This window comes from Apodemus sylvaticus, chromosome 5 (assembly GCF_947179515.1).
Source record: "Apodemus sylvaticus chromosome 5, mApoSyl1.1, whole genome shotgun sequence".
NCBI classification, from domain to species: domain Eukaryota; kingdom Metazoa; phylum Chordata; class Mammalia; order Rodentia; family Muridae; genus Apodemus; species Apodemus sylvaticus.
The window spans coordinates 68,740,483-68,884,661 of record NC_067476.1 but is presented as its reverse complement, the minus strand read 5'-3'; the positions used below and the strand labels follow the sequence as shown (position 1 = coordinate 68,884,661).

Genomic DNA, 144,179 nt, shown 5'->3' with positions numbered 1-144,179 from the left:
CATCGTTTTATGATTATAGAACTTTATTACAGCACAATTTATGGAATATATGATTCACTTAAATATTGACTTTCCTGATAACATATTGTCATGCAGTTTATACACAAGTATCTGTAGTTTATAATTAGTCTATATAATATATAAATTAATGGTTTATTGATGCTTCCTTTATTATTTAGTATTTGAATCACTGTATTGAGTTTTAACTTCATTTAATAATTATATTAATAATGAATGCAAGAATAACATATATTTACAAGAATCCAGGAAATATTAATTTCATGTTATACTCAAGTAGTTTTCAATCCATTTTATTTACAATCCTTTGTATATTTTATCTTTGTATTTCTCTGTATTGGGCTTTTCTTTCAGTAGCTTGTCTTATTGGTGTCTGCATTTAGGACTCACCAATTACTTCTTCTTACTCTTTCTTCATTATAGTGAGAGTCAGCATGCACCTCACCTCAAAGTACATCCCCAGTCTGTTAGGTTTTTACATTTGCATTTGACCTTAATAAAATATGATTTTGTCACTCTTTATAGATACCAAGTTCATGTTTCTTCATGCGTTTTTATTCATGTTTCACATCTACAAGCCAAGATGATTGATATCAGTTTACACCTTATATTTACTCATTAAAGTAAAACATGTATTCTGGTATCTAATGTTACAAAACAGTTGGATAAGTTCAGGAAAGCAAAGTTGTTGTTTTGATTTTGAATTTTAACTTTTAAGCAATTTACTTCTTCATTCAGCATTGTCTGTGGTAATCTTGGTTATATTGTTATCCTCATGGTTCTTCACTTATTACATTTTGATTTCTCAGGATAGGAACTCACAGATATTTATATTCAGAAACAAAAAATAAAATTTTACTCACTAAAGAATGACAAGTAACTTTTATAACTAATTTTATTGCATATCTCCATCATATATATTTTGTATTTGTTGATAAAAATTGATTAAAATATGACTTTGGATAAAATAAATATGGTATTTAAAAAGCAATACTTATTTCAAGAAATAAAGCAGGAAAACAAAAACCACTTTTACATTTTTAGTTATCTTACCCTGGATTTTTATAGCTGAAACAAGACATTCTTGTTCATTACTACACCAATGGCCTGTTCATTCTACACCAAAGGCCTAGGTTTTATGTTTTGAATAGTACAAGCAAAAATAAATATGATTAATTTTTTCTTTAATACCTTTGGCATATACACAGCTAAGTGGCCAGTAGATGTGAGGTAATATGCAATCACTTCTGTACTTTGGAATGATTAAGAAAGCAACAGTTTAGTGCTATGAAGTCCAGAGATATGGAAATTCAAGAATACATTTGAAGTAAGGAAAAATAAAGTTCATGTCATGAATTTACATTAATAAAAAATGTGTAAGAATAGGCATTGAGGAAGTCAGGATTGAAAACAGAGTCTCAGACTAACCTGGACCCTTGTGGGCTGCAAGAGAATGAATCGACCAAAGATTGAGCACAGGCTAGATCTAGGCCCCCTGTACATATGTAGCATATGACATTCTTGGTCTACATGCAGGTTCCCCAAAACTGGAGCTGGGGCTGTCCTGGATCTGTGGGCTACATGTTTGCCTGTGGATCCCAAAATGGAAAGCCTTGTCTGGAATCAGTGAAATTGGATGTACCTAGTCACCTAGCAACTTGACATACTGGGTTGAGGTTGGGAGCACATGGGAGTGGGATGGGGAATGGGGGAAATGGGAGGTTGTCATCCAGTGGGGGATTCCTTTTCTAAGAGGAATTGGGGGTACTTACTTTAGGGAATCCTCAAAGGAGAGGAAAGGCTGATATTGGATTGTAAAGTGAAAAAAATAAATAAATGAATAGATAGAATGATAGATAGATAGATAGATAGACAGAAAGATAGGTAGATAAATAAATAAATAAGTTGAAGATGACATGAACAAAGCTAAATCTCACAGGAAATACTTCCAAAGATGATGTAGCTTTCATTCAATTTGTCCATGAAATTAAAATTACATCATAAATATTATTTAATGTTAATTGCTTGTTCTAACGTCTCTAGACAATAACACAACCAATTATTTCTAGACTATGATGCAGTGGTAGAGAGACAATAAGCATAATAGCATTGTCAATTCCCTCAAATAAGTCCTTTCTATAGAGGCAAGAGGAGACTGATTGCACTTACCACCAACAGGTTTGTCTACAGGTCTGAGAAAATATTGGAAATATTTTCCCTGTGAGTTAGGTAGAACACAGCTAAGAAAACATAACAGGAGAACATTTGAAACACTAATGGCATTTGCACCTCAAGTCCAGGAAACAAAAGTTCTATCCTGTTAAAGGTTATGTTGAAAGAACCTTGCTTGGTTGTGAGCATGTATTTGGAATATGGTTATGTGTGTTTTCAAACACATATCTCCTTATGTAAGTGAAAATTTGTACTAGTTTGCAGTTCAGATAGACATTTAAATTGTTGAGTCACAATGAATAAAGAATAACTTCTGGGAAAACAAAATGAAGAAAGACCTTGACAGGCTTTCATTCTCTTCACATGAGCATAGGAATTGAATGAGTATTCAAGATGACTTACAGGGAGAAGAAAGAAATGCATTAAAAGTCACATCATTCTCACTGTTTGTGAACTATTATTTCTAGATAAGAGCATTTCCTGACTTTCATTCTTTTAACTCAGTGTAGATATTCAGAATATCTTTGAAGCAATCTTCACATTCAATGGAATTAATTACATAGCTTACATCTTAAAGCTTTAATTTAACTATAACATCAAGAGATGTTGTAAAAGACAACCAAAACACTTAAGGTAGTAGATTCTGACAGCTGAATCTTATCATTTCACATGGGGAAATCTCATTCTGTAATGCTAATGACTATTTCACTGAAAGTGAAAACACAGTAGTTTGGGGGATTTGGGTTCTTTGTTTTTGTTTTCCTATTGAAGAAGTTTGGTTAAACTTCACTTTGCTTATCAGAAGAAAAAGGTAGCATAAAAAATAAGTTATTTTATATTAAAAGCAATTGTAAAAATTGATTATAATAGACTAAATCCTTACTCACTTCCTGTAATATTAATATTGATGTGATTGCAAATGACATAGATTGTTTTGTAATATCTCAGCATACACAATTATTAGTATAATGTAGCTTCCATAGGTGATGTTATCTGTATTACATTGTTTCATTGGATATTCTAGTATGATTAATATAAATTATTTCATTTGACTAATTTTTAAGAGAAAGAGCTTGAGACTTCAGTAAAATTTGATGGGTTCGTGATGGAAAATTTGATGGTTTTCATGATCAAACATGAAGCAATCAAATCTTAAAAAATTTATCTGTTTCTTTACTTAATTATTGTATTGTATAATAATGATTTAAAATCATATTTAAGAATATTTAAGAAAATGACTAGAGCTATGGAAATCACTCATAATATACTAGCAATTTAATTTCTGAACATCTGGTTAATCTGTCTTGATATTTCAATATATCAATATGAGGAAAGGTATGTATTTTGTTTTATCTTTAGGCTTATTGATAGTTAGGCATGCTTTATGTGTAAACTTTTTTTCCTATTTTATTTCTAAGATCGATTTTCAGATCTCACCAGAAGGAATCATGATTCTAACAGACATAAATCTAACTTCTGTGGTCACATTCACTCTCTTGGGCTTCTCAGATTACCCTGAACTGCAGATTCCTCTATTCTTGTTGTTTTTGGCAATCTACAGCTTCAGTGTGGTAGGGAACCTAGGGATGATTATGATAATCAAGATTAACCCCAAGCTGCACACCCCCATGTACTTCTTCCTCAGCCACCTCTCCTTTGCAGATTTCTGCTATTCCTCCATCATTGCTCCCAAGATGCTGGTGAACCTTGTTGCAGAAGACAAGACCATTTCATTTTCAGGATGTATAATGCAGTTCTTTTTCTTTTGCACATTTGTAGTGACTGAACTAATTCTATTTGCTGTGATGGCTTATGATCGCTTTGTGGCTGTCTGTAACCCCCTACTGTACACAGTTGTCATGTCACAGAGGCTCTGTGCACTGCTAGTGCTTGGGTCATATACATGGGGGGTGGTGTGCTCACTGACACTTACCTGTTCTGCTTTAAATTTATATTTTCGGGGTTTCAACACAATTAATCACTTCTTCTGTGAACTGTCATCCCTAATAGCCCTCGCTTGCTCTGATTCTCACCTCACCCAGATACTGCTTTTTATTGTTGCCACTTTCAATGAGATAAGCACACTGCTCATCATTCTTACATCATATTTGTTCATTATTGTCACTGCCCTGCAAATGCATTCATCTAGTGGGCACCGCAAAGTCTTCTCTACCTGTGCTTCCCACATGACAGCCATCACCATCTTCCATGGAACCATATTGTTCCTCTACTGTGTGCCCAATTCCAAGAACTCCAGGCACACTGTCAAAGTGGCTTCTTTGTTTTACACAGTGGTGATCCCCATGCTGAACCCCTTGATCTACAGTCTAAGAAATAGAGATGTCAAAGACACAGTCAGTAAAATAATGAATGTAAGATCTTTTTCTCGGTGACTCTAAGCCTTAAGATACATTAATTGTAATATTGAAAAACATGTTCAGTTTTGAGTGAACAAACTGCGCATTAAAAATTCATTTAAAAACTTCTGATTTTTCAAAAGAGAAACAAAATTTTCAAGTGATAAAATGCATTTTAGGGCAAAGAGATGACATTATGTTTGGCCTGAAAAATACTGCAAAAATGTGATTCAGTCTTATCATTAATGTGTACTGTAGTTTTACTCACAGAAGTCATATGTGACACATTATATGCTTGTCGTGCCAACTTTCACTGAAGAAAAAGAAGAAATATTTATTCTTTGTGACAAATAAAACTGGATTGCAAAAAGATTTTTATCTCCACAATGTGGATGTAGACAAATAAGTGCCAGATATAGAAAGATGGTTTCAGCTTTTCATGACTTCCAAATCCAATGTTAGTGTAAAATTCCATAATGTCTCTAGTGAGAATTATTTCCCAATGCATTTGGGGACATAGGAATAATTGCTTCTTAATTTCATATTGTTTTACCCTGTAATTTAAAATATGTCAAGTACTTAAATACAAATGAAACAATAGGGGAGACATTTTGTTTATCATGGTTGTGAAAGAGTGACATTTCATTCAGGAGCACCAGCAAGGCTCAGGCGGTAATTATGTTTTATTACTGCAACAAGCCCATAATTACTTAGAACTATTTTTCTGGGTCTTATGAATAAAAGACTTGTTATAATGTGTTCCAAGAAATGTACATGAAAATAAGATGTTCTTACTATTTTAATTATTCTTGAAAAGAATCTCAGTATAGTTGGCTATATGGATTGTAAGAGGTTTAGAAACATTAAATGGCTTTTTAGAATGATAACAAATGTCAACAATATGTTCATTTTAATTTTAATGTTATTTTACTGGTATTTATATGAAATTATTGTTGTCATTAAATGTTTCAGTACAGTTGTTTTAAAGTACTTAGATCTAATTTGCCTTTGTTGTATATATAAATTGTACTAAAATTTCACTTCTAGTTTTAACCTAAATGGAGAAAAGAATACCAGAAAGAATATAGTTTATAATAGAAAAGTCTTATAGTTATACAATCATTATAATACTTTTTATTAAAAATTTCAAAGAGAAAATATAAGACTTGGATTTTATATTCATTTTTATTGAGTCTGTTCTATACTTTTGTTTGATTATATAGACTATAATGCCTTTGTATTTCATATTTTCTGCATCTACAATAGAAAAGTATTAAGAGACATTTTATTTTAACTCTTTCAAATTATTAATTATCACAATAGTAGAAATTGAGTAGAAATATTATGTTAATTTTTTTAAACTACATCATAATGGTTTACCTACTTGAATTAGTGAATTATTGTTTCTTTTTCTGTAAATGGTAATTATGTGTTTACATTAATAAAAGATGATGGCAACTAAGATTTTACTCTAAAAATTATATTTTTAAAAATAGTTTAGTACCATCCATTTGCCTGAAAAATGCATGGTATCCTCATTTTTAATAGCTGAGTAGTATTCCATTGTGCAAATGAACCACATTTTCTGTATCCCTTCTTCTGTTGTGGGACATCTGGATTGTTTTCAGCTTCTAGCTATCACAAATAAGGCTGCTATTAACATAATGTGCATCTGTGGCATGGTGGAGCATCTTTTGAGTACATGCCCAACAGGCAACTGAGAGTCAGATATAGATACTGACAATCAACTAATGAACAGAAGTTGGGAACTCCTGTGGTTAAATTGGGAAAGGGCTGTAAGAAGTTGAGGAGGAGGGTCCCCATGGGAGGATTAACAGTCTCAACGTGGACCCCCAAGATCCTCAGACACTAAGCCACCAACCATGCACCATAGACCAGATTATATGAGGCCCCCTACACATATACAATAGAGGACTGCCTAGACTGGCCTTAGTGAGAAAAGATATGATGTACATGACCCTCAAGAGACTTGAAGCCTCATAGAGTGGGGAGGTCTGATGGGGTAGTAGTCTCTTGGAGACAGGGGAGGAGGAGTAGGATGGGGAGTGGTCAGAGGGCAGACCAGGAGGAGGATGGCAACAGAACTGTGAAAAAAACTTAAATAACAGTCACAACAGCAATAATAATAATAATAATAGTAATAATAATAATACATTTAAAATTTTAATTTCAACTCCATCTTTACCCCTGCAAAACTTAAGGGCAGGAAAAATTGCAGATATAATGTTTTGTAGCTGGGTTGGTGTAAAAATGCCTCCATTGGAAGTCTTTCCTGGGTATAGAAAATATCCAGTTCAGATTTCATTTCCTCCACTGCTAACAATCTTTGCTAGTGTTGCTCTCACAGATTCTTCAGAGTTTCCATTGCCTTATGTTTTTAGCTTGTCCTAGGGATTCAGCTCCCTTTCCAGTTATCTATATGAGTACTCTGTCTTCCCTCCCCAAAACCCCATTCTGAGCCCTTCTGTACCCATACCCATCCCTACTCCTATCCCTCAGTCTACTCATGATGATTATTCTCATTTCCATTCTCAGTGAGATTCACATATCTCCCCTGACAGACCAAACAATGAATGGTCCCACTTGATGCCCATTCCATGAGTCAACAGATCTCACCCCTGATGGAAACAAATGCAAAGACCCAAAGTCAATTAGTTGGGGCTTGGGAAATCCTGCTGCAGAGGGCAAGGAAGAATTGCAGGAACCATTGGAATCAAGAACACCAGAAGAAAACCTACAGAATCAATAACCATGGGACCATAGAAGCACACAGAGACTGAACAACCAACCAGGGAGCATGCATGAAACTGACTTAGGCCTTCTGCGCCTGTGTAACAAATATGCAGCTTGGTCTTCATGTAGGACTTCTAACCACAGAAGCATGGGCCTTCTCTAACTCTGTTGTCTGCCTCTGGTACCCTTTCTCCATACTGGGCTGCCTTGTCCTGTTTCAATGAAAGAAGATGGCCCTAGTGTTACTGCAACTTGATATGTCAAGGCTTGTTAATAGCGATGGAAGACGTCCAATTTTCTAAAGAAAAATAAAGGAGGAATTGATGAAGGGCAGGGGAGGAGGAAAACACTAGAAGAGAGGAGAAACTGCAGTCAGGTTGTAAAGTAAATAGATATAATAATTAATAATAATAATAAATAATAATTTTGAGCTTCTGAAATCAAGAGAACAATTTAGAAATAGTGCTATATAAGCAAATATCTTTAGTAACACTTATTGAAAAAATTATAGTTCTTTCAATGGCAAGGAACCCAAGGCAGAGGACATAAATTATATATAGAATTTAATTTGTCTTTGTGAATTCAGTTTTGTAAATAAACATTTAAAATAATACTAAATACAATTTTAATTCATGTTCATCCATTTTTGTTTGATATTTTCCTATATTTAAATTGAAATATGAAACTGGAGAAATGGCCCAATGGTTAAGAACACTAATAGTCTTCTGGAGAACCTGGGTTTGGTCCTCAGCATCCACATTATGACTCATAACACTCAATATTTCCATTCCCAAGATATCCAGTACCATCTTCTCACTTCCTCTGATGAGACATGCATATGGTAGATGTATATATATGCAGCCAAACACTCAAATACATAAAATAAAATAAATGAACCTCAAGTAAATTAAAAATAGACCCAATTTTCAGTTTATGTCATAAATATTTTATGTACAAATGATTAAACTGAAATCAAATCATGTTAGATTTCTTGGCATTTTTCCTGCCTCTGACTTACATGTGCATTATATTTATATTCTGTGCTCATTTCTTGTGTTAATCATAAGAATATCTTTTGGAAAACCTAAAAATATATGGAAGTTGATGTTTGCTTATTTATATTCATAACAATAAACAATTCACTCCTTGACTTGGTAGAATACATTGGTCACAAGTCAAGATTACTAAAACTGACCTTGGTCAGAGCAAGAAGGAATGTTTGCAGAAGCAAGGTGTCATCCTTCAAGCAGATAATTCCAGTCCTAGCATCACGAGGCTGCATCGTAAGCCCAAGGAAAGAGAGGCTCTTGGATATATACTCATCCCATACCTGTAGAGTCAAAGACAGCTTTGCTACCTCCAGGCAATTCTCTTTTCAGGAAATTAGGCCTACACAATTTATAATCAACAGTTCATTCTGTTGAGATTAGGCTTTATCTTCTTTCTGCCTTCAGCCTTCTCACATTGTTTCATAAATCTAACATACCCTAGTACTATGAAAAGTTTCTTTGAAATATTTTGGTAGGTCTTAAAATCATAAAATATATCTTGAACTATATTATTTAATCATATCTATTAGGACATCTTTTATTTATATTTTACTCAGTTAATATATTTACCTTATATCCTTTTCACAGTCTCCCCTCTCTCTTCTTTTTTCAGTACTTCCCTCTAACATCCCCAAGCCCCACTTCCACCCATCCTCTCCTTCTGCTTAGGATAGAGGAGGCCTCCCATGGATATCAACAGGCCTTGTCATATCATGTTGGAATAAGACTAGGGCATCTTCTACTATTGAGGCTAGACAAGGAATCCTAGTTAGAAGAAAGGGACAGAAAATCAGGTAACATTGTCAAAGATGGCCCCTACTGTTATGAGTCCTACATGAAGACTGAGATGCACAAAATTTACATATGTGCAGAGGACCTAGATCTGTTTCACAAATGCTTTCTGATTGGCAGTTGAGTCACTATGAACCTCTATGGGTCCAGTTTGTGGTGTTCTTGGTGATTCTTGATCTTTTAATCCCTTCTCCCCCTTCCAAAGGATTCCTCAAGTTTCACATAATGTTTTTGGTTTTGGTTATCTGCTATCTAATTCCACCAGTTTCTTGGAGAAGCCTCTCTGATAACATGCTAGGATCTGGTCTATAAGTAGGTGTGGGATCCCTCTCATGGAATAAGTCTCAAGTTGGGTGACTCATCAGTTAGCCCTTCCCTTATATTCTGCTCTATCTTTTACCTCTACACATCTTGTAAGCAGGAACAATTGTGGGTCTAAGATTTTGTGGGTAGGTTGGTATCCCAGTCTCTCCCTTGGAAATATTGCCTGGCTACAGGGGATGTGCAATTGAAGTTTCACATGCCCTATTGCTAAGAGTCTTAGCTATGGTCACCTTAATAGATTCCTGGGAGTTTCCCTAGTCCAAGGTTTCTAGCTCATTCCAGAGATGCCCCGCCATATCTCTTGCCAGCCCAATCCAGTTGTCTCTCCCAGTACTCTCTCCTTTCATCTTCCTTCTACCTCTTTAGCTTCCATTCCCCTCCCTCATTGTACCTGTGATATTTAATCTACTTCCACTTCTCTATGAGATTCAAGTATGCCTCCCCAGTCCATTGTGTCCTCCTTTATATGACTCTTCTTTGGGTTTATGGTTAATAGCATGGTTATCCTGTACTTTATAACTAACATCCACTTATAAGTGAGTACACACCATGTTTGTTTTTCTGGGTCTTGGTTGCCTTACTCATGATAATCTTTTCTAGTTCTATGGTGTGAAACAGGAGAAAGGGCTAGAGAGCCAGGGGAATGAATGGAAATATGAAGATGCCAGGGGTAGGGTGTGGAAAATAGGAAATCACAGAAACCCAATATCCCTTTCCCCTAGCTTGGCTGCCTTGTCTGGCCTCAGTAGGAGGTGATGCAACTAGGCTTGCTGAAACTTGACATGCATGGGTGACTTGGTTCCTGTGGAGAATGTTCTCTTCTCAAAGGAGAAGGGGAGCGAGGAATGGGAGGAAGGATTTATGATGGTGGAACTGGCAGGAGAAGAGGGAAGTGGGGTTGGGAGCAGGATATAAAGTGGATAAATGAATAAACAGCAGGAGGAGAAATAAGAATCTTTGTGGGGACCTAACATTACAATTAGGCTGGAATAATCACCTTACCAAGAGGTTACATCCTTGGAAGGCAGACTTACCATAAGTCCTATTAAAGCAATAGGAGGAATAAATATTATGTTAATGAGATACTGTACTTTTTTTTCTTCCCAGATTCCCTCTACCTCTGAGCCCAGCACAGCCACACTGACACAGTGAAGGTCCTCTGAATATTCTTTCTTAGGGCCTAGTCAGAGAATAGTATCATTTCCTTTATCCTACTTTTATGTTTTGCTGTCCTTTTCTCTCTGATGCTCATCAAAACCTAAGTATGTCTTTTGTAATTTGTTTGGCTTCCTTACCTTTTCTCTGAAGTTCCTCTTCCATTTTTCACTGCTTTCATATTAAGCATCTGACCTTGATGCTGACTTGAAAGTTATTATGTCTTTCTTTCTCTCCTACATTATCTTCCTACAGGCATCTACAGGGAGTTACAACTTGTCTGCTATTATTATTGTTATTTTGTTGTTATTTTGTGGTTCATTTATTTATTTATTGTCATTTGAAGTCCAGTAAAATCATCCATGAGGTTGTATTTGAAATAAGACTAAAGCTCCAGGAAAGAACTCGTATTTGCCCTGCATCAAAATTACAAATTTGGCTTCTGTTGCTTATGGACTTGAACTTGCTTTTCACCATCTGGTTATCCCTGGTGTTCGCTGGTCTGGGTGACTCTGGAATCTTCCTCTTTTCTCCCTGGGTTACATCAGGTCTCCTAGCAGGCCTGTGACCCTGGCTGTGGCAGATCCCTTGTGGGGCCTTCCAGCCCGGGTTCAGAGAAACTGCTGATCTGTTGCTCTGGCTGCAGTGATCTCCTGGGAGGCCTTCAGACTGTTGGGAATTCAGAGGAGCACTTAGGCTGTTGTCTTGTGTAAAGATGTTCTCCAAGGGGGCCTATGAACTGTGATTTCTCTTTCCCTGTGTGCAGTAGAATTCCTGGAAGGCTTTCAGTCTATATGTTCAGTTGTCCTGCATGCCACAGAGCCCCCAGAATATCTTCAGACTATGGTATCTGTTGCCTAGTTGCCCTGTATAGAGAGGATTTCCTGGGATGCCTTCAAGCTGTTATGTCTTCAGAGGAGCAGACAAGCTTGTGATCAGTTGTTCAGTTGCCCTGTGTGCAGCAGATCTCCTGGGATGCCTCAGATGGTGGTGTCAGTTGCCTGACTGCTCTGAGTACAGCAGGTCTTTGAGATGGCTCAGGATATAGTGTCTTCAGGGGAGCAGATTATCTAGCAGTCTGCCCCAGCAGAAAGGACTGGCAGAAGGGGAGTGTATTCAGGGGAGCGGGGAATTTGGTGAGTGATGGGTCCCAAGTCCACTGTCCTCCAAGTGGCAGCTTTGGGACTTTGGGAGATGGTTCTTATCAACTGCTTTGAGTGCAGAAGAGCCTTTAGAAGAGCTCAAGATGTGGTATCTTCAGTGGAGCATACCAGTGAGCAGTCTGCCCCAGCAGAAAGGACAAGGCAGAAGGGCCTTAGTGTGAAAATAACAACTATCACTAGCAAGTTCCTCTGTTTTATGACCTGGAAAATTAAGTATAGTTAAAATGATCTCTGAAAATACCTGTTTAGTCAATAAAATTTCTGTCAAATATCAAAGAAATTATTTGTCAGAAATGTGTACTAAGTAATTCTAAAATTCATGTGATGTTATAAAGCAAGTGACCAATAAAACCAAAGCTAGAGAGTAATTGAAACAATTTATAAACAGTGTAGACAAAATAGAGGGAACAACACTAAAGTGAAAGAAATTAGAAGTCATGATATTTGTTGTGGTATGGGAATCATTGTAAAAACCATTCAGACACTGATCTCAGTCACATAGGGCTGGTTTATTGAATACATACCTGAAGACTTACTTATCAATCACGGCATCAGATCAGGTTCTGAAACAGGGTGCAACCTTGAATATATCTTAGGGCCAGCTCATAAAGGCTAAAATGCAAAACAACAATTTTTTCATACTCGGGTACAGGAAGCACTGCATAGAAGTTAGCCCTCAGTCAAGCTGGTTTAGACATGATACTTCACATTGGCATTTAATTTAATTGGCCTTAAGTGGAGCTTATGATTGCAGAACACCCCAGATTAACAAACATCAGAACATGCAGAACATAGCAGGATATGTGGTCAGCTCAACCCTGCTCTGAGTCAAACTACACTTTTGCATCAGTAACAATATGAAACAACTGAATAGCATGGACTAAAATAGCTACAGCTATGCTGGGGGAACAGGCTTCAAAATTATTAAACCTTATCTTTACCTCATTAATGAAGGAATGTTGATAGTTATCTTGTATAATATGACATACATACACATTTACATTAATCAAATTGAGGATGTAAAAAATAATTCATATTTGGCTGACTAATGTGTTCAGGGCATTTTATTGAAAAAAAGAAATATCTTTTTGTTGATTATAATAACCTACAAAGATTAAGTCAAACATCAATATTAAATGTTTTATAGTGGTTTTATCCTGTTAAATCTCAAACTCTAGAACAAATTGCTGAGGTGTCTATTGAATATATCAAAACCAGATTCTCCCAAAGCCACTCAGTCTCTAGCTTTTTATAGGGTGTGGCTAACATACCCTAACCTCTCTCTCCAACTCTCCAGACCAGTAGGTAAGTTACCCTCTTCCTAGCTGCCCTTTTCTATACAATCCATCCATTTGGTTACCTACCCCTTTTTGTACTGTTATCCTCTTGGCAGCTACTCCTGTTCTCCTTTTTCTCTTTCTTCTCCTCCTTGTCTCCCCTCATGTTCCAGCTCAGTATGGTCATATTCACTCTGAACTCTCCCAGATGTTTCTTCCTCTATGTTCTCCTTTTATCTACAATACACTTTCCCCTCCACTATACCTAGGAAAATGTCTTCAACTGTTTTATTTCACCTCAAAATTGAACACCATATAAAGTCCATATTTAATGGTTTCCTTCCCAGACTCAGGGTTATCTGTCCATGTTTGTCCTGCTGCTGGGCATGGCTTCTTGAGGAGGCAGAATGTGCAGAATTTAACTGTGTTTATCCCCCAGTTGTAAGGAAGCACAGAAGCATAGCTCTGCAGGTGAGAAAGCAGTCCTCTGGGCTAATTAATATCCACTTATCAGAGATTGCATGTCTTCCTTTCAATCTAAGAAAGCTTCCTTTTCAATAATTTTGATGTCATAGAAATGAACAAAAACTGAAGTAACAGGCCTTTTCGAAAGCTGCTGTTGTAACAGTGCACTTGGAAAGCATACAGGGCACTGACCTGTAGATCTACATGATCATGAAGAAATTTCTGCATCACTGGCTTAAAAGAGAGCAGCCACTGATTTTCATGCTCTAATTGTTCTTTGGAAGGAGCAGAGAAGAATCTGTTTCATCACTGGGTGGGCTTTACTCCACTAGAAATGTACTGTAAGAAGCTGGTCATTAAGATGTTTAAAAATCCTTTATCTACATGAAATTTGGGAGAGATGTTATCTTTAATCCATTTATATATAGTTTGAGGGGATGGATCCAGCCTAATTTGCTTCAGTAGTTCCTTCTCCAATTTAAGGAGTGGGAAGAAGAAACTCAGTCCCTTTCCTTCCAAAATCTTCAACATTCGATCCTTATTCTGATCAATTTCTGGTAGCATTTTCTGCATTTTTTGACTTTGCTATGTTGAAAAATACATATCTCAAGAGTTTCTAGGAAAAGGCAAGTCCCTATTCCAGATGAATCAGTGGCTAACTTGGATAGAAACTGCTGAAGAAGAATCAGAGGAAGAAGCTGACTAAAGAACCAGTCAAAGCATTAAATTGTGCAAAACATACCGTTGCTATGATGTAACTGCATTTGACCAAACCGCTGCAAAAATTCATTCCACTGTAACATTTTTCACAATATTTAAAGCAGAAGCATGTCAGTAAGGATTCCTTCTACTTAAGGTTTTATGTAGTGTGGTGTCTTAATCACAGTCTATCATCAAATACTTTAGAAGTATCCTTAGTGTTTAGATAGAATTTCAGCAACATGAAATAATTACATCCTCAGTTCTCAAGCAAAGGCAGTCTATTGAAAAGATCTTCTTTGCTGCCAGATACCACAGTCTGTTTTAAGTTAGAAATCTGAATAGCAACATTGGTATTCAGATTGGTACTGTAGAGATGCACCTTGCTCAGTAATACTTGTGTTGTTGCAATATTTCATTATCCATTTGGTTATAACAGAAAAATTCTTATCTGTAACTAGTGGTTGTTGCCATAATAGTATTGTATTGCTACCCCTAGTAATTGTATTGCCTGTATTGCGACCCCTAGTAATGGACTCTATGTGCCAGATTATAAAATCCTTGAGCCTGGGCAAGTGCACAAGTCTTTTTTAAAAGAAACATGGTTTACTTGCACAAACTGATCAGGTTGAAAGATCATTAATAATACCCGTGAAGTGTTTTTTGTAGGTGTGAAACAAATGGTGAGAATTTGAATTGTTACCTCTTATTACAGTATTGAAATTAGTCTACTTAATTTATCAAGTCATGTACATACCCTGATTTTATATACTTGTAACTAGCAATAAACATTGTGATACTTGGAAAAAAAGAGACACCATGCCAGTGCAGCTTATAGAAGAAATCATTAAATTGGGGCTACTCTCTGATCATTTTGATGGGAAGCATGGCATCAGGTATACAGTCATTATGCTGGAGCAATATCTGGTTGCTTAGATTTGAAGTACAAGCAGAAGTCAAAATGATACAGAGATTGACCCAACATGCTGTTTAAAACCTTAATGTCCACCTTCATACCTTCTCTAACAAGGCTAAATGTTCTAGTCCTTCCTAAAGTTTTTCACCCCAACATCTGGGAACTGAAAACTAAAGTTTATGAACTTTTCAGGGCCTTTCTCATTCAAAACACCATATTCTACTCCCAGGCTCAAATAGGCTCATAGTCATATATGCTAATGCAAAATTCCTTCCATCTGACTTCAAAAGTCCCCATGTTATCATAGTGTCAATGCTGTTTCAAAGTTCAAAGTCAGAAGTCTCTTCTTAGATCCAAGACACTTTCTTAACTGTAGCCCTTTGCAGAAGCAAAAGTTACATATAACAAATGACATATTTCCAGTATATAAGGACATAGAATATCAGATACTCTTCTACAAGAGAGGAAAGGAATCTAGTGAGGAAATGCTGGCAGGACAAAGGAATAAATTAAGACTAAAACTAGCAGGTCAAACTTCAAATCCAGACTTAACTATTTCTTGGATCCCCACTCCTTTCAGCTGTGTTCACTGCAATATACTTCTCTCATCTCGGCTGTTTCAACACTTTGTCTGCAACTTCCTTTTTCAGGAATCCTTATAGTTCTGTTTTTTGTTGTTGTTGTTATTTGTTTTGTTTTGTTTTTGTTTGCTTGTTTTTTGTTGTTTGGTTTGTTGCTTTATTTACCACACCTAGAGCTCCAACATAATTCAGGCTTTGCATTCACAGCTTCACACAATGGCCTTCTGGGTTTCCATGCAGAGACTAGCCTACCACAACCCTAGTCTCTGTGGCTTTCCTTAATTTTTAGGAATATTACACAACTCCTTTACTCCTGCATCCTTGCTAAACCTAGAACCAAAGCTTCCAAGTTCTGCTGCCTGCTGGGGAGGAAACCAGGCTTCATCCTTGAATTGTATTTGCATAATGTCATTTTTGTTGCTGTTGTTCTGTAGGCCTAGGAAACTCCTCATATCTTTTCCTTTCAGATGTTATAGGATTATCTGGGTGGGATCTTGAGCTGAGGGTACCAATTCTCTTTATTACATATGGCATCAGTCCTTTTTATAAACTTCAAATCTACCTTTCTATATAGTATTATATGAGGCCTTGAAACATGCCTACATCCTTCATTTATGATAACTGATAACATCTTATTGCTACAGTTCTATGGATCCCTGTTCTGTAAGTATGGGGAACTTGTTATATAAGGAATTTAAGAGTGAAAGAGAAAGTTAACTACTAAAGTGGACAGGCAAGAATCAACAAAGCTGTGGAGGAATCTTTGTCTACCTTGGGTTCTTTCATAATTCTAAGATGGAATGTCAGTTCAGGCTGCCTCACAAATCAGGTCTGTCTTGAGCAGTTTATGAAACATTTCTAATGAGTAATCTTTAAAGATTTAGGTGAAAAATTTCAAAGATATGGAACTACAGTTAATCAATTTGGTTTCATCCTTTTTGAACACATAATTGACTTGAACACCTATATAGTTTTGTAAAATGTTCCTTCCATTTAGTTCACATTTTGTCAAGTTCCTGCCAGGTGGCATGGCACGTCTCTACATCTCCTCCCTTTTTATTAGTTTTAAGATAAGAAGTTAGCAGCCAAGTAGACAGTCATCTGTTAAAGGACAGTGGGCATTAACCAAGGGTTGGGGAAGTATTGACCTGGTTCTCCTGAATAATTTATGGTGTATTTTAATGGAGGAAAGAGTCTAGATTTCCTTGTTGTTTGTTATTCTAAGGAATGCCTTTTAACACCATCCTCTATGCAACCAGATTTGCTTCACAGGGGACTCAGAGGCAGAAAACATGGTCCGCTCCTTGCAATTCTTTGCCTCAAATCTCCCACTGGTGCTCATGTCTGCTTGTAAGCAAATACACATAGATCTGAGTTCTATGTAGCTCTCATAAGAGGTCTACTTGTATAGGTTTTGATGTCGGGGAGTTGATTTTTAGCCAAACACCCTGCAAGTGTCTTTAACAGACATAACAGTTTGAGTCTGAGTGGTGGCAACCAATCTGCTTAAATTATAAGGTAAAGAGTTAAAAGCAAAACAGTTTTATCACTGAACTGCAAGGTCTGATATTGCCTAACTCTATTCTGCTGGTCTATGATCTCAACAACAGGGAAAGACAGCAGATCAGATGTATCCTGTCCTTCCCTGCGAGCCTGACTTATAGCTTTTTTCTAGTGGGCAGTGGTGCATCTCAGGATCACTGCTCCTTCCTGCACTTGATACATTTTTTTAGCTCCTGTACCTCATTAGTCAACTTCTGCACCTTAATTTCAAACTCCAATTTATATAGTTGCATATCCATCTGGGTATTATCTTGTACAGTCAAGGCAGAAGATGCACTAAAAGGCCAATCTTTACCATAATATTTGGTAGCTCCTTTGTCTAAATGAACTTTCTCCTCTAATGTTAGCTCATCAGTAGTATCTCTATATCTTTCTAATTTAAGGTTGAGAGGACCCTTTTCTGAGAAAGTCCTCTCTGGCAAACTTCCTTCTTGAGATTCCTCAAGTTCTCCCTGAGTGCTATCTGATGCCTATGAGGTCTCTTCATCAATAATATCTTTTAAAAGCATCCAGAGGCTGAGGGTAGTATTATCTGCCTTGGTGGCTCTTAACACTTTTCCAATTATTTCCCAGGTTCTCTTATCTAAAGTTCTCTTTTTTTGGAACCATGGGCAACAAGAATCTATCTGATCTAAAAAAGCCTTCTAACCATTGTTTTTCAAACCCTTCTCAGTCCACCTGAAGCAGCTCTTAAAGGCTGCAAACAAATGCCAAGGGCTTATGGGACTTTAGGGGAGTGGGGAGCCAGAAAAGGGGAAATGATTTGAAATGTAAATAAAAAATATATCGAATAAAAAAAAAAAAGAAGTTTCTTGTCCCATTTTCCACTGTCAACCACTAAGTGAGTTCAGCACTGGGTCAACACTGTCCCACTTAGCCTGTATCCATCTGCACCTACAACAAGAGCTTAAAAAGATGAAATTTTAGACTAGTGCTAGTATTTAACCCCTGTAGTTGCTCACTGTGCAGGATACCATCTTTTTCCATTTTGTGAGAAGACAGGATCATTTCAGGAGACCTTCCCGTGTTGGGCCCCATGTTGGACACCAATCTATAACTGCCCACAGTTACATTGAAAGAACAGTTTACCTGGAAGGGAAGCTGGGGATGTATGTGAAGATGGCAAAAAGAGACAGAGACCAAGACAGCATTGCTGCTCAAGATCTTAAAATTTAATGAAGAACACCAAATATTTAGGCAAGGGAAAACCCTTCCCCCCAAAGGCTGGAAGCTTCTCAGCAGAACTGGTTCAGTTGCACTGCAGGTGGCTATTGTTTCTCAGGAAAGTGCAGGTCCTTGAGGAACAATGGTCTTCACCTTGGTCTCAGCAATCCACCCTAGGTGGAGGGAATTATGGCTAACACAGGAGTTCGCACTCAAAGGCTGGGAGAGGAACTTCACATTGGTCGATGTCAAGTTCCTGCCAGGTGGCATGGCACCTCAATAAGGCTCTCTACATCACTTATTAGAGATGATTCCATGGACAAATTGGTAAACTAAAGTGCCATAATATACACACCATGAACCATAGTATTTTACTTTCTCTATCGCTATATTTTCCTTTGAGCTGAGTCTGTTTTTCCATCTGTAACTATTTCATACATAATAAGTCTCTTACTTTCCAAATAAAATTATTCTCCTTTTATTTGTTTTCTAACCAGAAAAGGAACTAAAACAAAATATTCACAAAGTATATGGGTGATTACTGAAAGAAGACTTTAGAAAATAATGTTGCCTTAGGTAATTAGAATTTCAGTTCAGTACAAATACAAATATATTACATTCATGGTATGGTTTCCTACAGTGGTTTTTATTTTTCAAAGTCTAATTATAAAGAATGGAACTATACTCATCTTATTTATTGTAATTATTTTATTTATTGATGTATTTGTTTATAAATAAATATGCTATTTCAAGTCATTCTACTTCTCTTTGCACATAATGTTTTCAGTGCCATTTGAAAAACTGTTGTGGTTACTTAAATCAGGGGGCTAACAAATACTATTAAGTTTTATATAGTTTACAATTTGAAAAGTCAAACTGATTACTTTTGAGGCATTTACAACATTTGTTGCACCATTCCATTTTATACTTAATGAATTCCTTTGTGAAAATGTTTAATTGCTCACTTATTTTCTCATGGGAATTTTGATTCTAGTGCTTGGGTTCCTAGAAGCTCATGTGAGATTAAAGTCCTGAAAGGAAACCATAAAATGTCCTGTTTTTCCTTGGAACCCAACCTTTTTAAGGGAGGTGTACTTTCCTTGAAGAACACAGAAGGTGTGTCAAAAATGGAAAATGAGAAATGCTATAATGGATTTATATTTTTCATTTAAGTATTACATGTTTTCTGTTCAAAAATAAACTGGCTCACAACAGTGAAGAAGGAGGTGAATGAGAGAAGAGTAGTTGTCTGGTAAGTATACTTATCACAATCCTTAGATATTGGCAGTGGGTGGGACTGCAGTGGTTCAGTTCTCAAAATCACCATCTAGAAAGCTGGTGATTGATTTTGAACATCACTAAGGCCAAACACAATTTTTATCTTCTTAGTGAGTCCAAGAAAAGCCTAGCAATAAATTCCAGAACACTTACAGTGTGTAACTTTAGGACATTGATCCACATTATTATACCCCAAGCCCATAAATAAATATGTACAATATTTATAAATAGTATAATAGTATAATTTATAAATAGTATAATAGCATAAATATTTATAAATAAGGTAGTACCTATTAACCAAATAAATTAAACAGAGCCAGACATGATGTAACACACCATTAATCTAGTACTTGGGAGGCTGACACAGGTGGAAATCTGTGAGTTAGAGGTGAGGTCAGCCTGGTTGGTATATTAGTGAGCCACAGGCCAACCAGGGTTACACAATGAAACACAGTCTCAAAACAACACCAATAAACACATGAAGGAACAAAAAATAGCAGATTTACATAGTAATTGGTAAAATTTAATTTGTAAAATACATTGATTTCTCCTTATTTTAACTTAATGATATTATTACCTATAAAAAATGAGTAGTTTATACCTATATTTATACCTATAAAAACAGCATTTAGCATGTGGAACTTTGAATAATTAAATACAGATTAATTGGTTTCCCTTAATCATTCTTAGATTATAGATGAACACTCTTCTGGAACTGAGATATTTTTTATCTATTAGAGCAATTGATGAGACAAAATACAAGAAACTTAAAAATAGGTTCACAACTGTAAACTATATACAAACACTTTGACAATGATGATAGCTAATGAAATTAAAGGAAAAGTGTCATTCGTATTCAGAGAGCACTAGAATGTGATGATGAATATGAAGAATAAGAACTTTAAGAAGACAATATAAATTCCAATTTAGCATCACGATCAAAAATTTAGTTTCTATTTTATGAAAATGAGGTAGATTATAGATCACTTTTCTATTGAGTTTTAAATTTATCTATGTGTTTATTCCATTTTTATTCTACCTGGACTACAGAAACCAAAATTTCTACAAATAATGAGTCTGGAGAACAGCACTGTGAAGACTGAATTCTATCTCCTGGGATTCAGTGACCACCCAGAGCTCCAGAGTCTCCTATTTGCTGTATTTTTCTCCATCTACTCTATTACTCTGATGGGGAATATTGGCATGATCTTATTGATCACAGTCAGTTCTAATTTACACATTCCCATGTACTTTTTCCTCTGTATTTTGTCCTTTATAGATGCATGCTACTCTTCTGTCATTGCCCCCAAATTACTTGTAGATCTGATTTCTGACAAGAAGGTAATTTCTTACAATGGCTGTGCTACACAGTTGTATTTTTTCTGCTCTCTGGTTGACACAGAGTCTTTTCTTTTGGCTGCCATGGCTTATGACAGGTACATTGCAATCTGTAACCCCCTGCTCTATACTGTAATTATGTCTAGGAGAGTCTGTACTCAGCTAGCATTTGGAGCATTCTTGGGTGGAACTATGAGTTCCATAATCCATACTACTAATACTTTCCAGTTGTCATTTTGCTCCAAAGAAATTAACCATTTCTTTTGTGATATCTCTCCACTCTTCTCTCTGTCCTGTTCTGATACCTACACACATGACATTATATTGGTGGTGTTCGCAAGTTTAGTAGAAGCTCTCTCTCTTCTTACTGTTCTCCTCTCCTATATGTATATTATAGTGGCCATTATTAAAACAGGTTCTGCAGAGGGAAGAAAGAAGGGGTTCTCTACTTGTGCTTCTCACCTGACAGTAGTCACCATTTATCATGGTACTCTGATTTTCATTTATTTGCGTCCTAGTACAGGACATTCAATGGATATTGACAAAATGACCTCTGTGTTCTATACATTGATTATACCCATGCTGAACCCCTTGATATATAGTCTCAGAAACAAAGATGTCAAATTTGCCTTTAGAAAAATTATGAGCAAAAAATCATTTTCTTAGGTAAGTAAAGATGGGCTTCACAACTTTAGCAAATTTCTTTAGTTTGTGTCTTCTAAAATTTGGAAAAGTCAGTTGAATATTTTTACTTCCACAACTGTATGTATAATGAGAAAAAAATTCCAGTGTCTAGCATTGGAAATGGGCATCTTCCCTGTTATTTCTTATTATCACTTTGATTTTTAAAGTTACTATGTTTAGTATTTTTTCCATGTAAAATTGATTTTTCAGTTAATTTCATTGACTTTCATGCTAACTTTTCTCCACAATTCTCAATAGTAGATAAATCTTAATTTTTATATTTATTGAGAATATATTATAATGTGGTTTAATCATATCTTCTCACTACTCCAACTCTTCCAGATCCATCATACTTCACAATATATTTATCTTTGTGTCTGTTTTATTTTTCAATCATAAAGTCTGTGATCATGTAGTGGAACAAAGGGATTGTTGCATCATAATGATCACCTTAGTATAAAAAAATAGTACTTCATATACTTTCTCCTTTCCTTTTGAATTACAAGTAATATAAAGTCATTGCAGCTTATTTGTTCGGATAAAACAAACTTTTTTTACAAATTAGGTATATTCTTTATTTACACTTCAAATGTCCCTTTTCTTGGTTCCCCCCCTCCCCTGAATATCCTGTAAGCCATCTCTACTTCCCCAGTCAATCCATCCCCACTTCCCTGTCCTGGTCCTCTACACTATGGCATCAAATCTTTCCGGGACCAAGGGCCTCACCCCCATTTGGTGTCCAACAAGATCATCCTCTGCTGCTGATGTGTCTGGGGCCATGGGTAACTCCAAGTGTACTATTTGGTTGATGGCTTTGTCCCAGGGATATCTGGGAGTACTTGGTGACTCATATTTTATACCTCCTATTGTGTTATAGAACAAACTTTTGATTCCTCAAATATTAAATTTTTTCTCTGAACACACATTTAGTTACAAAATATAATTTGTATTTTAAATTTCAATTAAATGGTTGATGTAAGAAATTTCATTTACTTCTTCTTTGATTATTCATCTTGTCTATTCTTTCTATCCTGCTAGTTATGTGCTGTGTTGACTCCCACTTCCATAGTTATTCATGAATGTTCAGCCTGATCCCATGATAATGATGACAGTGTCTGCCATAGTGTAAAACCTGAGTGTGTGTGTTTTTTAAGAAATAAATATTAGTTTACTATTGGTTGCTTTTAGTTTAGTTTGTACAACTTTGAGTTTCAAAATGTAAATTTTCCTCTTGTAGTGTTTTAACTTAGTTCTTACAAATCATCCTTTAAATATAGGTATATTTAGTAAGATATTACCCAACATGTTTTTTTAAATAATAATGTACAGATTGTATGAATATTTGTATATGTTATGTAACTTCAATTTTCATTAAAATGTATGTTTTAGTGACCATAATTCACTTGATCTCTAATTATGCTGATAAAATTATTAGGGGCATTTGTGGTAAATAGGGTACAGAGAGGAACTGGTGTCAAAGACTAGTAACAATGACTTATTTGGCTCTTTTAAGGAACAAATACTAAGTGTTTTGCAGGAATAGCAAAAAAAAAAAGGAATAAGTCAAATTTGAGGTTAAATAGAGAGGATAAATTAAATAAAAATTCATGATACTAAAAATCCAGAGGATTCCCCACCATGTAATAAGGATACATGCTCTACTATGTTCATAGCAGCCCTATTTATAATTGCCAGATGCTGGAAAGAACCCAGGTATCCCTCAACAGAAGAGTGGATGCAAAAAATGTGGTATATCTACACAATGGAGTACTATTCAGCCATTAGAAACAATGAATTCATGAAATTCTTAGGCAAATGGATGGAGCTAGAGAACATCATACTAAGTGAGGTAACCCAGACTCAAAAGGTGAATCATGGTATGCACTCACTAATAAGTGGTTATTAACCTAGAAAACTGGAATACCCAAAACATAATCCACACATCAAATGAGGTACAAGAAGAAAGGAGGAGTGGCCCCTGGTTCTGGAAAGACTCAGTGAAACAGTATTCAGCAAAACCAGAACGGGGAAGTGGGAAGGGGTGGGAGGGAGGACAGGGGAAGAGAAGGGGGCTTACGGGACTTTCGGGGAGTGGGGGGGCTAGAAAAGGGGAAATCATTTGAAATACAAATAAATTATATCGAATAAAAAAAATAAATAAAAAAAAATGTTTGGTAAGTTTTGGTTCTTTTTTTGAACATTAATAAATATTTAATTAAAATTTAATTAAATATCTACATATGAATAACCTTATGTAAACTTCATTAATTGTCAAATTTTTTATTTCTTTTATTTATTGATATATTTTTATATACATTTCAAATGATTTCCCCTTTTCTGGGTCCCCACTCCCTGCAAGTCCCATAAGCCCTCTTCCGTCCCCCTGTTCTTCCATCCACCCCTTCCCATTTCCCTGTTCTGGAATTCCCCTATACTCTTGCACTGAGTCTTTCCAGAACCAGGGGCCACTCCTCCATTCCTTTTGCACATCATTTAATTTGTGGATTATGTCCTGGGTATTCAAAGTTTCTAGGCTAATATCCACTTATCAGTGAGTGCATACCATGATTGATCTTTTGAGAATGGGTTACCTCACTTAGTATGATGTTCTCCAGCTCCATCCATTTGTCTAAGAATTTCATGAATTCATTGTTTCTAATGGCTAAATAGTACTCCATTGTGTAAATATACCACATTTTTTGTATCCATTCCTCCGTTGAAAGACACCTAGGTTCTTTCCAGCTTCTGGCTACTACAAATAGGGCTGCTATGAACATAGTGGAGCATGTGTCCTTATTGCATGCTGAAGAATCCTCTGGATATATGCCCAGGAGTGGTATAACAGGGTCCTCAGGAATTGACATGCCCAGTTTTCTGAGGAACCACCAGACTGATTTCCAAAGTGGTTGCACCATCTTGCAATACCACCAGCAGAGGAGGAGTGTTCCTCTTTCTCCACATCCTCGCCAACACCTGCTGTCTCCTGAGTTTTTGACCTTAGCCATTCTGACTGGTGTGAGGTGATATCTCAGGGTTGTTTTGATTTGCATTTCCCTAATGATTAATGATGTTGAACATTTCTTAAGGTGTTTCTCAGCTCTCCAAAGTTCTTCATGTGAAAATTCTTTGTTTAGGTACGAACCCCACTTTTTAATGGGGTTATTTGGTTCTCTGGGTTCTACTTTCTTGAGTTCTTTGTATATATTAGATATTAGCCCTCTGTCGGATTTAGGGTTGGTGAAGATCCTTTCCCAGTCTGTTGGTTGACGTTTTGTCCTTTTGACGGTGTCCTTTCCCTTACAGAAACATTGTAGTTTTATGAGGTCCCATTTATCAATTCTTGATCTTAGAGCACAAGCTTTTGGTGTTCTATTCAGGAACTTTTCCCCTGTGCCCATGTCCTCCAGGGTCTTCCCCAGTTTCTTTTCGATTAGTTTCAGTGTGTCAGGTTTTATGTATAGGTCCTTGATCCATTTGGAGTTGAGCTTGGTACAAGGAGATAAGAATGGATTGATGCGCATTCTTCTGCATGCTGACCTCCAATTGAACCAGCTAAAAATCACTATACAGAAAGCAATTTCCTTTTTTTTATTTTCTAAATTCTTTGTTTACATTCTAAACACTTTCCCTTTTCCCAGTTACCCCAACCCCATATGTCCCATAAGGCTTCTCTACACCCATTCTCCAAACACCTCCCTCCTTTTTCTCTGTCATGGTACTTCCCTAAAATGCTGAATCAGGCCTTTCCAGGACCAGGACCTTCTCCTTACTGCTTCATGGGAGTCATTTGATGTGCTACTTGCATCTTGGGTATTCATTGCTTCTTAATGAAGTTAATATCCACTTATCAGTGATTGCATTCTATGTATATTTTTTTTGTGATTTGGTTAACTCACTTAGGATGATATTTTCCAGTTCCAACCATTTGCCAACAAATTTCATGAATTCACTGTTTTTAATTGCTGAGTAGTATTCCATTGTGTAAATATACCACATTTTCTGTATCCATTCCTCCATTGAGGGACATCTGGGTTCTTTACAACTTCTCGCTATTATAAATAAGGCTGCTATGAACACAGTGAAGCATGTGTCCTTATTGCATGCCGGGGAATCCTCTGGGTATATGCCCAGGAGTGATATAGCAGGGACCTCTGGTAGTGTCATATTCAGTTTTCTGAGGAACCGCCAGACTGATTTTAAGTGGTTGTATCATCTTACAATCCCACCCGCAGTGGAGGAGTGTTCCTCTTTCTACACATCCTCACCAACACCTGTTTTCTCCTGAGTTTTTAACCTTAGCCATTCTGACTGGTGTAAGGTGGAATCTCAGGGTTGTTTTGATTTGCATTTCCCTAATGACTAATGATGTTGAGCATTTCTTAAGGTGCTTCTCAGCCATCCGAATTTCTTCAGGTGAAAATTCTTTGTGTAGATCTGCACCCCATTTTTAATAGGGTTATTTGGTTCCCTGCGGTGTAACTTCTTGAGTTCTTTGTATATGTTGGATGTAGGGTTGGTGAAGATCTTTTCCCAGTTTGTTGATTGCTGTTTGTCCTTTTGGCAGTGTCCTTTGCCTTACAGAAACTTTGTAATTTTATGAAGTCCCATTTGTCAGTTCTTGATCTTAGAGCATAAACTATTGGTATTCTGTTCAGAAACTTTTCCCCTGTGCCCATGTCCTCAAGGGTTTTCCCCAGTTTCTTTTCTATTAGTTTCAGTGTGTCTGGTTTTACGTGGAGATCCTTGATCTACTTGGAGTTGAGCTTAGTACAAGGAGATAAGAATGGATCAATTCGCAATCTTCTGCATGCTGACCTCCAGTTGAACCGGCACCATTTGTTGAAAAGGCTATCTCTTTTTCACTAGATGTTTTCGGCTCCTTTGTCAAAGATCAAGTGACCATAGGTGAGTGGATTCATTTCTGGGTCTTCAATTCTATTCCATTAGTCCACTTGTCTGTTGCTATGCCAATACCATGCAGTTTTTAACACTATTGCTCTGTAGTATTGCTTGAGGTCTGGGATATTGATTGCCCCAGAAGCTCTTTTACTGTTGAGAATAGTTTTAGCTATCCTGGGTTTTTTGTTATTCCATATGAATTTGAGAATTGCTTTTTCTAACTCTAAGAACTGAGTTGGGATTTTGATGGGGATTACATTGAATCTGTATATTGCTTTTGGCAAGATGGCCATTTTAACTATATTAATCCTGCCAATCAAGAGCATGGCAGATTTTTCCATTTTCTGAGGTCTTCTTTGATTTCCTTCTTCAGAGACCTAAAGTTCTTCTCATACAGATCTTTTATGTGTTTGGTTAGTCACACCAAGATACTTTATATTGTTTGTGGCTATTGTGAAGGGTGTCATTTCCCTAACTTCTTTCTCAGCCTGTTTATCCTTTGAGTATAGGAAGGCTACTGATTTGCTCGAGTTGATTTTGTACCCAGCCACTTCGCTGAAGTTGTTTATCAGCTATAGAAGTTCTCTGGTGGAGTTTTTTGGGTCACTTAAGTATACTATCATATCATCTACAAATAGTGATAACTTGATTTCTTCCTTTTCAATTTGTATCCCTTTGACTTCCTTATGTTGTTTAATTGCTCTAGCAAGAACTTCAAGTACTATATTGAAAAGATATGGAGAGAGAGGGCAGCCTTGTCTAGTCCCTGATTTTAGTGCGATTGCTTCAAGTTTCTCTCCATTTAGTTTGATGTTGGCTACCGGTTTAATGATGTTTAGGTATGAGCCTTGAATGCCTGTTCTTTCCAAGACTTTCAGCATGAAAGGATGCTGAATTTTGTCAAATGCTTTTTCATCATCTAATGAAATGATCATGTGGTTTTTTTTTTCTTTGAGTTTGTTCATGTGCAATGCAATGTAGTGGATTGCATTCATGGATTTCCTTATATTGAACCATCCCTGCATCCCTGGGATGAAGCCTGAATCAGGCAATATTTTATAAAGAATAATTTTTCCCAATGGATACATATGTAATAGAAACCTGTAAAGTACAGAGTTTGGCAACTTGATATTGAATGCAGTAAACATTTCAGCTTGAATAGCCAAGATTAAATATTCTTTGAACTGCCGGATGCATCATGATTCTTTACAGGTCATTGTGGCATTCCATCCCCCCTCTTAGACAATTACCATATAGGCTAATATAAAATATCCTGCTTTAGACTTTGTTACTGAAGTGTGCTTTGGAATTTAGTGTCTGATATTTAGATAACATTGTAGTTAAAACCTCAGGAGGGATATTAGATGGATTGCACAGACTCACCATATAAAATCTTATGCACAGGACTGAGATAGCAAAAGAAAACCTAACTCCAGAGTTAGATGCTGTGCAGATTGCCATTTGGGACCTGAAACTTGCAATTATAGTTGATTATGACAAACTAGAAAATGGATTTTAAGCGAACAGGATTTGTGACATCTGTACTTCATGACATTATGATTAGAACATTACCATCTTTTCTTTAAACACTAAGGACTTCATCTTTCATATGTGGTTTGATATGATAGAGTCATTCTTCAATAATGTTACACATGATAGTCTATAAAGTTTACATTAACTCTCTGAGAGTTGATATCCATGGAAATTGACTATGGCCACAAACTATTATGTAAATAAGATACATATTTGAATCCATACCTGCCTCAAGGAACAATTTTTTTCCTTATGTAATATGTTTTTGAAATACAAATGAAACTAACAATACGCATACTGGAAGTCTGAAATTATGTATAGACTACTGATGCATTCATTGAAGAATCTCTGGTTGTCTAAAGGTTCAACACTTGACTGAATCAACATGATTATCACCAACACTGTACCTGATCAGAGATTCTTACTAATTAGTCATTCATAAGTAAACTATTATAGTTATATGGTTCAGCATGTAGAATTTCATTCTATCTGGGGGATTCACAAACAAAAAAACTCCTTTTTCTAGAAGAGTTCATTGTTTTTAGCTTAGGTGTGTAGCTCAGTGTTATGGTACAGTTTAACACGGCTAAAGGTAGTGGCTTCAACGTTTAACAGACAAAGATTTCTAACCTTGTCTAGGTTTGTAATACCAGGTTTTTTATATAAATAAGTGAGAGAAAAATCTTCAGAAAATGAGGCATACATTTTAATGATATAAAATTTTAAAAAAAGATACATCTCTGTACATTCACAAAGACAAACATGAAAAAAATGATCTTCCTAAAATGCATTCACAGAACAAGTTATTGGAAATGGGTCCAAAATTAATTAATTCCCAAACTGTATAGATATAAAGTGGATTTGAAAAGTCGTTTTAAAAAATATGTTGTTGATTTAGGTTTTAAAAAGTATTCTGTTATCATGCATAGTAACATCACTAGGTTACTCTTAAAGTGTCATTTGCCTGCATGTGAATGATGTTTACAATAGAAACAATGTTCAAGGAACATATGTCCTCAGGTCACATAATACTTAGGAAGCTTCTTGTTTCTTCTGAAACTGAGCTAAGATTGTGGCTATTATATTATTGTCATTATGAAGCATTCCATTAGCTATCTAAAGCGTTAACATGCTCATAATACAAACTTCTATGATTGTATGTATTTCACACCTGATTTCTATGACAATTTTAATGCCATCTACTATATTTTAATAAGATAATCATTATTAAAATCCCAATGCATTCCTCTGAGAAATAATGAAGCAAATTAATTACCTATAGTTTCAAACCATGTTAAACAAATAGAGCATGTTACTCTACAGCTTTGTTACTTGGGTGATGCACGTGTAGGCTAGTCCATTCTGTATTTTTTTTAACTCATTTTATCTCCCACGCATCTCTTTCCCCAGACAAATCCTTCCACAGTCTATCATCTACCCTGAAAGCATCTAAACGTTTATAAGGAACAATCTTGCCATGCCAAATGGTTCAGTTCCATATCCCTATTACGCCCAGAGAATGAAAAAAATACATGGTTAAAAAGTAATTAGTTCAAGTAATTTCAACAAGATTTGTGTTTTAATGGGGAATGTGATTCTTTATTCCTGTGGTGAAAATTGTTAAGGTCAAATTTTAATACGTCAGAAAAAAAGAAGCAAGATAAGCACAAAGTAAAACTATATTTATAAAATTGGACTTCCTGAAGGCAGTTATGCTTCTGTACATATTAATTGTAGACTGAAATAAAGTTCTTACTTCAGAAAAATATTTGGCAATGAATCAAAGTTTATTGGCAGGAGAGTTCAAAGGATGCTTCTGGTGCCAATGATATTCAGTCCAGTCTGCCTAGACATGAACATAGGGAATACTGTGTTTGCAAAATGTGAACAATTCTAATCTATAGAAAAACCTCTGTATTCCAGTAGCATGAATATATTATGAGAGTTTCACTAGCTGGAATATTTTAAGTTTTTTAATCACATACATGTACAATCTATCTTTGTCATATCCCTATACTATATTCTCTCTCTCCCCCCTCTCTCTCTCCAGTTTCCCCATGTGGCATATGTTCCACATCTTCCTTTTATATATACATTTGAAATATGTACATATATATGTATATGTTTCATGAAATCAAAATTCACTGAGTGTGTGCAGTGAAGCATGAACAACTTATCAATGGGTTCCATTACAAAGAAAATTGGATTTTCTTACTTCAGCAGTCAACAGCTCCTGGCATTTTCTCAGCTAAATGTGGAGCACATAGGGTAAAATTCATTCCCTTTTGGGGACAGAGAGATGGCTCAGTGGGTAAGAGCACTGACTGGTCTTCTGAAGGACCTGAGACCAAATACCAGCAGCCACGTGGTAGCTCATAGCCATCTGTAATAAGATCTGACACCCTCTTCTGGTGTGTCTAAAGACAGCTAGAGTGCACTCACATATAATAATACATAAATTTAAAAAAAAATTCATTTCCTTTTTTGTGTACCTAAGCATGCTATGGTATGCTGGTGATGGTTAGATGTCTTTTTGGTTGTCGTCTTTTATTATATGGCTCCAATGATCTAGTTCTGGTCATTAAGCTTGGGAGCAGCTGCCTTTAAACACTGAGTCTTCTCAACCAAGAATATTTATGAATCATAGTTTTGCATTGTTTAAGTTTACCTGTATAACCTCAGTATTGGATTTGTAAAGAAACTTTAGAAGATTAAATGTCAATGTGATATCCTACAAACTAATAAGTAGTGCTTGTGTTTAAAAATTATAAATGAATATGGATGCTTTTATATTTTGCATTTTAATAAGTATTTGTACATTTTACATATTTACATTAATTAACAATATATTTCTGTAAATACCACTACTGCAACAAAACTCAATTGAAAACAAAACTCAACAACCATTTCAATGAGATCATTATGACTGGTGCTTGAAAAATAAATGATATTGGGTAAAACTGTTCAATTTAAATCCACTGTGACTAGTGTTTGGCCTTTTGCTCTGTGATATTTCAGAAGTCTAAATCTTTATATTCAATGACAGTTCATTAATTTTTCTTAGTGAGCAGTGTCATAATAAAATATGTATCAAATGTTATTTATTCAACCCCAAGTAATGCTAGACTGATCAATTTTCTATACATTTTGGTGTACATATAAATGAAGTTCTATCTGGTGTAAAATAGGAAATGTAATTTTTTTGAGAAGGGAATCATAAAATAAATAAGTGCTCATTTTATTACATTCTTTTAAAGGATCTACCATCCAACTGGCTTTCATTTCCAAGTGATAATAAAGAGGCTTATAGAAAATAAATGTATCCATCCAAATAAACAACTGAAATTCACATTGTCATTGCTTTTCATTTTAGTTACTGCTTTGAAGAGTCACAGAACTTCTGTGAGATATTAAAATTTTGAGCTGAAATATACTTGTTATTTAACTTTTGTGTTGTGTGTGGTAAAGGCTGAATGCTATTGGAAGAACAGCTGATGAGAATTTTTTTCACAAGAAGACCACCTTAAAGAGTCATTCTAAGTGCTATTGTGGCCAAACCAGCCTTCCAGCCTTTATATATATATATATATATATATATATATATATATATATATATATATATATATATATACACAAATCTCTTTTGTTCAAAGAGGAAGTTACTTGTCATTATTACATCTCCATTATTAAATCCTTCCAATAGCATAGGATTACATGACAGTAGGACCCATAGACATACTGAGGACAAATATTGAGCTGGAAAGGGCTACTTACTATGGACCACCTTTTTAATATAGGGTAATATTAGCCAAGAAACAGAGGGATTTTTTTCTAAAAGGAACTTTAATGGCACAAGCTCTTAAATCAAGAATTGATAAATGGGACCTCATGAAAGTGGAAAGCTTCTATAAGCAAATGACATAGCCAATAAGACAAATCGGCAACCTACAGATATGGCAGAAAAAAAATCTTCACTAACCCCACAGCCGATAGAGGGCTAATATCCAAAGTATATATATCCAAAGAGCTCAAGAAACTAAACAACAACAACAACAAAAAAAAAAAAACAAACAACTAGATCAAAAATGGAGTATATAACTAAACAGAAACTTTACAACAGGTGTGGCGATCCACACCATTCGCCATTACAAGATGGCGCCGAGGTGTATGGTAAACACCTTCTTTTGGCCCATGTCCCAGCATCAGTCTGCCCAGCAACAGCAATCAACCTATCCCAGCTTGACTAGCTTATCTATAGTAGAAACACCCTGCCCTGCCATTATAAGCCGCTCCCTTACCTCCTCCCTCGCCCCTCGCCTCCAGCTCTCCCACAACCAAGAAGCACTCCAATAAAGTGTGATCAGAGAAGGATCCTCGTGTCAGTGGTCTTATTCCCCTGCTGGTCAGGGGGCCCGCAACAGCTGGTGCCAAAACCCGGGAATTCCTGCGCCCAGCGGACACAAGTGAGGGGTGGATTCAGAACTCTACACATGGAGCGGCAACGTCGGTAAGTCTCCCCAGGTATGTGGTTCGGCTATCCTGCTGACCCTTTGGTGTTCGCCGGAATTTTTCTCTGTGCAGTCGTGGTAACTCTTCTGTGCTGTTTTTGGCTTCGCTGCCACAAACCTGGCGAGGAGTGCCTTTGCTGGGCTTAAAACGAAAGTAAGACCGCTGTAGATAAAGTGGCGTTTCTCGCTGTACTGTAAGTCCCTCGTAGATAAGTGGGCAGTATGGGTAATAACTTGGGGGCCGGACCTGGCACCTGTGACTTTGCAGCCCCTATACAGGGTCTGCTAAAGCAGCGAGGACTGAAGGTATCACCGCGCACAGTGGAAACCATTGTGAAGGATATTGATAAGGCAGCGCCATGGTTCGCTGTTTCAGGCGATCTTAACCTCGGCTGCTGGGAAAAACTAGGAAAAGATCTTGAGAGGGCAAAACAGGAAGATAGGATTGGCCGAGGATCGATTCCCTTATGGAAGCTGGTCCATTCGTGCCTCAAGGACAGTAAAAATATGGAACTGATTAAGCAAGGGCGTAAAGTCTTGGCTACACACCAGGATAGTTTATCAGAAGCCGAATCAAAAGAGGGGGAGGAAGACAGGCCTGCAAAATATAAAAAGGATAAAAAGGAAAAGAAAAGGAAAATAAAACAAGGGGAAGGTAAAAAGGAACCCCTATACCCAGTACTGGAAGAGTTTGCTAACTTAGAAATATCAGAAGAATCAGAAAAGGAAGGATTAACAGAGGAGGAAGAAGAGGAGCTTGAAGAAGCTGCCGCAGAGTATGAGAGCGACCGTTATGGGCAGCAACCAATTTTGAATAAAGCCAGAACAGGCACGGGACCAGTGGCGCCCTCGGCCCCCGCGCACACCCCTGGCTCCGCCTCCGTATCACCCTTCCGGTGGGGGGTGGCATTTTATAGGGAAAAAAAACGTGGGGACGCCTTGCGTCTGCCTTCCCTGTTTTTCAAAATCCACAGACTAATGATAGATATCATGAGCCTATACCTTATAAACAATTGAAAGATCTTGTTGATGCGGCAAAGACTTATGGAACAAATGCCAGTTATACTCATACATTGTTGAGCAGATTGGCAAGTCAGCCTCTCACTCCATCAGATTGGTCTGAGGTCGCCAGAGCGAGTCTGTCCACCGGACAATACCTGGACTATAAGTCCCTAGTTGCAGATGCAGCCCAAGCTCAGGCCCGAATAAATACACAGAATCAGCACCCTCAATGGGATGCGGACATGCTTTTGGGAATAGGTCGATGGGCAGCAAATCAAACACAATTCCCAATAGAGGTCTATGCTCAAATTAACGATATCTATCAGAGAGCATGGAAAGCCTTGCCAAAAAAGGGTGAGGTGGCTGGAAACCTAACAAAGATATTGCAAGGACCTAATGAGCCATTCTCAGAATTCGTGGCCAGGATGATGGAAGCCGCGGAGAAGGTTTTTGGAGATTCAGAAACAGCTGCACCCTTGGTTAAACAGCTTGTGTATGAACAATGCACTAAAGAGTGTAGACGGGCGATCACGCCCTGGAAAGGAAGGGGGATTGACACCTGGCTGAAAGCGTGTAGGGAGATTAGTGGACCCTTAACTAATGCAGGATTGGCTGCTGTGGTCGTAGCGGCAACTCGTAAGACTCAAGGAAGAGGGACAGGTGCTTGTTATAGTTGCGGCCGGACTGGTCATTTTAAGAAACAATGCCCATAAGTTAGTCTCAGCACGGCTCGGACACCTGGAACTTGTCCAAGGTGCAAAAAGGGGAAACATTGGGCTAATGAGTGCAGATCAGCAAGGGACATTAATGGGCAGCCCATCCACCAGAACGCATTCCAGACAAAAAACGGGAAACGGGGCCCTTGTCCCCAGGGCCCAAAAATCTTTGGGGCAGTTCAAGAACCCAATATGAGACCTCCATTACCCCCAGGAGAGCAACACCAGGTTCCGCAGGGTTGGACCTCCGTGCCGCCGCCGGACTGGTATTGACACAAAAGATGGGCGTACAAGCAGTAAGCACAGACATGACCGGACCTCTAGAAAAGGGAACGGTCGGCATTATCTTGGGACGCTCGTCCTCGACTATGAGAGGGCTTTTCGTCCTCCCCGGGGTGATAGATTCTGACTACACAGGGACCATTAAAGTAATGTGTCATGCTCCTTTTGGCATCATCTCCATAGCCCCGGGAGATAGGATTGCTCAGTTGCTTGTCCTGCCATCTCTACATGTGCTAATGCACAGGAACGCCAGGAGAAGGGCTTTGGCTCTACTGGAATTGATTTGGCCTGCCTCTCAGTTGGGTTAAACGATAGACCTATTCTGAAACTAGAGATTGAAGGGAAGACTTTTTCAGGCCTCTTAGATACAGGTGCAGATCGGAGTGTCATGAAGCTCCGAGATTGGCCCAAGCATTGGCCTTTGCAGACTTCTTCTCATACATTGCAAGGTTTGGGGTATGCACAAGCGCCCTCTATTAGTGCTAGGGAACTACATTGGAGAACTAAAGATCAACAAGGAAGATTCATGCCTTTCGTTGTTGATCTCCCCATTAATCTCTGGGGAAGAGACATCCAACAACAAATGAACTTGATACTAACTAATGACTACTCCGAGGCCAGCAGACATATGATGAGAAAACAAGGATATATACCAGGAGAAGGCCTTGGAGCTAAATTGCAAGGCAGGAGATCCCCAATTGAAATCAATCAGATGCTAAACAGAAAAGGGCTAGGTTTTTTCTAGGGGCCGCTGAGGAAACATTAGCTATTCCTTGGACTACAAAACAGGCTGTTTGGGTGCCTCAGTGGCCCCTATCCCAAGAAAAACTCATTGCAGCCGAGACCTTAGTGCAGGAACAACTATCTTTGGGCCACATTGAGCCTTCTACTTCTCCTTGGAATACCCCAATTTTTGTCATTAAGAAGAAATCAGGAAAATGGAGGTTGTTACATGACCTCCGAGCTGTTAATGCTCAGATGCAAATTATGGGAGCCATACAGAGAGGGCTACCCTTGCTTTCTGCGCTACCCAAAGCTTGGCCTATTTATGCCCTAGACATTAAAGATTGCTTTTTCTCCATCCCACTTCACCCTAAAGATAGAGAACGATTTGCCTTCACGGTGCCCTCTATTAATCACGAACAACCAGATAGAAGGTATCAGTGGAGAGTTTTTCCTCAGGGTATGGCCAATAGCCCCACCATGTGTCAATTATATGTGGATGCAGCCCTTCGACCTGTGAGGAATAGTTTTCCCAACGTCAGGTTCCTCCATTACATGGATGATGTATTATTGACCGCTTCTTCACAGCGGGTTCTTGATGACGCCTACACTAGCCTGACGAAAGCATTAGAACAAAAGGGGTTGTGCATCTCCCCTGATAAAATACAGCAATCCACTATTGTAAAATTTTTAGGAGCAACCATCTGTTCAAATCAAGTAAGACCCCAAAAGATCTGCATTCGAACCTCACATCTAAAAACATTGAATGATTCCCAACAATTATTAGGAGATATCAATTGGCTGCGGGGATATTTGGCTATTCCTAGAGCTGAACTTCAACCCCTTTTTTCCATCTTAGAAGGGAATCCTGATGTTAATTCTCCTAGGTCACTCACCCCTGCGGCAGAAGCTGTGCTTCGTAAAGTTGAGTTGGCCATTGAGAAGGCAAGTCTGGATCGTTTTGACCCAGAAAAGCCTTTAAAGCTATGCATCTTACAGACTAAAGCCTACCCCACGGGTGTCCTGTGGCAGGACGGTCCCCTGTGGTGGCTACATGGGCACTCGTTGGGAGCAAAAACTTTGCAGTACTATCCTGCTTTGGTTGCTAATCAAGCCTTTTTAGGGATAAAATTCAGCCTTACACATTTTGCAAAACGCCCCGATGTTCTAATTATCCCCTATAGCAAACAACAGGTTGAGGTGCTCGCAGGTACCGTGGATGAATGGACCATACTGATGTGTGCCTTCGCGGGCATAATAGATAATCATTACCCAAAAAGTGAGTTATTGTCTTTTGTTGATAAGAATTTGATTTATTTTCCAAAGATCACTGCCACCAAACCTTTGACAGCTTGACTATTTTTTCTGACGGATCAAAATCAGGAAAAGGGGCCTATGCCATCCAGGGACATGAGCCCGTAATTTGCACCTTCTGCTCGGATGCACCACAAGTGGTAGAGTGTCAGGTAGTCCTGGAAGTGTTTAAACACTTTGAAGAACCTTTTAATTTGTTTTCAGATTCGCTTTATGTTGTCAACGCAGTTTCAAATTTAGAAGTAGCCGCTGCTATCCATCCTTCTAGTATGGTGTCTCCTATTTTGGTACAAATTCAGAATTGTATTTTACGAAGGAGACATCCCTTTTATATTGGACATATTAGAGCCCATTCCCTCCTGCCAGGACCATTGAGCACCATGAATGATATCGTGGATAGAGCAACACGCCAATCAATTATGGTGGCTATAGATCCTTTTGAATCAGCAAAGCATTTTCATGACTTATATCACGTCCCAGCGAATACTTTAAGATTAAAATTCCATATTACCAGAAATATGGCAAGAGATATAGTTAAGAACTGCCAATCGTGTGCTCCTTTTCATCACCCGCCTCATATCGGGGTGAATCCAAAAGGCCTTAAGCCTTTATCCCTCTGGCAAATGGACGTGACACATGTACCTGATTTTGGAAGGCTTAAATATCTTCACGTGTCTGTAGACACATGCTCAGGCATTATTCACGCCACGCCTATGACAGGTGAGCGCGTTTCCCATGTAAAAACTCATTGCCTAGAGGCTTGGGCGGCCTGGGGTAAGCCACATGCCATAAAAACAGATAATGGCCCAGCCTACACCTCCCGTGGCTTTCAAGCATTTTGTGCACGCCTTGAAGTCTCTCATCATCTGGGATTGCCCTACAATCCTCAAGGACAAGGCATTGTTGAGAGAGCCAACAGAACTATCAAGGAGATTCTACAAAAGCAAAAAGGGGGTATAGCCGAACATGCTACCCTACGAGAAAGAACATGTCTAGCTCTCTTTACACTTAATTTTTTAAATCTTAATGAGTCCAATACAACTGCCACTGACAGGCACGTAAATTCAGTTCTATCCCCTCGCATGCATGTCATGTGGAAGGATGTGCTGGACAATAACTGGTACGGACCGGATCCCGTGATTCAGAGATCCAGGGGAGCTGTTTGTGTCTTTCCACAGGACCGAGCTGACCCGATCTGGGTTCCAGAGAGACTGACCCGCCGAGTTGAAAGCCCAAGAGAGGAGGATGCGAATCCCAACAACGAAAATGTGGAAGAGAATAACGATGCTGTGGTGGCTGATTCGCCTGATACATGCCAGTGAAAATTATTTTTGGTCTTTTTCTCGCACTTGGCCAATACCGGTGCCTGTGCATAATGAGTCTAATGTTTTTCCTCAATTCTACTCCACCCGTTGCCATTACGGGGTACCCTGTAAATCTAAAGACCAGACCGAACTGAAAATGCAAGTTTTTAACCAGACTCGAGTTCCTTTGGCAGGAACACTTTGTTTCTCCAATTCTTCTCAGTCCCCATGTATCCGAATCCAGAGTCAAACACTGGCAGCTTTTGATGACCCACTTAAATACCTGCAGCCAGGCCTTTCAGTCAGGATGCTGACTGAGGCGTTATCCAGCATTAACAATGGCATACAGTCAGACTCGGGCGATGGTGGTCATGGCTCAGATGCAGTTAACACTTATACCTTTTGGATGAACATGACATTACTGATACCCATGATCTCTAAGGACAATAGTAGCGGAACATGTAATGGGTCTATACCTACTCATCCTTGTCAAAATCTCCTCCCTGATTACCCACCTGAGTTTTTACACTGCAAGGGACACTTTGATAAAGTGTTCCCCATCTCACCTGGGCTCTGGTTTACAATTGAATTAGACAGATACAGGTGTCGTAACAACTCCACAAAGAGAGGATGGCCCTTATCATCCTGGACCCTTTTTAACTCTAAAGGCGCAGTCTGTGATCTTTCGCCTATAGTCAATTTGGAAAATAGTAAGGTAGACCTGTTCAACGTTTCCGGAGTCCTAAATTCTACTACTAATAGGCTTGCAGTTTATAACTACCATAAGCAACATAATATGACATTCTCTAAAGGCCGCATGTGTGTGGATCCTCCATTTTTGTTTTTGCTGTTTAATTATTCCTCTCCCATAGTGGATTGCAAGAATCAAAGTTGTTACATCAGTCAGTGCTGGGGTAACAGAAAACATGATTTAGCTTTAGTAATGCGTATGCCTACCCTAGTACCTATCCCTGTCAGGGTTGATCCTAATAATTTTCCCTTGGTTACCTTATTTAGGCAAAAAAGAGATTTTGGCATCACTGCTGCAATAGTCACTGCCATTGCGGTTTCTGCGGCTGCAGCAGTTACTGCGGGAGTTGCAATGGCTAATCAGGTACAAACAGTCACTCAAATTAATGAAATTGTACAGAAAACCTCAGCTGCCTTCTCCTCGCAAGAAAAAATAAATGCTCATCATGCGTCAGGAATTCTAATGCTTAATAAGAGGATAGACCTCCTAGAAGTAGCCCTACAGGATTTATTTGATGTCATCTCTACGAGTTGTGTGGACAGAACTCCACACATTTGTGTGACACCCTACCCTGCCTCCCTCAATGAGTCTAAACAGTTGTCTAACATCTTGAGCGGAAATTGGTCTAGAGAATTCGAACAGTTACAAGCCAATTTCAGCCACCGTATTCATGTACTTAATAGCACTAAGGTAGAATTAATCACCATAGGACAATTCTCAGATTGGATGGTAAAAACCTTTTCCTATTTTAAGGAGTGGATCGGAGTTGGCATGTTCGGCGCATTTTGCCTGGCAGGATTATTTTTAACTCTATTCCTTCTCTGCAGAATGCGGACTGTCAGGAATAGGGAAAAGGTTGTCATTGCTCGAGCTTTCGCAGCTCTGGAGGCCGGCCAATCCCCCCAAGCCTGGATTAGTCTATACAAAGACATATGAGGCTTTGCACTTCTAGGAATAGATAGGGGTAAGAATGCTTGGCTTGGCTGTCTGCCGCGGGCTGGTATTACTGTTGTAGTTGGTCTGTAAGCTCAGAACCCAAAGTAAATGAGACAAAGTGGTCATTGCGCAGGCACTTACGGCTCTGGAGAATGGAACCTCCGCAGAAGTATGGCTGCCTATCCTGAGGCAATAGAAAGCTGGTCCAAACAGCTCTTGCACGCCTGGAGTTTAGCTCATTGCACATGGTAGAGTGTTTGGACTGGCGCCTGGGGAAGGTTATTGAACGAGGTATCGCATGGAGGTCAAATTACCTCCAGGAGGCATATCGCCCAACATAGGGGTTACCTGCCCAAGTCTCCCCTCTCCCAAGAAAACGGCAGAGGACAGGTCGAGGATACCCCGGATGTGGCAAGGAGTCTAGGGGATATCCCCGTACATGGTCTAACATGATTCTTACCAACAGGGAGGGACGATCTCTGTCTCCACCTTCTAACCAGGTTACCCGCTAGCCCTCATAGCACAAAATGGCGCCTACTTCCTGTTTTGTTGAGCCGTAAACAGACCGAGTGCGCATGTACGAACGGAGCTTCCCACCACTGAGTCTCTGCCTATCTCGTGGCGTCATATGGGGTGATGAGTCGCAGCCAACCAGAGTGTACCACGTCCAAGGCGGGAGATTCTTTCGGTCTGGCCCACTAGCCCAGTACCTTGTTCACACAAAAGAAAAGGGGGAAGTGTGGCGATCCACACCATTCGCCATTACAAGATGGCGCCGAAGTGTATGGTAAACACCTTCTTTTGGCCCATGTCCCAGCATCAGTCTGCCCAGCAACAGCAATCAACCTATCCCAGCTTGACTAGCTTATCTATAGTAGAAACACCCTGCCCTGTCAATATAAGCCGCTCCCTTACCTCCTCCCTTGCCCCTCGCCTCCAGCTCTCCCACAACCAAGAAGCGCTCCAATAAAGTGTGATCAGAGAAGGATCCTCGTGTCAGTGGTCTTATTCCCCTGCTGGTCAGGGGGCCCGCAACAAACAGGAATTTCAGATGGCTAAGAAACACCTAAAGAAATTTTCAAAGTCCTTAGTGAGTAGAGAAATTCAAGTCAAAATGACCCTGAGATTCCATCTTATACCAATCAGAATGGCTAACATCAAAACCTCAGGCGGCAGGACATGTTGGTAAGGATGTGGAGAAAGAGGAACACTATTCCATTGCTGGTAGGATTGAAAACTGATAAAACCACTCTAGAAATCAATATGGAGTTTCCTCAGAATATTCAAATAGATCTACCTGAAGACACAGTAATACCACTTTGGAAATATACCCAAAAGATACGCCACCATGCCAGAGGGGGACCTCTTCCTCTATGTTCATAGCACCCTTGTTTGTGATAGTCAGAAGCTGGAAACAAACCAGATGTCCACCAGCAGAAGAATAGATACAGAAAATGTGGTCCATTTACACAATGGAATGCTATTCAGCTACTAAAAACTAGGAAATACTGAGTTTTGCAGGCAAATGGATTGAACTAGAAAATATCACCCTGAGTGAGATAACTTGGACCTATAAGGACATGCATGGCATGTATTCACGAACAAGTGGATATTAGCCAAAAAAAAAAAAAAAAAAAGTACGGAATATCCAAAATACAGTCCAAAGACAAGCTGAAGGACCCAAATAAGGGTGCCTCAGTCCCACATGTGAGGGAGAAAAAATCAACCACAAGAAGGGATGGAAGGAGGGACTTGGAAGGGAAAGTGGATAGGGTGGGCGGAGAGAGGAACATGATCAGGTGTTTCGTGGGGGAAAGGACTGAAATCCTTGAGGGTCAGCTTAAAACAATAGAAACATGAAACCTCGGACTGTAGGAGGTTGGTGGGACATTCCAGAATTTACCAGAGACCAGTGAAGTGAGAGACTCAGGATTTCAAGAGAGGGACCCTAGATGAAATGCCATACAGTGGAGAGAAGGAATTTGCAGAGCCCACCTCCAGCATAAAGACAGGGATCAAGTGAGGGATGAGGTTGCCATGCCACAGTCAAAATTCTGACCCATAATTTTTCTGTTCTGAAAGAACTGCAGGGATAGGAATCAAGAGGATCCAGAGGAAAAGAGGTCCAGCAACAGGCCCAAAGTGGGATCTATATCAAGGGAGGCTCCAAGACCTGAGACTATTACTGAGGCTACAGAATGCACACAAAATCTGGACTGCCCTTTGAAAGACCCAACAAGCAGCTGAAAGGTTCAGATGCAGATATTTATACCCAACCAATAGTCAGAAGCTGCTGTCCCCTGTGGTTAAATTAGGAGAAAGTTGGAAGGTGAGGAGGGTTGCAACCATAAAGGAGGACCAGAAGTCTCAATTAATCTGGACCACCAAGATCTCATACTGGAACACCAACCAGGCAGCATACACCAGTTGATATGGGGCCCCCAACACATGTACAGCAGAGGACTGACAGGTATGGGTTTAGTCAGAGAAGATGCACCTAAGCCTCAAGAGACTGGAGGCCCCAGGGAGTTTAGAGACATGGTGGCATGGAGGGTAGGGGGTGGAGACATCCTCTTGGAAACAGGGGAGACAGATGGAACAGTTATGAGATATGGACCAGTCAGAGGGTGGACCAGGTGGGGAATAAAATCTGGAGTTTTAAATAAGTTAAGTAAGTAAGTAAATAAATAATAAAGTCCAATTACTATTTGATTACTTTTTAAACTTTAGCTATTAAAATTTAGAGATATCAAGATTATTTTTTAATTTATCTCCTAATTTTAGACATAAATATTTCAGCATAATATTCATGTGTTCTTATTAAAATACTCTTGTTTCAGTCCACACTTATTAGATGTGCTTTAAAGGTCAAGCATAATCATTAAAATCATGTATATTCCTATGGCTTGTTCAAAAAGAGGCCATAGAGGAATTATTTTTGTGGAATTAAGACTTATTCTCTATATTGTTACTGTCTTAAAAACTATAACCACTCCCTAAATTTTCTCAAACAATAAAGTACATACTCAAAGTGCAATGTATCACTGAAGTGTTTATTTGAAACAATCATTTTTAATTCAATAGTCACAATGAGATTACATATTTTTATTCTTTCTTGTTTTAGGTGTTATCCATAATGTAGGTAATGGAGTGGCATTTATAGTATTAATATCATTTCTGTTTTTGAGCCAGACATATTGGAAATCTACACTGAGAGGGCGAGTTTAAAAGTACACAGAACATTGAAGAGAGAGCAGTGCCATTCAGAGCAAAATATTAGAGAAACGAATGTTAAATCAGATGTGGGAAAGCAAAAGAGATTGACAAGTTGAGTAAAGTTGCAAAGTAGAGATATGGGGGTGGGCAGGTTTGACAACTCTGGTGCTCCTTGCATTTCATTTCTTTATTTTCTATTGCTTTGCTTTTAGTTTATTCTATATTATATAAATTCTTAAAATGCACTGTAATATGAAGAGCTGGTGTACATTATATGATCAGCACAACTGTCAAATTCATTACATACAGTGTTTATCATTCCTGTATGGTGTGAGGGTCAAAATAATCTTTACTGGTTTTCAATTATATAGTGCAGTAGATTTTACCCTATTTAGACAATTTTTATTAAAAATTAAAAATCATTGTTTTATTTGTTCTAACAATACAACATGAAATAATTAAAAGTGAGTAAAGACTTTTAATTATAAATGAGCTTAGACATTTAAGTGGACCTTTTTAATAGAAGACAAAATTGTTAAAAGTGCAGTATAAATGTTCACCCTACTCCCATAAAATGAAAACTATAGGCTCGTTGCTGTTTGTTCATCACATCTCTGATTCTTCTCTTCTATACCTTCAATTATATGACTTCTATGGCCACACCAACATGTATGATTCTAGAGTCTTCCTCTGAATTTAATCATCTTATCTCCATTGTTTCCTTCTTAGTTTATAGGTCTGAAGGTAAAGGTGCATATGTTGTAGTCTGTTTTACTAGGGTGCATATATATACGAACATCCTTTCTTTCCTTTCTCTGACTTTCAAGTTCATAGACTTAAAAAATGAAAAGAAAACAGCACATGCACACACAGGTATATATAATAAAATGCAAAACAGTTTTTAAAATTACAAATGATTTCTAAGAAGCAGCTCCTAAAATATGCATTATAAAAACTGCCACTTAAGTCTTTCATTTATATAATACATGATTTATGGAAATGAATATCTGCCTGTGATATATATTGAAATGTGCATGCATATTGACATGCAACTATTGACTTAAACTGAAGTTCTACTTTTCAGGTACTTTTTTACACTTGCTTTAACATCCTTATTCCTGAGGCTGTAAATCAGTGGGTTAAGCAAGGGGATCACAAGAGTATAGAATAATGAGGTCATTTTGTCTTGATCCAGGGAATAAGCAGAACTTGGCCGGAAATACATGAAGAGCATCGTTCCCTGGAAAATTGCAACAGCAGTTAGATGGGAGGTACAGGTGGAGAATGCTTTGAACCTGCCCTCAGCAGAGCGGATCTTTAAAACTGATGAGATGATGTAACAGTAAGACACGAGGACTCCTGAGATGGTGCTCAGCTCAATAAACCCAAATAGGGTGAATATGACTAGTTCGTTGACCTCTGTATCTGAGCAAGACAGTAATAGGAGAGGAGGGACATCACAGAAGAAATGGTTGATTTCACTGGACCCACAGAAACACAACTGAAATGTCAATGTCGTATGTGTCAAAGCATCTACCATTCCAACCCCATAAACCACAGCCAGGAGTTGATAGCACATCACTCTGGACATATCTGCTGCATACAGCAAGGGGTTGCTGATGGCCTTATACCTGTCAAAAGCCATCACTGCCAGCAGCACACATTCAGCATCTGTAAAAATGCAGAAAGTAAAGAACTGCATAGCACAGCCAATAAATGTAATTGAATTGCTCTTGGTCATAAGGCCTACCAACATCTTGGGTCCAACTGCAGTAGAATAACAGATGTCAGAGAAAGAGAGGTGACTGAGGAAAAAGTACATCGGTGTGTGAAGCTGGGGATTCTTCCTTATCAAAATGATCATTCCAAGATTTTCAATAAGAATAATGAGATAAACAATTAGAAAAGTTGTAAATAAAATCACCTTGATCACAGGGTTATTGGTAATTCCCAAGAGAAGGAACTCAGTTGCTGAACAGTTCCCAACCTCCATTCTTCTATGTTTTATAAACTGCATCCAAATAATCAAAAGGAGGATAAGTTAGAGATTGTTTCTTTATATGTCCAAAATACTGTCATGATATATAATTATGTTTTAATCCTGTAAACTATCTTTGGGAAACAGCACAGAAAAATATTCCTTTCAAAGAGACATTATTATAAAATATTTAATAGAAGTTGTTAATATTTGTTTTTGAATAGTACATAGTTAATTATGATTTATTTTAACAAATCTTATCCACCCTTAGGGACTATATTTGAATAAATTTAATATTGACCCATCTACAAAGTGATACAAAAAAATAAAGAGCAGAAAATCATAAGATATATGGCAACAGAATCCACCTGTTTGATCAAAAGAACATATTAATTGCCCTTAGAAATGCAATATAATTTGAATACTTTTAATGTAGCTGCATATAAATTAATAAATAAAACTTATTCTGATGATATTTTTGTCAAGCCATTATTTAATAATAAAATATATTTTGAAGAAAAAATCTAACAAGTGCATTCATTCCTTTGTCAGAAGTTTTATAAGCCTCTCCTTAAATTTACCAGATTCCAAATGATAATTGAGTGATTTGGAAAGTGAGAAGACATGAGATCAAGTATATAGAACAACAATTCTACTAAGTACAGTGTATTCTCATTTGTTCTCAGATCCCAATTGTTAAATATAAATGGAAAGGTGGAGTGACATTTTCTGAAATTACAGATATCTAGATCTCTTTTTATACTTGTACTCATATGTGCATATAGGTATATCATGGGTCTCCTATAAGTATGTCTGTTTTTGCTATACAAATAATGGAATCTTGATGGAAATAAGATTCTTAATTATTCTAGACCTAAATACAGTTTTCATTCCATACATACTGTAATTATTATATATGTGACTATTTGGATAATTAACTGTATTATTATATACTAAAACAAACTTACATGCACATCCTAACTGTAGAGTAATCTGAAATATAATGATTTAATGATGGTTTAAAATTAAACTTTGAATACATAAATTCTCTTTACAGTGTTTATACAAATAGTAAGTGAAGTAATTCAATCTCACATAATATTAGCAAGAAAGTATCATTGCTCATTATAATTCATGTCTAACTGCATGAGTTATTTACTTACATATTAAGCAATAACAATTCTGCCAATTCTCAAAGAAAGATGCATTATTTAAACACACAAAAAAATGGTTACTCAATAAGTAATACAGAAAAAAGGAAGGAAAAAAGAAACTAACATACCTGTGATGAATCTTTATATTTTTATCAGTGCCACATGAACTATGTGGATGACATTTTATTTTCACTCTGAGACTTCTGGGACTTAAGTGTGATAAACATCTACCATTTATACACTCTTTTCTTCATCAGTGGTTAATTAGATTACTTGATGATCCTTTTCTCATGAGATAACATAGCAACTTCAAAAAACTGAAATTATGATTTTTAATGTGCTATATGGTTTAATTAGATTAGCATCATTGATACCCCAATGTTACAAGACAACACAATTTTTTTTAACAAACAGTCATGTACATGTTTTCAAAATTGTCAATACTTTAATTTTTGAGTATCACAATAATAATACATACAGAGAAAACACAGTATATAAAATGACATTAAATCCAACATTTATATTAAGATATTGAAGTAGACATTCATTATTTGTGGCAAACAATATGCCAACTCATTTTCATTCCTTTATTTAGTACTCCAGTAACAAATACAGGTACTTAGTTTAAGGTATCCACAGATAATTATGTCATAATATTATCAAAAAAGTCCTCAGGGCTAAAATATTCAGATAGTGGTTGTCACTGGACACCACACAGTATAATTTAGAGATATTTAAAACTAGAGAATTGATGAGGATTACATTTGCAGGTTCAGCTTTAAACAAGAATTTGATTTATACCCAAATCTAGTCATTTTCCTACACTTCTATTTCAGTCATAAATATTTTTAAATGCCACAGAATGCAATTTAAAATTCATACATTCATGGAGTTAATGATTACAAACATATCAGTTTATAATAATTTTGCTCATCATCTTATGTTAATTTGATTCTACTTATTTCATACCCAGTTCACCTAAAAATACAAACTCATTTGATGCTAAAATAGTCTTTACTTACTCTAAGAGGAAAAGACACTGAAATGAATAGAAACTGACATATTTAATTATAGGCAGTTCAGTGCTATCTTAGTTTGCTTATGTTATGAAATGTTCCCTATGAGGCTTTCTGCCATGTTGGTTGACTTGGTATGACATATTAATATAAAGTATATACTCTGACAGTTTATTCATAGCCAAAATTTATCTCAGTATCAAAAGGTAGAATGTTTATAATCCAGAAAGTTCTGATTCAAAGATTGGTGAACTCATAATCTCTGGTTTATAGTGATTACAGTTTTCCTGTCCTATATTGAGAAATAACCAGTTGCTGGTAGTTCTTTATTATGAAAGAACTGTGCATCAAAAATGTTACCTTATGCTATCAGATTTCGGTAGGTTATGGTCTAAAGATATGAAAATATTAATTGTAATTCTTGAATTACCAGGCTTTTAAGCCATGCTGCAAATAAAGTGGGATGGAGTAAAAAACATCATTTATATTAAAATTCATACAGCATCTTGTCTAAAGTAAAATTTCTTCAGAATTACTTTGTAATTAAAGCACACTACTATTTTGTAGTTCCACCATTCCAGAGCATTTTACATGCACTTCTAGAAATCTTAGGCAACCAGTGTTTTTTTTTTAATTTTTCCTTCCCTTCCTTCATTCCTTCCTCCCTTCCTTGCTATCCCCGTCTTTCCCTCTCTTCCTCTCCCCATATCTCCATGTCTTCTGCTCTCCCTCTCTCCATCTCTCTCTTTTTCCCTCCATTTCTTCCTCTTGCCAGCCTTACTTCTTGCTTCATTATTTTCCTTCTTCCTTTTTCTTTCTTTCTCTTTCTGTCTTTTTTCTTTCTTTCTATCTTCCTGTCTTAATTTTTCTTTCTCTTTCTTTCTTTCTTTTTCTCTTTTTGCTCTTTCTTTCTTTTCTCTTTCTCTTTCTTTCTGTCTCTCTCTTTCTTTTGTTCTTACTTTTTTGCCATTTATGAATAACTTTATTATTTTTTTATTCGATATAGTTTTTATTTACATTTCAAATGATTTCCCCTTTTCTACACCACCACTCCCCGAAATCCCATCAGCCCCCTTCCCTCCCCCTGTTTTCCCACCCAACCCTTCCCACTTCCCTGTTCTGGTTTTGCCCTATACTGCTTCACTGAGTCTTTCCAGAACAAGGGTCCACTCCTCCGTTCTTCTTGTACCTCATTTGATGTGTGGATTATGGTTTTGGTATTCCAGTTTTCTAGGTTAATATCCACTTATTAGTGAGTACATACCATGATTCATCTTTTGAGTCTGGGTTACCTCACTTAGTATGATGTTCTCCAGCTCGATCCATTTGCCTAAGAATTTCATGAATTCATTGTTTCTAATGGCTGAATAGTACTCCATTGTGTATGTATACCACATTTTTTTTCATCCACTCTTCTGTTGAGGGATACCTGGGTTCTTTCCAGCTTTGGGCAATTATAAATAGGGCTGCTATGAACATGTATCCTTATTACATGCTGGGGAATCTTCTGGGTATATGCCCAGGAGTGGTATAGCAGGATCTTCTGGAAGTGAGGTGCCCAGTTTTCGGAGGAACCGCCAGACTGATTTCCAGAGTGGTTGTACCAATTTGCAACCCCACCAGCAGTGGAGGAGTGTTCCTATTTCTCCACATCCTCGCCAACATCTGCTGTCTCCTGAATTTTTAATCTTAGCCATTCTGACTGGTGTAAGGTGAAATCTCCGTGCTGTTTTGATTTGCATTTCCCTAATGGCTAATGAAGTTGAGCATTTTTTAAGATGCTTCTCCACCATCCGAAGTTCTTTCTTTCTTTCTTTCTTTGAAAAAAATTCTTGAATTATACTTAGAACTCCACCTAACTCTGTCTCCCAATGCTGGGGTTAAAGTTATGTAACAATCATTTATAATGGGTAATATTCTTTTTTTAACTATTTTTTTAATTTTCTCTAATTTTTGTTTACATTCCAAATGATTTTCCCTCTCCTGGTTCCCCCCCTCCATAAGTTCCATAAGCCCTCTTCCCTCTACCAGTTCCCCAATCAACCCCTCCAACTTCTCTGTCCTGGTAATCCCCTACAATGCTGAATCAAGCCTTTCCAGGACCAGGGACCTCTCCTTCCTTCTTCTTGGGAATGATTTGATATGTGAGTTGTGTCTTGGGTATTCAGAACTTCTGGGCTAATATCCCCTTATCAATGACTGTACTCCCTGTGTGTTCTTTTGTGAATGTGTTACCTCACTTAGGATGATATGTTCCAGTTCCAACCATTTGCCTAAGAATTTCATGAATTCATTGTTTTTAATTGCTGAGTAGTATTCCATTGTGTAAATATACTACATTTTCTGTATCCATTCCTCCATTGAGGGACTTCTGGGTTCTTTCCAGCTTCTGGCTATTATAAATAAGGCTGCTATGAACATAGTGGAGCATGTGTCCTTATTGCATGCAGGGGAATCCTCTGGGTATATGCCCAGGAGCAGGGTACTCTGGAAGTGTCATGTCCAGGTTTCTGAGAAACCACCAGACTGACTCAAACTTGTGTTAAAATTCTTGGGCCATTGCCAGGAGAGAGAGATTCTTCAGCAGTGCTTTCATTTTTGAGCTCAGAAGAGTATAGACACAGGCTTACAGGCCCACAGGAGGAACAAACTCCAGCCAGATACAACAATACCAACTAGCAAAAGGCAAAATACCAATACCAGATGGCAAAATGCACGCACAAGAACCCTACCAACAGAAACCAAGGCCACATGGCAACATCAGAACCCAGTTCTCCCACCACAGCAATTCCCAGATTCCCCAACACACCAGAAAAGCAAGAGTTGGACTTAAAATTATATCTCATGATGCTGATAGAGGGCTTCAAGAAAGATTTAAATAACTCTCTTAAAGAAATACAGAGAGCATCGGTCAACAGGTAAAAGCCCTTAAAGAGGAAACACAAAAATCCCTTAAAGACATACAGGAAAACACAATCAAGTGAAGGAACTGAACAAAACCATCCATGATCTAAGAGTGCAAGTAGAAACAATAAAGAAATCACAAAGTGAGACATCTCTGGAGATTGAAAACCTTGGAAAGAATCCAGGGGTCATAGATGCAAGCATCAAAAACAGAATACAAGAGAGAGAAGAAAGAACCTCAGGTGCTCACGATACCATAGAAAACATTGACTCAACAGTCAAAGAAAATGCAAAATGCATAAACTTGACAAGTCAAAACATCCAGGAACTCCAGGACACAATGAGAAGACCAAACCTAAGGATTATAGGTATAGACAAGAGTGAGGATTTAAGTCTTAAAGACCCAGTAAATATCTTCAACAAAATTGTAGAAGAAAACTTCCCTAACCTAGAGAAAGAAATGCAAATGGACATACAAGAAGCCTCCAGAACCCCAAACAGACTGGACCAGAACAGAAAATTCTCCTGGCACATAATAATCAAAACACCAAATTCACTAAACAAAAAAAGAATAATAAAAGCAGTAAGGGAAAAAGGACAAGAAACTTATAAAGGTAGACCTATCAGATTCACCCAGATTTCTCACCAGCAATGATGAAAGCTAGAAGATTCTGGGCAGACCTCATACAGACCTTAAGAAAACACAAATGCCAGCCCAGGCTACTATACCCAGCAAAACTCTCCTTCATCATAGATGGAGAAACCAAGATATTCCATGATAAAATCAAATTCACACTACATATCTCTTAACAACAATGGACTCAACTCCCCAATATAAAGGCATAGACTAACAGAAATATTTCTCATGTAAATCTTCAATTTTATCAGAAAATGTTTGTAATTTTCCTTTTAATTAATTTAGTAATTTCTTTTATGTCTACCATTTTATCTGCATTATTTTTCATCATAATCTTCAATTTTAATATGTCTTTCTATATATTTCCTACATTATCAGAAATATTTCCAATGTAAATCTTTGATTTTATCAGAGATGTTTCTAATTCCTCTTTAAAGCCTCTTTCCTGATGCACAGCCTTCATATTATTTGAAGGTACTATTCAGTCTTCTTTAGGAGAAAAGTCAGCAATGGTCTTATCCTATAGTGATGCCTGCTATAGTTACAATATCAACTTGTCAGACATCGCATGGTTATTGATTGAGCAGAATCATCAATGGTATAGGTAAATGTCTTAATAAGGGTTTCTATTCCTACAAAAAATCATGACCAAGAAGCAAGTTGAGGAGGAAAGGGTTTATTCAGATTACACTTTCCACATTGATGTTCATCACCAAGGGAAGGCAGGACTAGAACTCAAGCAGGTCAGGAAGCAGGAACTGATGCAGAGACCATCGAGGGGTGTTACTTACTGGCTTGTTTTCCCTGGCTTGCTCAGCTCACTTTCTTATAGAACCCAAGACTACCAGCCCAGAGATGGCACCATCCACATGTCCCTCCCATCCCTTGCCCATTGAGTGAAAAAAAATACCTTACAGCTGGATCTCTTGGAGGAATTTCCTCAACTGAATCTCCTTTCTCTGTAATAGCTCCAGCTTGTGTCAAGTTGACATACAAAACCATCCATTACAGTATCCAAATGTGTTCTGATTTGTCATGAACCCCACCCCTGTCTCTAGTATAACTTACAGCTGGATCTCATGTAGGCATTTTCTCACCTGAAGCTCCTTTCTCAGTAATAACTCCAGCTTATGTCAAGTTGACAAAACAAAACAATGCAGTACAGTATCCAAATGTGTTCTGATTTGTCATGAGCCCCACCCCTGTCTCTAGTATAAATCTTAAGAACAAAACAAAGCACAACATAACAAAACAAAACTTTAATAACTAGGGAGATCATAAATCCTGAGAAATTAACTACTATCATATTGTAAATTAACATGCTGTTCAACTGTCTTCTAAACATTTATAATTATAGAAGCAGATTTATGCTAATAACAGTCTTCATAGGAGAAGTTTTGTGTACAATTTGCAATAATTAGTACACAAATTCATCTGCAGACAAAGAAATGAGGAAAAAGGACTGGTTAATAATCAGCCCTACACTGAGTTCTAAAATATCACACACAAAAAGTGTGAGAAACATAATAGGAAAATGTGAAGTGTTCTGGACATGTCATTACTTGTGCAATAAACTCCCATCTGATATCATTCACGAAGCTCTAATTAAAGTCACCAAATCACAATCAAAGAGAATTAAATATTTGAGGATTTTGTGGGGAAAAAGAACTTTTTCATAGGACAAATGGCATTGAGAGATGAGAAAGATTGAAGTACATTATAACTATAAGCTGTTATGAAATTGTCAAATAATAAAACATTTAAAAGATATAAAAGCACATTTGATTTGTTTGTTTATTAAGTAATCACAAAATTTTAAAAACTCTCAGGGTTTTCTGTTATTTGTTTTGTGGGTTCTAGGGATCCAACATTGGATCCTCAGTTTTACAACAAGCCCTTTACCCATTGACCACTACCCAAAGTCCCTCCTGGAAATTTTGTTAAAATAATATAGGTAATATATTGAAATCTGTACAATCTGTACCTTGAATTTCTGTACCATTGGATTTCTACGTTTTCATGTTTTCTTGAGTTGAAATTAGTGTAAATTTTTATTTTTATATTTTCTCTTTTAACATTTTCTTATTCAAAGGGACGAATGACGCATGAGTATGGGCCTTATTATAAAAATTTTTATTAATTCTTTAAGAATTTCATACAAGAGAACCTTTCCCTGACAATGCTAAAGTGGCCAAGCATTTTAGGCTAGGTAGGTCATGGGCTTAAGGAAAATGGCTTAATGACCATTTTCCTTAATGGAAAATGACTTTAAGCAGGCCATTGCAAACAATAGATACTGATATTTAACCCAGTATGAATATGTGGAAGGAAGAAAGAAAAGCTTCCTGGAAGAAATCATAATGTAGATGATGGTCAGAAATTTCATCATACAGAGTCATATTTAACCCTTTGTACATTTTTTTTAATGAGCTCCAATCTTTATTATGCAGAGAAAGAAAAAGCTTCTATCCTTTTATTGCTAAATGAATTAAACCTACGTCTGTAAGAAGAAAGTTTTGTTCTCTTTAGTAAGACTAAGCCTGACTTACTATTAAGGAAAGACCTGTTCTGTCCCATGGTAAGGAGAAGCTTGCCTGTTTGTTATGCTGCATTCTCTTAACCTTGCTCTCTCCTCCTTTTCTGATGTCACAATAATGCCCTTACTCTCCATGCCTGTTCTCCTAATTCTATGCCTTTGCTCAAAAGTTCTTCTTGAGTTCAGTTCTGCCTAAAACATTCTCCTCAGCTCACTCAGTTCTGTCTCTTCTCTTTGTCCTCAGCACTTCTATAACTTCCAGAATATGCGCTCACATGGCAAAAAGTTCATCACAAGTTTACACAAAAATTCATATCATAAATTGAAATAGAAGTTTAGTACCGAGAATGTTTACATGAATATCCGGTAAGAGTAATTATCTGTCTAAATATTTATCACATGCCACAGCTTCACAGGTTCATGCAGAGTTAAAAACCATAACTAAGTTATTAGTGATGCTTTGTATCAATAACGCAGTCAACCTTCTATCTTCTGTCCTAGCACTTATAATAAATTCTGGTTCCCTTTTTTTTTTTAATTTTTTTAAAAATTTTATTCGATATATTTTTATTTACATTTCAAATGATTTCCCCTTTTCTGGTCCCCCACTCCCCGAAAGTCGCATAAGACCCCTTCCCTCCCTCTGTTCTCCCACCCATCCCCTCCCACTTCCCTTTGTCTTATACTGCTACACTGAGTCTTTCCAGAACCAGGGGGCACTCTTCCATTCTTCTTGTACCTCATTTGATGTGTGGGTTAGGTTTTGGGTATTCCAGTTTTCCACACTAATATCCACTTATTAGTGAGTGCATACCATGACTGATCTTTTGAGACTGGGTTACCTCACTTAGTATGATGTTCTCCAGCTCCATCTATTTGCTTACGAATTTCATGAATTCATTGTTTCTAATGGCTGAATAGTACTCCATTGTGTACCCTTTGTACATTTTTAAATAGTTTAATACAAACGAGTTCAGCATTATATGACATTAGCAAGATAATTATTTCTTTTATTTTTTTGTATTATAATTTCCTTTTTTCCATCCATTCCTCCCAAACTAGCATTAATTTACATTCAAAGACCTATTTTCATTCACTGTTGTTTTATTCTTAGCTATATGGGTACAGTCTGACTATACCCATAAAGTTTTACGTACAGCACTGCCTAAACATAAGTTGAACAAGAACAATAAAACTAGACATGCTACAATGAATGTGGCCCAAACACTACATTGCTTACATAAAAAAAAAAAAATAAACAAGAACCCATAGAATTAAGGGATGTTGAGAGTGGAAAAAAAGTCTTCTTTGGGGAAAACCATGCCAATTAGTAATCTAAGGCCAAAGGCTAAGCCACAAAAACATAAGTATAAGAGACTTTTATAAATAATGATTATATAAATATGTTATGTAGAGAGAGAAGATAGATGATAGACAGACATACATACATACAGATAGATAGATAGATAGATAGATAGATAGATAGATAAAGAGTACTCTGCACCCTACTTTGTTAAGACTTTATATTGGTTTTAAAATGCCAACATTTTTTATCTCAATGTTTATCTACATTTAATCCCTAGGCTTGTGAGTGTAAATATTTAATCCCTTCATCTCACTGTGCATCAGTTTAATTCTAGAACTTGTGTCTCAAACCAACTATAAATGTACAGACTTCATTTATTTCAGAAAACAAGGCTGATTATAAAAATATTGAGTGCATATTTTCAGGGTATAATTTTCAGAAGTATGTGAATTTCAACAAGAAATAAAATATTGGGTTTACTATAAAATATAGGGCATGAAATATGCAAAAAGAAATATCAACAAACATTTCCTAAACTTTGCATTGTAAACACAATGTGAAACAATAATTGAATGAAATTGGTATCATAGAAATAATTGGAAAAACTATAGCTAAGAAAAGCACTTGTTAATATAAATTATATAAAAATATATATTTGAAGATATGTTACACCCAATTTCAGTAGAATATTAGCACAAAGAAATTTCTTAAAGTAAAATAAAAAATATTTTTATGTGTCATTAGCATAATTTTCCAGAAAAAAGTTAAATAGGTGGATATGTATAAGTGATGTAATTGGTTAGAACCAAGTTTTTGTTTTCAGTTTTTGCAGTGCCTCTTTCACATCCTTGTTCCTCAGGCTATAAATCAGAGGGTTCAATACAGGGATCACCAAGGTGTAAAAGAGTGAGGTCAATTTGTCTTGATCCAGAGAATAAGAAGAACTTGGCCGGAAATACATGAAAAGCATAGTTCCCTGGAAAATTGCAACTGCAGTTAAATGAGAGGTGCAAGTAGAAAAAGCTTTGAACCTCCCCTCAGCAGAACGGATCTTCAGGACTGATAAAATGATGTAGCAGTAAGAGACCAGAACTCCTGAAATGGTGCTCAGTTCAATGAAGCCAAAAACAGTAAATAAGGCCAATTCATTGACTTGTATGTCAGAGCAGGAGAGCATATAAAGGGGAGGTAAATCACAGAAGAAATGGTTAATTTCATTGGACCCACAGAAACACAAGCGAAATGTCAATGTTGTGTGTATCACAGCATCTACAATAGCAACTATGTAAACTACAGCCAGAAGTTGGTAACACACCTTGCTGGACATATCTATTGCATAAAGCAAAGGGTTACTGATTGCCTTGTACCGATCAAATGCCATCATAGCCAGTAGCATACACTCTACATCTGTAAAGATGCAGAAGATGAAGAACTGAAGAACACAACCAAGAAAAGTAATTGAATTGCTGCTCTTTGCAAGCAGGTCTAATAACATCTTTGGTCCAACTGCAGTGGAATAGCAGACATCAGAGAAAGAGAGGTGGCTGAGGAAAAAGTACATTGGGATGTGAAGTTGATGATCCATTCTTATCAAAATTATCATTCCAAGATTTTCAATAAGAATAATGAGATAAACTATTAGAAAAGTGGTAAATAAGATCACCTTGATTACAGGATTACTGGTAATTCCCAAGAAAAGAAACTCAGTGGCTGAACAGTTCCCAACCTCCATTCTTCTTTGTTTTATAAACTGCTTCTAAATGATCAAAATAATGACTGATTAGATATTTTTTACATATTTGAATATTGTTATGCACTACAATAATGTTTCTTATAGATTTTATGACCAAAACCAGCCTAGTATAATTAAAAGTAGAATTCTTATAAAATGTGTCTAATACACTTAATCCACATTGTGTCTATAAACCATACCGTTCAGCAAACATTGTTTCTTAACCTAACTATTTATCTATTATTATTATTATTATTATTGTTGTTGTTGTTGTTGTTGATGTTGTTGTTGTTGTTGTTGCTGTTGTTGCTGCTGCTGTTGTTGTTGGTGTTGCTAATTTTGACTGAACAAAACTTTAGGTCCAGATTCAAAATATATGAAGGGAGTGCCAATGTAATACAGAAGATCCAGAATTAAAAAAAAATAATTTTTGCACAAAAATCATACTATTTCCTTAATAAAGAAATAATAATCTTAGCACTATTGCTGATATTATACATAAATTAATGAATAAGAATTATTCTGTCAATGTTTAGTGTTAAAGTTTTACTCAAAAATCAAATGAATTTTAAATATATCCATCACTTAGTGTCAATGTTTTGTCAGGAATTTTATAATCCTTTCATAAACTTGATGTAAATGTGAAAGTGAGTCTCCCAAAAGTAAAAAGATATATCATAAAACATTAGAAGAGTATCTGTAAATCTAGACCAGAGGGTGAAACACTTGACACATTATTTTAAGGACTAGAGCTAGTCTAGTGCCCATGTAATGTCAGGTTTGTGTGCTTTTCAATATATAATAGTGGTGTTAGGGGGGATCCTCTGAAACAAAAAGGCAAGGTATTCTAAAAGAAATACTAGAAGAAACTTAGTATTTTTCTTTTCTAAAAGAAAGCTCTGTGTTCAGTCAAAACCTTTAATATGCAACAGGATATATCAATCTCTACCCTATACAAACATCCTCATGCACTTGTGAACACTCATGCAAAACAACAAGATTATACATACATACACTTATACAAAATAAAAAACAGAACAGCAAACACATATATAAAGCAATAGAGGTTTTCAGTAAAATGATGATTAGTAGACATAGGAAATATTTCTGGAATATATAGGGTTCAATTTATTACATTATTTTTATTTACATGTGGATGTTAGGTATTGCCTTTCTGCATGTATGTTGTTTAGAAATTAGAATTTAATGATGATTACACACTTACTTTTTCTAGAGTTAAATTTAATATATTATCCATGAGTTCTGAATTAATATGCATTAATATTTTTCTTTTAACTATCATTGTATTAAATAAATAAAATTTAAATTACATGTACTAAAACATTTAAAGTGCTTTTCAAAAGGAAAAAGGTCCCTCTGAATCCTAGCTAAAAGAATAATTGGTAAAATGTATATGGAGTTTACAAAAACTGGTGTAATACAAATTCATAAAATTTTCAAAAGAAAATAATGCTGGACATTAGGTTAATAATGATATTTTACTGGTATATCTGCACAAAATCAAATTCTACAGTATTTAATATGGACTTCTTTTTTTGAAATGAAAGTATATGTATTTTCCTGTATTATGTAAATATACTAATTAGGAGACCTACCTGTGATGGTTCTGTGCTTATCAGTAGTATGTGAATTTAAGTAGAATATATTTTACTTTCACACAGTGACTGTTGGGATTTCAATCTGCCTTCACTCTTCTTTGTTTTTCATCATTGTTTAATTAGATTCCTGGTTGTGAATTACCCTCTGAGAATATTGTAACAAGTTTAGTACAGGTTGATATTTTATTAATTTACTTTTGTTAAATAACTTAATAGCATCATTGTTATACCTATTTCAGGTCCAAAAAATAAAAATAAAAACAAAAAAAGGAGAGATGTATAGTGTAATCTCTTGGCACAAACAAAAAAACAGCATATTTTCCAACCTTTCTTAATTTCTCAATGTGACCTCCAGGCAGTAAAATTATAATTCATAGAGACAGAATCAATACATACATGATTAATGTATATTTTATCTTGTTTTATATAAAAGAAATTTGAAGTGGACTTTTATTGTCTTAACAAATAGGCCATCTAATTTTATTCTTTATTCATTCCATAAGCAAATATGAAATGATTTGAGATACAGAAATACAGTTCCCTCATTAGTTGTGCCTTCATATTCTCTGGTAGTATTGTGTTCGGATAGTACTATTAGCTAGTCACTGGTAGATATAGAAAAAAAATTACGTTAGAGGAATGCATGAAAGCATCTTAGGGAGACATGATCATTGATGTATTCACAAGTCTATTTCTTTAGATTGTATTTCAATGATAAATTCCCTGAAATAGTTCCACAAAATAGAATTTCAAAGGCTTGAATCCAGAAATATAATGCATAAAACAAGATCAGTTTATGGAATTTGGGGTTGATTTTTTTGTAGCTTATTTATTTCACAGCAATTTCACTTAAAAATACAGGTGACATAAAACTCAAGTTGATTTTTAAATGCTGCAAAAGAAGGACATTGCATAGAAATGTGCAAGTGTTAAAATGTTCTGTACATTTAAGTATATTTCAAATAATGCCTTAAGTTACATTGTTGATTTAGCATTAGAATTGCACATCCAAAGTAAGAAATACTAGTTAACTTGTATTGAACAACAGAATATTTCTCACTGTCAAACGTAAATGTCTGAAGTCAGCCAGTGCCATATTGGGTTGGATCCTCCAATCCAGTTCAGTGGGCAGTGTTTGTTACTATCTATCTATCTGTCTATCTATCTATCTATCTATCTATCTATCTATCTATCTATCTATCTATCTATCTATCTTTCTCTCTGTCTGTCTGTCTATCTATTTATTTAATGATACTATTCATTTCAAATAATATCCTACTTCTCAGTTAGCCTTCTACAAACCACCCGTCCTTTTACCCCTCTCCTCTTTGCTTCTATGATGGTGCTCCTCCACCCATTCATCTGCTCCAACCTCACTTTCCCCTTCAATAGTGCATCAGCTTCCACAGGACCAAGGGCCTCCCCTCCCATTGATATCAGATAAGGCAATCCTCTACTACGCATGCATCTGTATCCATGGATTGCTTCTTGTATACTCTTTGGATGGGACTTTAGTCTCTAGGAGCTGCAGGTGGTCTGGTTAGTTGATATTATTCTTCCCATGGTACTGAAATCCCCTTCAGATCCTTTAGTCCTTCTCCCAGCTCTTCCATTGAAGTTTCCATATTCAGTCAGATGGTTGGGTATGAGTATATGCATCAATATTGGTCAGGTGGTAGTAGAACCTTCAGGGAGCAACAATACCAGGCTTCTGTCAGCAAGCACTTCTTGGCATCAACAATAGTGTGGGTGTTTAGTGAATGCACATGGGACAGATCCCTAGGTGGTAGTTGATGGCCTTTCCTTCAGTCTCTGCTACAATTTGATCCCAGTTTTTCCTTTGGACAGTATCATTTTTTTGTTAAACATTTGAGATGGGTGGGTAGCCCCATTTCTCAACTGGAGACCATTTCTATCTACTCAAGGTAGTCTCTACAGGTTCTATCTCTGCTTTATTGAGTATTTCATCTGAAAGTCATCCCCATTGGGTCCTGGGAGCCTCTCACTTTCCTGACATATGGAAATTTCTCATAGCTTCCCCCAGTTTCCCATGCCCCATTGCTACATATTTCCATTCTATTTCCTGACATTCTAAATTTCTGTCCCTTCCTATACCTGCCCCTACCCCCTTTTTTTCTCTCCCTCTTCTCTCCCTCCCAAGCTCCAATCACCCTCTACCTTCTGTGATTATTTTGTTCCCCCTTCTATTTAGGATTGAAGCATCTACATTTCAGTCTTCCATTTTCTTAAGTTCCAAGTGATTTGTGTGTAGTATTGTACCTACTTTGAGCTTTTGGGGTGAAATCAACTTATCAGTGAGTCTAAACCATGTGTGTTCTTTTGTGTCTGTATTACCTTAGACAGGATGATATTTTCCAGAAATTGAAGAAAACCCCAGAGTGGAGATATTTCCCATGCTCATGGATCAGCAGGATTAAAAGCCATCTTACCAAAAGCAATCTACAGATTCAATATGATTTCCAGCAAAATTCCAGCTCAATTCTTCAAAGAGATTGAAAGAGCAATTCTTAAATTCATCTGAAATTTAAAAAAAAGAAAAAAGAAAAAAAACAGGATAGCAAAAATCATTATCAAAAATAAAAGAACTTTTGGGGGGATCAATATCCCTGACCTTAACCTGTACCACAGAGCAATAATGATAAACAAAAACAAAAACAAAAAATAACAAAAGACAAAGCTGCATGGTATTGATAGGTACAGAGACAGACAGGAAGAACAATGGAATAGAATTGAAGATCTAGAAATAAACTCACACACCTATAGTAACTGGATCTTTGACAAATAAACCAAAACCATCTAGTGGAGAGAAAAAAAAGACAGCGTTTTCAAAAAATGGTGTTGGTTCACTTGCAGCCAGCATATTGATGCAAATTGATCTATTCTTATCTCCTTGTACAAAGCTCAAGTCTAAGATCAAGGATTTGCACGTAAAACCAGATATGCTGAATCTAAAATAAGAGAAAGTGGGGCAGAGCCTGGAACATAACTGCACTAGGTTTTTACTCTTTAAACTGTAGAAAGGCCAGGAAGAGGCACAATTATGTTTTATGACGGAAAGCCTCAATTTCTAACAGTTCTACACTTATGAAGTAATCATTTCACAGGTATTTTAGCTTCTAACCCGATCATTTTGAGGGCTAATATTTCAATATATAAGGATGCAAGCTGTCATCATATCTGTATATTCTATTGTGGAATGACTAATGGTTAGTTGCTAAAACACTGCAGAGGTGCAACTTTATATAGTTTTTTATCATTCTTGGTTAATTTTCTTTTTGGTGTTGTGATATTACATGGCATGTTCTACACTGAAAATAAGAAGCACTCCTCAGACTTTATTTTTTAATTAATTAATTAATTAATTAACATCCCAAATGCTGCGATTCAGGGGAGACTTTATTTTTATAGTGAAATGTTAGACAGAGAGTTTCAAATTGTCACCTAGAAAGCCTGAAACATCCATTGCATTTACCTTATCCAAATAGTATGAAATTAACAATGTTTTATGCCTTTGACCTTTCAAATACGATGTGTCTTTTCCCAAGAAATTATTTAAACTATCAGAAAAAAATAATAAATTAAGATAAAAGTAATGTGCAAGTAAATTCTATTTTCTTACACCCAAATAATACCTTTTTAGTGTGCATTTAATTCTATAATTTCAAATATTTTCCTAAGAAATTTATTCATTTATCTCTGTCTGTGTGCATGTTTTATATGTTCACAAATAATTTTACCAACATATAAAAAGTATATTATCTAGTATCTAATTTTCTTACTTTTTTCACATTCTTTTCCAAAATATGATGTTAGAGTTTGAAGTTAAAATGCTTAGACCTATAATTATATTTAATATGCCACTTTGGTGACATTTATCTAAGAAAAAATAAAATTACTTAAGACCTTAAGGGACAAAGTAAACAAAAATAAATCTATAAATAGTGATACATGTACAAAAAAGGAAAGGGAAGCCTTCCACAAAGAAGTGATATAGAATTAATGAGGGAAAGGATTCACAGTTGGTGAAGGAAAGTTCTATCACAGGGAGAGAAATATTGCATAGTTAATAATAGAAACAGTTATATAGGACTACTCCACAAACACTTAAAAGCTTTTATATAAGGAACAATATCTTTTCCACATATTAATAGTGATTAGATAATCATAAGCTGCATCTATTTTTGTGTAAAAATTTTCTGATTCTACAAATTTTGTCATGCTGATGTTATATGAAATACAATGACTTTTCACTGAAAGTGTCATTGATGGTAGAGTGTTTTTTACATCACACAGGTAAAGATTGTATGGTTTCCAAATGCCATAAATGAGCCTCAGTTACTGCCAATTATTAAACCTTTATCTCTTCACATCTCCAACATTCAAAATTTTACTTCTGCAATAAATAGAACCTTTCTCCTACACACCGAATTTAAGTACCTTCATTTGGATTGGCGATTTTCAACCAGTGGGTCAGAATCTTCTTGACATCTGTCTCCAAAAATATTTAGATTATAATTTATAATAGTAGAAAAATTACAGTTATGAAGTAGCAACAAAATTAATTTTATGATTGTGGTCACCACAAAATTTGAATTTTTATGAAAGTGTCACAGCATTTGGAGTTTGAGAACCACTAACCTAGATGATGTCCTGTAACTTCATTATGTCAGAATTATTTTGAAGTATACTATAAAAGTCTCAAGTTCAATTGAAGTCTATTACATCCACAATAATACAAATCTATAAGGAAAAACATCAGAATAACTCTTGTAGCATGAATCTAATAATAGGCAAAGTGAAATTAGTAAATATGCATTATATAGCATAATCAAAACCACTAAAAGAAATAGATGAAACACCATAATACAAAAAAATGAACAATTTTAGTAATGAAGAAATTTTTAGAATCATGTGATAGTAATCAATATTATATATATGATACACATATAATACTCAAACATTATATATACATAAATTCAAATATGAGTAATGAAATATTATGAGTCCTACTCCATTTATTGTACTTAAGTGTTCAAAGAAATTCATATTTTACTGATTTTAAATACAAATCATAGCTTTTTATCTATATCATCATTATAATTTTCTGGAAAAAAGTCATTAAAGATAAGTGGACCTGTACATGTCATATAACTCTTTAGAACTACATTTTCCATTTCAATTTTTGAAGAGCCTCTTTCACATCCTTGTTTCTCAAGCTATAAATCAGAGGGTTTAGCATTGGGATCACAAGAGTGTAGAACAGTGAGGTCATTTTGTCTTGATCCAGAGAATAAGAAGAACTTGGCCGGAAATACATGAAAAGCATAGTTCCCTGGAAAATTGCAACTGCAGTTAAATGAGAGGTGCAAGTAGAAAAAGCTTTGAACCTCCCCTCAGCAGAACGGATCTTCAGGACTGATAAAATGATGTAGCAGTAAGAGACCAGAACTCCTGAGATGGTGCTCAGTTCAATGAAACCAAAAACAGTAAATAAGGCCAGTTCATTGACTTGTATGTCAGAGCAGGAAAGCAGATAAAGTGGAGGTAAATCACAGAAGAAATGGTTGATCTCATTAGAACCACAGAAACATAAACGGAATGCCAAGGTGGTATGTATCAAACCATCTGTTGTTGCCACCAGGTAAACCCCAGTCATAAGCATGGAGCATACCATGCTAGACATGTTCACTGTGTAGAGCAATGGATTGCTGATGGCCTGGTATCTATCAAAGGCCATTACCGCCAGCAGTAGACACTCAGAATCTGCAAAGACACAGAATATCAAAAACTGCAGAGCACAACCAATAAAGGGAATTGATTTCTCTGTAGTTAGGAGATCCACAAGCATCTTTGGTCCAATTGCTGTGGAATAGCAAAAGTCACAGAAAGAGAGATTGCTGAGAAAAAAGTACATGGGTGTGTGGAGTTGAGTGTCCATTCTAATTAATATGATCATTCCAACATTGGCAAGAAGACTAATGAGATAAACAAGTAGAAATGTGGTGAACAGGGCCACATTATTGCCAGGGTTATTAGTAATTCCTAAGAAAATGAATTCATCCACAGAGGAGCAGTTTCCCATATCCATTCTTCTTTCTTCTCATGTAAATTTTAAAAGATATTTTCAAAATTATATGGATGCATTCTTAGATATCTGGAAAAAAGAGAATAATTTATTGTGTGATTTTCCCCTCAAAATTCTACTCAGTCCCAGTCCTCTGTAAGGAGATCTTTATGATACTGATCATAACAGAACAGATTTAGTTGTGGGAGGGTTCAGTTGTTTTGATGAGTGGCATCCAGGTACCATTGCAAAAAAATGTAACTACTTATATTTTCAACATGCTTGATGCCCTCCTTAATTTTTCAAACATATTTCTGATTTACTGAATTCTTACTTAAGCTTCAATATATGCTAATTAACCACAAATCACAGATGTTTTAAGAAATACCAGAAAAGATTAGATCTTTTCATATTTAAAAATATTCACCTGAATACAATATTAATTATAAGTATTCAGAATCTCCAAATGCATAATTGGCTGAAAGAACATTTGTCAGTTCAATATCAATGGAAGTCTATATCAATGGTTGTTGAAAATTAAAATCATTTTGTTCCGATGTTATGCTGCCTATAGCATTTTATAGCAAAGGAATAAAATCAGAATTTCATATAACACTACTGTTTATTTTTACTGGTCTATATTTGCTCCAAAGGAAAGTATACAGACAAACCATTAAAATCTGGGCACCCAGAGAGACGATTTAAAACAAAATAGTTAACCTATTATATAACACTAACATTCCCCTTGTGTCTTCTTAAATAGAATTTTTTATGAATTTTAAAAGAAAATAAGGAAACATCAAATTTTAAGTAATGTATATGTCTGTCTTTTAATATATGAGGTATTTGCTTTCATATAATTCTTAGATTAAATATGGGGAATGTAAAATGAGGATGGATATATGTTGATAACTGTTTTTATTATTTTCATTCAAAAAGTATTATGTTTGACTTATATGGTGTTGAAATAAAATATAAATATTACATGCTATTTTTAAAGTTGTATTTCTATTGTCTGGTTAAAAAGGACTCATCAACAGATGATAACAACAAAGACTTCAATTAATGTGTATAAGTTGATTATGGTCAAAACTCAAGAGTAATTTATGAATCTTTATTAAAATAAATTAGTAAAATGTTATTTAGGAAATGCAAATTTTTATATTCAAAGTCTTCTAATTTGAGAACAAATTATCCTTTAATACTTCATGAAGTATCAACATAGAGAAAAATAATTCATTTAAAAAGCTCTCATTATTTTCCAAAGAAGATCAATATTTTAAACCTTGTATTTTTAATTGTTGAAACTCAAGAACATACCTGAAGTGAACAGCTCGATTGTACATGAATACTACATAACTGGTGTATTTACATGCAGTTAAAATTTGGGGTTTATATCTCTGAAGTTACTTCCCTAAGGCTTTGGTGTTCTCAAAATATTTAGTTAATTACATTTCTGGTTTAGTATTTTCCCATGTGAATCATGAACATCTTAGGCAAAGCTTGAGCTGAAGTCTTAATCACAGCCAATTTATATGTGTCAGGATAGAAAACAAAAATTAATTTTATATTCTAAAATATAATTGATTTGAACATAAAATGTACAAGAGAAAACCTATTGATTTCATTTATATCCATTAATTTTGCTGTAGTTGTTTATTAGCTGCAAGAGTACTCTGGTAGAAATTTTTAGAATTGTTATGTATATAATCATAGCATCTGAAAATAGTGTTACATTAAATTATTTCTTTCCAACTTGTATGGCCTTGACATCAGCATGTCTATTGTTGTAGCTAGAACTTTGAGTACTTTATTGGATAGGGAAAGAGTGGACAGCCTTGATTTGCCCTTGAATTTAATGGGTTTGATTCAAGTTTCTCTCTATTTAATTTGGTGTTTGCTATTGATTTGCTGTATATTGCTTTTATTATGTTTAAGTATTTTCTTTGCTTTCCTGATCTCTCCAAGACTTTTAAAATGGTTTTGTCAAAGAATTTTTCAGTATCTAATGAGATGATCATATGATTTTTATTTTTGAATTTGTTTATATACTGGAAAACATTGATGGATTTTCATATACTGAACCATCTCTGCAAACCTGCAATGAAACCTACTTGTTCATACTAAATTATGTTTTTCATGTGTTCTTGGATTGGATTATGAGAATTATATTGAGTATTTTTGCATTGATTTTCATAAACAAAATTGGTCTGAACTTCTCTTTCTTTGTTGAGTCTTAGTGTGGTTTAGAAATCAGAATATCTGTGGCCTCATAAAATGAATTAAGTAGTGGTCCTTAGGTTCTAATTATGGAATACTTTTCGGGAGTATTGATAATATTAGCATTTCTTTGGATATCTTGTAGAATTATGGAGAAAATCATCTGACTCTGGGCTTTTACTGATTGGGAAGATTTTAATGATATTTTTCATTTCCTTAGTGGTTACAAAACTGGGTAGATAGTTTAACTGATCTTGATTTAACTTTTAGTACATTGTTTATGTCTAGAAAACATTCTATTCTATGTAGATTTTCTCCTGTTTTAGAATATTGATTTTTGTAGTAAAAACTGATGACATTTTTTATTTTTTTGTCTTTAACATTCTTTTTTTTCAGATATATTCTTTCTTTACATTTCAAATGATTTCCCCTTTCCTGGTTCACCCACTCTGAAAGTCCTGTAAGCTCTCTCCCCTCCCCCTGTTCCCGATTCACTCCCCTTCATTCCCTGTCCTGGTATTCCCCTACACTGTTTTATCAAGCCTTTCCAGGACCAGGGACCTCTCCTTCCTTCTCCTTGAGCATAATTTGATATGTGAATTGTGTCTTGGGTATTCCGAGCTTCTGGGCTGATATCCACTCATCAGTGAGTGCATACAGTGTGTGTTCTTTTGTGATTGGGTTACCTCACTTAGGATGACATTTTCCAGTTCCATCCATTTGCCTAAGAATTTCATGAATTCATTGTTTTTAATAGCAGAGTAGTGTAAATATACCACATTTTCTGTATCGATTTCTCCATTAAGGGACATCTTGGTTCTTTCCAGCTTCTGGTTATTATAAATAAGGCTGCTATGAACATAGTGGAGGATGTGTCCTTATTATATGATGGGGAATCCTCTTGGTATATGCCAAGGAGTGCAATAACGGGGTCCTCCAGAAGTATCATGTCCAGTGTTCTGAGGAAACTCAAGACTGATTTCCAGAGTGTGTTTACCAACTTGCAACCCAACAAGCAATGGAGGAGTGTTCCTCTTTCTCCACATTCTCACCAGTACCTGCTGTCACCTGAGTTTTGATCTTTGGCATTCTGATTGGTGGGAGGTAAAATCTCAGGGTTGTTTTGATTTGCATTTTGCTGATGACTAAGGATGCTGAGCATTTCTTTAGGTGGTTCTCAGCCATTCGCTATTCCTCAGGTGAAAATTCTTTGTTTAGCTCTGTACTCCATTTTTTTTACATTTTCAAAAAAATTTCCTATATTCTTCATTAACATTCCAAATGCTTTCCCCTTTCCCGGTTCCTCCCTCCCCATATGTCCCATAAGCCCTCTTCTCTCCACCCATTCCCCAATCACCCCCCTCCCACTTCTCTGTACTGGTACTCCCCTACAATGCTGGATCAAGCCTTTCCAGGACCAGGGCCCTCTCCTTCCTTCTTCATGGGAATCATTTGATATGCTAATTGTGTCTTGAGTATTCAGGGCTTCTGGGCTAATTAATATCCACTTATCAGTGATTGCATTCCATGTGTATTCTTTTGTGATTGGGTTACCTCGCTTAGGATATTTTCCAGTTCCACCCATTTGCCTAAAAATTTCATGAATTGTTTTTAATTGCTGAGCAGTATTCCATTGTGTAAATATACCACATTTTCTGTATCCATCCCTCCATTGAGGGACATCTGGGGTCTTTCTAGCTTCTGGCTATTGTAAATAAGGCTGCTATGAACATAGTGGAGCATGTGTCCTTATTGCATGCTAGGGAATCAATGGGTATATGCCAAGGACTGGTATAGCACGGTCCTCCAGAAGTGTCATGCCCAGTTTTCTGATGAACTGCCAGACTGATTTCCAGAGTGGTTGTATGATCTTGCAATTCCACCAGCAGTGAAGGAGTAGGATTATTTGCCTCTCTGATGTCTAATTTCTTGAGTTATTTGTAGATAATGGACATTAACCCTCTGTCAGATGTAGGGTTTTTAAAGATCTTTTCCCAATTTGTTGGTTGCCTTGGCCTTACAGAAACTTTGTAATTTTATGTGGTCCTATTGTCAATTCTTGATCTTAGAGCATAAGTTATTGGTGTTCTGTTCAGGAAATTGTCCCCTGTGCCCATGTGCTCAAGGCTCTTCCCCAGTTTCTTATTGAGTAGTTTCAATGTGACTGGTTTTATGTGAAGGCCCTTGACCCACTTGGACTTGAGCTTAGTACAAGGAGACAAGAATGGATAGATTTGCATTCTTCTGCATGCTGACCTCCAGTTGAACCAGGACCATTTGTCGAAAAGGCTATCTTTTTTCCACTGGATGGTTTTAGCTACTTTGTCAAAAATCAAGTGACAATATGTGTGTGGGCTCATTTCTGGGTCTTCAATTCTATTCCATTGATCTACCTGCCTGTCACTGTACCAATACCATGCCAGTTAGAAGTTAGTCTCCAGAGAGTCAAATAACCCTATTAAAAATGGGGTACAGAGCTGAATAGGAAATTCTCAACTGAGGAAAGTTGAATGGCCCTAAAGCACCTAAAGAAATGTTCAAAACCATAGTTATTAGGGAAATGCAAATCAAAACAACTCTGAGATTCCACCTTACACCAGTCAGAATGGCTAAGATGAAAAACTCAGGGGACAGCAGATGCTGGAGAAGAATTTTCATTAAATTCTAAAGAGACTTTGATTTCTTTCCTTATTTCTTCTTTGACCAAGGTATCATTGAGTAGAACATTGTTCAGCTTCCATGTGTATGTAGTCTTTCTGTAGTTTTTGTTGTTATTGAAGACTGCTCTTATCCCATAGTGATCCTATAGGAGGCATGGAATTAGTTTGATCTTCTATATCTGTTGAGATCTGTTTTGTGACCAATTATATGGCCAGTTTTGGAGAAGTTACCATGAGGTACTGAGAAGGTATATTCTTTTGATGTAAGATGAAATGTTTTATAGATATCTATTAAATCCATTTGGTCCAAAACTTCTGTTAGTTTCACTGTGTCTCTGTTTAGCTTGTGTTTCCCTGATCTGACCATTAAGGAGAATAGGGTGGATATTTGTAGCCTGCCGGGACAGAAAAGGATCACTAGGTACTCTATCACCCTGAGCTTTAGATCTCCAGTGGTGCAAACCTCCAGGGTTCTGCCTGCACTCAGGAACTGAGCACATAGGTGGTTTGTCTGCCAGCCCACCGGGCTCAGGGCCTGTGTCCTGCCCAGGGAACTGCTGAAGGAAAGAAGCCCCATGGCCATATTTGCTGCCTGCCAGGACAGAAAAGGACCATTAGGTACTGTATTACCCTGAGCTTTAGATCTCTGGTGGTGCAAACCGCCAGGGCTCTGCCTGCACTCAGGAACTGAGCACATAGGCAGGTTTGTCTGCCAGCCTGCCAGGCACAGGGCCTGTGTCCTGCCCAGAGAGCAGAGGAAGGAGAGAAGCCCCACGGCCATACTCGCTGCCTGCTGGGACAGAAAAGGGTCACTAGGTACTGTATCACCCTGAGCTTTTGATTTCTGGTGGTGCAAAACGCCAGGGGTCTGCCTGCACTCAGGAACTGAGCACATAGGCAGTTCATCTGCAAGCCACTCCATCACGGGACCTGTGTCCTATGTGAGAATCAACAGAGGGAGTGACCCCCACCACAACATCTTCGCTCCATAATAGAGCAGACAGAGAACACCTGGTTGACCTTGAAAACCTAAGCATAACATTGCTTGAAGCAAGACTGAGAAGGGCTCCAAAGGCACAAAAGAGGAAGGCAGAATATCAGTGATCTGTGCCAGAGGAAACTCAGTCATCCAGTGTTGCAGAGATAAACTTAAAGATCCACAGTAGGTTGAAGCACCAGCCAGTGACAATAAGACCATCTAACACCTGGGAGAACTAGATGACTAAAGGCAAATGTAGTAACATTACTAACAGAAACCAAAGCATTATGGCAGCATCTGAACCCAATTTTCGAACAATAGCAAGTCCTGGATACCCCAACACACCAGAAAAACAAGATTTGGATTTAAAATCACTGGTCATGATGCTGGTACAGGAACACATGAAGGACATACTTAAAGAAATTCAGGAGAAAATGGATCAAAAGTTAGAACCCCTTACAAGGGAAACACAAAAGTCATTGAAAGAAATTCAGGAGAATACAAAAGCCAATAAGGAGGAAACGCAAAAATCACTTAAAGAAATATAGGAGAACTTTGATCAACAGGCAGAAGTCATGAAAGAGGAAACACAAATGTCTCTTAAAAAATTAGAGGAAAACACAAACAAGCAAATGACAGAACTGAACAAAAACTTCCAGGATCTAAAAACAGAAGTAGAAACAACTAAGAAAGCACCAAGGGAGACAACTTTGGAGATAGAAAACCTTGAGAAGAAATCAGGGACCATAGACGCAAATATCAACAACAGAATACAAGAGATGGAAGAAAGAATCTCAGATGCTGAAGATACCATAGAAACCATTGACTCAACAGTCAAAGAAAAAGCAAAATGCAAAAAGCTTGTAACCCAAAATATCCAGGAAATCCAGGACACAATGAGAAAGCCAAATCTAAGTATTATAGGCATTGATGAGAGTGAAGATTTACAACTTAAAGGGCCAGCAAATATCTTCAACAAAATTATAGAAGAAAACTTCCCTAACCTAAAGAGAGAGATGCCCATGAATATACAAGAAGCCTACAGAACTCCAAAAAGACTGGACCACAACAGAAATACCTTCTGTCACATAATAATCAAAACCCCAAATGTACTAAACAAAGAAAGAATACTTAGGGCAGTAAGAGAAAAAGGGCAAGTAACATATAAAGGAAGACCTATCAGAATTACACCAGATTTCTCACCAGATACCATGAAAGCTAGAAGATCCTGGGCAGAGCTCATGCAGAATCTAAGAGAACACAAATGCCAGCCGAGACTACTATTCCCAGCAAAACTCTCAATTACTATAGATGGAGAAACCAAGATATTCCATGACAAAACCAAATTTATACAATATCTTTCTACAAACCCAGCCCTACAAAGGATAATAGGAGAGTAGGGTGTTGAAGTCACCCCACGATTATTGTGTGATGTGCAATGTGTGCTTTAAGCTTTAATAAAGTTTCTCTTACAAATGAGGGTGCGCTAGTATTTGTTGCATAGATGTTCAGAACTGAGAGTTATTCTTGGTACATTTTTTCTTTGATGTGTATAAAGTGTTCTTCTGTATCCTTTTTGATGACTTTTGGTTGAAAGTCTATTTTATTGGATATTAGAATTGCTACTCCAGTTTGTTTCCTAAGATCATTTGCTTGTAAAATTGTTTCCCAGCCTTTTACACTGAGGTAGTGTTTGTCTTTGACACTGAGATGTGTTTCCTGTATGCAGCAAAATGTTGGGTCCAGTTTACATATTCAGTCTGTTAGTGTATGTCTTTTTATTGGGGAATTGAGTCCATTGGTGTTAAGAGATATTAAGGAATGGTGATTGTTGCTTCCTGCTATTTTTGATGTAATTTTTATGTATGTGTGGTTATCCTCTTTTGGGTTTGTTCAAAAAAGATTAATTTCTTGCTTTTTCTAGTGTGTAGTCTCCCTCCTTTTGTTGGTGTTTTGCATTTATTATCCTTTGAGGGCTGGATTTGTGGAAAGATACTGTGTAATTTTTTGTTGTTGTTGTTGTTGTTATGGAATACCTTGGTTTCTCCATCTATGTCAATTGAGAGATTTGCTGGATATAGCAGACTGGGTTGGTATTTGTGTTCCTTTAGGGTGTATGTTACATATGCTGAGGTGCTTCAGGCTTTGGTAGCCTCTGGTGAGAAGTCTGGTGCAATTCTTATAGGTCTAACGTGATATGTCACTTGACCTTTTTCCTTTATTGATTTTAATATTCTTTTTGTGTTTAGTACATTTGACATTTAATTATTATGTGACAGGAGGAATTTTTTTCCAGTCAAATCTATTTGGAGTTCTGTAGGCTTCTTGTATGTTCATGGTCATCTCTTTCTTTAAGTTAGGGAAGTTTTCTTCTATAATTTTGTTGAAGATATTAGTGGCCCTTTAAGTTGGAAATCTTCACTCTCTTCCATACCTATAATCCTTAGGTTTGGTCTTTTCACTTTGTCCTGGATTTCCTGGATGATTTGGGTCAGGATCTTTTGCATTTTGCATTTTCTCTGATTATTGTGCCAATGCTTTCTATGGTATTGTCTGCATCTGAGATTATTTCTTCTATCTCTTGTATTCTGTTGTTGATGCTTGGATCCATGACTCCAGACTTCTTTCCTAGGTTTTCTATGTCCAGAGTGTTTGAATAAAGCTCAAAAGACACATTGAAACTCGCACAGTAATAGTGGGAGTCTTCAACATCCCACTCCTACCAATGGACAGATCATTGAAACAGAAACTAAACAATGATGTGATGAAACTAACAGAAGTTATGAACCAAAGGGTTTTAATAAGTATCTACAGGTCACATTACCTCAAAACAAAAGAATATACCTTCTTCTTAGGAACTCACAAAACCGTCTCCAAGATGGACTAAACAATCAGATACAAAATCAGCCTCAATATATATATATATATAAAGATTAAAATATTACCTAGCATTCTGTCAGTTAACCATAGATTAAGTGTTTGTTGGCTGGAACCTGATATGACTCTCTCCTGAGAGACTCTGCTAGATCTTGACAAATACAGAGGTGATTGCTTGCAGCCTCTGAGTGACGCGCCCCCAATAGAGGAGTTGGAGAAGGTTCTGAAGGAGTGAGGTTGCAGCCCCATGGAGGGAGCAACTAGTCACCTGGCCAAGCCCCCCTCCCCAAACTACCGGGACTGGACCAGCAGCCAAAGAAGACATATGGCAGGACACGTGACTCCAGCTGCATATGTGGCAGAGGATGTCCTTGTTGGCATCAGAGGGAGGAGTGTCCCTTAGACCTGAGGGTGTTCAATGCTCCAGTGTAGGGAAATGGCAGGGCAGGATAATGGGAGTGGGTGGGTGATTAGGGGATCACCCTCATAGAAGCAAGGGGATGAGGGATGGGATAAGATGTTTCTGCAGGATAGACCTAGAAAGGAAAAAATATTGGAAATGTAAAAATAGAAAATATCCCATTTAAAAATGACATTAAAAATAAAACAATGACTTCAAGTAATTCTTACGTAAATGGATAGAACTAGAAAATGTCATCCTGAGTGACCTAACCCAGTCACAAATATCACACATTGTATGCATTCACTAATAAGTGGATATTAGCTCAAAAGATGCAATTAGCCAAGATGCAATTGGCAGACCATATGGTGCTCAAGAAGAAGGACCAAAATGTGGATGCTTCAGTCTTTCTTAGAAGAGGGATCAAAATAATCAAGGGAAGTAGAAAGTGGTAGGGCATTTGGAGGAAGATAAAGGGGGAAGGGAAAAAATAGGTAGCAGAATATCAGATATAAGAAGAGACAGGAATAATATACAAAGGATCTGGAATATGAACAGAAGAGTGTAGCAATGGACTGGGGTTAGCCACCAACCAGCAAGTCCCATATCCCAGGACAGCAAGAGGTTCCCAGAACCCAACAAGGATTAGATTAACTGAAATGACCAACAAAGGAGAGGAAGAACTTATAGAGAACATATCCAGAGGCTAGGCAAGGCCCCTGTTGGGGGAATGTGGCTACTTACTCATCTCTAAATTCTGAACACACAAGGGCTCCTGTCAAAAGGAAATATGGGAACAAAGTATGGAGCAGGGACTGCCCAACCTGGGCATACATTGCATATACATACAACAAACCCAGACACTATTGTGGATGCCAAGAAGTGTTTGCTGACAGGAGCCTGTTAGACCTGTCTCCTATGAGGATTTGCCAGAGCCTGCCAAATACAGAGGTGGATAATTTAAGTCAACCATTGGTCTTAGCAGGGTGTTGCCAATGGGGGAGTTAGAGAACGGACTGAAAGAGCTGAAGCGATTTCCAACCCCTAGGAATAGCAATAATATCAGCCAACCTGAACCCCAGAACTCCAAGGGACTGAAACACCAACCAAAGTGGACACATGTAAGGACACATGGCTCTAGACACATATATAGCTGAGGATGGCATTGTCTGACATCAATAGGAGAAGCCCTTGGTCCTGTGAAGGCTTGAGTCCCCAGTGTAGGGGAATGCTAGAGCAGTGAGGTTGTAGTAGTTGGGTGGGAGGGGGAGCATTCTGATAGAAGTAGGGGGGATGGAAGTTGACAGTCCCATAAGGGAAACCTGGAAAGAGGATAAAATTTGAAATGTAAATACATGAAATATAAAATTAAAAAAAGCAAAACATAAGTGTGACTGGATATAGTAGATGATTCCTTTCTTTCTTTTTTTTTTTTTTTTTTTTTTTTTTGGATTTGGCTTTTTGGAGACAGGGTTTCTCTGTGTTGCCCTAGCTGCCCTGGAACTCACTCTGTAGACCAGGCTGGCCTCAAACTCAGAAATCCGCCTGCCTCTGCCTCCCAGAGTGCTGGGATTACAGGTGTGCACCACAAACGCCCAGCTAGATCCCTTTCTTTTATAATGATGATAATCATGAAATATTTAAACATGAAGCAGAAGTGATTAGTCCCTCACAAAATGTTTCTAAATATGACCAACAGTTCAGTTTTTCGTTTTGTTTTTTTGCTAAGCAAGCATTTATAATAGATTTTTCTTGGTTTATTAATTGTGTTTTGAAGATTCATGTGACTGAGAAAAGAAAACACATTCTTGGGACTCCACCACTTGCATAAATTAACACAAAGTCTCCTAATTACTCAACACTTTGCTTGAATAAAAATATTGTTTCTAGATGAACTCATGGAATACAAGTAGACTCATATGTGGTTTATCCTTCATTTATAATCCTAGTACACAAAAGTTGCTTCTATAAGCAGAATGCCTACCAACACATTTTTCATTCAAATAATTTTTCTCATGCTCATTATGGAAAATTATTGAAACATATAAAACGATAAATAATAAGCTGTACATACATATGAACTTTTATGTATAAAAACACATATAGAAGAGGGGCTTCCGGGCAGCCAGCGGGGAGAAGTCGGTGTGCTCCCATGAATCCAGCAGGCCCCAGCAGGAGCCTTCAGATGCTTGTTTTGGGATCTGAACAGCCTGGGCCACAGCACTCAGTCTCCAGGAAGTGCGGGAGAACTGGTGTGCACCCAGAGGCAGTCTGGGAGCTCACAGCACAGCTTGCTCCTTTGGCAGGGAGCTTAGGATCCAGTCCGGAGGCCTCTGGTGGTAGCCCTCAGACCTCTCCACTTCCAGATCCAGATCAGCCTGGACAGCAACACCACATCTCCAGGTCCTGCAAGAGGCAAGAGGGGCTTCCGGGCAGCCAGCAGGGAGAAGTCAGTGTTCCAAACGCAAGGGCACCCTCATTCATAAAAGACACTTTATTAAAGCTCAAAGCACACATTGCACCTAACACAATAATTGTGGGTGACTTCAACACTGCACTTTCCTCAATGGACTGATCAGGAAAACAGAAACTAAACAGGGACACAATGAAACTAATTGAAGCTTTGGACCAATTAGATTTAACATATATATATATATATATATATATATATATATATATATATATATATATATATATATATATATATATATAACATTCTATCCTAAAGCAAAAGAATATACCTTTTTCTCAGCACCTCATGGTACCTTCTCCAAAATCGACCATATAATTGGTCACAAGACAGAACTCAACAAATATAAGAAGATCGAACTAATCCAATGCCTCCTTTCAGATCACTATGGAGTAAAATGGTCTTCAATAGCAATAAAAACAACAGAAAACCCACATACAGGAGGAAACTGAACAATATTCTACTCAATGATACCTTGGTCAAGGAAGAAATAAAGAAAGAAATTAAAGACTTTTTAGCACACAATGAAAATGAAGACACGACATACCCAAATCTATGGGACACAATGAAAGCAGTGCTAAGAAGAAAACTCATAGCCCTGAGTGCCTCCAAAAAGAAAATGGAGAAAGCATACATTACCAGCTTAATGACACATCTGAAAGCCCTGGAACAAAAAGAAGCTATTTCACACAGGAGGAGTAGAAGGCAGGAAATCATCAAACTCAGGGTCGAAATCAATCAAGTAGAAACAAAGAGAACCATACAAAGACTCAACAAAACCAGGAGCTGGTCCTTTGAGAAAATCAACAAGATAGATAAACCCTTAGCCAGACAGACCAAAGGGCACAGAGAAAGTATCCAAATTAACAAACTTAGAAATGAAAAGGGAGATATAACAACAGAAACTGAGGAAATCCAAAAAGTTATCAAATCCTACTACAAGAGCCGGTACTCAACACAACTGGAGAATCTGGAGGAAATGAACAATTTCCTTGACAGATACCAAATACCCAAATTAAATCAGGACCAAATAGATCATCTAAACAGTCCCATAATTCCTAAAGAAATAGAAGGAGTCATAGAAAGTCTTCCAATCAAAAAAAGCACAGGACCAGATGGTTTCAGTGCAGAATTCTATCAGACCTTCAAAGAAGAATTAACACCAATACCCTTCAAACTATTCCACAAAATAGAAACAGAAGGAACACTACCCAATTCCTTCTACGAAGCCACAATTACCCTGATAGCAAAACCACACAAAGATCAAACAAAGAAAGAGAACTTCAGACCAATTTCCCTTATGAACATCGATGCAAAAATACTCAATAAAATTCTTGCCAACCGAATCCAAGAACACATCAAAACGATCATCCACCATGATCAAGTAGGCTTTATCCCGGGAATGCAGGGTTGGTTCAATATACAGAAATCCATCAATGCAATCCACTACATAAACAAACTCAAAGAAAAAAACCACATGGTCATTTCATTGGATACTGAAAAAGCATTTGACAAAATTCAGCATCCTTTCATGCTTAAAGTCTTGGAAAGAACAGGAATTAAAGGCCCATACCTAAACATAGTAAAAGCAATATACAGCAAACGGGTAGCCAGCATCAAACTAAATGGAGAGAAACTTGAAGCAATCCCACTAAAATCAGGGAATAGACAGGGCTGTCCCCTTTCTCCTGATCTTTTCAATATTGTACTTGAGGTACTAGCTCGGGCAATTCGACAACATAAGGAGGTCAAAAGGATACAAATTGGAACGGAAGAAGTCAAACTATCATTATTTGCAGATGACATGATAGTCTACCTAAGTGACCCAAAAAACTCCACTAGAGAACTCCTACAGCTGATAAACAACTTCAGCAAAGTGGCAGGATATAAAATCAACTCAAGCAAATCAGTGGCCTTCCTATACTCAAAGGATAAGCAGGCTGAGAAAGAAATTATGGAAATGACCCCCTTCACAATAGCCACAAACAGTATAAAGTATCTTGGGGTGACTCTTACCAAACATGTGAAAGATCTGTATGACAAGAACTTCAAGACTCTGAAGAAGGAAATGGAAGAAGACCTCAAAAAATGGGAAAACTTCCCATGCTCATGGATCAGTAGAATCAATATAGTTAAAATGGCCATTTTACCAAAAGCAATATACAGATTCAATGCAATACCCATCAAAATCCCAACTCAATTCTTCACAGAGTAAGAAAGAGCAATTATCAAATTCATCTGGAATAACAAAAAACCCAGGATAGCTAAAACTATTCTCAGCAACAAAAGAAATTCTGAGGGAATCAGTATCCCTGACCTCAACCAATACTACAGAGCAATAGTGTTAAAAACTGTATGGTATTGGTACAGTGACAGGCAGGAGGATCAATGGAACAGGATTGAAGATCCAGAAATGAACCCACACACCTATGGCCACTTGATCCTCGACAAAGAGGCTGAAAACATCCAATGGAAAAAAGATAGCCTTTTCAACAAATGGTGCTGGTTCAACTGGAGGTCAGCATGCAGAAGAATGAGAATTGATCCATCCTTGTCTCCTTGTACTAAGCTCAAATCCAAATGGATCAAGGACCTCCACATAAAGCCAGACACTCTTAAGCTAATAGAAAAGAAACTAGGGAAGACCCTTGAGGACATCAGTACAGGGAGAAAGTTTCTGAACAGAACACCAATAGCATATGCTCTAAGAGCAAGAATTGACAAATGGGACCTCATAAAATTACAAAGTTTCTGTAAGGCAAAGGACACCATCAAGAGGACAAATCGGCAACCAACAAATTGGGAAAATATCTTCACCAATCCTACATCAGATAGAGGGCTAATATCCAATATATACAAAGAATTCAAGAAGTTAGACTCCAGAAAACCAAACAACCCTATTAAAAAATGGGGTACAGAGTTAAACAAAGAATTCTCACCTGAAGAACTTCAGATGGCGGAGAAGCATCTTAAAAAATGCTCAATTTCATTAGTCATTAGGGAAATGCAAATCAAAACAACACTGAGATTTCACCTTACACCAGTCAGAATGGCTAAGATTAAAAATTCAGGAGACAGCAGGTATTGGAGAGGGTGTGAAGAAAGAGGAGCAGTCCTCCACTGCTGGTGGGGTTGCAAATTGGTACAACCACTCTGGAAATCAGTCTGGCGGTTCCTCAGAAAACTTGGGACCTCACTTCCAGAAGATCCAGCTATACCACTCCTGGGCATATACCCAGAGGATTCCCCACCATGTAATAAGGATACATGCTGTACTATGTTCATAGCAGCCCTATTTGTAATTGCCAGATGCTGGAAAGAACCCAGGTATCCCTCAACAGAAGAGTGGATGCAAAAAATGTGGTATATCTACACAATGGAGTACTATTCAGCCATTAGAAACAATGAATTCATGAAATTCTTAGGCAAATGGATGGAGCTAGAGAACATCATACTAAGTGAGGTTACCTTGACTCAAAAGGTGAATCATGTTATGCACTCACTAATAAGTGGATATTAACCTAGAAAACTGGAATACCCAAAACATAATCCACACATCAAATGAGGTACAAGAAGAAAGGAAAATTGCCCCCTTGTTATGGAAAGACTTAGTGAAGCAGTATTCGACAAAACCAGAATGGGTAAGTGGGAAGGGGTGGGTGGGGGTACAGGGGGAGAGAAGGGGGCTTGCGGGACTTTCGGGGAGTGGGGGGCTAGAAAAGGGGAAATCATTTGAAATGAAAATAAAAAATATATCGAATAAAAAAAAGATAGAATAAAATTATATTCTTTCTCAAAAAAAGACATATAAATAAACAGAATTAATAACACTAATATTGCAAATGTATACGATTAGATGAAAGAGAAAAATTACTAGGCAAAGGTAGTAATTTTTTCTTTTGTCCCTAGGCTTACAGTCATTTCAAATGCAAAAAGGAAGTAAAGCTACAGTGAACTGAAAAATTTCCTTCCATGAGTTAACAACTTGAAAAACTAGTATTTCATGGTTGAAAATTTATGGTTTTATTGTTGTTCATTTCCCTTGATAATGCCAGCATAAAAATTTAGAAATAAGAAATGCAAGCAATGGTTAAAAGTCTAGGACAGTACTCAGTGTATAATGCAGCCTTGTAGACAGAGGTGACCATAGAAATGCTGGAAAACATCTAATAGCTGAGTTCACTTTCAACTGCTTACACATTTTAATAATTATTTTTAAATTATAATTACATCATATTCTTCTCTTTCCCATTTTGTTTCTCAAATTATTGCCCTCTTGTCTTTAAATTTTTGTATGTGTATGTGTGTGTGTGTGTGTGTGTAAGTATATATGTATGATAGGATAGGATAGGATGGGAGTGTGTTTTGTAGTGTAATAGGTAATATATGAAATATGATGAATTATATTGATAAATTATTAAAAGATGGCAAAATATGAACAAAGATATGACATAAAACATTAAAGTAGTGTACACATAGAGGATTTATTTATTGTAGATTCAAGCAGATTTATCCGGAAAAGTGTGTGTATCAATTTCTCTTTCAGTATTAACAGACATATAATTTACATCAATGTATGGGCAGTTAAATTATGATACTACAATAACTATTGGTACTATGAATACTGTAAAGCACATAGATAAAGCTAGTACAATAATTCATGGCAGATTAACACATTTATAATTCACTAATTTAAAAGTAGAATAATTATTCTATCATAACTTATGGTTGATAAATATGGTTCTATAAAGCACAGAACTAAAGATGAAATCCACAAATGTTAATACATAGTATGTAATTTTAAATTACCTATAATACATTATCAATAACATTCAATACTGCATATATCTGCACAAAGAGAAGGTAAACAAATTGAAAATATTATGGAGAATTTTTTGTCAGACGTAAGTCATTGACAATAGGTTATTAGCACACACACACACACACACACACACACACACATAGAAATAATGCAAAATTTCATAATATCAAAAGTCAAAATGTACATGCTTGAGGAGTGATTTCAGTCTCAAATCAAGCATGAATAGAGGTAAGTTATTTTGTTAAAAACTGCATTATAATCTGCACTTCTGAAGGACAAAATTGATTAATAATATGCTTTAAAAAAGTAATTTCCTCAAAGCAGAAATCACTTCCTTGTTCCTAAGGCTGTATATCAGTGGATTGAACATGGGAGTCACAATGGTGTAGAACAGAGAGAGCAGTTTGTCAGTTCCTGGAGAATGCATGGACTTTGGTCTCAAATATGTAATAGTAGCAGATCCATAAAACAGCAGTACCACCAGCAGGTGGGAAGAACATGTGGAGAAGGCCTTTGCACGCCCTGTGGCTGTTGGCAATCTCAAGATGGTGACAATGATTTTGCTGTAGGATGTAAGCACCAGTATAAAGGGGAGTGCATCTACCACCATAACAACCACATAGACAGACAGTTCATGCACTGAAGTGTCTCCACAAGCCAGCTTGAGAATTGGTGGTATGTCACAGAAGAAGTGGTTAATTTTGTTAGAATTACAAAAATGCATAGAGAATATCTGCCAGGTTTGCCCTATTTGGACTAGGATGCCTCCAAGCCAAGAGCCTACTGCCAATTGTGTGCATTTTGATGGGTTCATGACCAGAGGATAGAGCAGAGGGTGGCAGATGGCCACATAGCGGTCATAAGACATTACAGCCAGAAGCAAACTTTCAGTAGTACCAAAAACAAGGAAGAAGGACATTTGTATGGCACAGGACATCAATGAAATGCTTCGGTTTTGTGTCCCAATGTTGAACAGAATCCTTGGGATAGTAACAGATACATAACAGATTTCCAGAGAGGAAAAATTTGCCAGAAAGAAATACATTGGTTTCTGTAATGCTTGTTCCATACTGATTATAATGATTATGAAGAAATTTCCAATCAGGATAATTATATAAAGTACAGAAAACACTGCAAATAGAAACCCTTGAAGGTTGGGAAGATCAGAAAATCCTATGAGCACAAACTCTGTCACTGTGGAAGTATTGTCTTTGGCCTCAAGCTCTTCATGCTTCCTCTGTGGAAAATATTAAATCACAAATATACACCAATTCTGCTTTTACTCTTTTGTTTTATGTATGTTTTTCAGAGAGCACACATTGTAGATTTTTTTCCTTGTAATAATGAAAAGTTTAAATTCCATTGCTTTAGCTGGGCAGTGGTGGCACATGCCTGTAATCCCAGCACTTGGTAGGGAGAGGCAGGTGGATTTCTGAGTTGAAGGCCAGCCTGGTCTACAGAGTGCGTTCTAGGACAGGCAGGGCTTCGCAGAGAAACCATGTCTTGATAAATAAATAAATAAATAAATAAATAAATAAATTCCATTGCTTTAAATGTATAATTATATATTTTCATAATTAATAAATGACTATATATTATTTGGTCTTTAAAGCTTATGAAATATATTTTCATGGATTTATATTGGAAATATATATTATTTTATATCTTATAATGCATTTGTACTACCAAACTCTGAAAATATTTCCTATAGTTTTTATATGGTGATTATGTGCTTTCTAAATTTGTATATTGTCCAAATTTTTTATTTTCATACTAAACAATAAAATTATTGTATCAGATATCATAAAATATTACATATTTCAAAACTTAGTTTCCTCCCATTGTAAGATAAGGAAATTAACAGGTACAAACTGTGTGTATAATTTACTCTGAGGAGTGAGTATCTGGATCATCTTAAATAATTTTTAAATCATTCTCATCTTTCTATTGGTACATATTTTCCAGTCAGAGTTATAAGTGTGTGTTTGTGTGTGTGTGCTTATGTGTGTGCACATATATGTATTCATCCTTATCTTATTTTTTATTTTCTTTACTCTTAATATTTATGAAAAATGTGATTTATCACTATACTTAATGTCAACACAGAATGCAGTTCTGGGAAAATAATTCAATAAATTACTGGGCAAAATACTAATACAACAAAGTATCTATTTCATATAAACTGTCTCCACAAAATAAGCACTTATTTGTAGGTGAAGGTACTACCCGCACATTTGCACATTAAATGATCATATACATTTTTCTGCATACATGTTCACATAATGTTTGGGAGTACAGTTATGGATGTAATTCACTTGATCCTAGTCAAAAGGCCTAGAAGCAATGATGTAATTCTTTTATAAGTAGTATATCATATTTTTTGGTATGATCTAACTTCTGTTCCTATTATTTTGTAAATAATGGGAAACAAAAATACGTTGCTACACTTTAAGAAGGAGAAACTTCATTACCATTTGCTTACACTTATAAGTCCTGAAAATGAGAAATGAACATATTAATCATTACTTTGGTTTTGAAAATATTCTATAAAAATAGTAAATTATTTAAATTTCTGAAAAATTCTACAATTATGTTATAATTTTAATTGGAAAATTATGGTACATATTTGAAAAAAATTCTACATTGTGTTGTCACGGTGGTAACAGTAGAGAATAGCAGAGACTAGGAGACTGGAAGTCATGTAGAGATGAAGCTATGATAACAATGGAAATAAAGCTGTGGTTGCCTTAGGAAAAAAATCTCTTGACATAGACACAAGACAAATTTGTACTGTGTAACTGTCAAAAATATTTGATAATGCTTTTTATTACCATAGTTCCCATAAGGAAAATATGAATAGTTGTGAGGATAATTTATCCTGATGGAGCATTACTCAAGGTATCAAATCTAAATTTTGTGGTTCTAGAACTCATAGAGTTTTAATTTATCAGAAAAAAAGCAAAGAATCATGAGCAAAGCAGTAAGTAGATGCCCTCAGGAAATCTGATAACTAAGTTGCTAGGATATCTATAATCTAATAAGTAGTGATGCTATTAAGAAATAGTTTCAAGTTCAGATTTGCTATCTCTATACTGCTGTTTAGCTGCACAATCATTACACATTACAGATCTATTCAAATATAAGGAAAATATTTACACAAAAAAAGTAAAAGGAACACATAGGAAGCCTTTTAATGCAAGCAAATAGGATATAAGTTCATTAATAATATGCTTCCTATAAATTCCTTAACAGTTATATAAAATTGAGCTTTATGGACATCCTACCTCTAGAATTAACATATGTAAAATATTTGAATCTTCTAAATAGATAACTTCTTTAATACGTTTTGAGAGTTAAATGAAGACATTGGTGATGCTGATAATAACCTTTGCTACATAGAATTACTTCGCAATTGAGCACCTACTTTTTTTTCCTTGTGATTATTTAATCGCTGTATCCAGAAATAAATAAAATGTAACTTAATTAGTGCTTAAAATTTAACCATTAAAGAGTTACCTGATCATTTCACACTTATCATTTGACAATCATTTCACACTTATCTATTTGATTTAGGCTCATTATATTACTTACCATTATTGCTTGCAACAATAATAAGAAAAAATATACTTTTCAGCTTATGTCGATCATTTGAAACAGTAGCTAACTTCCTCTCAATAGTCTCAGATGATAAACCAACTATATCCTTTAAGTACTAAGTGTTGCTACCCTGGGGATCAACTCTTTCCCAAGTAAAACTCTAACTAAGTTATTAGTTCTGTCTGTCACTCAAAGAGATGTATACAACAGCTACAATAATATGCAGATATGTTATTTTAAAAACTTAATTAATGTATATTATATGTTTTGATATTGTTCACTCTGCATGCCCTCTTTTCAAATTTTTCCCATCACTACAACCACTGTGTTCACTTTCAACATCCAATGCTCCCTTTTCTCCCTAAGTCAAGTTGGTGCCATATGTATATATGCAGGTATAGAAACCACATAATGGGTACAGAAAATCACTTTATACCACAACCCTGAAAAATGTATTAGTTTTCCAACAAATGCTGATAGCCTGTCAGTTAAATAAGGATTGAGGCTTCATGGAATACTTCTAGTTCCATACTAATATTTAGGTTGGCTTTACGATTTGCAAGACCTATGCATGCTGTCCTACTTGCTATGAGTTCTTACATGTGGCAGTCCTGTTATGACCAGAAAGTACTGATTTGGTTAAGATGTCAATTTGTTCTAGGTATAGGAGTCTTTCACCTCCCTCTTCCACAAGGTTTCCTTAACCTTGAGAAGAGTAAGTGTGATGTAGATAACTCATTTAGTACCAAGAACTATACATTCTTTTATTTAATGCATATGAATGTCAATAGGAGTTTGTATTAATTAGCATCTAGCATAAAAACGAGTTCGTGAGATGGTGGTTAGGAGATGAAACATTCTATCTGATTTTAGTTTCTATATTTTTGTAATCATTAAGTACTATGACACTTGAAACATCAATATATTATAACTTCACATGATTTATGAATTGATTGGGATATATTTTAAAATGGTGACAAATCAGCAGTACATTAGTATGAGAAGGAATTTTTGTTTATCATTGAAAAAAAGAGATATCAGAGTCTAGAATTGTTCAGGCAGATATGAAGCAGATCCATAAAACAGCAGTACCACCAGCAGGTGAGAAGAACATGTGAAGAAAGCTTTTACCTGTCCTTTGACTGTTGGCAACCTCAGGATGGTAGCAATGATTTTGCTGTTGAATAGAAGCACCAGTTGAAAGGGGAGAGCAACAACAACCAAAACAATCACATAAACCACACAATTTGTGTACTGAAGTGCCCCCACAACACAGATTGAGCATTGGTGGCATGTCACAAAAGAAGTGGTTTATTTGATTAAAATTACAAAATGCATACAGAACATCTGACATATTTGTACTATCTGGACTGGAATGACTCCAAGCCAGGAGACTGCTGCCCACTCTGTGCACTTTTGGGGGCTCATAACCAGAGGACAGTGCAGAGGGTTACATATGGCCAAATAGCAGTCATAGGACATCACAGTCAACAGAAAACATTGAGTAGTTCAAAAAATAAGGAAGAAGCACAGTTGTGTGGCACAAGACATCAATGAAATAATTTGGTGCTGCATCTCAGTTCTCAACAGAGTCCTTGGGACAGAAACTGATACATAACAGATTACCAGAGAGGAAAAATTTGCCAGAACATAAAATACATAGGTTTCTGCAATATAGGGTCCATACTGCTTGTTAGTATTACGAGGAAATTTCCAATTAGGGTAATTATATAGACCACAGAAAACACTGCAAATAGAAACCCTTGGAGGTTGAGTATGTCATAAAATCCTATGAGCACAAATAGCATCACTGCGGAAATATTGTCTATGGCCTCGAGCTCTTCATGTTTCACCTGTGGAAAATATTAAATCACAAATACACATCACTTCTCCTTTTAATCTATGTAGTTTATGTATGGTTTCTGAAAGCACACACTTTAGCTTTTTTTCTTTTAATAATGAAGAGATTAAATTCCACTGCTTTGAAAGTATAATTAAATGTATTTTCATAATTAATGATCACATAGTATTTGTACTATTAAGCTCCTGATATACATTTTATTATGGATTTACATTGGAAATATAGCTTATTTTAAATCATATATTTCATTTGTCCTTCCTAATCTGAAAAGATTTTGCAAGGTTTTTCTATGGTGTATGCAGGATGTTTTCTAGGCCTGTGTTCTGTGGAATCTTGCAATCTGAACACTAAAAAAAAGTAAAACGAATCCATAAAATATTATTCAGTTCAAAATTAAGTTTTCTTTTTAATGTATGTTATATGAATCAGCAAGCATAAATTATGCTTAGATTTTAAGTTGAGAAATGGTCATCTTTATTGTCTTACATAGTTTACATTCTCATGAATCCTGCTAAAGGCACTTTTTTTTCCATTCAGCTTTACAAGACTCTCTCCCTTCCTCACTCCCTCTGCTCTTCCTCTCTCTCCCTCTGCTCTTCCTCTCTCTCTCTCTCTCTCTCTCTCTCTCTCTCTCTCTCTCTCTCTCTCTCTCTCTCTCCGCCTTCTCTCTCCTCTCCCTCACTCTTCCCCTCTCATTCTCTGTATGTATGTGCATGTACAGATATATATTCATGCATATCTTATTTTTTACTATAAATATTGATTAAAGAATTTTAATCAATCACTATCCTTTATGTGTAACACGTAGAATATTGTTTTGCACAACTAATTCATTAGGATACTAGATAAAGTAATAATATATCAAAATGATTATTTAATATGAAGTTTCCTACCAAAACAAGCAATTATTTATAGCTGAAGTTCTGACATACACCATTTATTTCTTATGCAAATCATATATTTGCATGAATGCGAGCTCTGATAAGAATTGGATGTATGTCTATATATGTACCATATTATAACTCATGTAGTTTTTGGTATGAGCTGTCTTATGATCACAATATGTTGTAAATATTAGGAAAATGAAAGTAAGTAGCTTAGTATAAGGAAAGAGACCTCATCATTATTTGTTAATACCTGTAAATCTGGACAAGGAAAAAGGACAATATCAACACATTTTAAACTAAATTTAATTTGGATTGAAATTATTCAGGAAAATAGTGAATTAATTAAAATATTTTTAAAATCTTGTAACTATACTGTAATTAGGGAATCATAGGATATATTATAAAATAACACTAGGGTGGTCTCACAGAAGTGACAGTAGAAAATGGAAGCAGGTAGGAAACTGGGAGTCATGTAGAGATAGATGGAGCTGGATGAAAATAGAAATTAAATTGTGGTTGGATTAGACAAAAAAAATACATTGTCTGATTCTATTAGACAGCAGAGACTTATATTCTGTTGCTGGTTAAAACATTTGACAACTCTGCTATGAACATAGTCACCATAAAGAAAATATCCATAGTTGTGAAGACAATTTATCCTGATGGAGCATTACTCAAAAAATCAAATCTAACTTTTATGACCCTAGACCTCATATAGTTTTAATTTACCAGAAAAATATGGAAAGAAACACAAACAAAATTAAAAGTAGATGCTTTCATAAGAAATCTGATAACTGAGCTTCTGAGATATTTATAATATATTAAGTATTGATGCTGTTAAGAAATAGTTTAAAGTCCTGATTTTGTGATCTCTATACTGCTATTTAGAAGTACATACTTAACATATTTATTCCAATTTAAGGGGAAAATAAGGTGAAAACAAAGGAAGCATTTTAATACAAGTAGGGTAGAACGTGAATAGATAAAAATAATCACATTCCTCAAACTCCCTTAACAGTTATGTAACATTGAGCTTTTGGACATCCTATCTCTAGACCTGATATATGTGAAATATTTGAATATCACCTAAGATTATTTCTTTACTGCTTTTTGAGAGTTAAATGTAGGTATTGGTAAATATGATAATAATCTTCACTATATAGTATTACTTTATATTTCTCCTATGTAATTACTTATTAATTACATCCAGAAATAGATAAATTTTATCTTAAATGGTGCTGGAAATTGAAGCATTAAAAACTTAGCTAATTCTCTGTTTGATTTTTATTCTTGTTGTATTTTTATGCTGTATATATTGTTAAAATAAATTTTTATTTGGCAAAATCATTTCGCACTTACTTGTTTACTTCCAGGTGAAATATAGTACATACCATTATTGTTTGTACCAAATATGAGAAAGAAAACTATACTTTTCAGCTTTGAAAATGATTTGAAACCATTGCTAACTGTCTCTTCAAATGTCTCAGATTTTAAATTAAATATATCCCTTAAGTGCGTAGAGTTGCTAACCCGGAAATCAATTCTTTCCCATTCAGTATTCTGAGATATTAATTCTGCCTGTCATTCAAAGAGATAGTACAACAAACCAAATAATATCCAGACAGTTTATTTTAAGAACTTAATGAATGCATATAATGTGTTTTGATCAAATTCACTCTGGTTTTTCTCTTTCCAGATTTTTCCATCCCTACAACCACCTTTCACTTTCCACACCCAATGCCTTTTATTCTCCCTATCTCAAGTTAGTGCCAAATGTATATATGTGGGTGTTGAGACATCTGAGTACAGAAAACCATTATGAACTATATCTGTAAATAAAATTCAATGTTCTTGTGATTCAGTCAGGGTTCAATATTCCCTACATCATACCAGGGAAGGGTAATGGATGATAATAAGGGAATGACTTATAAAGACTGATAATGATGGAAGTCATACTTTACGCAGTTTTCTTACAGCACTTATATACTTCTTTGGGTGAAAATAAAAGTTAAGCATTTTGCATGTTGACTTATTGTATAGTCCCATCTGAAACTAAATATTTGGTGGAAATATAATTATGTGAACATTCCTCTTGATACACAATGAATTTGCAAACATTTTCCAGTCTTTTAAAATAATTATCATTGGAGCCAACTATCTCTGTTTGACAGAAATGCAGTTAAATAATTGTCCTTTCATGGGCTATATCTTAGACAACATAGTTTACATATTTTTAACATTTTATGGCTATAGTCATTAAGTATCATGCTGCCATTCTTTGTAAAATAGCATGTATGCCTGGTGATGGGAATACAATCACTCAATTTTTATAGTACTGTATGTAGAAAAATTATCCTTTACTCTGGAGCAGTAATGTAAAACTAAATAACTTTAATATTTTTTAAAAGATTTTTTTATTTTTCATTTGTCAGTTGTTTTCACCAATTTCATATATTTATGGAATATACTGAGGTTATATTACTTATATTAGGAACCCTCACTCTTCCATCACATGCTAACAATCTTCTTCCTCCCAGTTATTTTATTTATTTTTATGATGTTCCTTAGCCACATTTAATTTGGCTGATCGTCTGTATATGTCTAGCAGCTCGTAAACTTATCAGGTTAAACTTTACAATTGCAATACAAGTGTAGTGAAAACACATCCTCATCTAAAACAACTTGCAAATTTGGAAATCTGGTATGAAATACAAATGTATGGATAAGCTCAAAAGCTGAATCAATTTAGTATCCCAGTTTCGGTTTAAAATCATGATGGCACATATATGTGAACGAAACATAGTAGCTCTTTGGACTTCAGTGAATCCTAAAATTACTCATATACTAAGGTTTACATTTAAATTAATAGAAATAATTTTTATAAACAAAATGAAAATACGTATATAATTGAGTTGTAGTTTTATAGAGCAGCAACAATAAGAGATTCTCATAGTAATTTAGGATTATAATAATGAACAAGAACAATATGGAAAAAATATTTTTATGAATATATTTATAGAGCTGTGGTATACCACAAAGTCATTACATTTTAATTAAGGGAATATACTGAAGTTTGCTTTCTCTTTAGTATTATTTTATAAGTAACCGTAGGAGAGGCAACAGAATCTCTTAAATAAATAAACTCAAATAGGAACTGAATCTGTCCAATTTAGATTATTTTCAGAATTTTTTAGTAGGGTCCAGAGAGACTCACGGATAATTAACTCCTCAACATTGTCCTAAATATAATAAGCATATGTATTTCTGTTTCTACTGGTAGTTATTCTTTATATACTTCAGAATTGTAGAAGACTGTGAGAAAATATAGATATGAGTATCTGGAGAAATAATAATCTATTAACTTTAAAGTGTGGAATTCAATTTTTGAATTGGACCCATATATTCAAAACAAAATATAAATTATTAACATTTTATTTTTTAAAATAAATACTACATTTTTCCAAGATGGTTCATTGGAGATCATTTTCTTGCCTAATAATTCTAACCAGAAGAAAGTGTACAAGAAAATTTAAGTTTGGGAAAAACTCATTGTAGATTATAAAGGGATTACCTTCTCATTATGGGGATAAAACATTTCAAAGTAAGTGAGTTATCAGTAGCTAAGGTAAATAAGAAACTTCTATATGTACACATTTCCCTATTTTTGGAGTATTAACTTTCTCAGTGCAGCAATCACTTCCTTGTTCCTAAGGCTGTATATCAGTGGATTGAACATGGGAGTCACAATGGTGTAGAACAGAGAGAGCAGTTTGTCAGTTCCATAAAACAGCAGTACCACCAGCAGGTGGGAAGAACATGTGGAGAAGGCCTTTGCCCGCCCTGTGGCTGTTGGCAACCTCAGGATGGTGGCAATGATTTTGCTGTAGGATGCAAGCACCAGTATAAAGGGGAGTGCAGCCACCACCATAACAACCACATAGACAGACAGTTCATGCACTGAAGTGTCTCCACAAGCCAGCTTGAGAATTGGTGGTATGTCACAGAAGAAGTGGTTAATTTTGTTAGAATTACAAAAATGCATAGAGAATATCTGACAGGTTTGTCCTATCTGGACTGGGATGCCTCCAAGCCAGGAGCCTACTGCCAGCTGTATGCACTTTGTTGGGTTCATAACCAATGGATAATGCAGAGGGTTACATATGGCCACATAGCGGTCATAGGACATTACAGCCAGCAGCAAACATTCAGTAGTTCCAAAAACAAGAAAGAAACACAGTTGTGTAGCACAGGATATCAATGAAATTCTTCTGTCCTGTTTCTCAATGTTGAAAAGAATCTTTGGGACTGTAACTGACACATAACAGATTTCCAGAGAGGAAAAATTTGCCAGAAAAAAATACATGGGTTTCTGTAATGCAGGGTCCATGCTGGTTATTAGTATTATGAGGAAATTTCCAATCAGGATAATTATATAAACTACAAAAAATACTGCAAATAGAAACCCTTGGAGGATAGGCAGGTCAGAAAATCCTATGAGAACAAATTGCATCACTGTGGAAACATTGTCTATGGCCTCAAATTCTTCTTGTTTTACCTGTAGGCATTGTTAAATCACAAATACAGATCACTTCTGCTTTCAGTCTATGTAGTTTTATACATACTTTTCAGAGAACACACACTTTTATTTTTATTCATTTTAATAATGAAGTTTACATTCCATTTCTTTAAAACTATGATTAAATATATTTCTGTAATTGATAAATGACTATGTAGAATTTGGTCTTTTAAGCTTCTGAGATAGGTTTTGTTGTGTATTTTCATTGGCAATATACCTTAATTTAAATTGAGTAATTTATTTGTACCTTTAAATTCTGAATAGTCTTTCTTACAGTTTTGTTATGATGTCCCCCAAGGTAATGTCTCGGCTTTTGTTCTGTGGATTTGTAATTTGAACATTAAAAAAGTAAGATAAAACAGTAAAATATCATAAAATATTATTTAGTTCAAATTGAATTTCCCTTCCAATATAAGATTTATGAAATCTGCAGGCATAATTTCTATTCACACATTCTTTGTGAAGTGAATATGTGGATTGCCTTAGGTCATTTACCTTCTCATGCATCCTGCTATCAGCAGACTTATTTTTTTCAATTCAGTCTATTATCATAGACTCTGTCTTTGTGTTTGTATATGCACAAGTGTATATTCATGCTTATGTTTTTTATTTGTTTTGTATTTCTTAATTTTTATTAAAATATTTTGATAGTTGCAACACTATATTTATCACATATTGAATATTGTTTTGAAATAATAATTTATTAAATGGCTAGATAAAATATTAATACATCACAGTAGTTGTTACATATTAATATTCCACATCTACCAACAAACAGTTGTTGTAGCTGAAATTCTGACCCACATCAATTGCACATTAAGTATATGTTACATATTTATCTGTGTCAATGGTCACAAAAATTTGGGAGCACAAATGTGAATGAATTATTTCATCCCTTTTGTATGTGTAAGTATATCATGAAATATTTCTTATATGGGCTATTGTGTGTTCCTATCATTTTATGAATAACAGGAAAATAAAAAATAATTCACCATAAGAATAAGAGTTTTCTTTATCTTTTGTTAACACTTTAACAAAGTCTGGACATTTATAAAGGAACACATTTCAAAACATTAAATATAAATTTCATTTTTTGTTGATGATATTCTGGAAAATATTACAGTACTTAAAATATTTTTAATGTTTTGTAATTATAGTATAATTTTAATTAGAAAATTAAGCTAAAGATTTAAAAATATCTTCCATGTGATCTTGCAATAATGACAGTAGTAGAAAATGGCAAATGCTTGAAGAATAAAGTATGGGGACTACTAAACCATTTTAATCAAATTTAAGGAATAAAAAGCAAAAACAAAATAACATAAGCATGAATATACACGTGTACAAAACACACACACAAACATCATCTATGATAACAGACTGACTGGAAAGTAATGCAGAAAAGGTGCTAGGTTGACAATGGGCACAAACCTGTGTTTAGTTTAGGAAAAAGATACTGTGCTACTACTGGATATCAGAGACTTCAGATATTTACATTGTATTTTTGTTTAAAAACATATGACAAAGGTGTTTATGAACATAGTGACCATAAAATAAGTATACATATTTGGGAAGATAATTTATCCTGACTGAGTATTACTCAATTTAGTAAATCAGAGTTTTGACTCCAGAAGTAACATAAATTTAACTTATTGGATAAAATAAAAACAAGGAGCAAAGAGAGAATTATTTACCTCATAGGGCATCTGACAACAGAGCTGCTAGGATATCTATAATTGAGTAAGTACTAATGCTACTAAGGAAGAGTTTCAAATTGCTACTGTCCTTTCTCTACACTGCTTTTTAGCCGCACAATCATTCCAAACTTACAGGCTCATTCCAAATTAAGGAAAAGACTAATATAGGAAAACAAGTTAGAAATCAATACAAGTCTATTAATACAAACAGGATAGGATGTAAGTAGTTAGTTATATCCTTCATCTAATTTCCTTAACAGTTATATAAAATTGAGCATGTTTGACATCCTTTCTCTGGACTTGACATATACAAAATATTTGAATATCTCCTAAAAGATTATTTTCTTAATACATTTTGAGAGTAAAAATAAGATATTGGTTAAGATGCTAATTATCTCTTTCAGGTATGATTATTTTATAACAGAGTACCTTCTATTTATTTCATTTATAATTATATCTGGAAATGTATAAAGTCAAACTTATCAGTTCTTAAAATTTAATCACTAAAAATTTATATAATTCCCTGTAATTGAATTATTTTTGGTATTAAACATGTTGTACACTTTTACAAATAGACTTGTATTTGACAAAATATTTTCACACTCTTATATTTTATTCTAGGCTCAACACAATACTTACCATTCTTGCTTGAACAAAAAATGAGAAAGACTAATATATTTTTTAGCTTATGAGGTTTATTTGAAACAGTTCCTAACTGCCTTCTCAAATATCTCAGATTAAACACTTGCCATATTCCTTAAATAGTAAGAGTTGCTACCTTGGGATAGATTGTTTTCCCATGCAACCTTCTAATTGATATGTCAGTTCTGTCATTTAAAGATTTGGATCAATAAGAAAAATAATATCCAGACAGGTTATTTTAAGAATTTATTTCATGCATACAATACATTTTGATCAAATTTACTCTGAATTTCCTCTTCTCTAGTTTTTTACACTTCCCCACCACCATGTTTCCAATCCCCCACACAACCCTCCTTCTTCTCCCTATGTCAAGTTAATGCTACCTCTCTATATATTTATGGGTATAGAGACATATGACTGAGTCCAGAAAGACATTTATGCACCACATCACTGAGTAAAATATACTTTCCCCCCATCTAGTAGCAATTAATGGTTGATAACATAGCAAATATGTTGGGGCTTCATGTAGACTTCCTTGTTGCATAATTAGATTTACAATGGTTTGACCTTTAGCAAGTGCATCTAATACAAAAGCAAGTTCCAGAGATGATGCTTGAGAGACAATTGATCTGAATTTTAGGATCTATATTTTTTGCAATTATTATTTAATGTGCCATTGGGAAACACCAACATCTTATGGCTTTACATGTGTTATGAATTAAGAATGATATACTTTAAAATGGTAACAAATGAGCAGTGCATTAGTATAAAATGAATTTTATTTTTTTATCATTAACAAAAAAGAAACATCAGAGTCTGGGATTGTTCAGACATGCATGTAATGTGCCACACAGCTTTTCCTTTTCCAGGTCTTGTGGTTCAGTCAGGTCTGTTTATTCCAAACATAATAAAGTTGTTGAAGATTAATTGCTGGTAATAAGAAGTTCCAATAATTCCTATTGCATGTATAAACTGTAAAAAGCATGCAGAATATCTGTGGACAATTTATTCTTTAGAATGTAGTCCCAAAACAATATCAGGAAGACAGAGTTTCTAGAAAGAGCAATTTCTTGTTGAATTCCCAGAAGTCCAGAGAAGACTATTTTCTGCTGTTAACTTTGCTCTGTTTTAAAATTCAAAAGTCCAAAAGGTGACAATAGCTCATGTGTACCCAATGATCAGGTCATACCAACCAGAATTATATTTTTTCACTTTACAGTAATTATGAATTATAGAATTCATATGCTTAAAACCTATGTAGACATAATCATATAGAACATAGCTGAAAAACACAATGGATTAAGATGCTTGATGCTACATAAGTAATATTTTATGTAAGTAAAATACAAAATGGTAGATACAGAAGCAAATATCTATTCTATATACACATTAAAATTATCATATCTTTGAGTTCCACCATATGTGACTTATTCTCCCCTATGAATAAACACTAAAGTATTATGTTAAACATTATACTAAATAGGGTTAAACATATTTAAAGGTAACAACTTCTCTTTTTATTTTGTATATTTTATGATCATTGTAAACCTCTTTGAGTAAAGTTTAAATTCAAGTATTTGTATGTTCATTTATCATATACTCCCATTGGTATCTAAATGTTTTAGGGTAAATATTATTATGTGTACATTACCCTTGTTAAATTAGGAATTTCCAAACGTTTCTCAGTCATTTGTTATTTCAGTCAAATGTTATCGTCATAATCTATAACCTAGGATTTGTAGCATTTCAGTTAAATAATTTCCTTTCATATATTCATCTTAACATAGATAACACAGCTTACATATTTTTACCAATTTATTTTCATGGCTAGATGTTAAGCTTTATTACTTAAGTATATTGCCAATTTGCTGTAAAACTGTATTATGGCAAATTATTGAAACATAATAAAACAATAAATAATAAGCTATACATACATATGCACTTTTATGGATAAAAAGTCAAATAAACAAACAGAATTAATCACCCTAATATTCAGAATAAAGTGATTAGATGAAAGAGAAAAATGACTATGCAAATGCAGTAAATTTTCCTTTTGTACCCAGATGGGCAGTCATATCAAAAGAAAAAAGGAAGCAAAGCTACAGTGAACTGAAAAATCTCCCTCCATGAATTTATAACTTGAAAAACTAGTATTGCATGGTTGAAAATTTATAGTTTTATTATTTGCTGTTCATTTCCCTTGAAAATATCAGTATAAAAATTTAGAAATATAAGAAATGCAAGCAATGGTTAAAAGTACAGGGCAGTACAGGCTGTATAATGCAACAGTGTAGACTGAGGTGATCATGGAAGCCCTGGAAAACATCGAACAGCTGAGTTCACTTTCATGTGCTTACATGTTTTTATAATATATATATATATATATACACACACATAATGTATATATTACATATATATCCCATTTTGTTTCTCAAATTCTTGGCCTCTTTTTCTCTAAATTTTTGTATGTATATATAAATATTATACTTACACACACACACATATGTGTGTGTCTGTATGTATGATAGGATAGGAGTGTGTTTTTAGTGTAGTTAGATATGTGAAATATGATGAGTTATATTGATAAAATATTAAAAGATATCAAAATATAATTAAGAATGAAATATTCAAGCAGCGTGGAAATACAGTGTTATTTAGTGTAGTTTCACATGGATTTATTAGGAAGAGAGTGTGTTGTAATTTCTCTTTCAGTATTAACATACATGTAATCTACATCAATGTGTGGGCAGTTAAATTATTATACTAAAATAACTATTGGTACTATGGATATTGTAAAACACACACATATAGCTAGTATTATAATCCATGACAGACTAACACATTTACAAATAATTCTCTTATTTAAAACTAGAATAATTATTCTATCATAACCTCTGGTTGATAAATATGGTTCTATAAAGTACAGAATCAAAAATGAAACCCACAAATAGGTTAATACTTAGTAAGTAATTTTCTATTACATATAATGCATGATTAATAATGTTTACCCCTTTGCATATATCTGCACAAAGAGAAAATAAACAAATTGAAACTATTATTTAGAATTTTTTGTCACAAATAAGTCATTGACAAAAGGTTATTTGCACAAACACACATAGAAATAATGCAAAATTTCATAATGTCAAAAGTCTAAATGTACATGCTTAAGGAGTGATTTCAGTCTCAAAACAAGCATGAATAGAGGTAAGGTATTTCATTAAAAGCTGCATTATAATCTGCACTTTGAAGGGACAAAAATGATTAGTAATATGCTTTAAAAAGTAATTTCCTCAGAGCCAAAATCACTTCCTTGTTCCTAAGGCTGTATATCAGTGGATTGAACATGGGAGTCACAATGGTGTAGAGTAGAGAGAGCAGTTTGTCAGTTCCTGGAGAATGCATGGACTTTGGTCTCAAATATGTAATAGTAGCAGATCCATAAAACAGCAGTACCACCAGCAGGTGGGAAGAACATGTGGAGAAGGCCTTTGCCCGCCCTGTGGCTGTTGGCAACCTCAGGATGGTGACAATGATTTTGCTGTAGGATGTAAGCACCAGTATAAAGGGGAGTGCAGCCACCACCATAACAACCACATAGACAGACAGTTCATGCACTGAAGTGTCTCCACAAGCCAGCTTGAGAATTGGTGGTATGTCACAGAAGAAGTGGTTAATTTTGTTAGAATTACAAAAATGCATAGAGAATATCTGCCAGGTTTGTCCTATTTGGATTGGGGTGCCTCCAAGCCAGGAAAGTAATGCCAGTTGTATGCATTTTGATGGGTTCATGACCAGAGGATAGAGCAGAGGGTGACAGATGGCCATGTAGCGGTCATAGGACATCACAGCTAGAAGTAAACTTTCAGTAGTTCCAAAAACAAGAAAAAGGGACATTTGTATGGCACAGGACATCAATGAAATGCTTCGGTTTTGTGTCCCAATGTTGAACAGAATCCTTGGGATAGTTACTGATACATAACAGATTTCCAGAGAGGAAAAATTTGCCAGAAAAAAATACATTGGTTTCTGCAATGCTTGGTCCATACTGATTATTGCTATTATGAAGAAATTTCCAATCAAAATAATTATATAAACTACAAAAAACACTGCAAATAGAAACCCTTGAAGGTTAGGAAGATCAGAAAATCCTAAGAGCACAAATTGTATCACTGTGGAAATATTGTCTATGGCCTCGAGCTCTTCATGTTTCATCTATGGAAAATATTAAATCACAAATGTATACTACTTCTGTTATTATTCTTTGACTATTTTATTTATATTTGAATTTCTTTTTTTTCAGTTTCTTTTTTTTATTCGATATATTCTTTATTTACATGTCAAATGATTTCTCATTTTCTGGCTTCCCACTCCACGAAAGTCCCATAAGTCCTCTTCCCTCCCCCTGTTCCCCCATCTACCCCTTCCCAATTCCCTGTTCTGGTATTCCCCTATATTGCTGCACTGAGTTTTTCCGGAACCAGGGTCCACACTTCCGTTCTTCTTGGACATCATTTAATATGGGGATTATGTCTTGGTTATTCAAAGTTTCTAGGCTAATATCCACTTATCAGTGAGTGCATACCATGATTGATCTTTTGAGACTGTGTTACCTTACTTAGTATGATATTCTCCAGCTCCATCCATTTGTCTAAGAATTTCATGAATATGTTGTTTCTAATGGCTGAATAGTACTCCATTGTGTAAATATACCACATTTATTGTATCCATTCCTCCATTGTGGTACACCTGGGTTCTTTCCAGCTTCTGGCTACTACATATAATAGGGCTGCTATGAACATAGTGGAGCATGTGTCCAAGTATACATTTTAGACTTTTTCTTTGTAATGATGAAAGTTTAAATTCCATTGCTTTAAAACTATAATTACATATTTTCCTAGTTAATAAATGACTATATATAATTTGGTCTTTAAAACTGAAATATATTTTTTATGGATTGATATTAGAAATATAAATTATTTTATATTGTATAATTCATTTGAACTTCCAAATTCTGAAAATATTTCCTAGAGTTTTCCTGTCTTGATTCGTTCCAATGTGTTTTCTAGGTTTTTGTACTGTGCAACTTTGTAATTTTATTACTAAATCAATAAAATTATGATATCATATGTAATAAAATATTACTTATTTCAAAACTTCATTTTCCTCCCATTCTAAGTTAAGGAAATCAGCAAGTATAAACTGTGTTTAGACTTTACCTTGGGGAGTAAGTATCTGGATTGTCTTAAATCATTTATTTTCTCATTCTTCTATTAGTGGATATTTTCCATTCAGTGTTACCAATGTGTGTGTGTGTGTGTGTGTTGTATGTTTGTGTGTGTGCACATATACATACTAATATTTATCTTACTTTTCATTTTCTTAATATTTATAAAAAATTTAATTGCCACTATTATTAAAGTTAACACAGAATATTGTTTTGCAAAAAATAATTCATTAAATTACTAGAAAAAAAACTAATACATCATAGTGCCTATTTCATATGAAGAATCCTCACAAAGCAAGCAATTATTTATAGGTGAAGTTATGACCTACACCATTTTCACATTAAACACCTCACATATATTTGTCGGTTGCATGATCATATAATGTTTGGAAGTCTATCTATGGATGTAATTCACTTGATCATAGCCAAAAGGCCAAGAAGCAATGATGTAATTCATTTATAAGTAGTATATCATGTATTTTTTTGGTAAGGTCTACCTTGTGTTCCTATTATTTTGTGAATAATGGGAAACAAATATAAGTTGCTCAGTATAAGAATGAGAAACCTCATTACCATTTGCTTACACTTATAAGTCTTGAAAATGAGAAAGGAATATATCAAACATTAAATTGGTTTAGAAAATATTCTAGAAAAATGATGAATTATTTAAATTTTTGAAAAATCCTAGAATTATATTGTAATTTGAATTGGAAAATTATGGTACATATTTTAAAATGTCTGCAATGTGTTCTCACAGTGGTAACAATTGAGAATGGCAGAGACTAGGAAACTGGGAGTCATGTAGAGATGAAGCTAAGATGACAATGGAAATAAAACTGTGGTTGTCTTACAAAAAATCATTTCAATTAGACAGAAGACACTTAAATTTATATTGTTTTACTGTCAAAACGTTTGACAATGTTTTTTATTAACATAGTTACCGTAAGAAAAATATAAATAGTTCTAAGGACAATTTATCTTGATGGAGCATTACTCAAGGAATAAAATTTGACTTTTGTAACTCTAGAGCTCATAATTTTTAAGTTATCAGAAAAAAAGCAAAGAAGCATGAGTAAAGCAATAAGTAGATGCCCACAGGAAACCTGATAACTGAATTGCCAGGAAATTGATAATCTAATAAGTAGTGATGCTACTAAGAAACAGTTTCACATTCAGAATTGCTATCTCTGTACTGCTGTTTAGTTGCACAATCATTGCATATTACAGATCCATTCAAATATAAGGAAAATACTTATACAGGAAAAGTAGAAGGAAAACATAGGAAGGTTTTAATGGAAGGCAGATAGGATGTAAGTTGATTAATAATATCCTTCCTATAAATTCCTTAATAGTTATATAAAATTGGGCTTTGTGGACATCCTATCTCTAGACTTGACATGTGTAAAATATTTGAATTACCTAAATAGATCATTTCTCTAATACATTTTGAAGGATAAATGAAGACATTTGTGATGATGATAATTTTTACTACATAGAGATACTTTACAATTGAACACCATCTTTTTCTTCCATGTGATTACTTAATAATTATATCCAGAAATATATAAAGTCTACCTCAATCATTGCTTAAAATTTAAGCATTAAAGTGTTGCCTAATTCTTTGTTGTTGAATTATATTTTCTGTTATTAATGCGGTGTATACTTGTACAAGTAAACATGTATTTGACAATCATTTCACACTTATCTATTTGATTTAAGCTCATTATATTACTTACCATTATTGCCTGCATCAGAAATAAGAAGAAATATACTTTTCAACTTATGTCATTCATTTGAAACAGTAGCTAACTCCCTCTCAATTGTCCCAGATTATAAACCAACTATTTTCCTTAAGTACTAAGTGTTGCTACCCTAGGGATCAACTCTTTCCTAAGTAAAATTGTAACTAAGATATCAATTCTGTCACTCATTAACATGTTGAACTTGTTCACTTGTTAATACAGCAAATAAAATGATATGCAGATAGGTTATTTTAAGAACTTAATTAATGTATATAATATGTTTTGATAACATTCACTCTGCATTTCCTCTTTTCTGATTTTTCCCATCTCTATAACCACTGTGTTCAATTTCAACACCCAATGCTCCTTCTTCTCCCTAAGTAAAGTTAGTGACCAATCAAGTGGTTTCTATATACACATAGATACATGAAATTATGTATAGATATTCTTCATGCTTTTTAATGTGTAAAGAAATCCATTTTATACCACATCCCTGAAAAATGTACTAGTTTTCCATCAAATGCTGATAGCATGTCAGCCAAATATGGTTGAGGCTTCATGGAACACTTCCAGTTCCATATAAATATTTAGGGTGGCTTTACACTTTGCAAGTCTTGTGCATGCTGTCCTACTTACTATGAGTTCATGCATGTGACAGTCCTGTTATGTCCAGATTTGTTTCACATATCAACTTATTCTAGCTCTTAGAGTCTTTCAGCTCCCTCTTCCACAAGGCTTCCTTAAATTTGAGAAGAGTATGTGTCATATAGATAACGCATTTAGCATCAAGTCCTATATATTCTTTTATTTAATGCATGTTGAAGTCATAGTAGTTTGTATTAATTAGCATCTAATACAAAAACGAGTTCCTGAGATGATGGTTGAGATATGCACCATTCTATCTGATTTTAGTTTTTATAGTTTTGCAATCACTTGAAATCATCAACATGCTATGACTTTACATAATTTATGAATTAAGTGGGATGTGTTTTTAAATGGTGACAAATCAGCTGTGCATTAGTATGAAAAGAATTTTTTTCTCTATCATTGAAAAAAAGAGATCTATCAGAGTCTAGGATTGTTCAGGCAGATATGAGATCTGCATCCATACTTTTTCTTCTCTGTGTCTTATGATCCAGGCAGGGCTCTATATTCCTCACATTACAAAGGTGGAGAAGAGTAATAGATGATAGTTACAGTGCCAATTAGTCCTTTAAATGTACAAACATTCAAAGACTCTGAAGAGGGAAATGGAAGAAGACCTCAAAAAATGGGAAAACCTCCCATGCTCATGGATCAGTAGAATCAATATAGTTAAAATGGCCATTTTGCCTAAAGCACTATACAGATTCAATGCAATACCCATCAAAATCCCAACTCAATTCTTCACAGAGTTAGAAAGAGCAATTATCAAATTCATCTGGAACAACAAAAAACCCAGGATAGCTAAAACTATTCTCAGCAACAAAAGAAAATCTGGGGGAATCAGTATCCCTGACCTCAAGCAATACTACAGAGCAATAGTGTTAAAAACTGCATGGTATTGGTACAGTGACAGGCAGGAGGATCAATGGAACAGGATTGAAGATCCAGAAATGAACCCACACACCTATGGCCACTTGATCCTCGACAAAGAGGCTGAAAACATCCAATGGAAAAAAGATAGCCTTTTCAACAAATGGTGCTGGTTCAACTGGAGGTCAGCATGCAGAAGAATGTGAATTGATCCATCCTTGTCTCCTTGTACTAAGCTCAAATCCAAATGGATCAAGGACCTCCACATAAAGCCAGACACTCTGAAGCTAATAGAAAAGAAACTGGGGAAGACCCTTGAGGACATCGGTACAGGGAGAAAGTTTCTGAACAGAACACCAATAGCGTATGCTCTAAGAGCAAGAATTGACAAATGGGACCTCATAAAATTACAAAGTTTCTGTAAGGCAAAGGACACCATCAAGAGGACAAATCGGCAACCAACAAATTGGGAAAAGATCTTCACCAATCCTACATCAGATAGAGGGCTAATATCCAATATATATAAAGAACTCAAGAAGTTAGACTCCAGAAAACCAAACAACCCTATTAAAAAATGGGGTACAGAGTTAAACAAAGAATTCTCACCTGAAGAACTTCGGATGGTGGAGAAGCATCTTAAAAAATGCTCAACTTCATTAGTCATTAGGGAAATGCAAATCAAAACAACCCTAAGATTTCATCTTACACCAGTCAGAATGGCTAAGATTAAAAATTCAGGAGACAGCAGGTGTTGGAGAGGGTGTGGAGAAAAAGGAACACTCCTCCACTGCTGGTGGGGTTGCAAATTGATACAACCACTCTGGAAATCAGTCTGGCGGTTCCTCCGAAAACTGAGCACCTCACTTCCAGAAGATCCTGCTATACCACTCCTGGGCATATACCCAGAAGACTCCCCACCATGTAATAAGGATACATGTTCTACTATGTTCATAGCAGCCCTATTTATAATTGCCAGATGCTGGAAAGAACCCAGGTATCCCTCAAAAGAAGAGTGGATGCAAAAAATGTGGTATATCTACACAATGGAGTACTATTCAGCCATTAGAAACAATGAATTCATGAAATTCTTAGGCAAATGGATGGAGCTAGAGAATATCATACTAAGTGAGGTAACCCAGACTCAAAAGGTGAATCATGGTATGCACTCACTAATAAGTGGATATTTACCTAGAAAACTGGAATACCCAAAATATAATCCACACATCAAATGAGGTACAAGAAGAAAGGAGGAGTGGCCCCTGGTTCTGGAAAGACTCAGTGAAACAGTATTCAGCAAAACCAGAACGGGGAAGTGGGAAGGGGTGGGTGGGAGGACAGGGGAAGAGAAGGGGGCTTACGGGACTTTCGGGGAGTGGGGGGGGCTAGAAAAGGGGAAATCATTTGAAATGTAAATAAATTATATCGAATAAAAAAAACTGCATGGTATTCGTACAGTGACAGGAAGGAGGACATCTGTACAGGGAGAAAGTTTCTGAACAGAACACCAATAGCGTATGCTCTAAGAGCAAGAATTGACAAATGGGACCTCATAAAATTACAAAGTTTATGTAAGGCAAAGGACACTATCAAGAGGAGAAATCGGCAACCAACAAATTGGGAAAAGATCTTCACCAATCCTACATCAGATAGAGGGCTAATATCCAATATATATAAAGAACTCAAGAAGTTAGACTCCAGAAAACCAAACAACCCTATTAAAAAATGGGGTACAGAGTTAAACAAAGAATTCTCACCTGAAGAACTTCGGATGGCAGAGAAGCATCTTAATAAATGCTCAACTTCATTAGTCATTAGAGAAATGCAAATCAAAACAACCCTAAGATTTCATCTTACACCTGTCAGAATGGCTAAGATTAAAAATTCTGGAGACAGCAGGTGTTGGAGAGGGTGTGGAGAAAGAGGAACACTCCTCCACTGCTGGTGGGGTTGCAAATTGGTACAACCACTCTGGAAATCAGTCTGGCGGTTCCTCCGAAAACTAGGCACCTCACTTCCAGAAGATCCTGCTATACCACTCCTGGGCATATACCCAGAGGATTCCCCACCATGTAATAAGGATACATGCTCTACTATGTTCATAGCAGCCCTATTTATAATTGTCAGATGCTGGAAAGAACCCAGGTATCCCTCAACAGAAGAGTGGTTGCAAAAAATGTGGTATATCTACACAATGGAGTACTATTCAGCCATTAGAAACAATGAATTCATGAAATTCTTAGGCAAATGGATGGAGCTAGAGAACATCATACTAAGTGAGGTAACCCAGACTCAAAAGGTGAATCATGGTATGCACTCACTAATAAGTGGATATTAACCTAGAAAACTGGAATACTCAAAACATAATCGACACATCAAATGAGGTACAAGAAGAAAGGAGGAGTGGCCCCTGGTTCTGGAAAGACTCAGTGAAGCAGTATTCGGCAAAACCAGAACGGGGAAGTGGGAAGGGGTGGGTGGGAGGACAGGGAAAGAGAAGGGGGCTTACAGGACTTTCAGGGAGTGGGGGACTAGAAAAGGGGAAATCATTTGAAATGTAAATAAATTATATCGAATAAAAAAATTTAAAAATAAAAAGGACACACATACATATGGAAGCTGAACAACTCAATGATACCTTGGTCAAGGAAAAGATAGGTAAAGAAATCAAGGACTTTTTAGAATATAATGAAAATGAAGGCACAACATACCCAAATTTATGGGACACAATGAAAGCAATGTTAAGAGGAGAACTCATAGCTCTGAGTGCCTCCAAAAAGAACCTGCAAAAATAATTTATTAAATTACTAGATAAAGTACTAATACATCAAAAATGCTCATTTAATATGAAGTTTCCTTCCAAAACAAGAAATTATTTGTAGCTGAAGTGCTGACAGACAACATTTGCTTATTAAGAACATCATGTACTTGCATGGATGCATGCTCTGATAACAATTGGAAGTATGGCTATATATGTAGTATATCATTACTAGTGTAGTTTTTGTTATGAGCTGTCTTGTGTTTACAATATATTGTGAGTAATCAAAAATGAAAATAGAAAGCTTAGTATAAAAGGGAGAGAGACCTCATCATCATTTGTTAACACCTGTAAAAATGGACTATGAAAAAGAAACATATTTCAACACACTTTAAACATTAATTAAATTTGGATTGAAAATATTCTGGAAAAATAATGAATTATTTAAAATATTTGTAAAATCTTGTAATTATACTCTAATTAGAAAATTATGGTACATATTTTAAGATATCTGTAAGATGGTCTCACAGAAGTAACAGTAGAAAATGGAAGAGGGTAGGAGACTGGGAGTCATGTACAGATGAAGCAAAGATGACAAGGGTAATGAAATTGTGGTTGGATTAGCCCCCAAAATTATTGTCTGATTCTGTTAGACAGCAAAGACTTATATTCTGCTGCGGGTTAAAACCATTTGACAACTCTTGTATGAACATAGTCACCATAAAGAAAATTTTCATAGTTGTGAAGACAAATTATCCTGTTGGAGCATTACTCAAGGAATCAATTCTGACTTTTATGATCCTAGAGTTCATATAGTTTTAATTTACCATAAAAATGCAAAGAAAAATCATTAACAAAGTAAAAAGCAGATGCTCTCATAAGAAATCTGATAATTGAACTGCTAACATATTTATAATATAGAAAGTAGTGATGCTTTTAAGAAATAGTTTAAAGTCCAGATTTTGTTATCTCTATAATGTTGCTTAGCAGTACACTTACATAGTTTGAATTTATGGAAAAAATATACAGGAAAAGAAGATGGAAAACAAAGGAAGCATTTTAATACAAGTAGGATAGGGTGTAAAATAAATAAAAATAATCTCATTCCTCTAACTTCCTTAGCAGTTGCATAACATTTTGCTTTTGAACATTCTAGACCTGACATATGTAAACTATGAAATATCACCTAAACTGATTATTTCCTTACTACATTTTGAGAGTTAAATGAAGGTATTGGTAATGATGATAATAATCTTTACTACATAATTACTTTATTGTTGATCACCTCATATTTCTTCCATGTAATTACTTAATAATTATATCCAGAAATAGATAAAGTGTAACTTAAATAGGGCTTGAAATTTAAGCATTAAAAACTTATCAAATTCTGTTTGAATTTTATTCTCTAGTTAAAAGTGTGTATATATTGTCAAAATAAATTTTTATTTGACAAAACCATTTCACACTTACCTGTTTAATTCTAGGCACAATATAATACATGCCATTATTGTTTTTTTACCAAATATGAGAAAGAAAACCTATCAAGCTCATTTCACATTTCACCTATCAACCTTTTCACCTATCAAGCTCATTTAAAATCGTTGAGTGTCTTTTCAAATGTCTCCGATTTTAAATTAACTATATTCCTTAAGTGATAAGACTTGCTACCCTGGGAATCAACTCTTTTCCCATGCAACATTCTAACTGAGATGTTAATTCTGCTTGTCACTCAAAGTAATAGTACAACAACCAAAATAATATCCAGACAGGATATCATTTTAAGAACTTAATAAATGCTTATAATTTGTTTGGATCAAATTCACTCCGCTTTTCCTCTTTCCCCATTTTCCCACCTCTTCAACCACCTTTCACTTTCAACAAATAGCTTCTTCCTGTCGCAAGTTAGTGCCAAATGTACACCTGTCTGAGTACGGAAAACCATTATGTATCACATCTGTAAATAAAATGCATTTTTCTTGTGAACCATTCAGGGTTCTATATTCCTGACATTATAAAGGTAGTGAAGTGTAATAACTGATAATAAGACTGCGCATTTTTACGTTTATATGTACAGACTGTAAAAAAAAAAATACCATTCGGAATAACTACACAAACTTTCTTCTGTAGAAGGTAGTCCCAAAACAATAGCAGGAAGAAAGAGTTTCTAGAAAAAACAGTTTCGTGTTCAAGGCCTAGATGCCATGAAAAGACAATTTTCTGATGTTAGCATCCCTCTGTTTTTCAAATTTAAAGTGACTAATGCCACATGAATGTCAATGTTAAGATCAAGTCAACCACAATGAGCTTTTCATTTTTCAAAAATGATGAATGACAGAATGCATAGCCATAAGCTTTATGTAGACATAGCCATATAGAACATAGTTGAAAAACACATTTGATTAGGATGCTTGATGTAGGATATGGAATATTTTATTTAAGTAAAATACTTATTGGTAGATACAGAGACAAGCAGATAGCCATTCTATATACACATTGAACATTAAAACTATACAAAAGTTATATATTTATCAAATTTTTGTTCTATCATTTGTAATTGATTCTCCCCTAGTCATAGCCACTAGACTATATTTTAAACATTATAGTAATTTGGGTTATACAGATTTTAATGTTTAGTGACAGCAGCCATATTTTACACTATTTTTACCACATTTACATGTCTCTTTGGGTTAATAATAAAATTTAATTTTCTGAGGAACTGCCAAACTGATTTCCAGAGTGGTTTTATGAACTTGCAGTCCCTCAAACAATGGAGAAGTGTTCTTCTTTCCCCACATCCTCTCCAGCATCTGCTCTCCCCTGAGTTGTTCATCTTAGGGAATCTGAGAGGTGTCAAGTGGAGTCTCAGAGTTGTTTTTATTTGCATTTCCCTGATACCTAAGGATGCTGAACATTTCTTTAGGTGCTTCAGAGCCATTCGAGTTTCCTCAGTTGAGAATTCCCTGTTTATCTCTGTACCCCATTTTTAATAGGGTTATTTCACTCTCTGGAGTCTAACTTCTTGAAACCTTTGTATACATTAGCCCTCTATTGGATGTAGGATTGGTAAAGATCTATTCCCAATTTTTTGGTTGTAGTTTTGTCCTATTGACCATGTCCTTGTAGTTTTGTAGTTTTATGAGGTCCCATTTGTCGATTCTTGTTCTTAGAGCATAAGACATTGATGCTTATCAGGAAAATTTACCCTATGCCCATGTGTTCAAGATTCTTCCCCACTTTCTCCTCTATAAGCTTTAATGTGTCTGGTTTTATGTGTAGATCCTTGATCCACTTGGACTTGAACTTTGTACAAGGAGATAAGAATGGGTCGATTTGCATTTTTCTCCATGCTGACCTGCAGTTGATCCAACACCATCCATTTGCTAAAAATGCTGTCTTTTTTCCACTGGATGTTTTTAGCTCCTTTGTCAAATATCAAGTGACCATAGGTGTGCAGGTTCATATCTGGGTCTTCAATTCTATTCCATTGATCTTCCTGACTGTCTCCACACAATACCATATAGTTTTTATCACTATTGCTCTATAGTAGAGCATGAGCTCAGGCATGGTGATTCCCCCAGAAGATCTTTTGTTGTGGACAATAGTTTTAGCGATCCTGTTTGTTTTTTTATTCCAGATGAATTTGAGAATTGCTCTTTCTAACTCTGTGAAGAATTGAGTTGGGATTTTTGATGAGGATTGACTTGAATCTTTAAATTGCTTTTGGCAAGATGGCCATTTTTATTATATTGATCCTGCCAATCCATGGGCATGGGAAATCTTTCCATCTGAGATCTTTGATTTCTTTCTTCAGGGGCTTGGAGTTCTTGTCATATAGATCTTTCACTTGCTTCATTAGAGTCACACCAAGGTATTTAATATTATTTGTGACTATTGTGAATGGTGTCATTTCCCTAATTTCTTTCTCATCTTGCTTATCCTTTGAGTAGAGGAGGGCTACTGATATTTTTGAGTTAATTTTGTATCCAGCAATTTTGCTGAAGTTGTTTATCAGCTTTAGGAGTTCTCCAGTGGAAGATTTGGGCTTCCTTAAGTATAGGAGATTATCATCTGCATATAGTGATAGGTTGACTTCATCCTTTCCAATTTGTGTACCTTTAACCTCCTTTTGTTGTCTGATTACTCTGGATAGTACTTCAAGTTCTATAGTGAATAGATAGGGTGAGAGTGAACAGCCTTGTTTGGTCTCCAATTTTAGTAGAATTGCTTCAAGTTTCTCTCCATTGAATTTGATGTTAGCTACCAGTTTGCAGTATTTTGCTTTCACTACATTTAGATATGGGCCTTGGATGTCTGAACTCTCCAAGACTTTTATCATGAAAGGATGCTGGATTTTGTCAAAAACCTTTTCAGCATCTAATGAAAGGACCATGTGCTTTTTTTTTTCCTTGAGTTTGTTTATGTAGTGGATTACATTGATGGATTCCAAATATTGAACTGTCCCTGCATCCCTGGAATGAAGCCTACTTGATCATGGTGAATCATAGTTTTGATGCATTCTTGAATTTGGTTGGCCAGAAATTTGTTGAGTAATTTTGCATCAATGTTCATGAGGAAGATTGGTCTGAAGTTCTCCTTCCTTGTATGGTCTTTGTTTGGTTTATGTATAAGCATTATTGTGGCTTCATAGAATGAGTTGGGTAATGTTCCTTGAGTTTATATTTTGTGGGATAGTTTGAAGAATATTGGTATTAGGTCTTCTTTTAAGATCTGATAGAATTCCCCACTAAACTCCATATAGTTCTGTTTTTTGTTTTTGTTTTGTTGTTGTTGTTGTTGTTGTTGTTAATGATGATAGAAGACTATTAACTGCTTCTATTCCCTCAGGACTTAGGGACTTATGGTTTATCTGATCCTGTTTTAATGTTGACACCTAGTGTGTATTTAGAAAGTTGTCCATTTCATCCAGATGTTCAAACTTTGTTAAGTATAAGCTCTTGTGGTAGTATCTGATGACTTTTTGAATTTCCACAATTTCTTTTGTTATGTCTCCTTTTTCATTTCTGATTTTATTAATTTGAGTAGTACCTCTATGCCCTCTGGTAGGTTTGGCTAAAGGTTTATCTATTTTGTTGATTTTCTCAAACCAGCTCCTGGTTTTGTTGATTCATTGTATAGTTCTTTTTCTTTCTATTTGGCCAATTTCAGCCCTGAATTCAATTATTTCCTGCCATCTACCCTTCTTGGGTGTATTTGCTTCTTTTTGTTCTAGAGCTTTCAGGTGCACTGTCAAGCTGTTAGGACACAGCTATACCACTCCTGAGCATATACCCAGATGATGCTCCAACATGTAATAAGGGCACATGCTCCACTATGTTCATAGCTGCCTTATTTATAATAGTCAGAAGCTGGAAAGAACCCAGATGTCCGTCAACAGAGGAATGGATACAGAAACTGTGATATATACCTACAATGGAGTACTATTCAGCTATTAAAAACAATGAACTCATGAGTTTTTTAGTCAAATGGATGGAACTAGAAAGTGTCATCCTAAGCAAGGTAACCAAATCACAAAAGAACACACATAATATGTAGTCACTGATGAGTGGATGTTAGCTTAAAAGCTGAACATAAACAAATTGCAATTCACAGACCGCAGGAAGCTTAAGAAGAAGGAGGACTTGTAACTGCCTGCAGTTACAGCAAACTGGGTCCCTGGAAGAGAAGCAGGGGATATATGGGGTGGTGGGGGATGAAAAGAAAGAAAGACAGGACAGCCCAATTGCTGATCAAAGCCCCAAGTTTAATGGAGGTCTCAAAATATATATGGGCAGGGCAAGACACTTCCCCAAATTTCAGGAGGTGTACTGGGGAACTGGTCTGGTTGTTCATTGGGCATTGGCTCCACTTCTCAGGCAGCTGCATGGGTCACCTGCTTAATTCCAGAAGAACAATGAACTTTACCTTCACCCTGAGCATTCCACCCTAGGTGGAGCAGGATCCTGACTAGCACTGGAATCCCTGCTCAACAAAGGCTGGGAGAGGAAGTTCACCTTGACCAATGTCGAGTTCCTACCAGGTGGCATGACACCCCAACATGACTCTGTACAAGGACTAAAGTGGGTATGCTTTGGTTCCTCTGAGAAAGGGAACAAAATACTCACAGGAGCAATAAAGGAGACAAAGTGTGGAGTAGATACTGAAAGAAAGGCCAGCCAGACACTGCCCTACCTGGGGATTCATCCTATAATCAGTCACCAAACCTCGACACTATTATGGACAACAAGAAGTGTATACCAAACGGAGCATATCATGGTTGTCTCTGGAGGGGCCCTGCCAGAGTCTTACACATACTGAGGCAGATGCTAACAGCCAACCTTTGGGCTGGGCATGGTGTCCCCAGTGCAGGAGTTGGAGCATGGTCCAGAGGAGCTGAAGGGGTTTACAACCCCATGGGAAGAACAATGATTTCAGCCACCCAGATGCTCCAGGACTCCCAGGAACTAAACTATCAACCAAGTGGCACATATGGTGCCAGCCAAAAATGTGGTAGAAGAAAGCCTTGTCAGGGATGCCTGTGGCATGAGTGGTCCTTGGTACCATGAAGGCTCAATAGATGCCCCAACAAAGAGAAATGGGGGTGGGGAGGTGGGAGTGGTTCAGGTCGAGGGGCATATACTTGGAGGCAGGGGGTGGGAGTAGGGGTTGGAGGTTTTCAGGGAGGGGAAAACTGGGAAAGGTTTTAGCATTTGAAATCTAAATGAAGATTATATTCAATAAAAAAAGAAAAAAGATTAAAAGTTAAACATTTTTCAGGTTGATTTATTATATACTCCCTCTGTAACTAAATTTTTGGTGGAAATACAATTATATGAACATTTCCCTTGTTACAAATGAATTTGTAAACACTTTCCAGTTTCTTAAAATAATTATCATGGGAGCCAACTATCTAAGTTTGACAGAAATACAGTTAAATAATTTCCTGTCATAGATTATATCTTAGACAACATACTTTACATATTTTTAAAATTTTATTTTTATGGCTGTAGTCATTAAGATTAAATATTATATTGCCATTTTATAAAATTACATGTATGCCTCATGATTTACTCAATTTTTGTATTACTGTATGTAAGAAAAATTATCCTTTATTCTGAAGCAGTAATGCAAAAGTAAATATGACTTTAATATTTTTTAAATAATTTTATTTTTAATTTTTCATTTCTCATTTTCACCAAGTTCATACATTTATGGAATATACTGTGATCATATTTATTTTAAGTAGCCTCACTCCTCCCATATGTGCTCACAGTTTTCTTCCTCCCAATTATTTTACTTTAATTATGTTGTTCCTTAACCTCTACATTTAACTTGACTGCTTGTCTACATATGTGTAGCAGCTCATAGCCTAATCAAGCACAACTTTGCAATGGCAATACAAGTGTAGTGAAAACCACAACCTCATCTAAAACAAGTTGTAAGTTTGGAAATCTGGTATAGATAAGCTAAATGATGATCAGTTTCCTCATAAATATCACTTCAAAAGCTGAATCAGTTTAGTATTCTATTTTTGTTTTAAAATCATGATGGCACATATAAGCAAACAAAACAGCTCTTTGGACATCAGTGAATCCTGAAATTACTCATACACTAAGGCTTACATTTAAATTCATAGAAATCATTTTTATAAACGTGAGGAAAATACATATATGATTGAGTTGTAGTTTTATAGAGGAGCAACAATAACAGATTCTCATTGTAATTCAGGATTATAACAATGAAGATGAACAATATGTGGAAAAATATAGAATGTGTTTATAGTGATGTGCCATACCACAAAGTCATTACATTCTAATTGGGGAATGAATTAAGGTCTGTTTTCCCCTTAGTATTATTTTGTAAGTATCCCATAGGAGAGATAACAGAATCTCTAAAATAAATGAACTCAAATAGGAACTGAGTCTGCCCAATTTAGATTTTTTTTTCAGAATTTTAAGTAGGATCCAGAGAGACTTACTGACAAATAACTCATCATTATTCATTGATTCAATAAGCATATATTATTTTGTTTCTACTGGTAGTTATTCCTTTATATACTTCAGAATTATACAAGACTGTCAGAAAATACAGATATGAGTATTTGGAGAAATAATAATCTATTCTTTAAAGTGTGGAAATCAATTTTTGAATTGTACCCATATATTCAAAACAAAATTTGAAGTATTAACATTTTATTTTTTAAAATAGGTACTACATTTTCCCAAGATGGTTCAGTGAATATCACTGTCTTGCATAATAGGTCTAAACAGAAGGAACTGTATAAGAAAATTTAAGTTTGAGTAAAATGCCTTACAAATTATAAAAGAATTACCTTCTCATTGTGGAGAAAAAACATTTTCAAAATAAGTGAGTTATCAGTAGCTAAGGTAAATAAGAAAGTTCTATATGTACACATGGTCCTATTTTTTGGAGTATTAACTTTCTCAGTGCAGCAATCACTTCCTTCTTCCTAAGGCTGTAAATTAAGGGATTAAACATAGGAGTCACAATGGTGTAGAACAGAGAGAGTAGTTTGTCAGTTCCTGGAGAATTCATGGTCTTTGGTCTCAAGTAGGTAACTGTAGCAGATCCATAAAACAGCAATACCACCAGCAGGTGGGAAGACCATGTAGAGAAGGCTTTTGCCCGCCCTGTGGCTGTTGGCAACCTCAGGATGGTGACAATGATTTTGCTATAGGATATAAGCACTAGTATAAAGGGGAAAGCAACCACCAACATAACGACCTCATAGACAGGCAGTTCATGCACTGAAGTGTTCCCATAAGCCAGCTTGAGAATTGGTGGTATGTGACAGAAGAGGTGGTAAATTATGTTAGAATTACAAAATTGCATGGAGAATATCTGATACATTTGTACTATCTGGACTGGGATGCCTCCAAGACAGGAGCCTAGTGCCAACTGTGTGTACTTTGCAGGGTTCATAACCAAAGGATAATGCAGAGGGTTACATATGGCCACATAGTGGTCATAAGACATCACAGTCAACATTCAGTAGTTCCAAAAATAAGGAAGACAAAGTTGTATGGCACAGGACATCAATGAAATAGTTCAGTGCTCCATCTCAATGCTGAACAGAGTCCTTGGGACAGTAACTAATACATAAAAGATTTCTAGAGAGGAAAATTTTGCCAGAAAAAAAAGTACATGGGTTTCTGTAATGCAGGGTCCATACTTGTTAGTATTATGAGGAAATTTCCAGTCAGTGTAATTATATAAACTACAGAAAACACTGTCAATAGAAACCCTTGGAGGATGGGCAGATCAGAAAATCCTATGAGCAAAAATGGCCACGAGCTCTTCATATTTTACCTGTGGAAAAATGTTAAATTACAAATACACATCACTTCTGGTATAGCCTGGTATAGTTTATGTATTCTTACTGAGAACACACACCTTAGTTTGTGGGTTTTTTTTTTAATAATGAAGAGTTTACACTCCATTGTTTTAAAACTATAATTAGCTATATTTTCATAATTAATAAATGACCACATAGCATTTGTTCTTTTAAGCCTCTGAGATATGCTTTGTTGTGTATTTTCATTGGCAATATATTTTAATTTAAATTCAATAATTTACTTGTACCTTTAAATTCTGAATTGTCTTTCTCATAGTTTTGTTATGGTGTCCCCCAAGGTATTTTCTAGGCTTTCATTCAGTAGATTTGTAATTTGAACACTAAAAGGGTAAGATGAAACCCTAAAATATCATAAAATATTATTTAGTTCAAGTTGAATTTCCCTTCCAGTGTATGTTATATAAAGTCTGCAGGCATAATTTCTATTTTCACTTTTGTTGGGGAGTGAATATCTGGATTGTTGTAACTCATTTTTCTTCTCATGAATTCTGCTATCAACAGACTTGGGTTTTTTTTTTTCCATTCAGTCTTTTATCATAGATTCTGTGTGCTTGTTTGTGCACAAATATATATTTGTGCTTATGTTACTTTTATATTTGTTTTTTCTCCTTAATTTTTATTAAAACATTTTAGTAGTCCTACTCCTTATTGCTAACACATTGAATATTGTTTTACAATAACAATGTATTAAATTGTTAGATAAAATATTAATATATCACAGTAGTTGTTACATATTAATATTGAACCTCTATCAATAAACAATTTTTTGTAGCTGAAGTTCTGATACATATTTGCACATTAAGTAAAATTTGCATATTTATCTGTGTGAATGGTAACATAAATTTGATAGCAGAAATGTGAATGAAATATTTCATTCACATTCTTTCAAGTGTAAGTGTATCATGAAATATATTTTGTTATGAGCTACCTTGTATTCCTACTATCTTATGAATAATAGAAAAATAAAAATAAGTACTTCACTATAAGAATAAGAGTTCTCAACACCATTTGTTAACATGTGTAAGTCTGGACAATTAATTATAAAAGAACACATTTCTAAACAAATATAAATTTAATTTTTGTTGATGATATTCTGGAAAATATTAAAGTACTTAAAATATATTTAATATTTTGTAATTATAGTATAATTTTAATTAGAAAATTAAGATAAAGATTTAAAAATATCTTTCATATGGTCTTACAATAGTGACAGTAGTAGAGTGTCAGAAGCTTAAAGAACAAGGTATAGGGACTACTAAAACATTTTAATCATAAGTAAGGAATAAAAAACAAAAACAAAAATAACATAAGCATGAACATACACTTATGCATAAACAAACACACAGAGTTTATGATAACTGACTGAGTGGAAAGTAATGCAGAAAAGGAGCTAGGTTGACAATGGGCACAAACCTGTTTTTGGCTTAGGAAAAAGGTTCGGTGCTACTACTAGATTTTGGAGACTTCAGAAATTTATATAGTATTGTTGGTTAAAAACATTTGAGAAAGATGCTTATGAACATAATAACCATAAAATAAGTATACATATTTGTAAAGATAATTTATCCTGATTGAGTATTATTCCATATAGTAAATCAGATATTTTTGATTTCAGAAGTCATATAATTTTAACTTATTGGATAAAATAGAAAGAAGGAGCAAAGAGATAAGTAGATGTTTCATAGGACATCTGACAACTGAGTAACTAGGATATCTATAATTAAGTAGTGATGTTACTAAGGAAGAATTTCATGTTCAAATTATACTTTCTCTGCACTACTGTTTAGCTGCACAACCATTCCACACTTACAGACTCATTTCAATTTAAGTACATGACTAATATAGAAAAAAAAAAAGATAGAAACCAAAGGAAGCCTTCGAATACAAGCAGGAGAGGATATAAGAACTTAGCAATATCATTCCTCTAACTTCCTTAACAATTATATAAAATTGAACTCTTTTGACATCCTTTCTCTAGACTTCACATATACAAAATATTTGAATATCTCCTAAAGAGTTTATTTTCTTAATACATTTTGCGAGTTAAATTAAGATATTGGTAAAGATTATAATAATCTTTTCTACATAGGACTACTTTGTAACAGAATACCTTCTATTACTTTCATTTATAAGTATATCTGAAAATGTATAAAGTCAAACTTATTATTTCTTAAAACCCAATCACCAAAGATTTATATAATTCTCTGTAATTGAATTATTTTTTCTAATCAAAATTTCATATACTTGTACAAATAAACTTGTATTTGACAAAATATTCTTATACATACATATTTTAGTCTAGGCTTGATACAATACTTACCAATATTGCTAGCAACAAAAATGAAAAAGGCAAATATATTTTTCGTGCTTATGAAGTTTATTTGAAATAGTAACTAACTGTCTTCTCAAATATATCAGATTAAACAATTGCTACATTCTTTAAATAGTAAGAATCGCTACCCTGGGATAAGCTTTTTTCCCATGCAAACTTGTAATTGAGATGTCAATTCTGCCTGTCATTCAAAGAGTTGGATACAACAACAAAAATAATATCCAGACAGGTTATTTTAAGAATTTATTTTATGCATACAATGTGTTTTGATCAAATTCATTCTGAATTTCTTCTTCTATAGTTTTGTACTCCTCCCTTCCACCACATTTCCAAGACCACACACAACCCTCCTATGTCAAGTTAGTGCTACCTGTATATGTATGGGTATTAGCACATGTGACTGAGTACAGACAGCCATTTATCCATCAGATCACTAAATAAAATATGCTTTTCCTCCATCCAGCAGCAATTAATTGCTGATAACATAGCCAATATTTTGGGGCTTTGTGAAGCCCTCCCTGTTGCATACTGATAGAAACATTGGTTTGACCTTTTGCAAGTACATTTAATGCAAAAGCAAGTTCCTGAGATGATGCTTGAGATACACATCACTCTATCTGATTTTTAGCATCTACATTTTTTGCAACATCTTATGACTTTACATGAGTTATGAATTAAGTAGGATATATTTTAAAATGGTGACAATGAGCAGTGCATTAGTATAAAATGAATTTTATCTTTTATCATTGAAAAAAAAAAGAAACATCAGAGTCTAGGATTGTTCAGGAAGGTATGTGATGTGCAACACAGCTATTGCTTTTCCCGGTCTTGTGGTCCATTCAGGGCTGTTTATTCCACAAATTATAAAGCTCCTGAAGATTAATTGCTGGTAATAAATGCCAATTATTCCTTTTGTATATATAAACTGTAAAAAACATGCAGAATATCTGTGCACAATTTATTATGTAGAATGTAGTCCCAAAACAATACCAGGAAGACAGAGTTTCTAGAAAGAGCAATTTCTTATTCAATCCCTAGAAGACAGGGAAGACTACATTCTGTTGTTAACTTTGCTCTGTTTTGCAAATTCAAAGGTCCAAAAAGAAACAATATATCATGCATAACCAATGATCAGGTCATATCAATCAGAATTATATTTTTTCACTTTACAGTGATTATGAATTATAGAATGCATATGTGTTACACCTATGTAGACCCAAACATATAGAAGATACTTGAAAAACAAAATGGATTAAAATTCTTGATGCTGGATAAGGAATATTATACATAAGTAAAATACAAAATAGTAGATACAGAGACAAATATTTATTCTATATACACAATGAAAAATATCAATATGAAAATATTATATGTTTCTCAAATTTTGAGATCCATCATATGTGTCCCCTAGCCAGAAACACTAAGATATCATCTTAAACATTATTCTAAATGGGGTTATACATTTTTTAATAGTTAACATTCAGAGTTTTATCTTGTATATGTTATGATCCATGTAAACCTCTTTGAGTAAAGTATAAATTCAAATATTTTGTTTATTTATTATATAGTCCCATTGGTATCTAAATGTTTTAGGGTAAATATTATTGTGTCTTCAATACCTTTGTTAGATTATGAATTTCCAAACATTTCTCTGTCATTTAAAAAATGTTATCATCATAATCTATAACTAGGATTTGCAGCATTCCAGTTAAATAATTTCCTTTCATGGATTGATTTTATCCTAGATAACACAGCTTACATATTTTTACCAATTTATTTTCATGACTAGATGTTAAATTTTAGCACTTAAGTATATTGCCAATTTGCTGTAAAACTGTATGCATACTTGGGTGTTGTACATGTGTTTATTCAATTTTTGTAATGCAATATGAATGAAAAAGCATTTTCTGTTTATTCTAAAGCAGAATTACGAAAATAAGTATGACTTTAAAAATTTTTAATGAGATTTTTTTATTTTTTAATTTGTCATTTCTTTTCACCAATTTTATACATATATGTAATATACTGAAAGTATGTTACTTTCATTATCCTCTCTTACCCATACCACCTGATGACAGTTTTCATCTTCCCAAGTATTCTATTATCATGTTGTTCTTTCACAACTAAATTTAATTAGTCTGTATGGCTGCATAAACATAGGTGATCATGAAATGTACAGGCACAACTTGGCAATGACAATATTACTTCAGAAAAAGATACAACCCCCTCTAAAATAAATTGCTACATTGGAAATGTAGTAGGAGATAGATCAAAATGTATTGCTATGACAATTGATGCTCAATTCCTCATGAAAATCATTCTAAAGACAATAATTTTAGTACCCCTACTCAAGGTTAAAAGCATGATAGCACATATATGCAGATACAATATAACTGTGTGAACTTCAGAAATTCTGAAATTACTCATGTACCTTTCACATTTAAATTCATAGAAATCATTTTGTACACATTAAGAGGCAAAAGAATAGGCTTTTGAATTGTACTTTTAAAAAAGGAACAACAAAAAAATCCTATACAAGGTTATAATAACAAAGGAGTAAATATATGCAAAATCTTGAGTATTTTTTCAGTGTTGTGTGAAATCATAAATTTATTCTGTTCTGATTAGGGGGAAGGATGTAGGTCTCAGCTTTCCCTTTAATATTATTTTGAAAGAATACCACAGGGGAGCAGATTCACTTAAATGAATAAACTCAAAAAGGAATTGAATTCATCCAATTCAATTATTTCAGAATTGTTTTAGTACTTTGGAGAGACTCAGTGATAATTCATGTATTGACTTATTCAATGATTATGCATTTTTCTAGTTCTACTGGTAGTTACTCCCTTATGTACTGCAGAATCAAATAAGACTGTCAGAAAATATTGGTATCTGTATCTGGGGAAATAATTAGATATTAACTTTAATATATTAATATCCAATTTTGAATTGTACCCATATATATAAATTACTAAAATTTTATTTTTAAAAATAAATAATTTTGAGATGGTTTATTGAAGATGAATGATCTTGCCTAATACATTCTAAGCAGCATAAATTGTACAAGAAAATTGAAGTTTGAAGAAAATAAACTATAAAATGGAAGTTATTGACTTCTCAATATGGAAACAAAACATTTCAAAATAAATACATTATCAGGAAAATTAAAAAAAAAACTTCTATGCCAACACATGACACTATTTTTTGAGAATTAGTTTTCTTAGAGCTACAATCACCTCCTTGTTCCTAAGGCTATATATTAAAGGATTGAACATGGGAGTCACAATGGTGTAGAACAGAGATAGCAGTTTATCAGTTCCAGGAGAATGCATGGACTTTGGTCTCAAGTATGTAATGGTACCAGACCCATAAAACAAAACCACCACCAACAGGTGGGAAGAACATGTGGAGAAGGCTTTTGCCCGACCTTTGGCTGTTGGCAACCTCAGGATGGTGACAATGATTTTACTGTAGGATGTAAGTACCAGTATAAAGGGGAATGCAGCCACCACCATAACAACCACATACACAGACAGTTCATGAACTGAAGTGTCCCCACAAGCTAACTTGAGAATTGGTGGTATGTCACAAAAGAAGTGGTCTATTTCATTAGAATTGCAGAAATGCATAGAGAATATCCAACAGGTTTGTCCAATCTGAATTGGAATGCCACTAAGCCAGGAGCCTGCTGCCAGGTGAGTGCATTTTTTTGAGTTCATGACCAAAGGATAGTGCAAAGGGTTGCAAATGGCCACATAGCGATCATAGGACATCACAGCCAGGAGGAAACATTCATCAGTTCCCAAAATTAGGAAGAAACACATCTGCACAGCACAAGCCAACACAGAAATGTTTCTATCCTGTGTCCAAATGTTGAACAGAATTCTTGGGACAGTAACTGATACATAAAAGATTTCCAGAGAGGAAAAATTTGCCAGGAATAAATACATGGGTTTCTGCAATGTGTGGTCAAGCTTAGTTACTAATATGATGAGGCAATTGCCGGTGAGGATAATCATGTAAATGATGAAGAACAGTGCAAACAGAATCCCTTGGAGTTTGGGAAGAGCAGAGAATCCCAGCAGGATAAATTGCATTACTGTAGAAACATTGCCTTCTGTCTCAAATTCTTCATGTTTCATCTGTATGGATGATTTAGGCAGAGTCTGAGTAATTTCTGTCTTTAGCTTTGTTCCCCCTTCTACAATCCAAGAATGACTTTCATCCTTAGTTATCCATACTCTATACAAATCCATTGCTATTAATAAATGTCTGTGCAAAACCTCATATTTTATTTTTCTAAGGACATTTTATTAATGTTTACTGTATTAATAAATTTTATTAATTTTTATTATGATGAGCTACATTATTTGAATTTACAGTGTTTATTTAAACTCACTATATCTTTAAATCTAAAATATACTCAATATAGTTTCCTTGATTTTATACTCATTATTTACATGTTTCCTATAACTCTGTTTATAATTATTTTATATTCAAATATATTATTTTCAATCTAAAACAATTTTGTATTAAATACAATATATATAACTATTTTCATTCATTATTAAAAATTAATGACAAGGAATAGAATACAATAAATTATCTAAGCTTCAATAGTAAACAATAGAATAAAACAAAATATTATTTCAACTTCAGTGTAAAATCTGTAAAACCAGCAATCCATTCCACTCAAATTTTACAGTGAGTAGTGAGGATGGCTGTGGTGATACATGTGTAGAAAATCTCAACAGTGTCTCTATTAAGAAAGTTCCTATTAAAATTACAGGTTTATCTTTTATACAAACTGATTACATCCTAGAGCTTGTATGTGTGACACAGTCTTAAACCTTTTATCTCTTCATGAATTCCTTCTAATGCAACTCACTGCATTCAATATTTTCCATTCTGTGATGTTATTGCATATATGTTTTGTGCTTGGATCATATATATGTTCATTTTCTTATATCCAAACCTACGTTGTGTGAGTTCTAAAAGGTATTTTTTTGCATCAATGTGTGGTGGAAAGTATTTGACAAAAGTGATTTAATATATTATTTAAAAATTATGCCTGGTGGTGATGGTGCATGCCTTTAATCCCAGCACTTGGGAGGCAGAGGCAGGTGGATTTCTGAGTTCGAGGCCAGCATGGTCTACAGAGGGAGTTCTAGGACAGCAAGGAATATACAGAGAAACCCTGTATGAAAAAAGAAAAAAAATTGAAATATGTCTATCACAATTCAAGCTATTCCCAAGGTGATTATTAGCTGGAATTCAGAAGCTCACCTAGAAAATATTTGTAAATCTATTTCTGAGAATGTTAAGTGGCTTTGAGTGAGAATCTGACAAAAATTACACCATTTCCATTATCTCTTACAGAAAGGGAATTCCATATCAGTGTTTTGGTGTGAACAATACTGTACTATATATAACATATATTAGTTATATATGTTATAAATAACATGAAAAGCAAACTAACTAACTCACTGCAAGTGAGAGCCACATATGGAGTATTGCTTTATTTTACATATAGGTAGTGATGAAGGTCCAAGCATCAAACACATGTTAAATAAAATTTATTGTGTTGTTATTGCATTTACAATTCTCTGGATAAGACAATTACTTAATATACTTCACACACTTCCTAACCTCCAAGAGATCCTGTCTGCACTGTTCTCCATCATTTACATGGTTATCCTCACCAGCAATTGCTTCACCATATTAGTAACTATGCTTGACCATACATTACAGAAACCCATGGATTTTTTTCCTGGCTAATTTTTCCTCTCTGGAATCTCTTATGTATCAGTTACTGTCCCAAGAATTCTGTTAAAGATTTGGACACAGGATAGAAACATTTCTGTTCTGTCTTGTGTTGGGTAGATGTGTTTCTTTCTTATGTTAGAAACTGATGTATGTTTTCTTATATAATGTATACAGTTATCTGTACATGAACACAATTCTACTGATTAAGGTTTGAACTAAATATTGTAGAAACCCTTGTAGCTATCACAGAGAAGTGAGGACATTATGGAAGTTAAAAGAACTCTGGAGAACTAGGAATTGAGAGATACAAGGTAATGTTCATTAGTGTAAAGTAATTTCTAGTTAGAAGTATAATTTGCTTAATGTTACCCCACAGTTGTGACTATAGGAAATTATATTTTATTGTTCACTAAAGTTAACCTTATAAAATATTTGAATATATTCAATCTAAAAGTTATGCATGCTTTAGTAAAGAACATCATCCAAAATTTAATGTTCTAGTGTGGTATACATTGAACTTCATCAATGTACCCATAAACATTCTGAATTGCAATGTATATGGTTAAAATAAGTGATATAAATGACACTAGGAGAAATGGGAAAATGGATATTTTCATACACAAACAGAGGGGGAAGAGAGATAACTGAGTTATTAAAAAATTGTTTGTGGATAATAACACAACTAAGATTTGATTTCTAGTGAGAATTCATAAAATGTGCCTATGTATTCTACACTATCTTACAATGTATTAATTCACTTTCATTCATATACCATTCTAGTTTCAAGCCTAATTAAGGAAAAGCAACACAAAAAAACAAGGAAACCATTTGTTAGGAGAAAGGAAACCAAACATGAGTAAATATTCTGTAATCTTTATTTTGTTATTAATTATGTGGTGATAATAGTTTGATATAATAATGTCTTCAGAATAGACATATGTAAAATATTTATGTTTATGGACAATTTTGAATCAGGGCTTTGGAATTTTAGAAGAAAATAAAAGAATGTATATATTTAAGATATTCAATTAATCTAGATCATTTACTGATACTAAACATAGATATATATTAAGTTTAAATTATAATATACAAAAGTGATTCATGTAAAATTACTTGAAACAAATTTTATAAAGTACATACCTTTAACTGATTTGTCAAAATAACAGAAAAAATTTAAAATTAAGTCAGATAAATCATTTAAGTTTTCAGCTTATCTATAGTCTTCAACATAATCTAGAGTCACAACTTAGAGAGTTCTTAAATAATAACATTTCTCTACCCTGGAGACCAACTGCTTTCCAATTTAACCTTATAATTGAGGTGATCTAGTTTGTCTAACACTCATAGGGCTTGAAACAGTGCCTAAAATACTGTTCTTTCTTTCTTTCTTTCTTTCTTTCTTTCTTTCTTTCTTTCTTTCTTTCTTTCTTTCTTTCTTTCTATCTTTCTGTCTTTGTTCTTGTTCTTTCTTCTTCTTCTTCTTCTTCTTCTTCTTCTTCTTCTTCTTCTTCTTCTTCTTCTTCTTCTTCTTCTTCTTCTTCTTCTCCTCCCCCTCCTCCTCCTTCTCCTCCTCTGTCTCCTCCTCCTCCTCCCATTTCCCTTCCTCTTCCTCCTCCTACACCTCCCAGTACATTTTGAAATTCTAATCTGAATTTTTAAGTCATTATTTTATAGTGAACTTTAATGTAATTTTAAAAGTACAACAGAGTATCATTTACAAAACTAAATGCCTTCAAAATGAGAAAAATTTGTAAATAGATAAAATTTCATGTGTTGTGATTAAAAGTAGAAGGAAGCATGAAGGAGGAGACAAATCAGGAAGGAGTGTTTATATAGTTCAATTGTACCATTGGAAATTATTAATCTTGATATAAACACTCAAGCTGTGGATATTTGTCCCCTTGAATAGTTGATATCCACTAACATTACTACTGCTTAGAAGCTTGGGCAAGATTTGTTATTAGTCATGTTACATCTGATTTTTAATAATATATATGTCAGGACACTACATTTACATCTTTAATTGCTATTTTTACTAAATATAATTAAATAATATGTTAAGATTATATACAATCAACATGACAATCAAAAGTCATAATATTAGTTTAATTATAATTAAAACTGTTCATGCAGGGGTTGTCTCAGTGGTCAAGATGACTGGCTCATATCGCAAAAAACACAGGTTGAGTTCCCACTTTTGAGTACCTCATAATCACTTGTAATAATAGTTCCAGTGGATCCAATGCTCTTTATCTGGCCATATATGTAAATTAAGATGTCCAATAGGTGCTTTCCTATCTTCAAGGATAAAAAATGCACTAGATATTATGTGTTAGACATACTATTAATACTTAAACACTGCTATAAATCCATAAATCTTTCATCAGCATAGACACAAATTCTTATCCATTGATCTATCACTTTTCTTTTTGTCTTATTCTCAAGCATCAAATAATCATTAATCTGTTATTTCTCTTGATCTACCTTTGCAAGATTACATATTTCATAGCTTTTATTAATAGTTTTAAAATGCTTCAAATAACCTATAAAGTTAGTTTGTATTTTATTAGATATGTTCAAACAATAGTACACAATCTTTCAATCTGTGTTCTTGCATACAGTGCTCCTTGTGAACTTCTCATTTGTTGTATCACTATATTTTTGTCTTTCTCATAATTATGTGACATTTCCAAATACAAATAAGAATTAATTTATCTCCAATGAACCTGTAATAAAAATGGTTCACAAATACATCTTATTAGTATATTATCTGTGACTATGATGTGAAGCAAATCTAGTTGGTTACAGCATGGAAATTATAACTGAAAACTCACATTACAAGCTCCATGTCTCTTAAGTAGTATGCAATAAATACCTAAGATTTTGAAATTTTGTCCTAACACAAGTGATGCAGTGTGACACAATTTGTTATATATTATGGAGTGGGTTTAATCATTATTTCTGCTTGGGCACAATGTAGAGATGAAGCCAGGCATGGCAGAATGTTCACTTAATTTCAATATTCAGGAAGCATAGACAGGTAGATTCTGTGTATTCTAGGGCATTCTGGTCTACATATTGAGTTCCTGATCAGCCAAGGTTTTGTAGTACTGAGACTCTGTCAAAAAGAAAACAAAAACAAAAACAAAAAGTAAAAACAAACAAAAACTAGGAGAGATGTTTTGGGGTAACTATGCACTGGTGTGTCCTATGAGAGGAGATGTTTTCATAGTTTTACAAATCAGCATATTGGTGATTATAGCAGTTTTTGTGTATATTCACGGCCAAAATTAAAATGAGCTAAAAAAAAAACTGTACTCATTTTCTATATGATTCAACATGCTTCACTAAAGATATGCATTTAAATTATTTTAACATTAATAAACATAAAAAATTATATCAATACTGTAAACAAGAAGATGGAACTAACAATACCATTCATAATGAGGTAGCCCTGACCCAGAAAGACAAATATGGTATGTACTCACTTAAAAGGGCTTTAAAGTACGGGGCAACTATGCAATAATGCATAAATCCAGAGAAACTAGTTAACTAGAAGTGTTCAACTGAGGGGTGCATTAATCTATTGGGAAGGGTAAATAGAATAGACATTAGTGGTGATCTGGAGTTGTAGGGCATATGGAGACAGGTATAACAGAGTTCAGGTGGTGGGGAAAGGATGGAAGAAGAGAGGACTATGAGAGACAACTGGAATTGGGTGTATATTTTGGGGTGAGTTAGAAAATACATGAAAGGAAACTCCAAGGTATCTATGAAGATGACACTAGCTAAGACTTCTACTCATTTAGGATGTGGACCCTGAACTTGCTATGTCCTATCACCAAGCAAGACTTCCAGTGGAAGTACTGAAATACTAATGCAACCAGGAATCCTTTGACTTAAAATTTTCCTGCCTAGAAAATCTGCTGCGGTAAAGGTGGTGGAGAAATTGTCTGAATGAACAACCAGTTACTGGTCCAGCTTGAGACCCATGCCACAAAAGCGAGCCCCATCCTGGAAGGCCAGGATGTATAGCCCAGCGAACTAGGATAGAACCAAACACAGCTGGGGAAAAAAGGCAATGAAATGCATTTTAATGATATTCTGCTGTATTTATAAATTGATGTATAACCCAGTTGTCATCAGAAAACAGAAAGACTTCAACCAGCAGCTGATGGAAATAGATACAGCAACCCACACTTAAACATTATGCAGAGCTTGGAAAATCCTTCAGAAGAAGAGATAGAAAGGATTGTAGGAGCAAGGGGAATCAAGGACACCACACGATAAAACACAGCATCAACTAATCTAGGTTCACAGGCACTGACAGAGACTGAACAGACAATGAGGGAACCTTTATGGGACTGACCTATGTCATAGGCATATATGTTACACTTGTGTAACTTGGTCTTTTTGTGAGACTCCTAACAGTTGGAGCAGAGACTATCTCTGACTCTTTCGCCTCACTTCATGACCATTTTCCTCGTAGTAGGTTGCTTTATCCAGCTTTAGTATGAGGGGAGGTTTTACTGCAACTGAACATGCCACAGGTAGCCTGCCCTTTTTTAAAGAGAAATAGAATAAGCGTAATGGATAGGGTAGGCAGAGGGGAAGTAGGAAAGAAGGGACTTGGAGGAAACTGAAGACTGGATGTAAAAAAAATAAATAACGATAAAAGAAACTCTAAATACAGTTAACATGCCATTACAAGGCCATTTTAAAGAATAATTAGCTTTTTAAAGTTAATATTATGTCACTACTACTATTGTTTCAGATAAAACATAACAAAGATTAAATGTAATTCTTTCATATGTACATGAGACATTCATTTTATTATGTGAATATTTTTATAAGTAGTATGAATTTTACAAAGCAAATTCCTAATTTACGATCATGGATAATACAAAGCAAAAAACTGATAACTGGAAAAGAACCTAGAAATCATGTAACTTATTTATCAGCTAGTGTAGATATGTCAATTAAAGAAAGAATGCTGAACTCTCCATGAAATAATTAATATTTAAGAACATTTGCAAATGCAGTAGAAGAAAGAGAAGAGAAAGGGAAGAGAGGGTGAACTTGTTTATCACAATACTAGAATCTGCATCTACATAATTCTAGAACATTCTGATTGTTGAGTCTCTTAAGGGTATTAATTTTTTTTAATTTTCTATATTCTTTGTTTACATTCCAAATGATTTTCCCTTTCCAGGTTTCCCCCTCCCCATAAGTTCCATGAGCACTCATCCCTCTACCCATTCCCCAATTAACCCCTTTCCACTTCTGTCCTGGTAATCCCCTATAAGGCTACATCATGCCTTTCCAGGACCAGGGCTCTCTCCTTCCTTCTTCTTGGGAATGATTCGATATGTGACTTGTGTCTTCAGAATTCAGAGCTTCTGGGCTAATTAATATCCACTTATCAGTGACTGCATTCCATGTGTGTTCTTTTGGGAATAAGTTACCTCTCTTAGGATGAAATTTTCTAGTTCCAAACATTTGCCTAAGAATTTCATGAATTCACTGTTTTTAATTGCTGAGTAATATTCCATTGTGTAAATATACCACATTTTCTGTATCCATTCCTCCATTAAGGGACATCTGGATTCTTTTCAGCTTCTGGCTATTATAAATAAGGCTGCTATGAACATAGTGGATCATGTGTCCTTATTGCATGTCCAGTAATCCTCTAGGTATATGCCCAGGCGGGGTATAGCAGGGTCCTCCAGAAGTGACATGCCCAGTTTTCTGAAGAACTGCCAGACTGAATTCCAGAGTGGTTGTACCAACTTGCATTCCTACCAGCAGTGCAGGAGTGTTCCTCTTTCTCCACATCCTTGCCAACACCTGCTGTCTCCTGAGTTTTTAATTTTAGCCATTCTGACTGGTGTGAGGTGAAATTTCAGGGTTGTTTTGATTTATATTTCCTTAATGACTAATGATGTTGAACATTTTCTTAATATTATTATTATTTTAACTAATTTATGAGGATTATCAGTAACAGTTCTCCAGAAGATTAAAATATAAAATAAGCCTTAGAAAATTCCAAATGCCCCTTTGTACTTAATGTTATTATCTGTGGAAATCTCAATGTTAACTTACTGAGCCTGTATACAAACTAATGTATTCTAGTTATCTCTGGCTTTTTCTTTCAGAGTCAATGTGCAAAAAGTGTTTCAAGATCCAGGGAACTGGCTTCAATAATAACACAACACAGTCAATTACAGTATTACAGTATTATGTATGGAGAAAATGTATGTTTTGAAACATTGTTAAATAGCTAGCAAGGTGAGAGAGTAAGGATAGAAAAAGAAGGTAAGGCCAGGATAAAAAAGACTAATACGTTGTTGAATGTTTCTCTTAAGGTCCAATAAATTTTATACTGAAAATCTTCCTCAAATAATCTTGATGTTGGGTTATACAGTCTTAAAAAATCTGAGTAAAAGAAAGGGATAAATACACATACACATATACTCATAAACACCTATCTATTTACACACATGTGTGCATATGCACACACATACAGAATGCACTGTAGCATTTGGGGAACAATTTTACTATACTCTAGAACTAATGTAAAAAGCAACTTTACTAAATACACATTAATCACATTCAATTTTTTCATATGAAATAATTTTATAAAAACTATCACTATGTGAAAAAGGTAGAGAATTTTAAATAAGTATTTAACAGCATCTTTTATTTTTCAGTTTTTTCAGGGCTTCTTTTACATCTTTGTTCCTCAAGCTATAAATCAAAGGGTTTAGCATGGGTATCACAAGGATATAAAACAGTGAGCTCATTTTGTCTTGGTCAAGAGAATAAGAAGAACTTGGCCGGAAATACATGAAAAGCACAGTTCCTTGGAAAATCGCAACTGCCGTCAGGTGGGAGGCACAGGTAGAGAAAGCTTTAAACCTGCCCTCAGCAGAACTGATCTTCAAGACTGATAAGATGATGTAACAATAGGAGACAAGAACTCCTGAGATGGTGCTCAATTCAATGAACCCAAAAATTGTGAATATTGCTAACTCATTGACCTGTGTGTCTGAGCAGGACAGCAGTAAGATAGGAGGGATATCACAAAAGAAGTGATCAATTTCGTTAGATCTACAGAAACACAAGTGAAATGTCAATGTTGTATGGATCAAAGAGTCTGCCACACCTACAAAATAAACTCCAGCCATTATCAAGATGCACAACCTGCTAGACATATTCGTTGTGTAAAGTAAGGGGTTGCTGATGGCCTGGTACTGGTCAAAGGCCATCACTGCCAACAGTATACACTCAGAATCCACAAATGTACAGGAAATGAAAAATTGCAGAGCACAGCCAAAAAATGGAATTGATTTATCATTACCAAATATGTCCATTAACATCTTGGGCCCAACTGCTGTGGAGTAGCAGAGATCACAGAAGGAGAGGTTACTGAGGAAAAAGTACATTGGTGTTTGTAGCTGTGGATCCACTTTAATTAAAAGAATCATTCCAAGATTCCCAATGAGATTGGTGAGATAGACCAGTAGAAATATTGTGAACACAGCCACTTTTACCTCAGAGTTGTTGGTAATTCCCATTAGTATGAATTCAGTAAAGGAAGAACAATTTTCCCTCTCCATTCTTCTTTGCATTTCTAAAATGTTTTTAAAATGTTAAAGAGAATGGGAAATATAGGTATTGTCTTCTGAAAATCAACAATGCACCTATAACACAGAACATAATTGGCTTCAGACAGTATCACTATTCTATATATAAGTCATACATCAGTTTAAAGACTCATTGCATTTTATTTGAAAGATTTTTAAAGCTAACATCTCAGCTAGGATGTTCAGAAAATTTGATTACACTTCCTTGCTATTCATGAAGCATACTGCTTTCTACAAGTTCCGTAATTTCTGTGATTCATATTTCCTTGGCATGGCAAATACTTAGCTCAAGAAAATATTTGAAATTAAAAAATTACATCAAATAAATTTGGCATTACAGCCAGTATAACAAAGTTTCTTCTGTGCTTTGGAATATTCATGTGACACAGAAAGGATCTCATTATCTCCCAAATAAGTCATGAAGGCTTTGAAAGAAATTTTAATCAGTTATAGCCATATAGACAAGGTAATTAAATAGTGTTAATAAACCTCTTTATTTCTACACTCCATCCAAATTTCCTCTGGAAGCCTGTGTGGTTAGTACACAGTACATATTACCTGTTTGTATCATTCAAGGGTCTTCTACTAATAAAAATAAAACAAAAATTATTATGCATTTTATTAAGCTTGATTTTAAAATTGACTATTATATATGATATTGCAAATTGACAAAGATTCAGGGCTTTTCCTACCACACACACAACTGTCTGTCTCACACATCAGCAACTGTAGGAGCTCACCAGCCCTTGCTTTCTCTAATAGAAGTGCATGTGAGAGATAAAGGGAAGGAAACCCTAGGTTAATGACTTTTCCTCCTAGCCCATGGGAACCTCACAGGACCACTAGATAGCCATCTATGTGATACAGGGCATTGTCTCTTACAGAAACATTAAGGGACATCACCATCACCATTCACCAGTTTCTAGAGCATTCTTTTCTGGATGAAGTGATTATTTTATTTCATTTCTGTGATTAAACAGAAAACTCCTATAACTGAGTGTATGTCTGGGAACAAACCAGATTCAAAACATAGACAGATAAAAGCTCCATGCAAAAAGGAATTATTATTTAATAACTTTGAAAAACTTTGGAAATTGGATTAAAGATAAAAGTTAATTCTGGCATTTATAGAATTTCTCTATCTCCCTATCTCTATTTTTGTCTCTAATTCTGGCCCCGTCTTTCTGTCTCCATGTCTGTATCTGTCTCTGTTTTTCTGCTTCTCTTTCTATCTCTGTCAGAGTCTCCCTGATCTCTATCTCTCTTTCTGTCACTCTGTCTCTCTCTGCACCCCCTCCCACTATCTGTCATTTTGTTTTGATTCATGGGTTCGATGCATCTCTTTTTCCATGATGATATGTACACATTGGAATGTGGGTGAAGAACATTTCAGGAATTTTCTAGACTTAATAAATCATGGCAAGATCCATTTATGGAGTTCATCTCAATTTGAATGTGTTATTCACTGTTTACAATCACTTTTGATATAAAAAGCTCATTAAGTCCATGAATGTGTTTGCACAACTATAAAAAAAATAAAATCTTGTAACCAGACTAAAGTAAATTTTATTTTGTTACTTTTATTACCTGCAGACACAGTCTTTCAATTCACCATGATTATTTTCAGGCATTGAAAATGAAAACACATGAACTGAAAGAGCAAAGTAAGAAAGTGAAAGATGACTAAGATTTTTTTCTATGAAGGCAACTTATCTGGGCTTAGATTTGGAGATTTACAACCTACCTTAGTTGAGCAGCAGGTCTCTGCCAGATGAACATGAGACAGATAGCATTTTATCTTACTGGATGGCAACTGGGACGACAGGCTCATTTCCCTCAGGCTTTGGTGTGATTAATTATAATTGTAGGTCTGAATTCTATGTGATAAGTCCAGTGTTAAATCTTTATTATGCTAACTAAATTAATACATATCAGAAAAAAACTATCAGTTACTATATATGTTTACTTCTCCTTTCAAAGCAGAAAGAAAACAAAAAGCCATCCATGTTCAGCATTCTCATCCCCTTCTGTAGTATTACACCAAAAAAATTTCATATTTTTATCTTTACATTATCTCATAAATATGTCATCCTTGACACAATTATGTTATTTTTTCAATGTAAAAGATATAGTGCAGTTTTCATCCATTTAAAGCAAAACTGTATTTGATTTTCAGTATATATATTGGTTGTTAGCCAATACTATATAATTCTAGAAAATTCTTTAAATTTCAGTAATGAATTCATACTCATTAACAGTCATCCTCTCTTCTCAGTTTTCTGCAGTCTCTGAAATACACATTTCTGATGATAAGCATTTGCCTATTTAGAACAGAACATAAAGTCATAACCATGTAAAATATAGCCTTTTGCAGCAAATTTTACATACTTACCCTAAAGTTTTCAAGTAAACTGTATTTGAATGCATCAAATATATTTTCTTATATGACTGCATCCTACAGTTATGTATTCAGGCACAAAAAAAAGAAAAAACCATGTCCATACCCTAGTGAGCATTCAATTTACTTAAGCATCTGTCTCCTTTCTGGATATTTAAACAATTCATTATTGGGAATTTCAATGGCAATGTTAAGAGTGTTTTCTCAATTGGAATTGTAATGACTGTGTGTGTGTGTGCGTGAGTGTGTGTCCTATGATTACTATTTGAGACCAAAGTAGGGTATTAGACATCTTCCTAGAACTTCCTAGCTTATTCTCTTGATGAAGTATCTCTAAATAACTAGAAAGTTCACTACCTGTGCCTAAGCTGGCTGGACAGCAAGCTCTCAGGACTACCTCTCTCTGTCCCACAGTGCTGAAGTTACAGGCACTATACATTTTTTAATGAATGCTGGAAGCCTATGCTCATGTCTTAAAGCTTGAAGAATAAGTACTTTTACTCACTGAAATACATCATTGGCACCATCAGTGCCATGTTCTTATCCCCTAATGAAAAGACCTCCACAACATTGGTTTCATGACATCACACATTTTATACATTTAATACACTCATTCTGAAACTTTCATTTTTCAATTAAAAACATGAAAATGTAAGAATGTCACTGATCTATTAGTCAGTGTTCTATTGCTGTGAAGAGATACTGTGACCAAGGCAGATCTTAGAAAGAACACTTAATCATGGGCTTCTTTGTAGTTTGAAAGTGTTAGTCCATTATTATCAGGGTAGACATCCTGGAGGCATACATGAATCACTGCAAAAGCTACTGAGAACTATGTTCTGATTTGTAGACAGATGGACAGCCCAAGACACTGGGCCTGGCATGGGCATTTGAAATGAGTGATAATCTTCTTCCATCAAGGCCACATCTACTCCAACAAGACACAACATCCTAATCTGGTAATTCCTCTTAAGTAACGCAATTATTTGATGACTAAGCCTTCAAAAATATGAGTTTATTAGAGCCATTCATATTCAAATCACCACAATGATCTTATACGAAACATCTATTGGCTTTGTGGGTAGGGGAAGGGTGTGGGTATGTATGTAGGCATGTATGTATATATGTGTGTATATCCTAGTTGGAATATCTGAAAAATGATGAAATATATTGAGTAGTTAGGTTAACTAAAGTTGACAATAATAAGAAAAAAGTATAAATGGACAGCATTTGGAAAATATTTCTCTAATGAATATATTCTACACAAAGTTAATCTATGCTATTGAATATTTGTGGTGGTTTAAATAAAAATGTCTCCCATAGGCCCATAGGGTGTAGCACTACTGAATGTGTGGCCTTGTTGGAGAAAGATTGTCATTGGGGACAGGGTTTGAGGTATCAGATGCTGAAGCCAGACCCAATATAATACTGTTTTCCTGCTACCTGCAGATCCAGATGTAGAACTCTAAGTTCCTTATCCTACACTGTCTTCCTGTATGCTACTGAATGAAAAAAAATAAATTTAAGAGAAAAGGAACAGACATTACTATTCCTATCCCAGGTATAATGAGGGAGAAAGTTTATTACATATATATATATATATATATATATATATATATATATATATATATATATATATATATATATATAAGCATAGCCAGAGGCAGACAGAAATGCAGGAGTCCAGAGAGGTCATTTGACCCTGAAGCATGTGTAGAGAGGAAGAGAAGTAAGCACAGGTGTGAGAGGAAAACCAACTACAACAGTCAAGAGGCCAAAGGTATAAAAAGAGTGGGTAACCAAATGTCTGCATTACATATAGAAGATCAGTCCAGCCCTTTGGATTGAGGAGTTCAGGGTAGGAGGCAGAATATGTCATTCATACCTTGTAACAGGTCAGAAGTGAGAGATGCTGGGAGACCTGAAGGCCATGGATACTTAGACATACTAAATAGGCAGCTCAGATGTTTCCCCCTGGTTTGAAATGTAACAGTCACTATACTTCCAGCTATGACAATAAAGGACTAAACCTCTGGAAAAGTAAGCGGGCCCTGAATAAATGTTTTCATTTATAAGAGTCACTATGGTTATAGTATCTCTTCTCAACAATAAAAATCTTAACCAGACACTTGAGAGCTCCCAGGGACTAAACCACCAACCAAAGAGTATACATAGAGGGACCAATGGCTCCAGCTGCATGTGTAACACAGGACTGCCTTATCTGGAATCACGGGGAGAGGAGGCCCTTGGTCCAGTACAGGCTCAATGCCCCAGCATAGGGGGATGCTAGAAGAGTGAGGTGAGAGTAAGTAGGTGGGTAGGGGAGTACCGTCATAGAAGCAGGGGGCAAGGGAAATGTTATGGGTGGTTGCAAAGGGAAAACTGGGAAGGGGGACAACATTAGAAATGTAAATACAATAAATACCCCTCCCAAAAAAAAGAAAAGAAAAGAAAAGAACCTTCCCAAAAAGGACCTTGTAAAAGAAAGATCCTTGGTTCCATATTTAAAACACTGCATTGAGTTCTGTGGAAAAAAAAAAACAAACAGGATGGATAGATGGCTCAGTGGTTAAGAGCACTGACCAATCTTCCAGAGGTCTGGAGTTCAACATCTTGGCTCACAACCATCTGTAATGAGTACTGGTGCCTTCTTCTGGTGTGTCTGAAGATAGCTACAATGTATTCATAAAAATAAAATTAAATTTTTAATTCTTTAAAAAAACAAACAAACAAAAAATAACTCTAAATTATGACTATATACAATTGATGAGCTTGGGACTCTGCCAAAGTGAAGCAACACAGTGTAGGACAAAGATGTGCAGAGTCAGAGGTGACTTTACAAGACAGAAACAGAAGGGGTATAGACTGGCACATTCTATTCATGGATTACAATGAATGGAATTCCATTAGACCCTTCAAATGACTCATAGCAATTCTTTTTGTTGTTGTTGTTGTTGTTGTTGTTGTTGTTGTTGTTGTATGCTCTCTCCATTTTTTTTTGGAGGCACTCAGGGCTGAGTTTTCCTCTTAGCACTGCTTTCATTGTGTCCCATAGATTTGGGTAAGTTGTGTTTTCATTTTCATTGTGTTCTAAAAAGTCTTTAATTTCTTTATTTTTTTTTGTTGATTCTTTTTTTTTTTGCATTTTTTTATTTGATATACATTTTATTTACATTTCAAATGATTTCCTCTTTCCTAGTCCCCCCACTCCCAGAAAGTCCCGTAAGCCCCTCTCTCTCCCCCTGTCCTCCCACCCACCCCTTCCCACTTCCCCGTTCTGATTTTGCTGAATACTGCTTCATTGAGTCTTTCCAGAACAAGGGGCCACTCTTCCTTTCTTCTTGTACCTCATTTGATGTGTAGATTATGTTTTGGATATTCCAGGTTTCTAGGTTAATATCCACTTATTAGTGAGTGCATACCATGATTCACCTTTTGAGTCTGGGTTACCTCACTTAGTATAATGTTCTGTAGCTCCATCCATTTGCCTAAGAATTTCATGAATTCATTGTTTCTAATGGCTGAATAGTACTCCATTGTGTAGATATACCACATTTTTTGCATCCACTCTTCTGTTGAGGGATACCTGGGTTCTTTCCAGCATCTGGTGATTATAAATAGGGCTGCTATGAACATAGTAGAGCATGTATCCTTATTAAATGGTGGGGAATCCTCTGGGTATATGCCCAGGAGAGGTATAGCAGGATCTTCTGGAAGTGAGGTGCCCAGTTTTCAGAGGAACCGCATGATAGTCTACCTAAGTGACCCAAAAAACTCCACTAAAGAACTCCTACAGCTGATAAACAACTTCAGCAAAGTGGCAGGTTATAAAATCAACTCAAGCAAATCAGTGGCCTTCCTATACTCAAAGGATAAGCAGGCTGAGAAAGAAATTAGGGAAATGACCCCCTTCACAATAGCCACTAATAGTATAAAATATCTTGGGGTGACTCTTACCAAACATGTGAAAGATCTGTATGACAAGAACTTCAAGACTCTGAAGAAGGAAATGGAAGAAGACCTCAAAAAATGGGAAAACCTCCCATGCTCATGGATCGGTAGAATCAATATAGTTAAAATGGCCATTTTGCCAAAAGTAATCTACAGATTCAATGCAATACCCATCAAAATCCCAACTCAATTCTTCACAGAGTTACAAAGAGCAATTATCACATTCATCTGGAATAACAAAAAACCCAGGATAGCTAAAACTATTCTCAGCAACAAAAGAAAGTCTGGGGGAATCAGTATCCCTGACCTCAAGCAATACTACAGAGCAATAGTGTTAAAAACTGCATGGTATTGGTACAGTGACAGGCAGGAGGATCAATGGAACAGGATTGAAGATCCAGAAATGAACCCACACACCTATGGCCACTTGATCCTCGACAAAGAGGCTGAAAACATCCAATGGAAAAAAGATAGCCTTTTCAACAAATGGTGCTGGTTCAACTGGAGGTCAGCATGCAGAAGAATGCGAATTGATCCATCCTTGTCTCCTTGTACTAAGCTCAAATCCAAATGGATCAAGGACCTCCACATAAAGTCAGACACTCTGAAGTTAATAGAAAAGAAACTGGGGAAGACCCTTGAGGACAACGGTACAGGGAGAAAGTTTCTGAACAGAACACCAATAGCGTATGCTCTAAGAGCAAGAATTGACAAATGGGACCTCATAAAATTACAAAGTTTCTGTAAGGCAAAGGACACCATCAAGAGGACAAATCGGCAACCAACAAATTGGGAGAAGATCTTCACCAATCCTACATCAGATAGAGGGCTAATATCCAATATATATAAAGAACTCAAGAAGTTAGACTCCAGAAAACCAAACAACCCTATTAAAAAAATGGGGTACAGAGTTAAACAAAGAATTCTCACCTGAAGAACTTCGGATGGCGGAGAAGCATCTTAAAAAATGCTCAACTTCATTAGTCATTAGGGAAATGCAAATCAAAACAACCCTGAGATTTCATCTAACACCAGTCAGAATAGCTAAGATTAAAAATTCAGGAGATAGCAGGTGTTGGAGAGGGTGTGGAGAAAGAGGAACACTCCTCCACTGCTGGTGGGGTTGCCAATTGGTACAACGACTCATAGCAATTCTGAACACAAACACCCTGTAGTTTAAACTTCTATCATTTTACTTTTAAACTAAGACTGCATTGTTTTCTAGATCAATGTCTCATTGTGTATAAAAGTGTTTTTCAATTCTTTTACTATTACTTATTTTTCTAAGATTTGATATGTCTATGGTATACATTAGATCTTTCTTATATGGCAATTATGGGCACAATGTCATTTTTTGCCTTCTCTTTCCTTGTGGTTTTTGCCATATTTACATGATATTAGTAACAACTTAATTTTGATCACATACACACTCTGATTTAATATTTTTGTATTTGTATATGTTTATAAGGTATTTGTATGTGTATGTGTGCATGTGCATGCATGTGTTATCAATTGTGTGGTGCATGTACAGGTGCAGATGGATTTTTAAGGAGGCTCAAATTTTTTTAATATTTTTATTTTCTATATTCCTTGTTTACATTCCAAATGATTTCCCGTCTCCCTGATCCCCCCTCCCCATATGTCCCATAAACCTTCTTCTCTCCACCCATTCTCCAATCACCTCCCTCCTTTTTCTCTGTCCTTATATTCCCTTCCCATGCTAGATCAATCCTTTCCAGGATCAGGACCCTCTCCATACTTCTTCATGGGAGTCATTTGTTATGCAATTTGTGCCTTGGGTATTCAGAGCTTCTGGGCTAATTAATACCCACTTATCAGAGATTGGATTCCATGTATATTTTTTGTGATTGAGTTACCTCACTTAGGATGATATTTTCCAGATCAAACCATTTGCCTAAAAATTTTGTGAATTCATTGTTTCTAATTGCTGAGTAGTATTCCATTGTGTAAATATACCACATTTTCTGTAACCATTCCTCCTTTGAGGGGCATCTGGGTTCTTTCCAGCTTCTGGATATTATAAATAAGGCTGCTATGAACATAATGGAGCATGTGTCTTTATTGTATGCTGGGGAATACTTCGGGTATATGCTCACGAGAGGTATAGCAGGGTCCTCTGGAAGTCTCATGTCCAGTTTTCTGAGGAACCTCCAGACTGATTTCCAAAGTGGTTGTACCATCTTACAGCCCCACCAGCAGTGGAGGAGTGTTCCTCTTTCTCCACATCCTGGCCAACACCTGCTGTCTCCTGAGTTTTTGACCTTAGCCATTCTGACTGGTGTAAGGTGAAATCTCAGGGTTGTTTTGATCTGCATTTCCCTAATGACTAATGATGTTGAGCACTTCTTAAGGTGCCTCTCGGCCATCTGAATTTCGTCAGGTGAAAATTCTTTGTTAAGATCTGTACCCCCTTTTTTTTTAATTGTAGCATTTATTTTTTTAATTCGATATATTTTTTATTTACATTTCAAATGATTTCCCCTTTTCTAGACCCTCACTCCCCAAAAGTCCCATAAGCCCCCTTCTCTTTAATAGGGTTATTTGGTTCTCTGGGGTCTAACTTCTTGAGTTATTTGTATATATTGGATATTAGCCCTCTATCAGATGTGGGGTTGGTGAATATCCTTTCCCAATTTGATGGTTGCAGTTTTGTCCTTTGCCTTACAGAAACTTTGTAACTTTTTGAGGTCCCATTTGTCAATTCTTGATCTTAGAGCATAAGCTATTGGTGATCTGTTCAGGAACTTTTCCCCTGTGCCCATGTCCTCAAGGGTCTTCCCCAGTTTCTTTTCTATTAGTTTCAGTGTGTCTGGTTTTACATGGAGGTCCTTGATCCACTTGGAGTGAAGTTTAGTACATGGAGATAAGAATGGATCAATTCACATACTGCATGCTGACCTCCAATTGATCCAGCACCATTTGTTGAAAAGGCTATCTTTTTTCCACTGGATTTTTTGGCTCATTTGTCAAAGATCAAGTGACCATAGGTGTGTGGATTCATTTCTGGATCTTCAATTCTATTCCATTGGTCCACTTGTCTGTCACTGTGCCAATACCATGCAGTTTTTGACACTATTGCTCTGTAGTATTGCTTGAAGTCAGGGATACTGATTCCCCCAGAATTTCTTTTGTTGTTGAGAATAGTTTTAGCTATCCTGGGTTTCTTGTTATTCCAGATGAATTTGAGAATTGCTTTTTCTAACTCTGTGAAGAACTGAGTTAGGATTTTGATGGGGATTGCATTGAATCTGTAGATCGCTTTTAGCAAGATGGCCATTTTAACTATATTAATCCTGCCAATCCACGAGCATGGCAGCTTTTTCCATTTTCTGAGGTCTTCTTCGATTTCCTTCTTCAGAGACCTGAAGTTCTTGTCATATAGATCTTTCACTTGTTTGGTTAGAGTCACACCAAGATACTTTATATTGTTTGTGGCTATTTTGAAGGGTGTCATTTCCCTAACTTCTTTTTCAGCCTGCTTATCCTTTGAGTATAGGAAGGCAATAAGGAGGCTCAAATTTAATGTCAAAAATCTTTCAACACTCTTCCAACTTATCTTTTGTGTCAAGGGCTTTCTGTTGAACTTTCTGTTGTTATATTAGTGTCACCTATATAATTTATTTTAACTACCACAAATTTCTCTGTTTCCTTTCACAATATAGTTTATAACTACTTCAAATTCTTTAAGAAAGGGTTATTCATCAGATGTGATAGAAAAATGCTTCTAAGTACAAGCATCTCCTGGTGACCCAGGATATAACATGCCACCAAAGCATCCACCTGCTTCAGAGAATAGCTTTCAAAAGTATATATAGAGATCACAACACATGGACAATAAAAGCATGAAATTAACCTCCCTTCTCCTGAAAGAATATGCATCTTGCATTTAATATTTCACAGATACGTAAGAGGAAAGACAAAATTCAAAATACAATAAATAAGAACAGAGATGAGACAGAGAGAGGGGAGAGAGAGAGAGAGAGAGAGAGAGAGAGAGAGAGAGAGAGAGAGAGAGAGAGCTTTTACTTCCAAGTAACTGGTGAAAATGTTCTATTACTACTAGAGAACTCCTACAGCTGATAAACAACTTCATCAAAGTGGCTGGCTACAAAATCAACTCAAGCAAATAAGTAGCCTTTATATACTCAAAGGATGAGCAGACTGAGAAAGAAATTAGGGAAATGACACCCTGCACAATAGCCACAAACAGCATAAAGTATCTTGGTGTGACTCTAACTAAACAAGTGAAAGAATTATATGAGAAGAACTTCAAATCTCTGAAGAAGGAAATCAAAGAAGATCTCAGAAAATGGAAAAATCTTCCATGCTCATGGATTGGCAGGATCAATATAGTTAAAATGGTCATCTTGTCAAAGGCAATCCACAGATTCAATGCAATCCCCATCAAAATCTCAACCCAGTTCTTCATAGAGCTAGAAAGAGCAATGCTCAAATTCATCTGGAATAACAAAAAACCCAGGATAACTAAAGCTATTCTCAACAGTAAAAGAACTTCAGGGGGATTCAGTATCCAAAACCTCAAACTTTACTACAGAGCAATAGTGATACAAACTGCATGGTATTGGTACAATGTCAGGCAAGCGGATCGATGTAATCGGATTGAAGACCCAGAAATAAACCCACACACCTATTGTCACTTGATCTTCAACAAAGGAGCTGAAAGCATCCAGTGGGAAAAAATATTCTTTTCAACAAATGGTGCTGGTTCAATTGGAGGTCAGCATGCAGAAGAATGAGAATCAATCCATTCTTGTCTCCTTGTACTAAGCTCAACTTCAAATGGATCAAGGACCTCCGATTAAAACCTGACACACTAAAACTAATAGAAAAGAAACTGGGGAAGACCCTTGAGGACATGGGCACAGAAGAAAAGTTCCTGAATAGAATACCAATAGCTTATGCTCTAAGATCAAGAATTGACAAATGGGACCTCATAAAACTACAAAGTTTCTGTAAGGCAAAGGACACTGTCAAAAGGGCAAAACGTCAACCAACAGATTGGGAAAGAATCTACACCAACCCTAAATCTGACAGAGGGCTAATATCTAATATATACAAAGAACTCAAGAAGGTAGAAACCAGAGAACCAAATAACCCCATTAAAAAGTGGGGTACCGAGCTAAACAAAGAATTTTCACATGAAGAACTTCAGAGGGCTGAGAAACACCTTAAGAAATGTTCAACATCGTTAATCATTAGGGAAATGCAAATCAAAACAACCCTGAGATTTCATCTCATACCAGTCAGAATGGCTAAGGTCAAAAACTCAGGAGACAGCAGGTGCTGGCGAGGATGTGGAGAAAGAGGAACACTCCTCCATTGCTGGTGGGACTGTAAGATGGTGCAACCACTTTGGAAATCAGTCTGGAGGTTCCTCAGAAAACTGGGCATGGCACTGGAGGACCCTGCTATACCACTCCTGGGCATATACCCAGAGGATTCCCCAGCATCTAATAAGGACACTTGCTCCACTATGTTCATAGCAGCCCTATTTGTAGTAGCCAGAAGCTGGAAAGAACCCAGGTGTCCCTCAATGGAGGAATGGATACAAAAAATGTGGTGTATTTACACAATGGAGTACTATTCAGCCATTGGAAACAATGAACTCATGAAATTCTTAGACAAATGGATAGAACTGGAGAACATCATACTAAGTGAGGTAACCCAGTTTCAAAAGATCAATCATGGTATGCACTCACTGATAAGTGGATATTAACCTAGAAACTTGGAATACCCAAGAAATAATCCGCATATTTAATGATGTCCAAAAAGAATGGAGGAGTGGCCCCTGGATCTGGAAAGACTCAATGCAACAGTATAGGGGAATACCAGAACAGGGAAGTGGGAAGGAGTAGGTGAAGGAACTGGGGGAGGGAAGTGGGCTTATGGACTTGCAGGGAGTGGGTACCCAGACGAGGGGAAATCATTTGAAATATAAAGAATACTTCGAATAAAAAAATAAAAAAATTAAATTAAATTAAATTTAAAAAAGGACATAATCGATATCGTGAACCTGCCCAGAAGATCAGCTGCACTTAGAGCAGACGGTAAAAATCCCGTGGAAGTGCCACATCTGCCACAGAGTCCAGTGGACTCTGGACTCATCAACACCCAACCCAACCCTGCCCCCCTGCTGAATACTACTCCCTTTCCCCCTCATTCCTGTTCTGCTGAGGCAAACTGCTAGCTAGTCTGTTCCCCTGGAGATGCCATATCATGAAACAGCACAAAAGATCCACTGCACTCAGAGCATTTGACAGCTAGCTAGTCTGCTCCCCTAGAAAGACCATATCCCAAGACAGCCAAGAAGATCCACTGTACTCAGAATAACTGACACCACAGTCTGAGGCATCCCAGGGGATCCATTGCCCACAGGGCAACTGACACTACAGCTTGAAATATCCAAGGAGATCTGTTGCACACAGGGCTACTGGCATCTCAGGAGATCTGCTAAACATAAGGCAGAGTAATTGTTCATCAGATTGTCTGCTCCCCTGCATCTTCTTTTATTATTATTATTATTATTATTATTATTATTATTTTCTATATTCTATGTTTACATTCTAAATGATTTTCCCTTTCCTGGTTTCCCCCTCCCCATAAGTTCCCTAAGCCCTCTTCCCTGTGCCCATTCTCCTATCAACCCCCTCCTACTTCTCTGTCCTGGTGCTCCCCTACAATGCTGGAACAAGAATTTTTAGGATCCGGGACCTTTCCTTCCTTCTTCTTGGGAGTCATTTGATATGTGAAATGTGTCTTGGGTATTCAGAGTTTCTGAGCCAATATCCACTTATCAGTGATTGCATTCCATGTGTGTTCTTTTGTGATTGGGTTACCTTACCTGGGATGATATTTTCCAGATCCAACCATTTCCCTAAGAATTTCATGAATTCATTGTTTTTAATTGCTGAGTAGTATTCCATTGTAGAAATACACCACATTTTCTGTATCCATTCCTCCATTGAGGGTCATCTGGATTCCCCTGCATCTTCAATAAATGGTGCTGTTCTGACTGCTGCCTGTATGTGGAAAAATGAAAATAGACCCATATTTGTCAACTTGCACAATTTGTCCTTTCTCTGTGATAACTCCATCCTGTGTCAAGTTGACACACAAAACCAGCCAGTACAATTGACCCCTTGTCAACTTGACACACAAACACATCATTATTAAGCCTCAACCCTTACTTTCTTATTCATCCCCAAGATCTAAATTACTTTAAAAGTCCCACAGTCTTTACATATTAAAAGTTTAATCACGTTAAAATGTCCAATATCTTTAAAATTCAAAGTATTTTAAAAGTTCAAAGTCTTTTAAAAGTTCAAAGTCTTTTAACTGTGGGCTCCACTAAAATACTTTCTTCCTTCAAGAGGGAAACATCAGGGCACAGTCACAACCAAAAGCAAAACTCAAACACCCAATGTCCAATGTCTGGGATCCAACTCACGATCTTCTGGGCTCCTCCAAGGGCTTGGGTCACTTCTTCAGCTCTGCCCTTTGTAGCACACAGCTTGTCTTCTAGGTGCCAGCTGCCTGTACTCCACTGCTGCTACTGTTCTTGGTGGTCATCACATGGTACTGGCATCTCCAAAATGCCGCTATTTTCCACTGTAATTAGGCTTAACCAATAGCCTCTCATAGGCTCTCATCAGGGTGAAAAGCCTCTGCTCCTATGCATGACCCCTTCAAGTCCCGGGCCATCAATTGCAACTGAGGCTGCACCTTCACCAATGGCCTTTCGTGGTCTCTCACTGTGCCAAGAGCCTCAGCTGTTCGTCATGACCCCTTCATGCCTTCAAAATCAGTACCATCTGGGTGATTCTTACACAGTACCAAGTCCAGTCACA

General features: G+C 35.6%; 10 protein-coding genes and 2 pseudogenes across 11 annotated transcripts; 2 read left to right on the top strand and 10 right to left on the bottom strand.

The window, feature by feature from the left end:
• The first annotated feature begins 3,638 nt into the window (after positions 1-3,638).
• LOC127684321 (olfactory receptor 5D16-like) lies at positions 3,639-4,583 on the top strand. Its single transcript, XM_052181269.1, has one exon. It carries the CDS (start codon positions 3,639-3,641, stop codon positions 4,581-4,583), a length of 945 nt encoding a protein of 314 aa, XP_052037229.1.
• A 16,194-nt stretch (positions 4,584-20,777) lies between these two features.
• LOC127684320 (olfactory receptor 5I1-like) lies at positions 20,778-21,731 on the top strand. The gene has a single exon (XM_052181268.1). The coding sequence runs from the start codon at positions 20,799-20,801 to the stop codon at positions 21,729-21,731; it is 933 nt and encodes a 310-aa protein (XP_052037228.1). The 5' UTR covers positions 20,778-20,798.
• Positions 21,732-43,993: 22,262 nt separating this feature from the next.
• LOC127684319 (olfactory receptor 5W2-like) lies at positions 43,994-44,950 on the bottom strand. Its single transcript, XM_052181267.1, has one exon. The coding sequence runs from the start codon at positions 44,948-44,950 to the stop codon at positions 43,994-43,996; it is 957 nt and encodes a 318-aa protein (XP_052037227.1).
• A 10,313-nt stretch (positions 44,951-55,263) lies between these two features.
• Positions 55,264-56,211, bottom strand: LOC127685577 (olfactory receptor 5W2-like). The gene has a single exon (XM_052182883.1). It carries the CDS (start codon positions 56,194-56,196, stop codon positions 55,264-55,266), a length of 933 nt encoding a protein of 310 aa, XP_052038843.1. The 5' UTR covers positions 56,197-56,211.
• Positions 56,212-62,997: 6,786 nt separating this feature from the next.
• On the bottom strand, positions 62,998-63,927 carry LOC127685587 (olfactory receptor 5W2-like). Its single transcript, XM_052182892.1, has one exon. The coding sequence runs from the start codon at positions 63,922-63,924 to the stop codon at positions 62,998-63,000; it is 927 nt and encodes a 308-aa protein (XP_052038852.1). The 5' UTR covers positions 63,925-63,927.
• Positions 63,928-80,626: 16,699 nt separating this feature from the next.
• Positions 80,627-83,852, bottom strand: LOC127684831 (olfactory receptor 10AG1-like). The gene is made up of 3 exons (XM_052181647.1): positions 83,845-83,852; positions 82,800-82,821; positions 80,627-81,565 (listed from the first exon to the last, which is right to left on the bottom strand). The coding sequence occupies exons 1-3, from the start codon at positions 83,850-83,852 to the stop codon at positions 80,627-80,629; spliced, it is 969 nt and encodes a 322-aa protein (XP_052037607.1).
• A 1,117-nt stretch (positions 83,853-84,969) lies between these two features.
• On the bottom strand, positions 84,970-85,733 carry LOC127684829 (olfactory receptor 10AG1-like; annotated as a pseudogene).
• A 4,598-nt stretch (positions 85,734-90,331) lies between these two features.
• On the bottom strand, positions 90,332-91,228 carry LOC127685588 (olfactory receptor 10AG1-like). Its single transcript, XM_052182893.1, has one exon. The coding sequence runs from the start codon at positions 91,181-91,183 to the stop codon at positions 90,332-90,334; it is 852 nt and encodes a 283-aa protein (XP_052038853.1). The 5' UTR covers positions 91,184-91,228.
• Positions 91,229-96,849: 5,621 nt separating this feature from the next.
• On the bottom strand, positions 96,850-97,800 carry LOC127685560 (olfactory receptor 10AG1-like). Its single transcript, XM_052182864.1, has one exon. It carries the CDS (start codon positions 97,798-97,800, stop codon positions 96,850-96,852), a length of 951 nt encoding a protein of 316 aa, XP_052038824.1.
• Positions 97,801-113,203: 15,403 nt separating this feature from the next.
• On the bottom strand, positions 113,204-114,144 carry LOC127684828 (olfactory receptor 10AG1-like; annotated as a pseudogene).
• A 5,582-nt stretch (positions 114,145-119,726) lies between these two features.
• LOC127685572 (olfactory receptor 10AG1-like) lies at positions 119,727-120,698 on the bottom strand. Its single transcript, XM_052182879.1, has one exon. The coding sequence runs from the start codon at positions 120,669-120,671 to the stop codon at positions 119,727-119,729; it is 945 nt and encodes a 314-aa protein (XP_052038839.1). The 5' UTR covers positions 120,672-120,698.
• An 8,283-nt stretch (positions 120,699-128,981) lies between these two features.
• Positions 128,982-131,440, bottom strand: LOC127685561 (olfactory receptor 5W2-like). Of its 2 annotated transcripts, XM_052182866.1 has the most exons (2): positions 131,421-131,440; positions 128,982-129,918 (listed from the first exon to the last, which is right to left on the bottom strand). In XM_052182866.1, the coding sequence occupies exons 1-2, from the start codon at positions 131,438-131,440 to the stop codon at positions 128,982-128,984; spliced, it is 957 nt and encodes a 318-aa protein (XP_052038826.1). The 2 variants fall into 2 exon arrangements, with proteins under 2 accessions (XP_052038826.1, XP_052038825.1); XM_052182865.1 differs by lacking the exon at positions 131,421-131,440 and having other exon boundaries at positions 128,982-129,926.
• Between the last annotated feature and the right edge of the window lie 12,739 nt (positions 131,441-144,179).

Coding starts and splice junctions, on each gene's coding strand:
- LOC127684321 (XM_052181269.1), top strand. CDS start 3,639: ATGATTCTAACAGACATAAATCTAACTTCTGTGGTCACATTCACTCTC.
- LOC127684320 (XM_052181268.1), top strand. CDS start 20,799: ATGAGTCTGGAGAACAGCACTGTGAAGACTGAATTCTATCTCCTGGGA.
- LOC127684319 (XM_052181267.1), bottom strand. CDS start 44,950: ATGCAGTTTATAAAACATAGAAGAATGGAGGTTGGGAACTGTTCAGCA.
- LOC127685577 (XM_052182883.1), bottom strand. CDS start 56,196: ATGGAGGTTGGGAACTGTTCAGCCACTGAGTTTCTTTTCTTGGGAATT.
- LOC127685587 (XM_052182892.1), bottom strand. CDS start 63,924: ATGGATATGGGAAACTGCTCCTCTGTGGATGAATTCATTTTCTTAGGA.
- LOC127684831 (XM_052181647.1), bottom strand. Junction 81,566..82,799: donor CTTATAAGTGTAAGCAAATG/GTAATGAAGTTT, acceptor TATTTTCCACAG/AGGAAGCATGAAGAGCTTGA.
- LOC127685588 (XM_052182893.1), bottom strand. CDS start 91,183: ATGCAATTTGTTCTCATAGGATTTTCTGACCTGCCTATCCTCCAAGGG.
- LOC127685560 (XM_052182864.1), bottom strand. CDS start 97,800: ATGAAACATGAAGAGCTCGAGGCCATAGACAATATTTCCACAGTGATA.
- LOC127685572 (XM_052182879.1), bottom strand. CDS start 120,671: ATGAAACATGAAGAATTTGAGACAGAAGGCAATGTTTCTACAGTAATG.
- LOC127685561 (XM_052182866.1), bottom strand. CDS start 131,440: ATGAGCTTTTTATATCAAAA. Junction 129,919..131,420: donor ATGAGCTTTTTATATCAAAA/GTGATTGTAAAC, acceptor AGAAATGCAAAG/AAGAATGGAGAGGGAAAATT.